Source organism: Aulonocara stuartgranti, assembly GCF_965226115.1.
Source record: "Aulonocara stuartgranti genome assembly, chromosome: 16".
NCBI lineage: Eukaryota > Metazoa > Chordata > Actinopteri > Cichliformes > Cichlidae > Aulonocara > Aulonocara stuartgranti.
In genome coordinates this window covers 38,062,249-38,205,225 of record NC_138952.1, presented here as the reverse complement: position 1 = coordinate 38,205,225, position 142,977 = coordinate 38,062,249, and the positions used below count along the sequence as shown (strand labels likewise).

The window sequence follows — 142,977 nt, the reverse complement described above, 5'->3', positions numbered from 1 at the left end:
TTGAGCTAAGATTTCCAAGTTATTCACATAATGAAAACTTATACTTTGTTTCGGTGGAGTTCCCCATTCAAATGCATGTAACAGTGAGAAACGCACTGTCTTGGCGAAAGAAAGCGTTTTTGTACAACTTCATATAAATAGCTGTAACTTTTGATAGAAGACTCGGATACACATGTTTATGGCTTTATCTTATAGAACTCAAGGTCTCCGTGCTGGGCAAACAGGTTTTGCAGCTGTTTGAGCTAAGATTTCCAAGTTATTCACATAATGAAAACCTATACTTTGTTTCAGTTGAGTTCCCCATTCAAATGCATGTAACAGTGAGAAACACACTGTCTTGGCGAAAGAAAGCGTTTTTGTACAACTTCATATAAATAGCTGTAACTTTTGATAGAAGACTCAGACAAACATGTTTATGGCTTTATCTTATAGAACTCAAGGTCTCCGTGCTGGGCAAAACAGGTTTTGCAGCTGTTTGAGCTAAGATTTCCAAGTTATTCACATAATGAAAACCTATACTTTGTTTCGGTGGAGTTCCCCATTCAAATGCATGTAACAGTGAGAAACGCACTGTCTTGGCGAAAGAAAGCGTTTTTGTACAACTTCATATAAATAGCTGTAACTTTTGATAGAAGACTCAGACAAACATGTTTATGGCTTTATCTTATAGAACTCAAGGTCTACGTGCTGGGAAAACAGGTTTTGCAGCTGTTTGAGCTAAGATTTCCAAGTTATTCACATAATGAAAACCTATACTTTGTTTCGGTCGAGTTCCCCATTCAAATGCATGTAACAGTGAGAAACGCACTGTCTTGGCGAAAGAAAGCGTTTTTGTACAACTTCATATAAATAGCTGTAACTTTTGATAGAAGACTCAGACAAACATGTTTATGGCTTTATCTTATAGAACTCAAGGTCTCCGTGCTGGGCAAAACAGGTTTTGCAGCTGTTTGAGCTAAGATTTCCAAGTTATTCACATAATGAAAACCTATACTTTGTTTCGGTGGAGTTCCCCATTCAAATGCATGTAACAGTGAGAAACGCACTGTCTTGGCGAAAGAAAGCGTTTTTGTACAACTTCATATAAATAGCTGTAACTTTTGATAGAAGACTCAGACAAACATGTTTATGGCTTTATCTTATAGAACTCAAGGTCTACGTGCTGGGAAAACAGGTTTTGCAGCTGTTTGAGCTAAGATTTCCAAGTTATTCACATAATGAAAACCTATACTTTGTTTCGGTGGAGTTCCCCATTCAAATGCATGTAACAGTGAGAAACGCACTGTCTTGGCGAAAGAAAGCGTTTTTGTACAACTTCATATAAATAGCTGTAACTTTTGATAGAAGACTCAGACAAACATGTTTATGGCTTTATCTTATAGAACTCAAGGTCTACGTGCTGGGAAAACAGGTTTTGCAGCTGTTTGAGCTAAGATTTCCAAGTTATTCACATAATGAAAACCTATACTTTGTTTCGGTCGAGTTCCCCATTCAAAATGCATGTAACAGTGAGAAACGCACTGTCTTGGCGAAAGAAAGCGTTTTTGTACAACTTCATATAAATAGCTGTAACTTTTGATAGAAGACTCAGACAAACATGTTTATGGCTTTATCTTATAGAACTCAAGGTCTCCGTGCTGGGAAAACAGGTTTTGCAGCTGTTAGGTATTTTAGTACCATGGTAGCATTTACTGGATATTGTTTTATAGTGACATTATGCAGGAAAACTCTGTCATTCAATAAGGCCCCTTTGTTTTAGTTATTTTTCTCTCTGACCCAAGAATTGATGTGTAAGACTCACAGGCTGGTACCCCAAGGTCGAAAACACCACAGAGATGAGACCACTTCCTTACTCCCATCCTCCCTTTTTCTTTATCTCCTGGAAAAGGCTCGTTAAAGGCTAGGTGGTTTGTTTCAGAATTCACTAATGAAAGAACTCTGTATTTTATGTCTAGGAGTGTATTTTGCTGGGATGATCATAAATTATAGCTGAACTGATAAACTACACACAGGATACTTCTTTGCTCACAAGGCAGGAAGACGTTTCCTTATTTGGTCTGTACCGGTTTGAACTGGGAAAGCTGACACACGAACCTTTTTTTCATCTATATAAACTGCTGTGTATCAAATAAGCCTTTGAGTCGATTGGGAAGGCAACCTAAAGCAGTCTCTGTTTTCTTGTTCTCCCAAGCTGCTCCCGAGCTCGTACTAACACGCTGAATGGCATACCTGAGTGTTACTTTAAATAATTAGGAATCTTAGAAGGAAAGGACAAAACTCTGCTTATCGCTCACGCCACGGAGGAAACCCGGGACGGCAATTTCCTTCAATTTTGGTGTCAGAAGTGGGATTACTGACAGAAGGTAAATATGCGTCTTTCATATTTATATAAAGACCTATTATACCTCTCTCAGTGATCGATCCATAAAAAAACGGGATATGCTGACGAAGTTTCACTTAGTGATCCAGAGAGATACACTGACTGACTTCCTCAGTCCCCGAATAAAGTAAATTAACCCTTGTGTGGTGTTGGTGGACACAGGAAGTTGCCTGTTGTCTTGAATATTTTAATTTTGTTTAAGTTGCTCACTCAGAAAGAGTGACACAGGAAGTTGCCTGTTGTCTTAAATACTTCTCGTTAAGTGAGAAGTTGCTCACCAAAGAGTGACACAGGGAGAAGTTGAACGGGTCTCACAGACCCGATTACCATACAAGGGTTAAAAGCAGTAAATTAAAAGCAGAAAGACACAGGAAGTTGCCTGTTGTTTTACGAGAAGTTGCTCGTTAAGCGAGAAGTTGCTCGCTAAGTGAGAGTTGCTCACACAAACAAAAAATTGCTAGCAATAAATTTAAAGTGACCTCAGCTGTGCCGCAGCGAAAATACTAACCTAAATCCTCCTAGCGTGTAAACCCCTCTGGAAATCACTGAACATGGGTCAGAATAATTCAAAGACCACAGACAGGTCCGATAAAAAATCTAAAGTACCTGTAAAACCAAAAATTAATAAAATACAAAATAAAGTTTCAAATAACGGCTCAGTATAACTCCCATTTCCGGTTACGTGTAACCTACGTCCGCGAATCGGTGAAGACGTCCATGATCACGTATCCAGAACATGCGGGAGTGCTTATGTGACTGACTTTGTTTACAACTTAAGAAGTTCAATGCATTCTAATTTCTTTTCGGAGCCTTATCCCGAACGATTATCGCCAGAAAACAGGTCAGTAGAAATGTTGAATATCATTTGTGATAAGAAAAGTAGTCTGCTTAAAAAGTCCTGTAGAAAATATATGATAGAATGCCGCGACGTGATGCATCAAATGTTACCGCTATGGACAAAAGGAGGGTAAATAATGACAAAGTCGCCGATTTCTTTAAGAATCTAAAGAAATTCCTGCTAACAATGTCCAGAGACAAAAGTGACTTAAATGCAGTAACTATGTGTAAACAGAAGCCTGATGAATCTATCCTAGTATTCATAAAACGCTTTATGCACTGTTGGACAAGCTAGAGGTGCAAATTTAGCTCAGTTTTCCAGCAGCCGCAGACACCCAGAGCAAAAATGAATTTGTGTATTTCATTTAACATAAAGGGTGAAATGTTTGCTGACACTGATAACAGCTTATGTTTTCTCTGCCCTATGTACCGACATGATGGAGAAGGAACATCCTCTGTGTCAGCTGGACCCTCAGCAGAGAATGAACTCAACATCCTTTTTGTCCGGTACTCTATGTCACACACTGTGCCAAAAAAAACGTGTACAGACGCCACTACCAGGTAATCCCATGACTGGGAGCCACACTTTTGTTTCTCTCACACTGTTCAACAACATGATAACTGCTCACACAAGTGAAGGTCAAACAGTGATTTTGTTACATAACTCAGACATAGGTTACGAAATATGTCGACACATAGATCTAACCTACCCTATCCACTGTACTATTTCTGCAGTTACATTGCCAGCTGAATACCAGAATATGACATTGTGGTCTAAAAGTGAGAATGATATAGGATTTATTGACTGTACACTTTATCACGTACACCTATTAAAACACAACAAGCTAGTATATGTCAAGCAACATCCCCTTTCCACGGAAAAAGCCGCAGCTCTAGATGTCATCATAGGAGATTTATTGACTACAGGAGTAATAAAGCCCACACTCCTGTCAATCCTGTGCCAAAGCCTAACAAACCTGGCGTATGGCGTTTCATACAAGACTTAAGGCAAATTAATGCAGTCAACATTCCTCTGCCACCTCTCGTTTCAGATGTTCACAGCATATTGACATGCATTGCATACACATTTTACCGTGGTGGATTTATGCTCCGCTCCTTTTTCTCATGAAGACACACAGCCGTTATTTGCATTCACACATAGAAATAAGCAGTACACTTGGACTCGTTTGCCCCAAGGCATGATAGACAGCTCTGCTGCTTTCTCAATGGTGCTTCACTCCTCCAGGGCTGCACCCTGATCCACATGTGGATGACCTCCTCCTCTGTGCTGAAAGTGAAAAACTGTGTCAAACTGCTACACACATGCTTCTCCAGCACCTCCAAAAGACTGGCCACAAAGCATATGCAAAGAAAATGCAGTACTGTCAGACTTCTGTTCAATATTTGGGATTCACACTGTCTCACGGAAAACGTTCCATGACTGCAGACAGGGTCAAAGCTGTGACCTCCGTCCCTCGTCCCACTACACAGAAGGAAATGTTGTCCTTCCTGGGCATGGTGAACTATTGCAGACAGTGGATACCAGACTGTTCTTTTCATGACCACATTCTGCGTGACTGTTGTAAAAAAGACAAGCCTCCTCGAATACTGTGATCCACAGAAATGACTGTCTCTTTCAATGCATTAAAGGGAGTGCTGACCTCCGCCACTCAAAGGTGCTGCCTGAATTGTTCAGGGAATGCCGGCCTGCCTGAGGGCAGTAGCAGCTTGCTCTATCATGATAAGGGACTGCGAGAAGCTCACACTCTCACATGACACTATTCTACACACCAATCACCAGGTCACGACCATTCTAGCAAACATAACTAAACAACATATGCAAATCTCACATTTATTGATCCTATGCTGTGTTCTTCTGACCGACAGGATGGCTCAGACAGGCTTGACGTTCATGACTGCATGACACGTATACAGGAATCCACAGCACCACGTCCAGATTTAGAGCAAACACCTATCCCAGACTCAGCCACGGTTTATGTGGACGGGTCCTGTTCAAGGCCGAGTGACAACTCATTTCTTTGTGGCTATTCAGTGGTAACAGTACCTGACATCATACTAGAGGCTCACTCATTACCATTTCACTCAGCACAAAAAGCAGAGCTCATGGCTTTAATACGCGCCTGTGAGCTACATTTGGATAAGCATGTGACAATTTGCGCAGACAGCCGCTATACATTTGGCGTTGTGCATGACTTTGGCACATTGTGGAGACAGAGAGGATTTAGATCTGCTGATGGAAAATAAATTGCTAAATTGTGATTTTGTTCAAAGACTTTTTCAGGCTATACAGCTGCCATCGGCCGTTGCAGTTGTAAAAACGAAAGGACACAGTACAGCTGACACAGACGAAGCAACAGGTAATGCCTTAGCAGACGTGACAGCCAAGGCTGCAGCTGCATCACAGCTCCCACCTCCGCAGGAAGTATTATCTGTGCCCCTACAGCTGCCACTTGTTACACTCCCAGACTATTTAGACACAAATGTTGATTTAAAATTCATACAAGAGCAAGCCTCTGCATGTGATTACACCTATTGGGAGAATAATGACTGTACCTTAGATGACAGAGATGGCTTATACAAAATCTTAAGGGTTTGATTGCCCTCTCATATTCCCTGATGCCAGTCCTTGCCCGACATTTTCACTGTGTGAGTCATGTCGGACAAAGAGGGGTAATAGGGGCAATAAAATCAAGATTTGTAATTGAGAAAACATCACATGCAGTAAAAGCATATTAGCAACCTGTCTAACATGTGCACGAACTAATGTAGGAAAACCAAAAGCGAAACATCAGCATTTACCACAACCAGATTTTCCATTTCATACATTACAAATTGATTTTACACATATGCCAGCACAAGGAAGCATCAAGTACTTACTGGTAATAGTGGATCAATTTAGTAAATGAGTAGAAGCTTATCCAACCTCAAAAGAAACTGTAGAAGTAGTCTGTCAAAAGTTGAGCAATGAAATAATACCCAGATTCGGAATACCTCACCAGATTAACAGTGATAGAGGATCTTCATTCACCTGGGTCAAATTACTTACTCAAGTCCTGTGTGAGATTAGAATGACTCAATCTACAGTAACCAAATTATTTCCATTTGAAATAAGACTATTTCCAACACCATGGTCAGCTTCCAGAGGGGCACCGCTAGTAGAAGGTGATGTATATTGCATTGTCCACTGATGTTCACAACCTGATAGAAAAACTGAATAATAACTATCAGAAAGTTTGTCTCTCTCAGCCTTTCCCCTCCACAGTTCCACCAGTGGAGACAAGGAGATGCATGTTGGAGAAGTCACTAAACCCAAGGACACTCTGGGAGGCCGCGCGTGTTCCAGCCCCCAGGCTTTACTGGCAGTGACGAAGAACCAGCATCCTCACGGACGGACAACCTCAGTGGATTCATGCCAGCAGGGTTAAGACCAGCCCAATCGGACCATCTCAGGCGTCGGATCAAGCAGACGACATCTCCGGCGAGCCAGCGCCCGGAACTAGAGCAAATAAACACACACGGGTAGATGACATCTCCGGCGAGCCAGCGCCAGGATCCAATGTACATACACACACAATCACTGATTAACACACAACGCCTGAAAGAACAACAACAAGGTACTCAAACATCCAGCAGGAACAGAAAGCCAAAAGTACCACATGATGTCTAACCTGATAAAGCCAGACTCATTTCATCCTGATAATGGAGAAAATGAAATGCCCATTGTCATCATACGACGCTTATTCAATGTCTCTCGAACCTGGGACCAGGCCAGGAGACGACTGAAGAACTGTTTTTCTTATATATTGTCTTATATATTTAGGTTATCTATCATATCTATCGCATTAACCTTAGGATTTTTCTTTGCTATTTTGTATTGTAAACTGCAACCATGTTCACATTTCTGCAGGTCATATTTTGCTGACTATACCTCATGCTCTATTTTGAAAGACACCTACTTAATGCACTCATTACGTTCCCTAAAATCAGTAAATAGCAACATAGACGCCACTAATAAACCATCTTATGCGCCCTCTAGAACAGGAGCTAACGCCTGGTATGAAAATGCCAGAACAGCCGCTCGTGACTTAGGAAACAGTAACTGTTATGTCTGTTCAAAGGCTAATCCAGAACAGGTAATAGTAGGATACCCCATATCCGGTTTCCCCCTCACTGAGGGACTAGAGAAAATCGGCGGAGATAATGCTCTCTTTAAAGACACTTTACAGTTGACTCTGAGCCCCCTCGACTGCCTACTTAGACACACACACACACCAACTAACCCTGAGACTCCATTAGGCGAATTATTGAAGTTATCTAATGACACCGCAGGGACCTGCGCCCCAATGAAACGCCCTAAGAATAGGTTAAAGCCCTCACTGCCCTTAGGACAGATCCCTCTCCATTTTAATACTAGTATGATATGTCTGCGCAGACTAAAGTTAACTGGCCCAGACACACACATAGATTATACAAAGGATAACTATACATTCTTCTCTGACTCCCCAGGTGCACGCTGTAATGAGACATGGCTAGCTGTCTCTGTGGCTGAAGTTGTATCATATCTGGAGGAACACACACACAGTTCAAGTTCGAGCAGAGACTCGATCATTGTTCCCCCAGACGGTGTCTTAAATGATACTGACTGGGGGGAGTTAGTTAAATCACACATGGTCACGCGCCTAACTAGAGCAATCCCACATGCTTATTGGATGTGCAATAATACTCTTAGATTAGCTTTACCTGTTAATTGGACCGGTACCTGTGGTCTAGTAACCGTTGATGTATGCTGTACTTTCATTCCCAATAACACCGCCCCTAACGGTTCATTCACACAAGCTATGAATAAACTTGAAGCATTGCAGATAGAACTAATTGCCAATACAGGTCACGGTCAGTGGCTACATAAGTGGCTACAGGACACGTTTGGGAGATGGAAGGAACTAATTGTAGCCTTTGTAACCGTTGCAGCATGTTTTTGATGATTATTGTCTGTTGTGTGGTACCCTGTGTACGTTCAATGATAACCCGTATAGCTACTAGTACAGCTACTTCAATGTATTTGCAATTGGCACAAATTGACCCAGATTATGTGTCAGATGTTACCAATGATGTTCCTGATGTGTATATTGAACATTAGGTTGTGAACTATTACATTTTATGATTTGCTTTTTATATTATGTTATTACATTTGTGATTTTTCCTTTCTATTTGAGTTATTATTTTTAAAAATAATAAAAGAGGGGAACTGTTAGGTATTTTAGTACCATGGTAGCATTTACTGGATATTGTTTTATAGTGACATTATGCAGGAAAACTCTGTCATTCAATAAGGCCCCTTTGTTTTAGTTATTTTTCTCTCTGACCCAAGAATTGATGTGTAAGACTCACAGGCTGGTACCCCAAGGTCGAAAACACCACAGAGATGAGACCACTTCCTTACTCCCATCCTCCCTTTTTCTTTATCTCCTGGAAAAGGCTCGTTAAAGGCTAGGTGGTTTGTTTCAGAATTCACTAATGAAAGAACTCTGTATTTTATGTCTAGGAGTGTATTTTGCTGGGATGATCATAAATTATAGCTGAACTGATAAACTACACACAGGATACTTCTTTGCTCACAAGGCAGGAAGACGTTTCCTTATTTGGTCTGTACCGGTTTGAACTGGGAAAGCTGACACACGAACCTTTTTTTCATCTATATAAACTGCTGTGTATCAAATAAACCTTTGAGTCGATTGGGAAGGCAACCTAAAGCAGTCTCTGTTTTCTTGTTCTCCCAAGCTGCTCCCGAGCTCGTACTAACACGCTGAATGGCATACCTGAGTGTTACTTTAAATAATTAGGAATCTTAGAAGGAAAGGACAAAACTCTGCTTATCGCTCACGCCACGGAGGAAACCCGGGACGGCAATTTCCTTCAGCAGCTGTTTGAGCTAAGATTTCCAAGTTATTCACATAATGAAAACCTATACTTTGTTTCGGTCGAGTTCCCCATTCAAATGCATGTAACAGTGAGAAACGCACTGTCTTGGCGAAAGAAAACGTTTTTGTACAACTTCATAGAAATAGCTGTAACTTTTGATAGAAGACTCAGACAAACATGTTTATGGCCTTATATTATAGAACTCAAGGTCTCCGTGCTGGGAAAACAGGTTTTGCAGCTGTTTGAGCTAAGATTTCCAAGTTATTCACATAATGAAAACTTATACTTTGTTTCGGTCGAGTTCCCCATTCAAATGCATGTAACAGTGAGAAACGCACTGTCTTGGCGAAAGAAAGCGTTTTTGTACAACTTCATATAAATAGCTGTAACTTTTGATAGAAGACTCGGATACACATGTTTATGGCTTTATCTTATAGAACTCAAGGTCTCCGTGCTGGGAAAACAGGTTTTGCAGCTGTTTGAGCTAAGATTTCCAAGTTATTCACATAATGAAAACCTATACTTTGTTTCGGTGGAGTTCCCCATTCAAATGCATGTAACAGTGAGAAACGCACTGTCTTGGCGAAAGAAAGCGTTTTTGTACAACTTCATATAAATAGCTGTAACTTTTGATAGAAGACTCAGACAAACATGTTTATGGCTTTATCTTATAGAACTCAAGGTCTCCGTGCTGGGCAAAACAGGTTTTGCAGCTGTTTGAGCTAAGATTTCCAAGTTATTCACATAATGAAAACCTATACTTTGTTTCGGTGGAGTTCCCCATTCAAATGCATGTAACAGTGAGAAACGCACTGTCTTGGCGAAAGAAAGCGTTTTTGTACAACTTCATATAAATAGCTGTAACTTTTGATAGAAGACTCAGACAAACATGTTTATGGCTTTATCTTATAGAACTCAAGGTCTCCGTGCTGGGAAAACAGGTTTTGCAGCTGTTTGAGCTAAGATTTCCAAGTTATTCACATAATGAAAACCTATACTTTGTTTCGGTCGAGTTCCCCATTCAAATGCATGTAACAGTGAGAAACGCACTGTCTTGGCGAAAGAAAACGTTTTTGTACAACTTCATAGAAATAGCTGTAACTTTTGATAGAAGACTCAGACAAACATGTTTATGGCCTTATATTATAGAACTCAAGGTCTCCGTGCTGGGCAAACAGGTTTTGCAGCTGTTTGAGCTAAGATTTCCAAGTTATTCACATAATGAAAACCTATACTTTGTTTCGGTGGAGTTCCCCATTCAAATGCATGTAACAGTGAGAAACGCACTGTCTTGGCGAAAGAAAGCGTTTTTGTACAACTTCATATAAATAGCTGTAACTTTTGATAGAAGACTCAGACAAACATGTTTATGGCTTTATCTTATACAACTCAAGGTCTCCGTGCTGGGCAAAACAGGTTTTGCAGCTGTTTGAGCTAAGATTTTCAAGTTATTCACATAATGAAAACTTATACTTTGTTTCGGTCGAGTTCCCCATTCAAATGCATGTAACAGTGAGAAACGCACTGTCTTGGCGAAAGAAAGCGTTTTTGTACAACTTCATATAAATAGCTGTAACTTTTGGTAGAAGACTCGGATACATATGTTTATGGCTTTATCTTATAGAACTCAAGGTCTACGTGCTGGGCAAACAGGTTTTGCAGCTGTTTGAGCTAAGATTTCCAAGTTATTCACATAATGAAAACCTATACTTTGTTTCGGTGGAGTTCCCCATTCAAATGCATGTAACAGTGAGAAACGCACTGTCTTGGCAAAAGAAAGCTATTTTGTACAACTTCATATAAATAGCCGTAACTTTTGATAGAAGACTCGGATACACATGTTTATGGCTTTATCTTATAGAACTCAAGGTCTCCGTGCTGGGCAAACAGGTTTTGCAGCTGTTTGAGCTAAGATTTCCAAGTTATTCACATAATGAAAACCTATACTTTGTTTCGGTCGAGTTCCCCATTCAAATGCATGTAACAGTGAGAAACGCACTGTCTTGGCGAAAGAAAGCGTTTTTGTACAACTTCATATAAATAGCTGTAACTTTTGATAGAAGACTCGGATACACATGTTTATGGCTTTATCTTATAGAACTCAAGGTCTCCGTGCTGGGCAAACAGGTTTTGCAGCTGTTTGAGCTAAGATTTCCAAGTTATTCACATAATGAAAACCTATACTTTGTTTCGGTGGAGTTCCCCATTCAAATGCATGTAACAGTGAGAAACGCACTGTCTTGGCGAAAGAAAGCTATTTTGTACAACTTCATATAAATAGCTGTAACTTTTGATAGAAGACTCAGACAAACATGTTTATGGCTTTATCTTATAGAACTCAAGGTCTCCGTGCTGGGCAAACAGGTTTTGCAGCTGTTTGAGCTAAGATTTCCAAGTTATTCACATAATGAAAACCTATACTTTGTTTCGGTCGAGTTCCCCATTCAAATGCATGTAACAGTGAGAAACGCACTGTCTTGGCGAAAGAAAGCGTTTTTGTACAACTTCATATAAATAGCTGTAACTTTTGATAGAAGACTCGGATACACATGTTTATGGCTTTATCTTATAGAACTCAAGGTCTCCGTGCTGGGCAAACAGGTTTTGCAGCTGTTTGAGCTAAGATTTCCAAGTTATTCACATAATGAAAACCTATACTTTGTTTCGGTCGAGTTCCCCATTCAAATGCATGTAACAGTGAGAAACGCACTGTCTTGGCGAAAGAAAGCGTTTTTGTACAACTTCATATAAATAGCTGTAACTTTTGATAGAAGACTCAGACAAACATGTTTATGGCTTTATCTTATAGAACTCAAGGTCTCCGTGCTGGGCAAACAGGTTTTGCAGCTGTTTGAGCTAAGATTTCCAAGTTATTCACATAATGAAAACCTATACTTTGTTTCGGTCGAGTTCCCCATTCAAATGCATGTAACAGTGAGAAACGCACTGTCTTGGCGAAAGAAAGCGTTTTTGTACAACTTCATATAAATAGCTGTAACTTTTGATAGAAGACTCGGATACACATGTTTATGGCTTTATCTTATAGAACTCAAGGTCTCCGTGCTGGGCAAACAGGTTTTGCAGCTGTTTGAGCTAAGATTTCCAAGTTATTCACATAATGAAAACCTATACTTTGTTTCGGTCGAGTTCCCCATTCAAATGCATGTAACAGTGAGAAACGCACTGTCTTGGCGAAAGAAAGCTATTTTGTACAACTTCATAGAAATAGCTGTAACTTTTGATAGAAGACTCAGACAAACATGTTTATGGCTTTATCTTATAGAACTCAAGGTTCCCGTGCTGGGAAAACAGGTTTTGCAGCTGTTTGAGCTAAGATTTCCAAGTTATTCACATAATGAAAACCTATACTTTGTTTCGGTCGAGTTCCCCATTCAAATGCATGTAACAGTGAGAAACTCACTGTCTTGGCGAAAGAAAGCGTTTTTGTACAACTTCATATAAATAGCTGTAACTTTTGATAGAAGACTCGGATACACATGTTTATGGCTTTATCTTATAGAACTCAAGGTCTCCGTGCTGGGCAAACAGGTTTTGCAGCTGTTTGAGCTAAGATTTCCAAGTTATTCACATAATGAAAACCTATACTTTGTTTCGGTGGAGTTCCCCAATTCAAATGCATGTAACAGTGAGAAACGCACTGTCTTGGCGAAAGAAAGCGATTTTGTACAACTTCATATAAATAGCCCTAACTTTTGATAGAAGACTCGGATACACATGTTTATGGCTTTATCTTATAGAACTCAAGGTTCCCGTGCTGGGAAAACAGGTTTTGCAGCTGTTTGAGCTAAGATTTCCAAGTTATTCACATAATGAAAACCTATACTTTGTTTCGGAGGAGTTCCCCATTCAAATGCATGTAACAGTGAGAAACGCACTGTCTTGGCGAAAGAAAGCGTTTTTGTACAACTTCATAGAAATAGCTGTAACTTTTGATAGAAGACTCAGACAAACATGTTTATGGCTTTATCTTATAGAACTCAAGGTCTCCGTGCTGGGAAAACAGGTTTTGCAGCTGTTTGAGCTAAGATTTCCAAGTTATTCACATAATGAAAACCTATACTTTGTTTCGGTCGAGTTCCCCATTCAAATGCATGTAACAGTGAGAAACGCACTGTCTTGGCGAAAGAAAGCGTTTTTGTACAACTTCATATAAATAGCTGTAACTTTTGATAGAAGACTCGGATACACATGTTTATGGCTTTATCTTATAGAACTCAAGGTCTCCGTGCTGGGCAAACAGGTTTTGCAGCTGTTTGAGCTAAGATTTCCAAGTTATTCACATAATGAAAACCTATACTTTGTTTCGGTCGAGTTCCCCATTCAAATGCATGTAACAGTGAGAAACGCACTGTCTTGGCGAAAGAAAGCTATTTTGTACAACTTCATATAAATAGCTGTAACTTTTGATAGAAGACTCAGACAAACATGTTTATGGCTTTATCTTATAGAACTCAAGGTCTCCGTGCTGGGCAAACAGGTTTTGCAGCTGTTTGAGCTAAGATTTCCAAGTTATTCACATAATGAAAACCTATACTTTGTTTCGGTCGAGTTCCCCATTCAAATGCATGTAACAGTGAGAAACGCACTGTCTTGGCGAAAGAAAGCGTTTTTGTACAACTTCATATAAATAGCTGTAACTTTTGATAGAAGACTCGGATACACATGTTTATGGCTTTATCTTATAGAACTCAAGGTCTCCGTGCTGGGCAAACAGGTTTTGCAGCTGTTTGAGCTAAGATTTCCAAGTTATTCACATAATGAAAACCTATACTTTGTTTCGGTCGAGTTCCCCATTCAAATGCATGTAACAGTGAGAAACGCACTGTCTTGGCGAAAGAAAGCTATTTTGTACAACTTCATAGAAATAGCTGTAACTTTTGATAGAAGACTCAGACAAACATGTTTATGGCTTTATCTTATAGAACTCAAGGTTCCCGTGCTGGGAAAACAGGTTTTGCAGCTGTTTGAGCTAAGATTTCCAAGTTATTCACATAATGAAAACCTATACTTTGTTTCGGTCGAGTTCCCCATTCAAATGCATGTAACAGTGAGAAACTCACTGTCTTGGCGAAAGAAAGCGTTTTTGTACAACTTCATATAAATAGCTGTAACTTTTGATAGAAGACTCGGATACACATGTTTATGGCTTTATCTTATAGAACTCAAGGTCTCCGTGCTGGGCAAACAGGTTTTGCAGCTGTTTGAGCTAAGATTTCCAAGTTATTCACATAATGAAAACCTATACTTTGTTTCGGTGGAGTTCCCCAATTCAAATGCATGTAACAGTGAGAAACGCACTGTCTTGGCGAAAGAAAGCGATTTTGTACAACTTCATATAAATAGCCCTAACTTTTGATAGAAGACTCGGATACACATGTTTATGGCTTTATCTTATAGAACTCAAGGTTCCCGTGCTGGGAAAACAGGTTTTGCAGCTGTTTGAGCTAAGATTTCCAAGTTATTCACATAATGAAAACCTATACTTTGTTTCGGAGGAGTTCCCCATTCAAATGCATGTAACAGTGAGAAACGCACTGTCTTGGCGAAAGAAAGCGTTTTTGTACAACTTCATAGAAATAGCTGTAACTTTTGATAGAAGACTCAGACAAACATGTTTATGGCTTTATCTTATAGAACTCAAGGTCTCCGTGCTGGGAAAACAGGTTTTGCAGCTGTTTGAGCTAAGATTTCCAAGTTATTCACATAATGAAAACCTATACTTTGTTTCGGTGGAGTTCCCCATTCAAATGCATGTAACAGTGAGAAACGCACTGTCTTGGCGAAAGAAAGCGTTTTTGTACAACTTCATATGAATAGCTGTAACTTTTGATAGAAGACTCAGACAAACATGTTTATGGCTTTATCTTATAGAACTCAAGGTTCCCGTGCTGGGAAAACAGGTTTTGCAGCTGTTTGAGCTAAGATTTCCAAGTTATTCACATAATGAAAACCTATAATTTGTTTCGGTGGAGTTCCCCATTCAAATGCATGTAACAGTGAGAAACGCACTGTCTTGGCGAAAGAAAGCGTTTTTGTACAACTTCATATAAATAGCTGTAACTTTTGATAGAAGACTCAGACAAACATGTTTATGGCTTTATCTTATAGAACTCAAGGTCTCCGTGCTGGGAAAACAGGTTTTGCAGCTGTTTGAGCTAAGATTTCCAAGTTATTCACATAATGAAAACCTATACTTTGTTTCGGTCGAGTTCCCCATTCAAAATGCATGTAACAGTGAGAAACGCACTGTCTTGGCGAAATAAAACGTTTTTGTACAACTTCATAGAAATAGCTGTAACTTTTGATAGAAGACTCAGACAAACATGTTTATGGCCTTATTGTCATGGTCCTGGGCCATGTGGGCCCAGTATTCTTAGTTTCCATGTATTTTTGTATTTCGTTCCTTATTTAGACCGTGTTTTCTGAGTTGCCCTGTTGTGTTGTTCCCTAAGTGTTTTCCCTTCATGGCTTTTACCCCCTGTGTGCCCCTCTGTGTATCTGTGAGCCCTCGTCTCTCCTTATGTTTTATTCCATGTTTCCCCTGCCCTTTATGTCTAAGTTCTCCCCGTGCTCTCTCCCCCCTGTATGCCCTCTATGTATTTATGAGCCCTCGTCTCCCTTTGTGGTTGTTTCATGTTTCCCCAGCCTGTTATGTCTGTGTTTTCCCCGTGCTCTCTCTCCTCCTGTCTGAACCTCTGTGCCTGTACCCGTCAGTGTTATGTTCACCCCGCCCTGTCTCGTTATGGTTATCTGTGTCACCTGTGTTCCCCGTGTGTTCCCACTTTCCTCGTTAACCCTCTGTGTATTTCTGTCTGCGTCTTCCTCTGTTCGGCGTCGCGTTCTCCCTCATGCCGTGTGTGGTTCTCCCCGTGTCTTCCAGTATATGTTACTTTAGCTTTTCCCAGTTTAGTGTAGTTTTGTATTGCTTTTTGTATCATCATTATTGTTTATCACTTATCAGCAATAAAGCTGCATTTTGAGTTTATCCCCCGTGTGTGTGAGTTTGCAATTTGGGTCCTCATCCTGCCTGCCACACGGCCGAAACATGACAGAAGAACGCGACCTCGATATGGACCCAGCAATTCACAACCCCTCCGCTGACCTCCGGGAGGATCTGATTTATACAGTGGAGTACCACTGTCAGGAGTGGGTGGTGCTGCCCGAGGGTGAGTACCGGGAGACCGTAGCCGTCCGCCTACAGCGGATGGTGTCCGGACTCCCGTGGCTATTCGGCGCGCTCCACCCCCACATCCAGGACTTCCTCGTCTCCACTGTAGGCGTCCTCCCGGAGCGGTCGCTCCTGTACGAAGAGCCGGAGGATGTTCAGCCCGGCCCGCTGACGGATTCGCGGCCCGGCTCGTCTCCTCCCCCTTCCCGGAGAAAACGGCGTTCACGTCGTCGCCATTCCCGAGCAGCGGAGCAGTTTTCACCCCTGGGAGAGAGTGACCGTGTGTCACACTCTCAGCCCGAGCCTTCGGATCCCGGACTTTTTAACCCGTGCACAACTGTGAGTGGCTCTGTTTTTTTAACACCGGGCTCGGATAATTCTGTCCCCTTTTGTTTGGACTCCGGAGACACTGTACAACGACGCACCACCCCACAGCCGGACACTCGGACTTCCAATTCACCTGCTGTGGTGAGCGAGGACTCTGTGTCTTTTCCAGACATAGTGACTGTTCGCTCAGGGGCTGTGTTTTGTGTGGCGGATGTCGACGCGAGCTGCTTATCGCCGGTGCAGCCACCAGCAGTTCAGTTAGCTCCCTCGCAGCCACCAGCAGTTCAGTTAGCTCCCTCGCAGCCACCAGCAGTTCAGTTAGCTCCCTCGCAGCCACCAGCAGTTCAGTCAGCTCCCTCGCAGCCACGCTCAGTTCAGTCAGCTCCCTCGCAGCCACGCTCAGTTCAGTCAGCTCCCTCGCAGCCACGCTCAGTTCAGTCAGCTCCCTCGCAGCCACGCTCAGTTCAGTCAGCTACCCTCCTGGAAGCCCCTGCTGCCTGCTATTTTCAGCATCGGCATCTTTTCCCGTCTAGGTTTATCGCTAAATCATTCGATCCTCCCTTAAGAGAGAGACTGCGTCCTCGCTGCCTTCACCCCAGTACACCAGTGTCACCTGGGTCTCCAGTAGCTCAGCTCCCAGTGTCACCTACCCCGCAGCCACTTTCAGCTCAGTTTCCAGAGCCACCTGTTTCAGTTCAGGCCCCAGTAGCTCCAGTGCCGCCTGTAGCAGTTCAGGCCCCAGTAGCTCCAGTGCCGCCTGTAGCAGTTCAGGCCCCAGTAGCTCCAGTGCCGCCTGTAGCAGTTCAGGCCCCAGTAGCTCCAGTGCCGCCTGTAGCAGTTCAGGCCCCAGTAGCTCCAGTGCCGCCTGTAGCAGTTCAGGCCCCAGTAGCTCCAGTGCCGCCTGTAGCGCAGGCCCCGATAGCAGTACGGTCCGCTGGTCGGCTTCACATTCAGCCAGGGGTCTCAAATCTCTCTGGCTCTGCATCAGCTCCTGCTGGGAGCTCGGATGAGCTCATCCAGGACTCCGCGGCTCCCACGCCGCCTTCTACCTCGTCAGCTGGAGGGTCCGAGGGGCCCGTTCAGCCTCCTGTCTCCGCTGGAGGGTCCGAGGGGCCCGTTCAGCCTCCTGTCTCCGCTGGAGGGTCCGAGGGGCCCGTTCAGCCACCTTCCTCGTCAGCTGGGGGTTCGGGAGAACCGCACCAGCCTCATGCCACGTCAGCTGGAGGGTCCGAGGGGCCCGTTCAGCCTCCTGTCTCCGCTGGAGGGCCCGAGGGGCCCGTCCAGCACCATGCCACATCAGCTGGAGGGCCCGAGGAGCCCATCCAGCCACCTTCTGCTACGCCTAGTCCAGGCTGTGCTTCGTCAGCTGCAGCCTCAGAGCCTTCGCCCGCTGCAGCCGCCTCAGAGCCTTCGCCCGCCGCAGCCGCCTCCGAGCCTTCGCCCGCCGCAGCGGCCTCCGAGCCTTCGCCCGCCGCAGCGGCCTCCGAGCCTTCGTCTGCCGCAGCGGCCTCCGAGCCTTCGTCTGCCGCAGCGGCCTCCGAGCCTTCGTCTGCCGCAGCGGCCTCCGAGCCTTCGTCTGCCGCAGCGGCCTCCGAGCCTTCGTCTGCCGCAGCGGCCTCCGAGCCTTCGTCTGCCGCAGCGGCCTCTTCAGCTGCTTCGTCTGGTCCAGCATCCTCATCAGCTGCTTCGTCTGGTCCAGCATCCTCATCAGCTGCTTCGTCTGGTCCAGCATCCTCATCAGCTGCTTCGTCTGGTCCAGCATCCTCATCAGCTGCCTCGTCTGGTCCAGCATCCTCATCAGCTGCCTCGTCTGGTCCAGCATCCTCATCAGCTGCCTCGTCTGGTCCAGCATCCTCATCAGCTGCCTCGTCTGGTCCAGCATCCTCATCAGCTGCCTCGTCTGGTCCAGCATCCTCAGAGCCTTCGTCAGCTGCAGCCGCCTCAGAGCCTTCGTCAGCTGCAGCAGCCTCAGAGCCTTCGTCAGCTGCAGCAGCCTCAGAGCCTTCGTCAGCTGCAGCAGCCTCAGAGCCTTCGTCAGCTGCAGCAGCAGCCTCAGAGCCTTCGTCAGCTGCAGCAGCAGCCTCAGAGCCTTCGTCAGCTGCAGCAGCAGCCTCAGAGCCTTCGTCAGCTGCAGCAGCAGCCTCAGAGCCTTCGTCAGCTGCAGCAGCAGCCTCAGAGCCTTCGTCAGCTGCAGCAGCAGCCTCAGAGCCTTCGTCAGCTGCAGCAGCCTCAGAGCCTTCGTCAGCTGCAGCAGCCTCAGAGCCTTCGTCAGCTGCAGCAGCCTCAGAGCCTTCGTCAGCTGCAGCAGCCTCAGAGCCTTCGTCAGCTGCAGCAGCCTCAGAGCCTTCGTCAGCTGCAGCAGCCTCAGAGCCTTCGTCAGCTGCAGCAGCCTCAGAGCCTTCGTCAGCTGCAGCAGCCTCAGAGCCTTCGTCAGCTGCAGCAGCCTCAGAGCCTTCAGCCTGTGCTTCGTCTGGTCCTGTGCCCACCGGGCCATGGCCAGCACGCCTGACACTGGAGAGCCGCCGCTGCCTTCCGCGCGGCCGGCCCCCTGAACTGCTCCGTCGTCTCCTCCGCCGCCGCCGCTGCCTTCCGCGCGGCCGGCCCCCTGAACTGCTCCGTCGTCTCCTCCGCCGCCGCCGCTGCCTTCCGCGCGGCCGGCCTCCGGACCAGCTCTGCCACCTGTGCTACCCGCCTGGTCGGCCCCCCGACCGTGTGACCCGTGAACTCTTGTGCCTGTGGGCTCTGGGTCGGCCCCCTGAACTTTATTTTGACTATGGTCATGTGCTCCTGTGTTTTCTGTTGTTTGTTTTGTTTCCCGTTCTGGTCCCTCCGTCCTGGTCCCCCGCCTCCCGCCCTGGGTGGGTTGTTTTCTGTTTTTGTTTTTGTTTCTCGGGTTTGGGCTGTCGGGAGCCAGCCCTTTAGGGGGGGGTGATGTCATGGTCCTGGGCCATGTGGGCCCAGTATTCTTAGTTTCCATGTATTTTTGTATTTCGTTCCTTATTTAGACCGTGTTTTCTGAGTTGCCCTGTTGTGTTGTTCCCTAAGTGTTTTCCCTTCATGGCTTTTACCCCCTGTGTGCCCCTCTGTGTATCTGTGAGCCCTCGTCTCTCCTTATGTTTTATTCCATGTTTCCCCTGCCCTTTATGTCTAAGTTCTCCCCGTGCTCTCTCCCCCCTGTATGCCCTCTATGTATTTATGAGCCCTCGTCTCCCTTTGTGGTTGTTTCATGTTTCCCCAGCCTGTTATGTCTGTGTTTTCCCCGTGCTCTCTCTCCTCCTGTCTGAACCTCTGTGCCTGTACCCGTCAGTGTTATGTTCACCCCGCCCTGTCTCGTTATGGTTATCTGTGTCACCTGTGTTCCCCGTGTGTTCCCACTTTCCTCGTTAACCCTCTGTGTATTTCTGTCTGCGTCTTCCTCTGTTCGGCGTCGCGTTCTCCCTCATGCCGTGTGTGGTTCTCCCCGTGTCTTCCAGTATATGTTACTTTAGCTTTTCCCAGTTTAGTGTAGTTTTGTATTGCTTTTTGTATCATCATTATTGTTTATCACTTATCAGCAATAAAGCTGCATTTTGAGTTTATCCCCCGTGTGTGTGAGTTTGCAATTTGGGTCCTCATCCTGCCTGCCACACGGCCGAAACATGACACTTATATTATAGAACTCAAGGTCTCCGTGCTGGGCAAACAGGTTTTGCAGCTGTTTGAGCTAAGATTTCCAAGTTATTCACATAATGAAAACCTATACTTTGTTTCGGTCGAGTTCCCCATTCAAAATGCATGTAACAGTGAGAAACGCACTGTCTTGGCCAAAGAAAACGTTTTTGTACAACTTCATAGAAATATGTTCAGAGTTCCGGAATGCACCAAGGTTCCGGAATGTTCGGAATTCCGGAATGTTCAGAGTTCCGGAATGTTCAGAGTTCCGGAATGCACCAAGGTTCCGGAATGTTCGGAATTCCGGAATGTTCAGAGTTCTGGAATGTTCAGAGTTCCGGAATGCACCAAGGTTCCGGAATGTTCGGAATTCCGGAATGTTCAGAGTTCCGGAATGTTCAGAGTTCCGGAATGCACCAAGGTTCCGGAATGTTCAGAGTTCCGGAATGCACCAAGGTTCCGGAATGTTCGGAATTCCGGAATGTTCAGAGTTCCGGAATGCACCAAGGTTCCGGAATGTTCGGAATTCCGGAATGTTCAGAGTTCCGGAATGCACCAAGGTTCCGGAATGCACAAAGGTTCTGGAATGTTCAGAGTTCCGGAATGCACCAAGGTTCCGGAATGTTTGGAATTCCGGAATGTTCAGAGTTCCGGAATGTTCAGAGTTCCGGAATGCACCAAGGTTCTGGAATGTTCGGAATTCCGGAATGTTCAGAGTTCCGGAATGTTCAGAGTTCCGGAATGCACCAAGGTTCCGGAATGCACAAAGGTTCCGGAATGTTCAGAGTTCCGGAATGTTCAGAGTTCCGGAATGCACCAAGGTTCCGGAATGTTCGGAATTCCGGAATGTACCAAGGTTCTGGAATGTTCAGAGTTCCGGAATGCACCAAGGTTCCGGAATGTTCGGAATTCCGGAATGTTCAGAGTTCCGGAATGCACCAAGGTTCCGGAATGTTCGGAATTCCGGAATGTTCAGAGTTCCGGAATGTTCGGAATTCCGGAATGCACCAAGGTTCCGGAATGTTCGGAATTCCGGAATGTTCGGAATTCCGGAATGTACCAAGGTTCCGGAATGTTCGGAATTCCGGAATGCACAAAGGTTCCGGAATGTTCAGAGTTCCGGAATGTTCGGAATTCCGGAATGCACCAAGGTTCCGGAATGTTCGGAATTCCGGAATGTTCGGAATTCCGGAATGTACCAAGGTTCCGGAATGTTCGGAATTCCGGAATGCACCAAGGTTCCGGAATGTTCGGAATTCCGGAATGTTCGGAATTCCGGAATGTACCAAGGTTCCGGAATGTTCGGAATTCCGGAATGTTCAGAGTTCCGGAATGCACCAAGGTTCGGGAATGTTCGGAATTCCGGAATGTACCAAGGTTCCGGAATGTTCGGAATTCTGGAATGTACCAAGGTTCCGGAATGTTCAGAGTTCCGGAATGCACCAAGGTTCCGGAATGCACAAAGGTTCCGGAATGTTCAGAGTTCCGGAATGTTCAGAGTTCCGGAATGCACCAAGGTTCCGGAATGTTCGGAATTCCGGAATGTTCAGAGTTCCGGAATGTTCAGAGTTCCGGAATGCACCGAGGTTCCGGAATGTTCGGAATTCCGGAATGTTCAGAGTTCCGGAATGCACCAAGGTTCGGGAATGTTCGGAATTCCGGAATGTACCAAGGTTCCGGAATGTTCGGAATTCCGGAATGTACCAAGGTTCCGGAATGTTCGGAATTCCGGAATGTTCAGAGTTCCGGAATGTTCAGAGTTCCGGAATGCACCAAGGTTCCGGAATGCACAAAGGTTCCGGAATGTTCGGAATTCCGGAATGTTCAGAGTTCCGGAATGCACCAAGGTTCCGGAATGTTCGGAATTCCGGAATGTTCAGAGTTCCGGAATGTTCAGAGTTCCGGAATGCACCAAGGTTCCGGAATGTTCAGAGTTCCGGAATGCACCAAGGTTCCGGAATGTTCGGAATTCCGGAATGTTCAGAGTTCCGGAATGTTCAGAGTTCCGGAATGCACCAAGGTTCCGGAATGCACAAAGGTTCCGGAATGTTCGGAATTCCGGAATGTTCGGAATTCCGGAATGTACCAAGGTTCCGGAATGTTCGGAATTCCGGAATGTTCAGCATTCCGGAATGCACCAAGGTTCCGGAATGTTCGGAATTCCGGAATGTTCAGAGTTCCGGAATGCACCAAGGTTCGGGAATGTTCGGAATTCCGGAATGTACCAAGGTTCCGGAATGTTCGGAATTCCGGAATGTACCAAGGTTCTGGAATGTTCAGAGTTCCGGAATGTTCAGAGTTCCGGAATGCACCAAGGTTCCGCAATGTTCGGAATTCCGGAATGTACCAAGGTTCTGGAATGTTCAGAGTTCCGGAATGCACCAAGGTTCCGGAATGTTCGGAATTCCGGAATGTTCAGAGTTCCGGAATGCACCAAGGTTCCGGAATGTTCGGAATTCCGGAATGTACCAAGGTTCCGGAATGTTCAGAGTTCCGGAATGCACCAAGGTTCCGGAATGTTCGGAATTCCGGAATGTACCAAGGTTCTGGAATGTTCAGAGTTCCGGAATGCACCAAGGTTCCGGAATGTTCGGAATTCCGGAATGTTCAGAGTTCCGGAATGCACCAAGGTTCCGGAATGTTCGGAATTCCGGAATGTACCAAGGTTCCGGAATGTTCGGAATTCCGGAATGTACCAAGGTTCCGGAATGTTCAGAGTTCCGGAATGCACCAAGGTTCCGGAATGTTCGGAATTCCGGAATGTTCAGAGTTCCGGAATGCACCAAGGTTCCGGAATGTTTGGAATTCCGGAATGTTCAGAGTTCCGGAATGTTCAGAGTTCCGGAATGCACCAAGGTTCCGGAATGTTTGGAATTCCGGAATGTTCAGAGTTCCGGAATGTTCAGAGTTCCGGAATGCACCAAGGTTCCGGAATGTTAAGAGTTCCGGAATGCACCAAGGTTCCGGAATGTTCAGAGTTCCGGAATGCACCAAGGTTCCGGAATGCACCAAGGTTCCGGAATGTTCAGAGTTCCGGAATGCACCAAGGTTCCGGAATGTTCGGAATTCCGGAATGTTCAGAGTTCCGGAATGCACCAAGGTTCCCACCAGGTGTGTGAAAGAAAGAAGAAAAGAAGAAAAAACCCGGACCGGGCCGCCTGGCCACCCTTTGTGCGGGTGTCCGCTCCCCGGGCTCCGAAAGCCTTGCCAGCCCTTGTGATCGGGTGGCACCGCCCACCAGGCGTGTGAAAGAAAGAAGAAAAGAAGAAAAAACCCGGACCGGGCCGCCTGGCCACCCTTTGTGCGGGTGTCCGCTCCCCTGGCTCCGAAAGCCTTGCCAACCCTTGTGATCGGGTGGCACCGCCCACCAGGCGCGTGAAAGAAAGAATAAAAGAAGAAAAAACCCGGACCGGGCCGCCTGGCCACCCTTTGTGCGGGTGTCCTCTCCCCAGGCTCCGAAAGCCTTGCCAGCCCTTGTGATCGGGTGGCACCGCCCACCAGGCGTGTGAAAGAAAGAAGAAAAGAAGAAAAAACCCGGACCGGGCCGCCTGGCCACCCTTTGTGAGGGTGTCCGCTCCCCAGGCTCCGAAAGCCTTGCCAGCCCTTGTGATCGGGTGGCACCGCCCACCAGGCGTGTGAAAGAAAGAAGAAAAGAAGAAAAAACCCGGACCGGGCCGCCTGGCCACCCTTTGTGCGGGTGTCCTCTCCCCAGGCTCCGAAAGCCTTGCCAGCCCTTGTGATCGGGTGGCACCGCCCACCAGGCGTGTGAAAGAAAGAAGAAAAGAAGAAAAAACCCGGACCGGGCCGCCTGGCCACCCCTTGTGCGGGTGTCCTCTCCCCAGGCTCCGAAAGCCTTGCCAGCCCTTGTGATCGGGTGGCACCGCCCACCAGGCGTGTGAAAGAAAGAAGAAAAGAAGAAAAAACCCGGACCGGGCCGCCTGGCCACCCTTTGTGCGGGTGTCCTCTCCCCAGGCTCCGAAAGCCTTGCCAGCCCTTGTGATCGGGTGGCACCGCCCACCAGGCGTGTGAAAGAAAGAAGAAAAGAAGAAAAAACCCGGACCGGGCCGCCTGGCCACCCTTTGTGAGGGTGTCCGCTCCCCAGGCTCCGAAAGCCTTGCCAGCCCTTGTGATCGGGTGGCACCGCCCACCAGGCGTGTGAAAGAAAGAAGAAAAGAAGAAAAAACCCGGACCGGGCCGCCTGGCCACCCTTTGTGCGGGTGTCCGCTCCCCGGGCTCCGAAAGCCTTGCCAGCCCTTGTGATCGGGTGGCACCGCCCACCAGGCGTGTGAAAGAAAGAAGAAAAGAAGAAAAAACCCGGACCGGGCCGCCTGGCCACCCTTTGTGAGGGTGTCCGCTCCCCAGGCTCCGAAAGCCTTGCCAGCCCTTGTGATCGGGTGGCACCGCCCACCAGGCGTGTGAAAGAAAGAAGAAAAGAAGAAAAAACCCGGACCGGGCCGCCTGGCCACCCTTTGTGCGGGTGTCCGCTCCCCAGGCTCCGAAAGCCTTGCCAGCCCTTGTGATCGGGTGGCACCGCCCACCAGGCGTGTGAAAGAAAGAAGAAAAGAAGAAAAAACCCGGACCGGGCCGCCTGGCCACCCTTTGTGCGGGTGTCCGCTCCCCGGGCTCCGAAAGCCTTGCCAGCCCTTGTGATCGGGTGGCACCGCCCACCAGGCGTGTGAAAGAAAGAAGAAAAGAAGAAAAAACCCGGACCGGGCCGCCTGGCCACCCTTTGTGCGGGTGTCCGCTCCCCAGGCTCCGAAAGCCTTGCCAGCCCTTGTGATCGGGTGGCACCGCCCACCAGGCGTGTGAAAGAAAGAAGAAAAGAAGAAAAAACCCGGACCGGGCCGCCTGGCCACCCTTTGTGCGGGTGTCCGCTCCCCAGGCTCCGAAAGCCTTGCCAGCCCTTCTGATCGGGTGGCACCGCCCACCAGGCGTGTGAAAGAAAGAAGAAAAGAAGAAAAAACCCGGACCGGGCCGCCTGGCCACCCTTTGTGAGGGTGTCCGCTCCCCAGGCTCCGAAAGCCTTGCCAGCCCTTGTGATCGGGTGGCACCGCCCACCAGGCGCGTGAAAGAAAGAAGAAAAGAAGAAAAAACCCGGACCGGGCCGCCTGGCCACCCTTTGTGCGGGTGTCCTCTCCCCAGGCTCCGAAAGCCTTGCCAGCCCTTGTGATCGGGTGGCACCGCCCACCAGGCGTGTGAAAGAAAGAAGAAAAGAAGAAAAAACCCGGACCGGGCCGCCTGGCCACCCTTTGTGCGGGTGTCCGCTCCCCAGGCTCCGAAAGCCTTGCCAGCCCTTGTGATCGGGTGGCACCGCCCACCAGGCGTGTGAAAGAAAGAAGAAAAGAAGAAAAAACCCGGACCGGGCCGCCTGGCCACCCTTTGTGCGGGTGTCCTCTCCCCAGGCTCCGAAAGCCTTGCCAGCCCTTGTGATCAGGTGGCACCGCCCACCAGGCGTGTGAAAGAAAGAAGAAAAGAAGAAAAAACCCGGACCGGGCCGCCTGGCCACCCTTTGTGCGGGTGTCCGCTCCCCAGGCTCCGAAAGCCTTGCCAGCCCTTGTGATCGGGTGGCACCGCCCACCAGGCGTGTGAAAGAAAGAAGAAAAGAAGAAAAAACCCGGACCGGGCCGCCTGGCCACCCTTTGTGCGGGTGTCCGCTCCCCAGGCTCCGAAAGCCTTGCCAGCCCTTGTGATCGGGTGGCACCGCCCACCAGGCGTGTGAAAGAAAGAAGAAAAGAAGAAAAAACCCGGACCGGGCCGCCTGGCCACCCTTTGTGCGGGTGTCCTCTCCCCAGGCTCCGAAAGCCTTGCCAGCCCTTGTGATCGGGTGGCACCGCCCACCAGGCGTGTGAAAGAAAGAAGAAAAGAAGAAAAAACCCGGACCGGGCCGCCTGGCCACCCTTTGTGAGGGTGTCCGCTCCCCAGGCTCCGAAAGCCTTGCCAGCCCTTGTGATCGGGTGGCACCGCCCACCAGGCGTGTGAAAGAAAGAAGAAAAGTAGAAAAAACCCGGACCGGGCCGCCTGGCCACCCTTTGTGCGGGTGTCCGCTCCCCAGGCTCCGAAAGCCTTGCCAGCCCTTGTGATCGGGTGGCACCGCCCACCAGGCGTGTGAAAGAAAGAAGAAAAGAAGAAAAAACCCGGACCGGGCCGCCTGGCCACCCTTTGTGCGGGTGTCCGCTCCCCAGGCTCCGAAAGCCTTGCCAGCCCTTGTGATCGGGTGGCACCGCCCACCAGGCGTGTGAAAGAAAGAAGAAAAGAAGAAAAAACCCGGACCGGGCCGCCTGGCCACCCTTTGTGCGGGTGTCCGCTCCCCAGGCTCCGAAAGCCTTGCCAGCCCTTGTGATCGGGTGGCACCGCCCACCAGGCGTGTGAAAGAAAGAAGAAAAGAAGAAAAAACCCGGACCGGGCCGCCTGGCCACCCTTTGTGCGGGTGTCCGCTCCCCAGGCTCCGAAAGCCTTGCCAGCCCTTGTGATCGGGTGGCACCGCCCACCAGGCGTGTGAAAGAAAGAAGAAAAGAAGAAAAAACCCGGACCGGGCCGCCTGGCCACCCTTTGTGCGGGTGTCCTCTCCCCAGGCTCCGAAAGCCTTGCCAGCCCTTGTGATGGGGTGGCACCGCCCACCAGGCGTGTGAAAGAAAGAAGAAAAGAAGAAAAAACCCGGACCGGGCCGCCTGGCCACCCTTTGTGAGGGTATCCGCTCCCCAGGCTCCGAAAGCCTTGCCAGCCCTTGTGATCGGGTGGCACCGTCCACCAGGCGTGTGAAAGAAAGAAGAAAAGAAGAAAAAACCCGGACCGGGCCGCCTGGCCACCCTTTGTGAGGGTGTCCGCTCCCCAGGCTCCGAAAGCCTTGCCAGCCCTTGTGATCGGGTGGCACCGCCCACCAGGCGTGTGAAAGAAAGAAGAAAAGAAGAAAAAACCCGGACCGGGCCGCCTGGCCACCCTTTGTGCGGGTGTCCGCTCCCCAGGCTCCGAAAGCCTTGCCAGCCCTTGTGATCGGGTGGCACCGCCCACCAGGCGTGTGAAAGAAAGAAGAAAAGAAGAAAAAACCCGGACCGGGCCGCCTGGCCACCCTTTGTGAGGGTGTCCGCTCCCCAGGCTCCGAAAGCCTTGCCAGCCCTTGTGATCGGGTGGCACCGCCCACCAGGCGTGTGAAAGAAAGAAGAAAAGAAGAAAAAACCCGGACCGGGCCGCCTGGCCACCCTTTGTGAGGGTGTCCGCTCCCCAGGCTCCGAAAGCCTTACCAGCCCTTGTGATCGGGTGGCACCGCCCACCAGGCGTGTGAAAGAACGAAGAAAAGAAGAAAAAACCCGGACCGGGCCGCCTGGCCACCCTTTGTGCGGGTGTCCGCTCCCCGGGCTCCGAAAGCCTTGCCAGCCCTTGTGATCGGGTGGCACCGCCCACCAGGCGTGTGAAAGAAAGAAGAAAAGAAGAAAAAACCCGGACCGGGCCGCCTGGCCACCCTTTGTGCGGGTGTCCGCTCCCCTGGCTCCGAAAGCCTTGCCAGCCCTTGTGATCGGGTGGCACCGCCCACCAGGCGTGTGAAAGAAAGAAGAAAAGAAGAAAAAACCCGGACCGGGCCGCCTGGCCACCCTTTGTGCGGGTGTCCGCTCCCCAGGCTCCGAAAGCCTTGCCAGCCCTTGTGATCGGGTGGCACCGCCCACCAGGCGTGTGAAAGAAAGAAGAAAAGAAGAAAAAACCCGGACCGGGCCGCCTGGCCACCCTTTGTGAGGGTGTCCGCTCCCCAGGCTCCGAAAGCCTTGCCAGCCCTTGTGATCGGGTGGCACCGCCCACCAGGCGTGTGAAAGAAAGAAGAAAAGAAGAAAAAACCCGGACCGGGCCGCCTGGCCACCCTTTGTGCGGGTGTCCGCTCCCCAGGCTCCGAAAGCCTTGCCAGCCCTTGTGATCGGGTGGCACCGCCCACCAGGCGTGTGAAAGAAAGAAGAAAAGAAGAAAAAACCCGGACCGGGCCGCCTGGCCACCCTTTGTGAGGGTGTCCGCTCCCCAGGCTCCGAAAGCCTTGCCAGCCCTTGTGATCGGGTGGCACCGCCCACCAGGCGTGTGAAAGAAAGAAGAAAAGAAGAAAAAACCCGGACCGGGCCGCCTGGCCACCCTTTGTGAGGGTGTCCGCTCCCCAGGCTCCGAAAGCCTTGCCAGCCCTTGTGATCGGGTGGCACCGCCCACCAGGCGTGTGAAAGAAAGAAGAAAAGAAGAAAAAACCCGGACCGGGCCGCCTGGCCACCCTTTGTGAGGGTGTCCGCTCCCCAGGCTCCGAAAGCCTTGCCAGCCCTTGTGATCGGGTGGCACCGCCCACCAGGCGTGTGAAAGAAAGAAGAAAAGAAGAAAAAACCCGGACCGGGCCGCCTGGCCACCCTTTGTGAGGGTGTCCGCTCCCCAGGCTCCGAAAGCCTTGCCAGCCCTTGTGATCGGGTGGCACCGCCCACCAGGCGTGTGAAAGAAAGAAGAAAAGAAGAAAAAACCCGGACCGGGCCGCCTGGCCACCCTTTGTGAGGGTGTCCGCTCCCCAGGCTCCGAAAGCCTTGCCAGCCCTTGTGATCGGGTGGCACCGCCCACCAGGCGTGTGAAAGAAAGAAGAAAAGTAGAAAAAACCCGGACCGGGCCGCCTGGCCACCCTTTGTGCGGGTGTCCGCTCCCCAGGCTCCGAAAGCCTTGCCAGCCCTTGTGATCGGGTGGCACCGCCCACCAGGCGCGTGAAAGAAAGAAGAAAAGAAGAAAAAACCCGGACCGGGCCGCCTGGCCACCCTTTGTGAGGGTGTCCGCTCCCCAGGCTCCGAAAGCCTTGCCGGCCCTTGTGATCGGGTGGCACCGTCCACCAGGCGTGTGAAAGAAAGAAGAAAAGTAGAAAAAACCCGGACCGGGCCGCCTGGCCACCCTTTGTGCGGGTGTCCTCTCCCCAGGCTCCGAAAGCCTTGCCAGCCCTTGTGATCGGGTGGCACCGCCCACCAGGCGTGTGAAAGAAAGAAGAAAAGAAGAAAAAACCCGGACCGGGCCGCCTGGCCACCCTTTGTGCGGGTGTCCTCTCCCCAGGCTCCGAAAGCCTTGCCAGCCCTTGTGATCGGGTGGCACCGCCCACCAGGCGTGTGAAAGAAAGAAGAAAAGAAGAAAAAACCCGGACCGGGCCGCCTGGCCACCCTTTGTGAGGGTGTCCGCTCCCCAGGCTCCGAAAGCCTTGCCAGCCCTTGTGATCGGGTGGCACCGCCCACCAGGCGTGTGAAAGAAAGAAGAAAAGTAGAAAAAACCCGGACCGGGCCGCCTGGCCACCCTTTGTGCGGGTGTCCGCTCCCCAGGCTCCGAAAGCCTTGCCAGCCCTTGTGATCGGGTGGCACCGCCCACCAGGCGTGTGAAAGAAAGAAGAAAAGAAGAAAAAACCCGGACCGGGCCGCCTGGCCACCCTTTGTGCGGGTGTCCGCTCCCCAGGCTCCGAAAGCCTTGCCAGCCCTTGTGATCGGGTGGCACCGCCCACCAGGCGTGTGAAAGAAAGAAGAAAAGAAGAAAAAACCCGGACCGGGCCGCCTGGCCACCCTTTGTGCGGGTGTCCGCTCCCCAGGCTCCGAAAGCCTTGCCAGCCCTTGTGATCGGGTGGCACCGCCCACCAGGCGTGTGAAAGAAAGAAGAAAAGAAGAAAAAACCCGGACCGGGCCGCCTGGCCACCCTTTGTGCGGGTGTCCGCTCCCCAGGCTCCGAAAGCCTTGCCAGCCCTTGTGATCGGGTGGCACCGCCCACCAGGCGTGTGAAAGAAAGAAGAAAAGAAGAAAAAACCCGGACCGGGCCGCCTGGCCACCCTTTGTGAGGGTATCCGCTCCCCAGGCTCCGAAAGCCTTGCCAGCCCTTGTGATCGGGTGGCACCGTCCACCAGGCGTGTGAAAGAAAGAAGAAAAGAAGAAAAAACCCGGACCGGGCCGCCTGGCCACCCTTTGTGCGGTTGTCCGCTCCCCAGGCTCCGAAAGCCTTGCCAGCCCTTGTGATCGGGTGGCACCGCCCACCAGGCGTGTGAAAGAAAGAAGAAAAGAAGAAAAAACCCGGACCGGGCCGCCTGGCCACCCTTTGTGCGGGTGTCCGCTCCCCAGGCTCCGAAAGCCTTGCCAGCCCTTGTGATCGGGTGGCACCGCCCACCAGGCGTGTGAAAGAAAGAAGAAAAGAAGAAAAAACCCGGACCGGGCCGCCTGGCCACCCTTTGTGAGGGTGTCCGCTCCCCAGGCTCCGAAAGCCTTGCCAGCCCTTGTGATCGGGTGGCACCGCCCACCAGGCGTGTGAAAGAAAGAAGAAAAGAAGAAAAAACCCGGACCGGGCCGCCTGGCCACCCTTTGTGAGGGTGTCCGCTCCCCAGGCTCCGAAAGCCTTGCCAGCCCTTGTGATCGGGTGGCACCGCCCACCAGGCGTGTGAAAGAAAGAAGAAAAGAAGAAAAAACCCGGACCGGGCCGCCTGGCCACCCTTTGTGCGGGTGTCCGCTCCCCAGGCTCCGAAAGCCTTGCCAGCCCTTGTGATCGGGTGGCACCGCCCACCAGGCGTGTGAAAGAAAGAAGAAAAGAAGAAAAAACCCGGACCGGGCCGCCTGGCCACCCTTTGTGTGGGTGTCCGCTCCCCAGGCTCCGAAAGCCTTGCCAGCCCTTGTGATCGGGTGGCACCGCCCACCAGGCGTGTGAAAGAAAGAAGAAAAGAAGAAAAAACCCGGACCGGGCCGCCTGGCCACCCTTTGTGAGGGTGTCTGCTCCCCAGGCTCCGAAAGCCTTGCCAGCCCTTGTGATCGGGTGGCACCGCCCACCAGGCGTGTGAAAGAAAGAAGAAAAGAAGAAAAAACCCGGACCGGGCCGCCTGGCCACCCTTTGTGCGGGTGTCCGCTCCCCTGGCTCCGAAAGCCTTGCCAGCCCTTGTGATCGGGTGGCACCGCCCACCAGGCGTGTGAAAGAAAGAAGAAAAGAAGAAAAAACCCGGACCGGGCCGCCTGGCCACCCTTTGTGCGGGTGTCCGCTCCCCTGGCTCCGAAAGCCTTGCCAACCCTTGTGATCGGGTGGCACCGCCCACCAGGCGTGTGAAAGAAAGAAGAAAAGAAGAAAAAACCCGGACCGGGCCGCCTGGCCACCCTTTGTGCGGGTGTCCGCTCCCCTGGCTCCGAAAGCCTTGCCAACCCTTGTGATCGGGTGGCACCGCCCACCAGGCGTGTGAAAGAAAGAAGAAAAGAAGAAAAAACCCGGACCGGGCCGCCTGGCCACCCTTTGTGAGGGTGTCCGCTCCCCAGGCTCCGAAAGCCTTGCCAGCCCTTGTGATCGGGTGGCACCGCCCACCAGGCGTGTGAAAGAAAGAAGAAAAGAAGAAAAAACCCGGACCGGGCCGCCTGGCCACCCTTTGTGAGGGTGTCCGCTCCCCAGGCTCCGAAAGCCTTGCCAGCCCTTGTGATCGGGTGGCACCGCCCACCAGGCGTGTGAAAGAAAGAAGAAAAGAAGAAAAAACCCGGACCGGGCCGCCTGGCCACCCTTTGTGCGGGTGTCCGCTCCCCAGGCTCCGAAAGCCTTGCCAGCCCTTGTGATCGGGTGGCACCGCCCACCAGGCGTGTGAAAGAAAGAAGAAAAGAAGAAAAAACCCGGACCGGGCCGCCTGGCCACCCTTTGTGAGGGTGTCCGCTCCCCAGGCTCCGAAAGCCTTGCCAGCCCTTGTGATCGGGTGGCACCGCCCACCAGGCGTGTGAAAGAAAGAAGAAAAGAAGAAAAAACCCGGACCGGGCCGCCTGGCCACCCTTTGTGAGGGTGTCCGCTCCCCAGGCTCCGAAAGCCTTGCCAGCCCTTGTGATCGGGTGGCACCGCCCACCAGGCGTGTGAAAGAAAGAAGAAAAGAAGAAAAAACCCGGACCGGGCCGCCTGGCCACCCTTTGTGAGGGTGTCCGCTCCCCAGGCTCCGAAAGCCTTGCCAGCCCTTGTGATCGGGTGGCACCGCCCACCAGGCGTGTGAAAGAAAGAAGAAAAGAAGAAAAAACCCGGACCGGGCCGCCTGGCCACCCTTTGTGAGGGTGTCCGCTCCCCAGGCTCCGAAAGCCTTGCCAGCCCTTGTGATCGGGTGGCACCGCCCACCAGGCGTGTGAAAGAAAGAAGAAAAGAAGAAAAAACCCGGACCGGGCCGCCTGGCCACCCTTTGTGAGGGTGTCCGCTCCCCAGGCTCCGAAAGCCTTGCCAGCCCTTGTGATCGGGTGGCACCGCCCACCAGGCGTGTGAAAGAAAGAAGAAAAGTAGAAAAAACCCGGACCGGGCCGCCTGGCCACCCTTTGTGCGGGTGTCCGCTCCCCAGGCTCCGAAAGCCTTGCCAGCCCTTGTGATCGGGTGGCACCGCCCACCAGGCGCGTGAAAGAAAGAAGAAAAGAAGAAAAAACCCGGACCGGGCCGCCTGGCCACCCTTTGTGAGGGTGTCCGCTCCCCAGGCTCCGAAAGCCTTGCCAGCCCTTGTGATCGGGTGGCACCGTCCACCAGGCGTGTGAAAGAAAGAAGAAAAGTAGAAAAAACCCGGACCGGGCCGCCTGGCCACCCTTTGTGCGGGTGTCCGCTCCCCAGGCTCCGAAAGCCTTGCCAGCCCTTGTGATCGGGTGGCACCGCCCACCAGGCGTGTGAAAGAAAGAAGAAAAGAAGAAAAAACCCGGACCGGGCCGCCTGGCCACCCTTTGTGAGGGTGTCCGCTCCCCAGGCTCCGAAAGCCTTGCCAGCCCTTGTGATCGGGTGGCACCGCCCACCAGGCGTGTGAAAGAAAGAAGAAAAGAAGAAAAAACCCGGACCGGGCCGCCTGGCCACCCTTTGTGAGGGTGTCCGCTCCCCAGGCTACGAAAGCCTTGCCAGCCCTTGTGATCGGGTGGCACCGCCCACCAGGCGTGTGAAAGAAAGAAGAAAAGAAGAAAAAACCCGGACCGGGCCGCCTGGCCACCCTTTGTGAGGGTGTCCGCTCCCCAGGCTCCGAAAGCCTTGCCAGCCCTTGTGATCGGGTGGCACCGCCCACCAGGCGTGTGAAAGAAAGAAGAAAAGAAGAAAAAACCCGGACCGGGCCGCCTGGCCACCCTTTGTGAGGGTGTCCGCTCCCCAGGCTCCGAAAGCCTTGCCAGCCCTTGTGATCGGGTGGCACCGCCCACCAGGCGTGTGAAAGAAAGAAGAAAAGAAGAAAAAACCCGGACCGGGCCGCCTGGCCACCCTTTGTGCGGGTGTCCCCTCCCCAGGCTCCGAAAGCCTTGCCAGCCCTTGTGATCGGGTGGCACCGCCCACCAGGCGTGTGAAAGAAAGAAGAAAAGAAGAAAAAACCCGGACCGGGCCGCCTGGCCACCCTTTGTGCGGGTGTCCGCTCCCCAGGCTCCGAAAGCCTTGCCAGCCCTTGTGATCGGGTGGCACCGCCCACCAGGCGTGTGAAAGAAAGAAGAAAAGAAGAAAAAACCCGGACCGGGCCGCCTGGCCACCCTTTGTGAGGGTGTCCGCTCCCCAGGCTCCGAAAGCCTTGCCAGCCCATGTGATCGGGTGGCACCGCCCACCAGGCGTGTGAAAGAAAGAAGAAAAGAAGAAAAAACCCGGACCGGGCCGCCTGGCCACCCTTTGTGAGGGTGTCCGCTCCCCAGGCTCCGAAAGCCTTGCCAGCCCTTGTGATCGGGTGGCACCGCCCACCAGGCGTGTGAAAGAAAGAAGAAAAGAAGAAAAAACCCGGACCGGGCCGCCTGGCCACCCTTTGTGAGGGTGTCCGCTCCCCAGGCTCCGAAAGCCTTGCCAGCCCTTGTGATCGGGTGGCACCGCCCACCAGGCGTGTGAAAGAAAGAAGAAAAGAAGAAAAAACCCGGACCGGGCCGCCTGGCCACCCTTTGTGCAGGTGTCCGCTCCCCAGGCTCCGAAAGCCTTGCCAGCCCTTGTGATCGGGTGGCACCGCCCACCAGGCGTGTGAAAGAAAGAAGAAAAGAAGAAAAAACCCGGACCGGGCCGCCTGGCCACCCTTTGTGAGGGTGTCCGCTCCCCAGGCTCCGAAAGCCTTGCCAGCCCTTGTGATCGGGTGGCACCGCCCACCAGGCGTGTGAAAGAAAGAAGAAAAGAAGAAAAAACCCGGACCGGGCCGCCTGGCCACCCTTTGTGAGGGTGTCCGCTCCCCAGGCTACGAAAGCCTTGCCAGCCCTTGTGATCGGGTGGCACCGCCCACCAGGCGTGTGAAAGAAAGAAGAAAAGACGAAAAAACCCGGACCGGGCCGCCTGGCCACCCTTTGTGAGGGTGTCCGCTCCCCAGGCTCCGAAAGCCTTGCCAGCCCTTGTGATCGGGTGGCACCGCCCACCAGGCGTGTGAAAGAAAGAAGAAAAGAAGAAAAAACCCGGACCGGGCCGCCTGGCCACCCTTTGTGAGGGTGTCCGCTCCCCAGGCTCCGAAAGCCTTGCCAGCCCTTGTGATCGGGTGGCACCGCCCACCAGGCGCGTGAAAGAAAGAAGAAAAGAAGAAAAAACCCGGACCGGGCCGCCTGGCCACCCTTTGTGCGGGTGTCCTCTCCCCAGGCTCCGAAAGCCTTGCCAGCCCTTGTGATCGGGTGGCACCGCCCACCAGGCGTGTGAAATAAAGAAGAAAAGAAGAAAAAACCCGGACCGGGCCGCCTGGCCACCCTTTGTGCGGGTGTCCTCTCCCCAGGCTCCGAAAGCCTTGCCAGCCCTTGTGATCGGGTGGCACCGCCCACCAGGCGTGTGAAAGAAAGAAGAAAAGAAGAAAAAACCCGGACCGGGCCGCCTGGCCACCCTTTGTGAGGGTGTCCGCTCCCCAGGCTCCGAAAGCCTTGCCAGCCCTTGTGATCGGGTGGCACCGCCCACCAGGCGTGTGAAAGAAAGAAGAAAAGTAGAAAAAACCCGGACCGGGCCGCCTGGCCACCCTTTGTGCGGGTGTCCGCTCCCCAGGCTCCGAAAGCCTTGCCAGCCCTTGTGATCGGGTGGCACCGCCCACCAGGCGTGTGAAAGAAAGAAGAAAAGAAGAAAAAACCCGGACCGGGCCGCCTGGCCACCCTTTGTGCGGGTGTCCGCTCCCCAGGCTCCGAAAGCCTTGCCAGCCCTTGTGATCGGGTGGCACCGCCCACCAGGCGTGTGAAAGAAAGAAGAAAAGAAGAAAAAACCCGGACCGGGCCGCCTGGCCACCCTTTGTGCGGGTGTCCGCTCCCCAGGCTCCGAAAGCCTTGCCAGCCCTTGTGATCGGGTGGCACCGCCCACCAGGCGTGTGAAAGAAAGAAGAAAAGAAGAAAAAACCCGGACCGGGCCGCCTGGCCACCCTTTGTGCGGGTGTCCGCTCCCCAGGCTCCGAAAGCCTTGCCAGCCCTTGTGATCGGGTGGCACCGCCCACCAGGCGTGTGAAAGAAAGAAGAAAAGAAGAAAAAACCCGGACCGGGCCGCCTGGCCACCCTTTGTGAGGGTGTCCGCTCCCCAGGCTCCGAAAGCCTTGCCAGCCCTTGTGATCGGGTGGCACCGCCCACCAGGCGTGTGAAAGAAAGAAGAAAAGAAGAAAAAACCCGGACCGGGCCGCCTGGCCACCCTTTGTGAGGGTGTCCGCTCCCCAGGCTCCGAAAGCCTTGCCAGCCCTTGTGATCGGGTGGCACCGCCCACCAGGCGTGTGAAAGAAAGAAGAAAAGAAGAAAAAACCCGGACCGGGCCGCCTGGCCACCCTTTGTGAGGGTGTCCGCTCCCCAGGCTCCGAAAGCCTTGCCAGCCCTTGTGATCGGGTGGCACCGCCCACCAGGCGTGTGAAAGAAAGAAGAAAAGAAGAAAAAACCCGGACCGGGCCGCCTGGCCACCCTTTGTGAGGGTGTCCGCTCCCCAGGCTCCGAAAGCCTTGCCAGCCCTTGTGATCGGGTGGCACCGCCCACCAGGCGTGTGAAAGAAAGAAGAAAAGAAGAAAAAACCCGGACCGGGCCGCCTGGCCACCCTTTGTGCGGGTGTCCTCTCCCCAGGCTCCGAAAGCCTTGCCAGCCCTTGTGATCGGGTGGCACCGCCCACCAGGCGTGTGAAAGAAAGAAGAAAAGAAGAAAAAACCCGGACCGGGCCGCCTGGCCACCCTTTGTGCGGGTGTCCTCTCCCCAGGCTCCGAAAGCCTTGCCAGCCCTTGTGATCGGGTGGCACCGCCCACCAGGCGTGTGAAAGAAAGAAGAAAAGAAGAAAAAACCCGGACCGGGCCGCCTGGCCACCCTTTGTGAGGGTGTCCGCTCCCCAGGCTCCGAAAGCCTTGCCAGCCCTTGTGATCGGGTGGCACCGCCCACCAGGCGTGTGAAAGAAAGAAGAAAAGAAGAAAAAACCCGGACCGGGCCGCCTGGCCACCCTTTGTGAGGGTGTCCGCTCCCCAGGCTCCGAAAGCCTTGCCAGCCCTTGTGATCGGGTGGCACCGCCCACCAGGCGTGTGAAAGAAAGAAGAAAAGAAGAAAAAACCCGGACCGGGCCGCCTGGCCACCCTTTGTGAGGGTGTCCGCTCCCCAGGCTACGAAAGCCTTGCCAGCCCTTGTGATCGGGTGGCACCGCCCACCAGGCGTGTGAAAGAAAGAAGAAAAGAAGAAAAAACCCGGACCGGGCCGCCTGGCCACCCTTTGTGAGGGTGTCCGCTCCCCAGGCTCCGAAAGCCTTGCCAGCCCTTGTGATCGGGTGGCACCGCCCACCAGGCGTGTGAAAGAAAGAAGAAAAGAAGAAAAAACCCGGACCGGGCCGCCTGGCCACCCTTTGTGAGGGTGTCCGCTCCCCAGGCTCCGAAAGCCTTGCCAGCCCTTGTGATCGGGTGGCACCGCCCACCAGGCGCGTGAAAGAAAGAAGAAAAGAAGAAAAAACCCGGACCGGGCCGCCTGGCCACCCTTTGTGCCGGTGTCCTCTCCCCAGGCTCCGAAAGCCTTGCCAGCCCTTGTGATCGGGTGGCACCGCCCACCAGGCGTGTGAAAGAAAGAAGAAAAGAAGAAAAAACCCGGACCGGGCCGCCTGGCCACCCTTTGTGAGGGTGTCCGCTCCCCAGGCTCCGAAAGCCTTGCCAGCCCTTGTGATCGGGTGGCACCGTCCACCAGGCGTGTGAAAGAAAGAAGAAAAGTAGAAAAAACCCGGACCGGGCCGCCTGGCCACCCTTTGTGCGGGTGTCCGCTCCCCAGGCTCCGAAAGCCTTGCCAGCCCTTGTGATCGGGTGGCACCGCCCACCAGGCGCGTGAAAGAAAGAAGAAAAGAAGAAAAAACCCGGACCGGGCCGCCTGGCCACCCTTTGTGAGGGTGTCCGCTCCCCAGGCTCCGAAAGCCTTGCCAGCCCTTGTGATCGGGTGGCACCGTCCACCAGGCGTGTGAAAGAAAGAAGAAAAGTAGAAAAAACCCGGACCGGGCCGCCTGGCCACCCTTTGTGCGGGTGTCCGCTCCCCAGGCTCCGAAAGCCTTGCCAGCCCTTGTGATCGGGTGGCACCGCCCACCAGGCGTGTGAAAGAAAGAAGAAAAGAAGAAAAAACCCGGACCGGGCCGCCTGGCCACCCTTTGTGAGGGTGTCCGCTCCCCAGGCTCCGAAAGCCTTGCCAGCCCTTGTGATCGGGTGGCACCGCCCACCAGGCGTGTGAAAGAAAGAAGAAAAGAAGAAAAAACCCGGACCGGGCCGCCTGGCCACCCTTTGTGAGGGTGTCCGCTCCCCAGGCTACGAAAGCCTTGCCAGCCCTTGTGATCGGGTGGCACCGCCCACCAGGCGTGTGAAAGAAAGAAGAAAAGAAGAAAAAACCCGGACCGGGCCGCCTGGCCACCCTTTGTGAGGGTGTCCGCTCCCCAGGCTCCGAAAGCCTTGCCAGCCCTTGTGATCGGGTGGCACCGCCCACCAGGCGTGTGAAAGAAAGAAGAAAAGAAGAAAAAACCCGGACCGGGCCGCCTGGCCACCCTTTGTGAGGGTGTCCGCTCCCCAGGCTCCGAAAGCCTTGCCAGCCCTTGTGATCGGGTGGCACCGCCCACCAGGCGTGTGAAAGAAAGAAGAAAAGAAGAAAAAACCCGGACCGGGCCGCCTGGCCACCCTTTGTGAGGGTGTCCGCTCCCCAGGCTCCGAAAGCCTTGCCAGCCCTTGTGATCGGGTGGCACCGTCCACCAGGCGTGTGAAAGAAAGAAGAAAAGTAGAAAAAACCCGGACCGGGCCGCCTGGCCACCCTTTGTGCGGGTGTCCGCTCCCCAGGCTCCGAAAGCCTTGCCAGCCCTTGTGATCGGGTGGCACCGCCCACCAGGCGCGTGAAAGAAAGAAGAAAAGAAGAAAAAACCCGGACCGGGCCGCCTGGCCACCCTTTGTGAGGGTGTCCGCTCCCCAGGCTCCGAAAGCCTTGCCAGCCCTTGTGATCGGGTGGCACCGTCCACCAGGCGTGTGAAAGAAAGAAGAAAAGTAGAAAAAACCCGGACCGGGCCGCCTGGCCACCCTTTGTGCGGGTGTCCGCTCCCCAGGCTCCGAAAGCCTTGCCAGCCCTTGTGATCGGGTGGCACCGCCCACCAGGCGTGTGAAAGAAAGAAGAAAAGAAGAAAAAACTCGGACCGGGCCGCCTGGCCACCCTTTGTGAGGGTGTCCGCTCCCCAGGCTCCGAAAGCCTTGCCAGCCCTTGTGATCGGGTGGCACCGCCCACCAGGCGTGTGAAAGAAAGAAGAAAAGAAGAAAAAACCCGGACCGGGCCGCCTGGCCACCCTTTGTGAGGGTGTCCGCTCCCCAGGCTACGAAAGCCTTGCCAGCCCTTGTGATCGGGTGGCACCGCCCACCAGGCGTGTGAAAGAAAGAAGAAAAGAAGAAAAAACCCGGACCGGGCCGCCTGGCCACCCTTTGTGAGGGTGTCCGCTCCCCAGGCTCCGAAAGCCTTGCCAGCCCTTGTGATCGGGTGGCACCGCCCACCAGGCGTGTGAAAGAAAGAAGAAAAGAAGAAAAAACCCGGACCGGGCCGCCTGGCCACCCTTTGTGAGGGTGTCCGCTCCCCAGGCTCCGAAAGCCTTGCCAGCCCTTGTGATCGGGTGGCACCGCCCACCAGGCGTGTGAAAGAAAGAAGAAAAGAAGAAAAAACCCGGACCGGGCCGCCTGGCCACCCTTTGTGCGGGTGTCCTCTCCCCAGGCTCCGAAAGCCTTGCCAGCCCTTGTGATCGGGTGGCACCGCCCACCAGGCGTGTGAAAGAAAGAAGAAAAGAAGAAAAAACCCGGACCGGGCCGCCTGGCCACCCTTTGTGCGGGTGTCCTCTCCCCAGGCTCCGAAAGCCTTGCCAGCCCTTGTGATCGGGTGGCACCGCCCACCAGGCGTGTGAAAGAAAGAAGAAAAGAAGAAAAAACCCGGACCGGGCCGCCTGGCCACCCTTTGTGAGGGTGTCCGCTCCCCAGGCTCCGAAAGCCTTGCCAGCCCTTGTGATCGGGTGGCACCGCCCACCAGGCGTGTGAAAGAAAGAAGAAAAGAAGAAAAAACCCGGACCGGGCCGCCTGGCCACCCTTTGTGAGGGTGTCCGCTCCCCAGGCTCCGAAAGCCTTGCCAGCCCTTGTGATCGGGTGGCACCGCCCACCAGGCGTGTGAAAGAAAGAAGAAAAGAAGAAAAAACCCGGACCGGGCCGCCTGGCCACCCTTTGTGAGGGTGTCCGCTCCCCAGGCTACGAAAGCCTTGCCAGCCCTTGTGATCGGGTGGCACCGCCCACCAGGCGTGTGAAAGAAAGAAGAAAAGAAGAAAAAACCCGGACCGGGCCGCCTGGCCACCCTTTGTGAGGGTGTCCGCTCCCCAGGCTCCGAAAGCCTTGCCAGCCCTTGTGATCGGGTGGCACCGCCCACCAGGCGTGTGAAAGAAAGAAGAAAAGAAGAAAAAACCCGGACCGGGCCGCCTGGCCACCCTTTGTGAGGGTGTCCGCTCCCCAGGCTCCGAAAGCCTTGCCAGCCCTTGTGATCGGGTGGCACCGCCCACCAGGCGCGTGAAAGAAAGAAGAAAAGAAGAAAAAACCCGGACCGGGCCGCCTGGCCACCCTTTGTGCCGGTGTCCTCTCCCCAGGCTCCGAAAGCCTTGCCAGCCCTTGTGATCGGGTGGCACCGCCCACCAGGCGTGTGAAAGAAAGAAGAAAAGAAGAAAAAACCCGGACCGGGCCGCCTGGCCACCCTTTGTGAGGGTGTCCGCTCCCCAGGCTCCGAAAGCCTTGCCAGCCCTTGTGATCGGGTGGCACCGTCCACCAGGCGTGTGAAAGAAAGAAGAAAAGTAGAAAAAACCCGGACCGGGCCGCCTGGCCACCCTTTGTGCGGGTGTCCGCTCCCCAGGCTCCGAAAGCCTTGCCAGCCCTTGTGATCGGGTGGCACCGCCCACCAGGCGCGTGAAAGAAAGAAGAAAAGAAGAAAAAACCCGGACCGGGCCGCCTGGCCACCCTTTGTGAGGGTGTCCGCTCCCCAGGCTCCGAAAGCCTTGCCAGCCCTTGTGATCGGGTGGCACCGTCCACCAGGCGTGTGAAAGAAAGAAGAAAAGTAGAAAAAACCCGGACCGGGCCGCCTGGCCACCCTTTGTGCGGGTGTCCGCTCCCCAGGCTCCGAAAGCCTTGCCAGCCCTTGTGATCGGGTGGCACCGCCCACCAGGCGTGTGAAAGAAAGAAGAAAAGAAGAAAAAACCCGGACCGGGCCGCCTGGCCACCCTTTGTGAGGGTGTCCGCTCCCCAGGCTCCGAAAGCCTTGCCAGCCCTTGTGATCGGGTGGCACCGCCCACCAGGCGTGTGAAAGAAAGAAGAAAAGAAGAAAAAACCCGGACCGGGCCGCCTGGCCACCCTTTGTGAGGGTGTCCGCTCCCCAGGCTACGAAAGCCTTGCCAGCCCTTGTGATCGGGTGGCACCGCCCACCAGGCGTGTGAAAGAAAGAAGAAAAGAAGAAAAAACCCGGACCGGGCCGCCTGGCCACCCTTTGTGAGGGTGTCCGCTCCCCAGGCTCCGAAAGCCTTGCCAGCCCTTGTGATCGGGTGGCACCGCCCACCAGGCGTGTGAAAGAAAGAAGAAAAGAAGAAAAAACCCGGACCGGGCCGCCTGGCCACCCTTTGTGAGGGTGTCCGCTCCCCAGGCTCCGAAAGCCTTGCCAGCCCTTGTGATCGGGTGGCACCGCCCACCAGGCGTGTGAAAGAAAGAAGAAAAGAAGAAAAAACCCGGACCGGGCCGCCTGGCCACCCTTTGTGAGGGTGTCCGCTCCCCAGGCTCCGAAAGCCTTGCCAGCCCTTGTGATCGGGTGGCACCGTCCACCAGGCGTGTGAAAGAAAGAAGAAAAGTAGAAAAAACCCGGACCGGGCCGCCTGGCCACCCTTTGTGCGGGTGTCCGCTCCCCAGGCTCCGAAAGCCTTGCCAGCCCTTGTGATCGGGTGGCACCGCCCACCAGGCGCGTGAAAGAAAGAAGAAAAGAAGAAAAAACCCGGACCGGGCCGCCTGGCCACCCTTTGTGAGGGTGTCCGCTCCCCAGGCTCCGAAAGCCTTGCCAGCCCTTGTGATCGGGTGGCACCGTCCACCAGGCGTGTGAAAGAAAGAAGAAAAGTAGAAAAAACCCGGACCGGGCCGCCTGGCCACCCTTTGTGCGGGTGTCCGCTCCCCAGGCTCCGAAAGCCTTGCCAGCCCTTGTGATCGGGTGGCACCGCCCACCAGGCGTGTGAAAGAAAGAAGAAAAGAAGAAAAAACTCGGACCGGGCCGCCTGGCCACCCTTTGTGAGGGTGTCCGCTCCCCAGGCTCCGAAAGCCTTGCCAGCCCTTGTGATCGGGTGGCACCGCCCACCAGGCGTGTGAAAGAAAGAAGAAAAGAAGAAAAAACCCGGACCGGGCCGCCTGGCCACCCTTTGTGAGGGTGTCCGCTCCCCAGGCTACGAAAGCCTTGCCAGCCCTTGTGATCGGGTGGCACCGCCCACCAGGCGTGTGAAAGAAAGAAGAAAAGAAGAAAAAACCCGGACCGGGCCGCCTGGCCACCCTTTGTGAGGGTGTCCGCTCCCCAGGCTCCGAAAGCCTTGCCAGCCCTTGTGATCGGGTGGCACCGCCCACCAGGCGTGTGAAAGAAAGAAGAAAAGAAGAAAAAACCCGGACCGGGCCGCCTGGCCACCCTTTGTGCGGGTGTCCGCTCCCCAGGCTCCGAAAGCCTTGCCAGCCCTTCTGATCGGGTGGCACCGCCCACCAGGCGTGTGAAAGAAAGAAGAAAAGAAGAAAAAACCCGGACCGGGCCGCCTGGCCACCCTTTGTGAGGGTGTCCGCTCCCCAGGCTCCGAAAGCCTTGCCAGCCCTTGTGATCGGGTGGCACCGCCCACCAGGCGTGTGAAAGAAAGAAGAAAAGAAGAAAAAACCCGGACCGGGCCGCCTGGCCACCCTTTGTGCGGGTGTCCGCTCCCCAGGCTCCGAAAGCCTTGCCAGACCTTGTGATGGGGTGGCACCGCCCACCAGGCGTGTGAAAGAAAGAAGAAAAGAAGAAAAAACCCGGACCGGGCCGCCTGGCCACCCTTTGTGAGGGTGTCCGCTCCCCAGGCTACGAAAGCCTTGCCAGCCCTTGTGATCGGGTGGCACCGCCCACCAGGCGTGTGAAAGAAAGAAGAAAAGAAGAAAAAACCCGGACCGGGCGGCCTGGCCACCCTTTGTGAGGGTGTCCGCTCCCCAGGCTCCGAAAGCCTTGCCAGCCCTTGTGATCGGGTGGCACCGCCCACCAGGCGTGTGAAAGAAAGAAGAAAAGAAGAAAAAACCCGGACCGGGCCGCCTGGCCACCCTTTGTGCGGGTGTCCGCTCCCCAGGCTCCGAAAGCCTTGCCAGCCCTTCTGATCGGGTGGCACCGCCCACCAGGCGTGTGAAAGAAAGAAGAAAAGAAGAAAAAACCCGGACCGGGCCACCTGGCCACCCTTTGTGCGGGTGTCCGCTCCCCAGGCTCCGAAAGCCTTGCCAGACCTTGTGATGGGGTGGCACCGCCCACCAGGCGTGTGAAAGAAAGAAGAAAAGAAGAAAAAAACCCGGACCGGGCCGCCTGGCCACCATTTGTGAGGGTGTCCGCTCCCCAGGCTCCGAAAGCCTTGCCAGCCCTTGTGATCGGGTGGCACCGCCCACCAGGCGTGTGAAAGAAAGAAGAAAAGAAGAAAAAACCCGGACCGGGCCACCTGGCCACCCTTTGTGCGGGTGTCCGCTCCCCAGGCTCCGAAAGCCTTGCCAGCCCTTGTGATCGGGTGGCACCGCGCACCAGGCGTGTGAAAGAAAGAAGAAAAGAAGAAAAAACCCGGACCGGGCCGCCTGGCCACCCTTTGTGCGGGTGTCCGCTCCCCAGGCTCCGAAAGCCTTGCCAGCCCTTGTGATGGGGTGGCACCGCCCACCAGGCGTGTGAAAGAAAGAAGAAAAGAAGAAAAAACCCGGACCGGGCCGCCTGGCCACCATTTGTGAGGGTGTCCGCTCCCCGTGCTCCGAAAGCCTTGCCAGCCCTTGTGATCGGGTGGCACCGCCCACCAGGCGTCTGAAAGAAAGAAGAAAAGAAGAAAAAACCCGGACCGGGCCACCTGGCCACCCTTTGTGCGGGTGTCCGCTCCCCGGCTCCGAAAGCCTTGCCAGCCCTTGTGATGGGGTGGCACCGCCCACCAGGCGTGTGAAAGAAAGAAGAAAAGAAGAAAAAACCCGGAACGGGCCGCCTGGCCACCATTTGTGAGGGTGTCCGCTCCCCGGGCTCCGAAAGCCTTGCCAGCCCTTGTGATCGGGTGGCACCGCCCACCAGGCGTGTGAAAGAAAGAAGAAAAGAAGAAAAAACCCGGACCGGGCCACCTGGCCACCCTTTGTGCGGGTGTCCGCTCCCCAGGCTCCGAAAGCCTTGCCAGCCCTTGTGATCGGGTGGCACCGCCCACCAGGCGTGTGAAAGAAAGAAGAAAAGAAGAAAAAACCCGGACCGGGCCGCCTGGCCACCCTTTGTGAGGGTGTCCTCTCCCCAGGCTCCGAAAGCCTTGCCAGCCCTTGTGATCGGGTGGCACCGCCCACCAGGCGTGTGAAAGAAAGAAGAAAAGAAGAAAAAACCCGGACCGGGCCGCCTGGCCACCCTTTGTGAGGGTGTCCGCTCCCCAGGCTCCGAAAGCCTTGCCAGCCCTTGTGATCGGGTGGCACCGCCCACCAGGCGTGTGAAAGAAAGAAGAAAAGAAGAAAAAACCCGGACCGGGCCGCCTGGCCACCCTTTGTGCGGGTGTCCGCTCCCCAGGCTCCGAAAGCCTTGCCAGCCCTTGTGATGGGGTGGCACCGCCCACCAGGCGTGTGAAAGAAAGAAGAAAAGAAGAAAAAACCCGGACCGGGCCGCCTGGCCACCATTTGTGAGGGTGTCCGCTCCCCAGGCTCCGAAAGCCTTGCCAGCCCTTGTGATCGGGTGGCACCGCCCACCAGGCGTGTGAAAGAAAGAAGAAAAGAAGAAAAAACCCGGACCGGGCCACCTGGCCACCCTTTGTGCGGGTGTCCGCTCCCCAGGCTCCGAAAGCCTTGCCAGCCCTTGTGATCGGGTGGCACCGCCCACCAGGCGTGTGAAAGAAAGAAGAAAAGAAGAAAAAACCCGGACCGGGCCGCCTGGCCACCCATTGTGCGGGTGTCCGCTCCCCAGGCTCCGAAAGCCTTGCCAGCCCTTGTGATCGGGAGGCACCGCCCACCAGGCGTGTGAAAGAAAGAAGAAAAGAAGAAAAAACCCGGACCGGGCCGCCTGGCCACCCTTTGTGCGGGTGTCCGCTCCCCAGGCTCCGAAAGCCTTGCCAGCCCTTGTGATCGGGTGGCACCGCCCACCAGGCGTGTGAAAGAAAGAAGAAAAGAAGAAAAAACCCGGACCGGGCCGCCTGGCCACCATTTGTGAGGGTGTCCGCTCCCCAGGCTCCGAAAGCCTTGCCAGCCCTTGTGATCGGGTGGCACCGCCCACCAGGCGTGTGAAAGAAAGAAGAAAAGAAGAAAAAACCCGGACCGGGCCGCCTGGCCACCCTTTGTGCGGGTGTCCGCTCCCCAGGCTCCGAAAGCCTTGCCAGCCCTTGTGATCGGGTGGCACCGCCCACCAGGCGTGTGAAAGAAAGAAGAAAAGAAGAAAAAACCCGGACCGGGCCGCCTGGCCACCCTTTGTGCGGGTGTCCGCTCCCCAGGCTCCGAAAGCCTTGCCAGCCCTTGTGATCGGGAGGCACCGCCCACCAGGCGTGTGAAAGAAAGAAGAAAAGAAGAAAAAACCCGGACCGAGACGCCTGGCCACCCTTTGTGCGGGTGTCCGCTCCCCAGGCTCCGAAAGCCTTGCCAGCCCTTGTGATCGGGTGGCACCGCCCACCAGGCGTGTGAAAGAAAGAAGAAAAGAAGAAAAAACCCGGACCGGGCCGCCTGGCCACCCTTTGTGAGGGTGTCCGCTCCCCAGGCTACGAAAGCCTTGCCAGCCCTTGTGATCGGGTGGCACCGCCCACCAGGCGTGTGAAAGAAAGAAGAAAAGAAGAAAAAACCCGGACCGGGCCGCCTGGCCACCCTTTGTGAGGGTGTCCGCTCCCCAGGCTCCGAAAGCCTTGCCAGCCCTTGTGATCGGGAGGCACCGCCCACCAGGCGTGTGAAAGAAAGAAGAAAAGAAGAAAAAACCCGGACCGGGCCGCCTGGCCACCCTTTGTGCGGGTGTCCGCTCCCCAGGCTCCGAAAGCCTTGCCAGCCGTTGTGATGGGGTGGCACCGCCCACCAGGCGTGTGAAAGAAAGAAGAAAAGAAGAAAAAACCCGGACCGGGCCGCCTGGCCACCATTTGTGAGGGTGTCCGCTCCCCAGGCTCCGAAAGCCTTGCCAGCCCTTGTGATCGGGTGGCACCGCCCACCAGGCGTGTGAAAGAAAGAAGAAAAGAAGAAAAAACCCGGACCGGGCCGCCTGGCCACCCTTTGTGCGGGTGTCCGCTCCCCAGGCTCCGAAAGCCTTGCCAGCCCTTGTGATCGGGTGGCACCGCCCACCAGGCGTGTGAAAGAAAGAAGAAAAGAAGAAAAAACCCGGACCGGGCCGCCTGGCCACCCTTTGTGCGGGTGTCCGCTCCCCAGGCTCCGAAAGCCTTGCCAGCCCTTGTGATCGGGAGGCACCGCCCACCAGGCGTGTGAAAGAAAGAAGAAAAGAAGAAAAAACCCGGACCGGGCCGCCTGGCCACCCTTTGTGCGGGTGTCCGCTCCCCAGGCTCCGAAAGCCTTGCCAGCCCTTGTGATCGGGTGGCACCGCCCACCAGGCGTGTGAAAGAAAGAAGAAAAGAAGAAAAAACCCGGACCGGGCCGCCTGGCCACCCTTTGTGAGGGTGTCCGCTCCCCAGGCTACGAAAGCCTTGCCAGCCCTTGTGATCGGGTGGCACCGCCCACCAGGCGTGTGAAAGAAAGAAGAAAAGAAGAAAAAACCCGGACCGGGCCGCCTGGCCACCCTTTCTGCGGGTGTCTGCTCCCCAGGCTCCGAAAGCCTTGCCAGCCCTTGTGATCGGGAGGCACCGCCCACCAGGCGTGTGAAAGAAAGAAGAAAAGAAGAAAAAACCCGGACCGGGCCGCCTGGCCACCCTTTGTGCGGGTGTCCGCTCCCCAGGCTCCGAAAGCCTTGCCAGCCCTTGTGATCGGGTGGCACCGCCCACCAGGCGTGTGAAAGAAAGAAGAAAAGAAGAAAAAACCCGGACCGGGCCGCCTGGCCACCCTTTGTGAGGGTGTCCGCTCCCCAGGCTACGAAAGCCTTGCCAGCCCTTGTGATCGGGTGGCACCGCCCACCAGGCGTGTGAAAGAAAGAAGAAAAGAAGAAAAAACCCGGACCGGGCCACCTGGCCACCCTTTGTGCGGGTGTCCGCTCCCCAGGCTCCGAAAGCCTTGCCAGCCCTTGTGATCGGGTGGCACCGCCCACCAGGCGTGTGAAAGAAAGAAGAAAAGAAGAAAAAACCCGGACCGGGCCGCCTGGCCACCCTTTGTGCGGGTGTCCGCTCCCCAGGCTCCGAAAGCCTTGCCAGCCCTTGTGATCGGGAGGCACCGCCCACCAGGCGTGTGAAAGAAAGAAGAAAAGAAGAAAAAACCCGGACCGGGCCGCCTGGCCACCCTTTGTGCGGGTGTCCGCTCCCCAGGCTCCGAAAGCCTTGCCAGCCCTTGTGATCGGGTGGCACCGCCCACCAGGCGTGTGAAAGAAAGAAGAAAAGAAGAAAAAACCCGGACCGGGCCGCCTGGCCACCATTTGTGAGGGTGTCCGCTCCCCAGGCTCCGAAAGCCTTGCCAGCCCTTGTGATCGGGTGGCACCGCCCACCAGGCGTGTGAAAGAAAGAAGAAAAGAAGAAAAAACCCGGACCGGGCCGCCTGGCCACCCTTTGTGCGGGTGTCCGCTCCCCAGGCTCCGAAAGCCTTGCCAGCCCTTGTGATCGGGTGGCACCGCCCACCAGGCGTGTGAAAGAAAGAAGAAAAGAAGAAAAAACCCGGACCGGGCCGCCTGGCCACCCTTTGTGCGGGTGTCCGCTCCCCAGGCTCCGAAAGCCTTGCCAGCCCTTGTGATCGGGAGGCACCGCCCACCAGGCGTGTGAAAGAAAGAAGAAAAGAAGAAAAAACCCGGACCGAGACGCCTGGCCACCCTTTGTGCGGGTGTCCGCTCCCCAGGCTCCGAAAGCCTTGCCAGCCCTTGTGATCGGGTGGCACCGCCCACCAGGCGTGTGAAAGAAAGAAGAAAAGAAGAAAAAACCCGGACCGGGCCGCCTGGCCACCCTTTGTGAGGGTGTCCGCTCCCCAGGCTACGAAAGCCTTGCCAGCCCTTGTGATCGGGTGGCACCGCCCACCAGGCGTGTGAAAGAAAGAAGAAAAGAAGAAAAAACCCGGACCGGGCCGCCTGGCCACCCTTTGTGAGGGTGTCCGCTCCCCAGGCTCCGAAAGCCTTGCCAGCCCTTGTGATCGGGAGGCACCGCCCACCAGGCGTGTGAAAGAAAGAAGAAAAGAAGAAAAAACCCGGACCGGGCCGCCTGGCCACCCTTTGTGCGGGTGTCCGCTCCCCAGGCTCCGAAAGCCTTGCCAGCCGTTGTGATGGGGTGGCACCGCCCACCAGGCGTGTGAAAGAAAGAAGAAAAGAAGAAAAAACCCGGACCGGGCCGCCTGGCCACCATTTGTGAGGGTGTCCGCTCCCCAGGCTCCGAAAGCCTTGCCAGCCCTTGTGATCGGGTGGCACCGCCCACCAGGCGTGTGAAAGAAAGAAGAAAAGAAGAAAAAACCCGGACCGGGCCGCCTGGCCACCCTTTGTGCGGGTGTCCGCTCCCCAGGCTCCGAAAGCCTTGCCAGCCCTTGTGATCGGGTGGCACCGCCCACCAGGCGTGTGAAAGAAAGAAGAAAAGAAGAAAAAACCCGGACCGGGCCGCCTGGCCACCCTTTGTGCGGGTGTCCGCTCCCCAGGCTCCGAAAGCCTTGCCAGCCCTTGTGATCGGGAGGCACCGCCCACCAGGCGTGTGAAAGAAAGAAGAAAAGAAGAAAAAACCCGGACCGGGCCGCCTGGCCACCCTTTGTGCGGGTGTCCGCTCCCCAGGCTCCGAAAGCCTTGCCAGCCCTTGTGATCGGGTGGCACCGCCCACCAGGCGTGTGAAAGAAAGAAGAAAAGAAGAAAAAACCCGGACCGGGCCGCCTGGCCACCCTTTGTGAGGGTGTCCGCTCCCCAGGCTACGAAAGCCTTGCCAGCCCTTGTGATCGGGTGGCACCGCCCACCAGGCGTGTGAAAGAAAGAAGAAAAGAAGAAAAAACCCGGACCGGGCCGCCTGGCCACCCTTTGTGCGGGTGTCTGCTCCCCAGGCTCCGAAAGCCTTGCCAGCCCTTGTGATCGGGAGGCACCGCCCACCAGGCGTGTGAAAGAAAGAAGAAAAGAAGAAAAAACCCGGACCGGGCCGCCTGGCCACCCTTTGTGCGGGTGTCCGCTCCCCAGGCTCCGAAAGCCTTGCCAGCCCTTGTGATCGGGTGGCACCGCCCACCAGGCGTGTGAAAGAAAGAAGAAAAGAAGAAAAAACCCGGACCGGGCCGCCTGGCCACCCTTTGTGAGGGTGTCCGCTCCCCAGGCTACGAAAGCCTTGCCAGCCCTTGTGATCGGGTGGCACCGCCCACCAGGCGTGTGAAAGAAAGAAGAAAAGAAGAAAAAACCCGGACCGGGCCACCTGGCCACCCTTTGTGCGGGTGTCCGCTCCCCAGGCTCCGAAAGCCTTGCCAGCCCTTGTGATCGGGTGGCACCGCCCACCAGGCGTGTGAAAGAAAGAAGAAAAGAAGAAAAAACCCGGACCGGGCCGCCTGGCCACCCTTTGTGCGGATGTCCGCTCCCCAGGCTCCGAAAGCCTTGCCAGCCCTTGTGATCGGGAGGCACCGCCCACCAGGCGTGTGAAAGAAAGAAGAAAAGAAGAAAAAACCCGGACCGGGCCGCCTGGCCACCCTTTGTGAGGGTGTCCGCTCCCCAGGCTCCGAAAGCCTTGCCAGCCCTTGTGATCGGGTGGCACCGCCCACCAGGCGTGTGAAAGAAAGAAGAAAAGAAGAAAAAACCCGGACCGGGCCGCCTGGCCACCCTTTGTGAGGGTGTCCGCTCCCCAGGCTACGAAAGCCTTGCCAGCCCTTGTGATCGGGTGGCACCGCCCACCAGGCGTGTGAAAGAAAGAAGAAAAGAAGAAAAAACCCGGACCGGGCCGCCTGGCCACCCTTTGTGCGGGTGTCCGCTCCCCAGGCTCCGAAAGCCTTGCCAGCCCTTGTGATCGGGTGGCACCGCCCACCAGGCGTGTGAAAGAAAGAAGAAAAGAAGAAAAAACCCGGACCGGGCCGCCTGGCCACCCTTTGTGAGGGTGTCCTCTCCCCAGGCTCCGAAAGCCTTGCCAGCCCTTGTGATCGGGTGGCACCGCCCACCAGGCGTGTGAAAGAAAGAAGAAAAGAAGAAAAAACCCGGACCGGGCCGCCTGGCCACCCTTTGTGCGGGTGTCCGCTCCCCAGGCTACGAAAGCCTTGCCAGCCCTTGTGATGGGGTGGCACCGCCCACCAGGCGTGTGAAAGAAAGAAGAAAAGAAGAAAAAACCCGGACCGGGCCGCCTGGCCACCATTTGTGAGGGTGTCCGCTCCCCGGGCTCCGAAAGCCTTGCCAGCCCTTGTGATCGGGTGGCACCGCCCACCAGGCGTGTGAAAGAAAGAAGAAAAGAAGAAAAAACCCGGACCGGGCCACCTGGCCACCCTTTGTGCGGGTGTCCGCTCCCCAGGCTCCGAAAGCCTTGCCAGCCCTTGTGATCGGGTGGCACCGCCCACCAGGCGTGTGAAAGAAAGAAGAAAAGAAGAAAAAACCCGGACCGGGCCGCCTGGCCACCCTTTGTGCGGGTGTCCGCTCCCCAGGCTCCGAAAGCCTTGCCAGCCCTTGTGATCGGGAGGCACCGCCCACCAGGCGTGTGAAAGAAAGAAGAAAAGAAGAAAAGACCCGGACCGGGCCGCCTGGCCACCCTTTGTGCGGGTGTCCGCTCCCCAGGCTCCGAAAGCCTTGCCAGCCCTTGTGATCGGGTGGCACCGCCCACCAGGCGTGTGAAAGAAAGAAGAAAAGAAGAAAAAACCCGGACCGGGCCGCCTGGCCACCCTTTGTGCGGGTGTCCGCTCCCCAGGCTCCGAAAGCCTTGCCAGCCCTTGTGATCGGGTGGCACCGCCCACCAGGCGTGTGAAAGAAAGAAGAAAAGAAGAAAAAACCCGGACCGGGCCGCCTGGCCACCCTTTGTGTGGGTGTCCGCTCCCCAGGCTCCGAAAGCCTTGCCAGCCCTTGTGATCGGGTGGCACCGCCCACCAGGCGTGTGAAAGAAAGAAGAAAAGAAGAAAAAACCCGGACCGGGCCGCCTGGCCACCCTTTGTGTGGGTGTCCGCTCCCCAGGCTCCGAAAGCCTTGCCAGCCCTTGTGATCGGGTGGCACCGCCCACCAGGCGTGTGAAAGAAAGAAGAAAAGAAGAAAAAACCCGGACCGGGCCGCCTGGCCACCCTTTGTGTGGGTGTCCGCTCCCCAGGCTCCGAAAGCCTTGCCAGCCCTTGTGATCGGGTGGCACCGCCCACCAGGCGTGTGAAAGAAAGAAGAAAAGAAGAAAAAACCCGGACCGGGCCGCCTGGCCACCCTTTGTGAGGGTGTCCGCTCCCCAGGCTCCGAAAGCCTTGCCAGCCCTTGTGATGGGGTGGCACCGCCCACCAGGCGTGTGAAAGAAAGAAGAAAAGAAGAAAAAACCCGGACCGGGCCGCCTGGCCACCATTTGTGAGGGTGTCCGCTCCCCGGGCTCCGAAAGCCTTGCCAGCCCTTGTGATCGGGTGGCACCGCCCACCAGGCATGTGAAAGAAAGAAGAAAAGAAGAAAAAACCCGGACCGGGCCGCCTGGCCACCCTTTGTGCGGGTGTCCGCTCCCCGGGCTCCGAAAGCCTTGCCAGCCCTTGTGATCGGGAGGCACCGCCCACCAGGCGTGTGAAAGAAAGAAGAAAAGAAGAAAAAACCCGGACCGGGCCGCCTGGCCACCCTTTGTGCGGGTGTCCGCTCCCCAGGCTCCGAAAGCCTTGCCAGCCCTTGTGATGGGGTGGCACCGTCCACCAGGCGTGTGAAAGAAAGAAGAAAAGAAGAAAAAACCCGGACCGGGCCGCCTGGCCACCATTTGTGAGGGTGTCCGCTCCCCAGGCTCCGAAAGCCTTGCCAGCCCTTGTGATCGGGTGGCACCGCCCACCAGGCGCGTGAAAGAAAGAAGAAAAGAAGAAAAAACCCGGACCGGGCCGCCTGGCCACCCTTTGTGCGGGTGTCCGCTCCCCAGGCTCCGAAAGCCTTGCCAGCCCTTGTGATCGGGTGGGACCGCCCACCAGGCGTGTGAAAGAAAGAAGAAAAGAAGAAAAAACCCGGACCGGGCCGCCTGGCCACCCTTTGTGCGGGTGTCCGCTCCCCAGGCTCCGAAAGCCTTGCCAGCCCTTGTGATCGGGAGGCACCGCCCACCAGGCGTGTGAAAGAAAGAAGAAAAGAAGAAAAAACCCGGACCGGGCCGCCTGGCCACCCTTTGTGCGGGTGTCCGCTCCCCAGGCTCCGAAAGCCTTGCCAGCCCTTGTGATCGGGTGGCACCGCCCACCAGGCGTGTGAAAGAAAGAAGAAAAGAAGAAAAAACCCGGACCGGGCCGCCTGGCCACCCTTTGTGAGGGTGTCCGCTCCCCAGGCTCCGAAAGCCTTGCCAGCCCTTGTGATGGGGTGGCACCGCCCACCAGGCGTGTGAAAGAAAGAAGAAAAGAAGAAAAAACCCGGACCGGGCCGCCTGGCCACCCTTTGTGAGGGTGTCCGCTCCCCAGGCTCCGAAAGCCTTGCCAGCCCTTGTGATCAGGTGGCACCGCCCACCAGGCGTGTGAAAGAAAGAAGAAAAGAAGAAAAAACCCGGACCGGGCCGCCTGGCCACCCTTTGTGAGGGTGTCCGCTCCCCAGGCTACGAAAGCCTTGCCAGCCCTTGTGATGGGGTGGCACCGCCCACCAGGCGTGTGAAAGAAAGAAGAAAAGAAGAAAAAACCCGGACCGGGCCGCCTGGCCACCCTTTGTGAGGGTGTCCTCTCCCCAGGCTCCGAAAGCCTTGCCAGCCCTTGTGATCGGGTGGCACCGCCCACCAGGCGTGTGAAAGAAAGAAGAAAAGAAGAAAAAACCCGGACCGGGCCGCCTGGCCACCCTTTGTGCGGGTGTCCGCTCCCCAGGCTCCGAAAGCCTTGCCAGCCCTTGTGATCGGGTGGCACCGCCCACCAGGCGTGTGAAAGAAAGAAGAAAAGAAGAAAAAACCCGGACCGGGCCGCCTGGCCACCCTTTGTGCGGGTGTCCGCTCCCCAGGCTCCGAAAGCCTTGCCAGCCCTTGTGATCGGGAGGCACCGCCCACCAGGCGTGTGAAAGAAAGAAGAAAAGAAGAAAAAACCCGGACCGGGCCGCCTGGCCACCCTTTGTGAGGGTGTCCGCTCCCCAGGCTCCGAAAGCCTTGCCAGCCCTTGTGATCGGGTGGCACCGCCCACCAGGCGTGTGAAAGAAAGAAGAAAAGAAGAAAAAACCCGGACCGGGCCGCCTGGCCACCCTTTGTGAGGGTGTCCGCTCCCCAGGCTACGAAAGCCTTGCCAGCCCTTGTGATCGGGTGGCACCGCCCACCAGGCGTGTGAAAGAAAGAAGAAAAGAAGAAAAAACCCGGACCGGGCCGCCTGGCCACCCTTTGTGCGGGTGTCCGCTCCCCAGGCTCCGAAAGCCTTGCCAGCCCTTGTGATCGGGTGGCACCGCCCACCAGGCGTGTGAAAGAAAGAAGAAAAGAAGAAAAAACCCGGACCGGGCCGCCTGGCCACCCTTTGTGCGGGTGTCCGCTCCCCAGGCTACGAAAGCCTTGCCAGCCCTTGTGATGGGGTGGCACCGCCCACCAGGCGTGTGAAAGAAAGAAGAAAAGAAGAAAAAACCCGGACCGGGCCGCCTGGCCACCATTTGTGAGGGTGTCCGCTCCCCAGGCTCCGAAAGCCTTGCCAGCCCTTGTGATCGGGTGGCACCGCCCACCAGGCGTGTGAAAGAAAGAAGAAAAGAAGAAAAAACCCGGACCGGGCCGCTTGGCCACCCTTTGTGCGGGTGTCCGCTCCCCAGGCTCCGAAAGCCTTGCCAACCCTTGTGATCGGGTGGCACCGCCCACCAGGCGCGTGAAAGAAAGAAGAAAAGAAGAAAAAACCCGGACCGGGCCGCCTGGCCACCCTTTGTGCGGGTGTCCTCTCCCCAGGCTCCGAAAGCCTTGCCAGCCCTTGTGATCGGGTGGCACCGCCCACCAGGCGTGTGAAAGAAAGAAGAAAAGAAGAAAAAACCCGGACCGGGCCGCCTGGCCACCCTTTGTGAGGGTGTCCGCTCCCCAGGCTCCGAAAGCCTTGCCAGCCCTTGTGATCGGGTGGCACCGCCCACCAGGCGTGTGAAAGAAAGAAGAAAAGAAGAAAAAACCCGGACCGGGCCGCCTGGCCACCCTTTGTGCGGGTGTTCGCTCCCCAGGCTCCGAAAGCCTTGCCAGCCCTTGTGATCGGGTGGCACCGCCCACCAGGCGTGTGAAAGAAAGAAGAAAAGAAGAAAAAACCCGGACCGGGCCGCCTGGCCACCCTTTGTGAGGGTGTCCGCTCCCCAGGCTACGAAAGCCTTTCCAGCCCTTGTGATCGGGTGGCACCGCCCACCAGGCGTGTGAAAGAAAGAAGAAAAGAAGAAAAAACCCGGACCGGGCCGCCTGGCCACCCTTTGTGCGGGTGTCCGCTCCCCAGGCTCCGAAAGCCTTGCCAGCCCTTGTGATCGGGTGGCACCGCCCACCAGGCGCGTGAAAGAAAGAAGAAAAGAAGAAAAAACCCGGACCGGGCCGCCTGGCCACCCTTTGTGCGGGTGTCCGCTCCCCAGGCTCCGAAAGCCTTGCCAGCCCTTGTGATGGGGTGGCACCGCCCACCAGGCGTATGAAAGAAAGAAGAAAAGAAGAAAAAACCCGGACCGGGCCGCCTGGCCACCCTTTGTGAGGGTGTCCGCTCCCCAGGCTCCGAAAGCCTTGCCAGCCCTTGTGATGGGGTGGCACCGCCCACCAGGCGCGTGAAAGAAAGAAGAAAAGAAGAAAAAACCCGGACCGGGCCGCCTGGCCACCCTTTGTGCGGGTGTCCGCTCCCCAGGCCCCGAAATTTGTGGCTTCAGTGCACACAAATTTATATTGTTCAGTTTGCATGTTAAAAGCCTGCCAAGCACCCCAAGGCTGATTATGCTTGGTAAGAAGTCATTTATGACATAGAGCTGATTAGACCATATTAAAATTTCTGTTTGGCACAGGAGCTTTTCGTGGACACAGGTATCCAGTCTCTGTTTTGTTAGCTCAAATTTCTGTAATTTCCTTTATAAACCAAGGTTGTTGGACATGTGTCTCAGTGAATCCAGCAAAGTAACAATATCAAATTTCACATTACATATTACTGATCAACAGTAGTCTAGCTACACCAACAGCAGAAATACTGAAGTCAATACTGTAAAGTTTAACAGCAGCACAAACTATAAACTCCAAAATAACCATACAGTTGATTCACCTCCGGTACTTTAACTGGGCTGACTCTTTGTTAGGTGTGTTTAATGTGCAGAATAATTCCCAATTATGTACAATTATAATATGTTAAAATGGACTTATGTACATAAGGCCATTAATAATTAACTGTACGTAGCTATTTGCTTTATGACTATCTAGACAGTGTGAAGAAGTGAAGTATTGAAATTATTTTATGTTGCATAATGACAACATGTTGCCCCTATACATTTAAGGACAAAGTTCAATGACCGCCACCTGCTGGATGGTGAGTGCAGAGGGGCGTGTAATTGTTGAGCTGGACAAAGAGAACACCTGTGCTGATGCAATGTCAGTCTTCTTTGGTTCATTCTATGTATTGAACCTGGAATACCAGGAGTCAGCGGGTGCAAGGTTTTTTGTAAGGATAAACCCTGAAGAGGGAACAAAATGTACCTCCAAGGTTGGGACAAGCAGGAAGACTGGGACCACTGTGAAGCGAAAGGTTGTTCACATTAACCCTCATGTCACAACTTTCCTCCAGTGGCTTACTGAATTTGAGTGGAGAACTTCAAATTAGGGAAATTAGTAAATTTCTTGTATAATTTAAGTGACCAATGTGTTGTTACCCATGTCTCCACAGATGATCCATGGCCCATGCTTTCTGGACATTTACACAAGACGAGCAACAATGAAGACAAGCTCTCTCGCCATCTTGCAAGACGCTGTCTCTGTCCAATAGGTTTTTTTGAGTGCAACAGTTTTGATTTTTTTCCCTTCTTTTACCCATCCATCCATCCATTCACTTCCGCTTATCCTTTTTCAGGGTCGCGGGGGGCGCTGGAGCCTATCCCAGCTGTCATAGGGCGAAAGGCGGGGTACACCCTGGACAGGTCGCCAGTCTGTCGCAGGGCCAACACACAGGGACAGACAACCATTCACACTCACATTCACTTGCACATTCACACCTAGTGGCAATTTGGATTATCCAATTAACCTATCCCCACAAGCTGCATGTCTTTGGACGGTGGGAGGAAGCCGGAGTACCCGGAGAGAACCCACGCAAACACGGGGAGAACATGCAAACTCCACACAGAAAGACCTGATGGTGGAATTGAACTCAGGACCTTCTTGCTGTGTGGCAACAGTGCTAACCTTCTTTTACCCGTTTGTTAAAAATTATTTCAGCTACTTACACTTTAATTGTCACATGTATTGGCTCACCCTACAAATCAATGAACTCAGTCCACAAAGCAAGATCAGGGTTCAGTGCAGGTCAGTCAAGTTCCTTCACACCACACACGCTCATCCATGTCCTTGTGGACCCTGTTTTGTGCAATGATTTGGTCGTGTGAGCCAGTATTTTGGACAAAGTGTATATAAAGGCAGACGTGTGGGGCTTGATATTATATCCATTACAATTCAGTTTGTTTGTATGGTGCCAACAAAATGAATGCCAAGGCACTTCACATTGTAGGTTTGAGACCCTACAAAATATAAGTAAGGAAACCCAACACTTGAGCATGTGTTGTCTGCCATGATATGGATATGACATAATATTGTTATTGTTTGTACAACCATCTGAGAAAATAATGGATTACATGGTTTAGTAAAAACAAGTGCTTCCTCAATGAAAATATGTTTTCAGTTCTTTTCAGTTTTTGATTTTGGAAATGTGTATTTCAGCAGGGAAGAATCAGAATTGAAATAAAGTGGTGTAAAGCACATGAATTATATTTGTGTGTGTGTGTGTGTGTGTGTGTGTGTGTGTGTGTGTGTGTGTGTGTGTGTGTGTCCATCCATCGAATTTTTTTGGAACCCTCCAGTCTCTTACAGTATGTTACTGTTAACTGAAATTACGGTAAATTACGACCTTTTAAAAGAGTAAATGACCGCCTGTTAGGACACGGTGTCCTCTAGCAGAGATGAATATTTTTGGTACTGATGATGCGTGATAACGGTAAGTTACTGGTTAATATATTGCAGTTTATTACCTTGCAGCGGGCTTACAGTGACATACCGTGAATAAACGGTAGTATACCAATTTATTAATCACAGTATGATGTTACTTTGTTGACGTAATTTACGACATAACGACATAACGGTATCTCACTGACATAACTGTCGCCAGTGAGATACCGTAAAAAAGGCTACGGTGCGTTACCATAATTTGTCCAAGAGTATTATACCACACCAGCAAAAAACGGTATCATCCTGCAGAAAGGTAAGCTACCGTAACACGGCGTCACGGTATGACGCTGGCAGCAGTGACGCCAGTATGTTACCGTAAAGTGGCGATGAAAAGTCTAACGGTGCAGATACACGGAGTAATCAGAAAAGTTTAGCATGAATCTGGACATTAGATTTAAGATTTAAGTTTTAAGCTTATCAGATATCACTTGTTAGAAGCTCCTTACCGTTTGAAGAAATCTCTTCTCAATCTGCTGTCCTCTTCTGCTTGCATCTTTTTTTTTTCATCTAACACTGACGTTATTTTTTCTCCGTGAAAAACACAGCAACTCATCTTATCCCGGGGTGCCAGGAAGTCGAGCTGCGGATCTCAGCAGAAAACTTTTCAAACTGATTGCAGGTTGATCCAGGTATACATTTGAAACAGGTTCTCCTCGGTGACGTGACAGTCGGAATGCATCTGCGTAACCATGGTTACAGGGGGACGCTTTGGAGCTCTGCTGTTCAGCAGCAAAATATTTCAGATCAATATGTAAATACTCCAACTCTAAAACCAAGTAAAATAAATATGCTGCATATGTGTATAGTGCGTTCATGTGTGTGTGCGCTGCGTGGTAACGTAGGCGCGTGCATGTGTGCCCCGGTCACAGCTCCTTTCAGCATGGCCGGAGGTAAGTCACTGCCACGTTGCTCTCAGCTAATTAAAGTTTGTTCAGATCCCAAGCTGCAATGTGAATACAGCCAAACCGCCGCGTTTTTGTTTGTCATTAAGAGACTCATTCGGGATAAGTTTTGTGGAGGGCGGAGTTCACTAATATACGCTTATGAGTTTTAGCCGAGAACGCAGCTAAAATGCTAGCATGCTAAGTTAGCCTGATTGCTAGCGGCTACTCGCGGCAGTCTCTCTTTTTTTAACAGCATGCACTCTTTTTTCCTTCGTCAGGAGAGGTGTACTGGCAGTCGCGTGACACACACAGATCAGACACATATTTCTGTGTTGCAGGTATGGAGATGTTCTTATGTTTTGGAGATGCAGTCTTTCAGTCATTGTTTTTATAAGTACAGTGTTGTACTGCCTGTTAGATGGCGGTTATTAATATAATTGTACTGAAGTATAATGTTTGAACTATAAGTACCAGAATATTGGGTCCTGGTTATTGAATTGTATTTATCTGACTGTTTATTTGTTTTTGAATTATTTTGTTTATTGTTCTTATAAGTTGTTTTTGATGTTTTTTCAGTGACATATTATTTATTTTGTGCTTTTTGTTTTTGAGAGCTTAAGTTAATGTTTTAAAACAATTTGTTGTATTTGATTCATTATATTATTGTAGTGTTAATGAAGCTGCAGACACAGCTGCTTTCAGCATGGCCGGAGGAGAGGTGTACTGGCAGTCGCGTGACACACACAGATCAGACACATATTTCTGTGTTGCAGATGTGCAGTAAAGAGCCAAAGACCCAGTACTGTCTCCTGCCTCCTACTTTCACGCCAGAACACAACGCAAGAACAACAGGCGTAACACATGAACGGGTTACACATACTGAGGTGAGTTGTTGAGGATATGTCGAGCTGTTGATAAGCACGGCTGGTTTTGTGCTCCTATATACTGTTAGCCTGTTTTGCTGGCGTTAGTGAAGCTGTTTTCAACTGGATGTAACATTGTTGAACTCTGATGATTAATGAATAAACTCTCGATGTGACGATGTGAGCATGTAATTGTAACCCTGTGTTCATTTAGTCATTTGATACCGTTTAATATCCAGTACATCTATTGGGTGTTTTATAACATGCCCTGGAATCATTTTAAGTTTTACAATGCCGGTGATTTACGACTCTTTCGCGACAGTCAACTGTGGCGTAAACTCTGGCGGGTCTCAGAGCTAGCTTATGTGAGCAAGCAGTGACATCTATACATGCAGTAGCCTTAAAATACTGATTATTTATTCTCCTGCTAGGTAAGAATTTGTGTTTTATACGTTTATTGTCACATTGTGCGCCATGTTATTGTTTCGGTTAAATGAATTTCTACAATGGCGGACTTAGACAAAATAGTGTTACTGTTAATTTGACTCTCTGCAGTGTTTAAATGCTTACATATACACACACAGTTACTGTCCCTCCACACGTAGGACTCAGTTCTGCTTCTATGCCCCATCTTTGTTTACTCTTTCCCACCCAACAAGTGCATAAATAAGATGTTAAAAACGTCATCATCATATCAAACATGATCGATTTGGGGGGAGTTTGTTTGGCACATGCTGACTGCATCCTAATTATAACCAGAAGAGGAGGCGAGAGCAGAGAACGAGAGTGCAGCAGTTTGGTCAAAGGAACAGGTGAAGAAGAGGTGAGCATCCAAGAGACGAGCAAGAGGACAGTTTCAAAGCAGACATTATGGCACAATAAAAGCTGTAAGAGCAGAGATTCATTCATATCTTTACTATTTTTCTTTAGCTTCTACTCCCGCTGCTTACAATAAATCTGAGATAAAGAACAAACAAGAACAACTCACATGGCATTGATTGTTTAGTTCAGTGTCACTCTGTGATTGTTTGACATTTCATATAAATGTGACTCTAAAATATAGTCAATAATATTAAAAAGCTGCTGTTACTGAGTGAAACTTGAAGGATTATGATAAACTTCAGTTCTTACTGAATCTGTAACATTGCTTTTTTTAAAATTGTTAAATGACTTTTGTGTCACTGTGCACAGTGAAAAGCTCACTTGATGTAGTGGTGAGGCCATGTTCACCACTAGATGGAGACAACCTGGCACAGGTATTTTCTATACACTAAATTTCACACTGAAAAGCCTTGGTGGGAATTGTTGTTTCATAGAAAGTAAAGGAAAACGCTCATACTCTCTCCCGCACTCGATATATGATCCATTGTTGATCTGCACGCAGCTGTTGTCACAAATGTGGCACTCGCTTACGTCACTGTCATGAGACATTCTCACAAAAAAAAAAATCACGGTTTTAGTAACGCAGTAACGCAGCGTTCCTACGGGAAAGTAACAGTAATCTAATTACCGTTTTTGCAATAGTAATCCCTTACTTTACTCGTTATTTGAAAAAAAGTAATCGGATTACAGTAACGCGTTACTGCCCATCTCTGGACGTCATCATCCCGTAAGCCAATTAGGTTGTCACTAGGGATGGGTATCGTTTAGGTTAGGTTAGCAGTGCTTAAACAATGGAAAAAAACACAAACTTTGTCCAAAAACCTCTCATGTTTAGCTGTTTTCCACTTTTTCTTTTGTCATTTTAGCTTTTTTGGCCAGGATGAAGGGAGCATCTGCCATCAAACAAGAAGACAGCTGCATGTAACTACGACGGTGTTTGCTACTTCACCTTACATGCATTAATGTAATAACGTGGTTAGCCTACTCAACGTAAATTACACACGAACAACATTAAGCTCCTCGCCCAGAGAAGAACGGCTGCTGCTGCATCATCATCCGTCATCATTTCCGCTACACTGGCAGGGCTAGGGGCCAGGACTCTCGTCTTCGGGTTCTTGGGGGATGTTGCTAACTCCGGGTCTGATAACAGGCACCACAGCCGCAGTAGATGTGCTTGGTGTGAGGTCTTGCAGCAAGCTATCAAATATGGTGCATTTCTCGGCTTTTAAAAAAACGCTATGCGTCGCCAGGTTCGTCGTCAGATTCGAGATGTTACCTCCTTTGCACAGTATCACCTTAAAGCACTTGTTGCAGGCTGCTGAGTTTGCATCTTTTGCTGTGAAATACAGCCAGACTTTGACCGCTTCGCCTTGGGCATTTTTAATCTGTAGCTCTGCTCTAAAAGAACGTACGTACCTGGGCCCGCCTACTATCCTCGGAAAGGTAAAATGATTGGCTAGAATCCAAAGTGTATGATATCTCAGGGGAAAAAAAGCACCGAAATAAAGCACCGAAATGTGCGCTGCTTTTCGGTCTGTTTACTACCGTTTATGTCAGAACCGGTACCATAACGGCACCGGATACCGGTACCCATCCCTAGTTGTCACATGACATTTGTGGACCCCGGTATTTTTTTAGTTGGACAATTTATCAGTAAAGTTTCAATCTCTGACATTACCCCTAGACTAGACCGGCTGCACCACACAGACACTGCAAACCTCATCTCTGAAGAAAAACCACAAGAACAACATCCAAAAGAAAGAAAACATACCTTAGAAACATGCCGGGTTAGAGGAGACGGCAGCACTGCAGAGGTGAGGACAGGCATCTGTTTGAAATAGACAAAACAGTAAACATAGTCATACAGACTCAGAGACGCTTTCCATCCAATCTGTCTAAGTTTGAGCTGTTTTACAGTGAAGAATGGGCAAATAATTCAGTCTCTAGATGTGCAAAGCTGGTAGAGACGTACTCCAAAAGACCTGCAGGTGTAACTGGAGCAAAATGTGGCTCTATGAAGAGCAGGGGGTGAATAGAAAAGAATGACACACTTTTCCAAATTTCATTTGCTTAGAATTTTGACAACCATGTATTATTTTCATGCCACTTCACAATTATGTGCTACTTTGTGTTAATCTACCATTGAAACTGTCAATAAAAACATATTTTGTTTGTGGTTGTAAGGTGACAAAATGTGCACAAGTTCAAGGACTATGAATGCTATTTCAAGGGACTGTAATGTTAAATCACCCCCCATGCACACATCAGTGCACATGCATGTACACATATGCAGAGTTACATTATCAAAGAAGCTAAAAAAACAAGCTCTGCTTTAACTTTTAACTAAAAAAAAGACTGCAAACTTTAGGAACAATATGGAATGAGTGATAATGTCATCATTCCATGAATTGAAAAAATTTGTTTCACCTTAAATCTTTTTTTCTTTTCTTAATTGCAAAAACTGTAAATTTGGCTCAAGGGGACCTGAAAGCCAGGAGACAATTTATTGACTTTGCCCACAATCTTATGAAGAAAAAGATTTCCATTAAATATTAATAGAGCAAAATCTCTCTCTCTTAAGTATTTGCACCTAACCACGTCCTAACCTAGCAGTCATATACAGCTATTAATTAATCCTGCATTTTTTTGTCAAAGACATTTCTCACCATGAAATTACCCGATTCAAAACATGAACACTGTTAGCCTTTGCAGTAATTTCCATAGCTTAGTACTGCAAAATCAACAGTAAAAAACTCTAAAGGATGTTAGCAGTTTAGTACTGTAATTTGCATGTAATTGTGGGAAAATTCCATGAGATTACACTATTTTTACGGTAACTCACCGTACTCATGGAAACAGCTGTAAAATACAGCAAATGTAACAATTGGTGATGTTACTGAGATTATACTATTACACCATCCGGATTTCTGTTGTTTTCTACTGTAGATCTAAGAGTAATTACTTAAATCCTCATTCAGTTGTTTTTATTTGTTTGCTTCTTTTTTCTTGCTTTGTTTGTTGGGTTTTTTCCTTCCTGGTCTGAGGGATAGGGGTTCTAAGTGTTGTGGGTAGGGGATAAACTGCTGGAAGCAACTATAAGACATGTGAGTGTGTCATTAATCTGTATTCTGATATTTCAGTTTTAACAGTCACTGTGAAACTTGCTTGTTTGGCGTTTGACAATTCTGCGTGTATTTGCTTTTCTTTGTTGCTTCAACTCAATAAAAATATCTTTGAGAAAAAAAAATCCTCATTCAGAGTGTATTACTATAAAATGTGATTCACTGTGAAAGCAGTATAACATATAAACTACAATATACAGCATCATTTTTAACTTAAGGAGTAAGTTGCAGCCACACTAAAATTTAATTCCTTGAACTGAATGGAACCTCATATATTAATAAATGCATTTGTTTAGTCAAACAATGTGAAACATTAGTAATACTATTAATTAATAGTATACTTGTAAGGTTAGTATTGTGATAGAGTCGAGTATATTTAATTATACTCTTGTAGACATTATGACATTATGCTAGTACAATTATGGTGAACAAAAAGTACATCTAAAAGTTAATTTCAAGAATACTGTTATGTACTAAAACGGGGGCCAATATAGTCCCAAGAAGCATTATTAGTATACGTACTAGGTAAGATATACTTGGGAAATATAATTGAAGTATACTTATTTTTGTATGGCCAGCAACAAAAACTAATGGCTACATTTAGAGTAATGTTTAAAAATGACTTCATTTAGCAGGATGTTGCTTTTTTTCTCTTCTTATTCTTTCTTATACTGGACCTTCATTTGTTTTGTATAAGGTGGTACTTTTTAAGACACCTCTGCCTAACTACAGTGAACTGACCTAATAATATGCTCTGGTCGTCATTTTACACAAGGTGTCACATCCATGAAACCTACACCACTAACCAGCATCAGTCCTACAACTTCACTCTCAAAATTAATAAATTCTGGGACAAGCAGAAACTGTATTTTTAGCGGTGCATTTTGTTGCAGGCCAGACTGCTATTAAATGCTCTCCTAAAGAAATAATTCCTTTGTAGCACCACTTCGTCTTGGTTCAGAAGAGATGTCCTGATATACGTGATTGTTAGGTATTTTAGTACCATGGGAGCATTTACTGGATATTGTTTTATAGTGACATTATGCAGGAAAACTCTGTCATTCAATAAGGCCCCTTTGTTTTAGTTATTTTTCTCTTTGACCCAAGAATTGATGTGTGAGAATCACAGGCTGGTACAACGTTGAAATACCACAGAGATCACTCCCTCAGCTACATTAGTTTCTTAATCTTTTAGGAGACGCCTGTTGAAGGCCAGATGGTTTGTTTCAGAATTCACTAATGAAAGAACTCTTTATTTCGTGCCTTGAAAATATGTCGCTGAGATAATCACAATTGTAGCTGAACTGATACACTATACAAAGGATGCTTCTTCACCCAAGGGCAGAAAGACGCTCCCTTATCTTGGTCTGTACTGGTTTAAACTGAGAATCTGCTGACTCATGAATTTGTCCCTCTATATAAACTGTTGTACTTGTGAATAAAGTTGAGTCAATTTGGGAAGACAACCTGAAGCAGTCTCTGTTTTCTTGTTCTCCCAAGCTGCTCCCGAGCTCGTACTAACACGCTGAATGGCATGCTTGAATATTACTTGAGAATATATTTGACTGTGTTACAGACTAAGGTACATTCTCTGCTGATAGATGTCCACGCCTCGGAGGAAGCCGATCCACGGATTAGGCCCTGGAAGCCGTTTCTTTCAATTTTGGTGTCAGAAGTGGGATCCTGACGAAGGTAGGCACTCGTCTTTTATTTTATAAGACTGTGTTATGCCTTTCTCAGTGATCCACATAGAAACGGGATACGCTGACGAGGCCTTCTTCAGTGGCCCACATAGTAACAAGTGGGATACGCTGAGGAGCCTTCTTTAGTGGCCCACATAGAAACACAGGAAGTTGCCTGTTGTTTTGTAAATTAAAGCAGAAAGGACACAAGAAGTTGCCTGTTGTCATAAACTAAGAAGTTGCTCACCAGCAGAAAGGACACAGGAAGTTGCCTGGGGTCATAAAACGAGAAGTTGCTCGTTAAAAAGTGAGAAGTTGCTCACTAAAAAGATAAAATTGCTAGCAAAAAATCAAGTAACCTCAGGTGTGCCACAGCAAAATAAAAACTAACTTAAATCCTTCAAGCGTCTAAACCCCTCTGGAAATCACTGACCATGGGTCAGAATAATTCAAAGACCTTAGACGGGTCCGATAAAAAATCAAAATTAACTGTAAAACCAGATACCACCACTTGGGTGGGCCTGATTATAGATATATATTATGTCAACGAATTCCAGGTGTGACTGAATCTCAGCTTATTGAAGAAGTAGAGGAACTAGACCCTAAAGATGACCAAGCAGCCAACACCACCTCGTTTTTGTGGATAAACGATGACAAAATCACAGCCTTTTTTCAAAATCTAAAGAAATTTCTGCTCACAATGTCTAGAGATAAAATCAAACGTTTCACACACTGCTGGACTAATGAGGCATGCACGCCTGAAGGAGGAAATGATCAGATTTTCATAACAACATTCTTAAACAATATTCATCCAGAATGTTCACAACTATTGAAGCTGACTGCCACTGATAATCTCTATGACATGAAGATAAAGAACTTTATCACACTTGTCAAAACAAAAGCTGGTGCAGATCTTTTCCCCAACAGCACGAAGGCTAAAAGTGTTAAGATGATGTTGAATTTTGATGTTGAAGGCTCAGAGGAAAGTGAAAAAATGATGTATGCAGGGGCCCCGCCCCCTCAACAAGCGCAGCAGGGAGATTTCAGAAGGAGAGATAGGAGTGGAGACGCATGTTTTTATTGTGGAAAAATAGGACACTGGAGGAGGGAATGCAAATCAGCAGCACGTAGGTCTCAACCACAAAACACAGGACCAGCTCCTGCCACTAGGCGTCAGCAGAGCTCTTCCAGACAAGGTAACTGGCAACGCAGACAGGAATCACATCAAAATAATGGCCCTTTTGCACTTAGGCAGCAACCTTATAATCCACATTTTAATCCCCACCCATATGATAACGAAAGACTGGACCGACAATAGGGAGGCCCAGGTGAAGACGAGGGACAGTGTGAAGCACTACACACGATGCTGCATTTGCAATTGTCCCGTAACACAGAAAGCTTGCCCACGTTAGATATAGAAATAGGTGAAAAGATTTATTCCTTTTTAGTTGACAGTGGAGCCACTAAAAGTTCACTGTCTGGAAAATTCTATAGTGGGCCTGTTTCCTCTGTGTGCATCAACACCATGGGAATAAACGGAACTCTAGTGCAATGCCCCAAAACTCATTCTCTAAAAACACGCTGGGGCCCAAAACCAGACGAAATTACATATCATCCATTCATAATTATTCCAAACTCGCCTGTGAATCTATTAGGCAGAGATTTAATGGCAAAAATGAACTTGTGTATTTCATTTAACACAAAGGGTGAAATGTTTGCAGACACTGATAACAGCTATGTTTTCTCTGCCCTATGCACCGACACCATGGAGAAGGAACAGCCTCTGTGTCAGCTGGACGCCTCAGCAGAGAATGAACTCAATATCCATCTGACTGGTACCCCACGTCACACACTGTGCCAAACACGTGTACAGACACCACTACCAGGTAACCCCATGCCTGGAAGCCACATATTTGTTTCTCTCACACTGTTCAACAACATGATAACTGCTCACACCAGTGAAGGCCAAACAGTGGTTTTGTCGCATAACTCAGACATAGGCTATGACATTACTGCACCATGTCGACACATAGATCTAACCTACCCCATACACTGTACTATCTTTGCTGTCACATTGCCAGCTGAATATCAAAACATGACATTATGGTCAAGAGGTGAGAATGATGTAGGATTTATCGACTGTACACCTTATCATGCTCAGCTGAAAAACAACAAGCCGGTATATGTCAAGCAATATCCCATTTCCGCTGAAAAAGCCGCAGCCTTAGACATCATCATAGGAGATTTATTGACAGCTGGAGTAATAAAGCCCACAGTATCTCCATATAACACTCCTGTCAATCCTGTGCCAAAGCCTAACAAACCTGGCGTATGGCGTTTCACACAAGACTTAAGGCAAATTAATGCAGTCATTATGCCTCTGCCACCTCTTGTCCCAGATGTTCCCAGCATACTGACATCTATTCCAGCAACAGCCACACATTTTACTGTGGTGGATTTGTGCTCCGCCTTTTTCTCAGTACCTGTGCATGAGGACACACAGCCGATATTTGCTTTTACACATAGAGATAAGCAGTACACATGGACTCGCTTACCCCAAGGCATGGTAGACAGCCCTGCGGCTTTCTCAATGGTGGTACGTGCTACCCTGGACGGCTTCATTCCTCCAGAGGGCTGTACCTTGATCCAGTACGTGGATGATCTCCTCCTCTGTGCTGAAAGTGAAAAACTATGTCAAACTGCCACACATATGCTACTCCAGCACCTCCAACAGACTGGCCACAAAGCATCAGCAAAGAAAATGCAGTACTGTCAGACTTCTGTTCAATATTTGGGATTTACACTGTCTCACGGACAACGTTCCATGACTACAGACAGGGTCAAAGCTGTGACCTCTGTCCCTAAGCCCACTACACAGAAGGAAATGCTGTCTTTCCTAGGCATGGTGAACTATTGCAGACAGTGGATACCAGACTGTTCTTTTCATGACCACATTCTGCGTGAATGCTGCAAAAAAGACAAGCCTCCTCGAATACTGTGGTCAACAGAAATGACTGCCTCTTTCAATGCATTACAGGGAGCGCTGACCTCTGCCCCTTGTTTGGGTCTGCCTGACTACCACTTACCGTTCCACCTGTACGTCACAGAGAACGGCACAACCTGTGCAGGTGTATTGGCCCAAGAGCATGGCTGTGGCTACTGTCCAGTAGCCTTCTACTCAAAGGTGCTGCCAGCAGTAGTTCAGGGGATGCCGGCCTGCCTGAGAGCAGTAGCAGCTTGCTCTATCATGATAAGGGACTGCGAGAAGCTCACACTCTCACATGACACTATTCTACACACCAATCACCAGGTCACGACCATTCTAGCAAACATAACTACACAACATATGTACGTCGCTCAGGTTATGAAGCTACACTGACTTCAACAGCAAATCTCACTATAAAAGCAAACAGCACACCCAATTCGCCAGCACACTTACTCATTCGTATGCTGTGTTCCTCTGACCGACAGGATGGTTCAGACGACCCTGACGATCATGATTGTATGACACGTATACAGGAATCCACAGCACCACGCCCAGACTTAGAGCAGACACCAATACCAGACTCAGTCATTGTTTATGTGGACGGGTCCTGTTCAAAACCAAATGACAACTCATTTCTTTGTGGCTATTCGGTGGTGACATTGCCTGACATCATACTAGAGGCTCACTCATTACCATTTCACTCAGCACAAAAAGCAGAGCTCATGGCTTTAATACGCACCTGTGAGTTACATGTGGATAAGCGGGTAACAATTTACACTGATAGCCGTTATGCATTCGGTGTGGTGCATGACTTTGGCACATTGTGGAGACAGAGAGGCTTCACATCTGCTGATGGAAAATCGATCGCTAATTCTGATCTTGTTCAAAGACTTTTGCAGGCTATACAGCTGCCATCGGCAATTGCAGTTGTTAAAACGAAGGGGCACAGCACGGCTGACACAGACGAAGCAGTGGGAAATGCTCTAGCAGACGTAACCGCGAAAGCAGCTGCTGCCTCACAGCAACCACCCAGAAAGGAAGTATTATCTTTGCCTTTACAGCTGCCACTTGTCGCACTCCCAGACTATTTAGAAACAAATGTTGACCTAAAATTCATACAAGAGCAAGCCTCTGCCTTAGATTACACTTACTGGGAAAGTAATGATTGTACCTTAGATAACAGAGACGGCTTATACAAAAACCTTGAGGGTTTGATTGCCCTCCCATCTTCACTACTGCCAATCCTTGTCCGCCATTTTCACGGTGTGAGTCATGTCGGACAAAGAGGGGTAATAGGAGCAATAAAATCAAGATTTGTAATCGAGAAAACATGACACGCAGTAAAACGCATATTAGCAACCTGTCTAACATGTGCACGAACTAATGTAGGTAGCTCAAAAGCAAAACATCAGCATTTACCACAACCAGATTTCCCATTTCATACATTACAAATTGATTTTACACACATGCCAGCACAAGGAAGCATCAAGTACTTACTGGTAATAGTGGACCAATTTAGTAAATGGGTAGAAGCTTATCCAACATCAAAAGAAACTGCAGAAGTAGTCTGTCAAAAGTTGTGCAATGAAATAATACCCAGATTTGGAATACCTCACCAAATTAACAGTGATAGAGGACCTTCATTCACATCAGAAGTAATTCAAAAGTGTGCTAAAACTCTAGGAATAGACTGGAAATATCATGTGCCATACCATCCTCAGAGTTCAGGAGTTGTAGAAAGAATGAATAGGACCATAAAAAATCGCCTGACTAAAGCAATGATAGAAACAGGAATGACCTGGATCAAACTACTTCCTCAAATCCTCTGCGAGATTAGAATGACTCCATCCGCAGCAACCAAATTATCTCCATTTGAAATAATCATGGGAAGACCGTTTCCAACACCATGGTCAGCCTCCAGAGGGGCACCGCTATTGGAAGGGGACATAGACACTGCATTGTCTGACTATGTTCATAACCTGGTAGAAACACTGAATAATAACTATCAGAAAGTTTGTCTCTCTCAGCCTCTCCCTTCCACAGATCCAACCCATCCGTGGAAACCAGGAGATGCGGTGTTGGTGAAGTCGCTAAAACCAAGGGCACTCAGGGAGGCCGCGTGTTCCAGCCCCCAGACTGTACTTGCAGTGACGAGAACCAGCATCCTAACAGACGGACAACCTCAGTGGATTCATGCCAGCAGGGTTAAGACCAGCCCCACCAAACCACCTAAGGCGTCGGATCAAGTAGATGACGACTCAGGCGAGCCAGCGCCCGGATTCAATACACCTACACACGCACAATCACTGATTAACACACAACGCCTGAAAGAGCCAAGACTCAGAAAGCCCTTTGATCCCCCACCTGAACAACAACAAGGTACTCGAACATCCAGCAGGAACAGAAAGCCTAGAGTACCACACAATGTCTAACCTGATAAAGCTAGACTCGTTTCATCCTGATAATGGAAAAAATGAAATGCCCATTGTCATCACACGACGCTTAGGTCTCTCGAACCTGGGACCAGGCCAGGAGACGACTGAAGAACTGTGTTTTTTTATATATTTAGATTATTAATCATATCTACTGCATTAACCTTAGGATTTTTATTTACTATTTTGTATTGTAAACTGCAACCCTGTTCACATTTCTACAAGCCACATTTTGCTGACAATACCTCATGCTCCACTTGGCAAGACACCCACCTAGTACAGCTACTTCAATGTATTTGCAATTAGCACAAATTGATCCTGAGGATGTGCCAGATGTTACCAATGATGATCCTGGTGTGTATATTGAACATTAGGCTGTGAACTATTACATTTTATGATTTGCTTTTTATATTATGTTATTACATTTGTGATTTTTCCTTTCTATTTGAGTTATTATTTTAAAAAAATAATAAAAGAGGGGAACTGTTAGGTATTTTAGTACCATGGGAGCATTTACTGGATATTGTTTTATAGTGACATTATGCAGGAAAACTCTGTCATTCAATAAGGCCCCTTTGTTTTAGTTATTGTTCTCTTTGACCCAAGAATTGATGTGTGAGAATCACAGGCTGGTACAAGGTTGAAATACCACAGAGATCACTCCCTCAGCTACATTAGTTTCTTAATCTTTTAGGAGACGCCTGTTGAAGGCCAGATGGTTTGTTTCAGAATTCACTAATGAAAGAACTCTTTATTTCGTGCCTTGAAAATATGTCGCTGAGATAATCACAATTGTAGCTGAACTGATACACTATACAAAGGATGCTTCTTCACCCAAGGGCAGAAAGACGCTCCCTTATCTTGGTCTGTACTGGTTTAAACTGAGAATCTGCTGACTCATGAATTTGTCCCTCTATATAAACTGTTGTACTTGTGAATAAAGTTGAGTCAATTTGGGAAGACAACCTGAAGCAGTCTCTGTTTTCTTGTTCTCCCAAGCTGCTCCCGAGCTCGTACTAACACGCTGAATGGCATGCTTGAATATTACTTGAGAATATATTTGACTGTGTTACAGACTAAGGTACATTCTCTGCTGATAGACGTCCACGCCTCGGAGGAAGCCGATCCACGGATTAGGCCCTGGAAGCCGTTTCCTTCAGTGATAATGTAACACATTATCACAGTTTAGCGCGTTGTGTTGTGTTGGATTGTTACGTTTTTAAAGCTTTGTAATGCGACAGGTGCGATAGCCGACACCACACCTTCACCTGACGTACAACGTGACGTATGACGCACACGTCGGGTATTCACTTTCAAAACAACACTGGGGATAGAAAATAGTGCTCGAGGTGGTTAATGCTCCTTTCGCTGGTTGCCAACCACCATTAAATAACAACAAGAAGAAAATATTGATCTGCTTCTCTTAGTTTTGCACGTTTAAGCCGCAATTCAGACTCAAAAAAAGCTGCAAAGCAGGAGAACGACATGGCCATCAAATATTCTGTGCCACAGATACAGTTCGCTGCAGCACAGAGTGATGATGAGACCGTTAACATGTGCAACTTAGAAGTAGTCAGAGGTAACTGGATGTTCAATCGGGTTAAATGCAAGGTTGATTGGATTATATCTGAAGATCGTATGCTATTCGTGGTAACTCTGCTAGACTCCAAATTGCTGCTCGTCCATGCGGGAGTATCTCAAAATTAAATGAAACCACTTAACACTTTTTCCCTAAAACGGACTGACATGGGACACATTCAAGTTGGATCGGAACCTGCTAATCAGTCTGAAGGTAAGTGTTTTTTTCACTTATTCGAGAGAAGTCCGAAATGCGTTCTTAGTACTGTTTGTTTTGACTTTTAAGCTACCCTACCAGGATATTTTCATTTAAAGACAAATTGTCAATATCTCTGAATGTGGAGACTCAAAAGACTAGTTAGGTAATTTGCCGATGGATTTATGAGACTTGATAGAAACTTGGACGTTTGCAACAGGTGAATCGGTGAACTACCGAGGTTGCGCCCAAATGCTTAAAGCTGTTAGCTGGTCAGTGTTTTCAGGTGTGCTTGTACTACCTGTACGGTGCGGAGTGCTGACTAAGTCATGTTAAACCCATTAAAGCGTCGAGCTCAAATATCTTTTCATTTTTGTGCACTGTTCTCTTGTTGGCACACATTTTCTGTTTATTGAAGCCTTTTGTGAATAATTTTGATCATGTAAAAACTGGGAATTGGTCCCTATTGACAATACTCTTATTTTTTGCATTGAATATGTCATTTAGGAAAGGTAATTGGTCACTGAAGTTTTTGCAACTGTGTATTTCTAAATTTTGTGGCTTCAGTGCACACAAATTTATATTGTTCAGTTTGCATGTTAAAAGCCTGCCAAGCACCCCAAGGCTGATTATGCTTGGTAAGAAGTCATTTATGACATAGAGCTGATTAGACCATATTAAAATTTCTGTTTGGCACAGGAGCTTTTCGTGGACACAGGTATCCAGTCTCTGTTTTGTTAGCTCAAATTTCTGTAATTTCCTTTATAAACCAAGGTTGTTGGACATGTGTCTCAGTGAATCCAGCAAAGTAACAATATCAAATTTCACATTACATATTACTGATCAACAGTAGTCTAGCTACACCAACAGCAGAAATACTGAAGTCAATACTGTAAAGTTTAACAGCAGCACAAACTATAAACTCCAAAATAACCATACAGTTGATTCACCTCCGGTACTTTAACTGGGCTGACTCTTTGTTAGGTGTGTTTAATGTGCAGAATAATTCCCAATTATGTACAATTATAATATGTTAAAATGGACTTATGTACATAAGGCCATTAATAATTAACTGTACGTAGCTATTTGCTTTATGACTATCTAGACAGTGTGAAGAAGTGAAGTATTGAAATTATTTTATGTTGCATAATGACAACATGTTGCCCCTATACATTTAAGGACAAAGTTCAATGACCGCCACCTGCTGGATGGTGAGTGCAGAGGGGCGTGTAATTGTTGAGCTGGACAAAGAGAACACCTGTGCTGATGCAATGTCAGTCTTCTTTGGTTCATTCTATGTATTGAACCTGGAATACCAGGAGTCAGCGGGTGCAAGGTTTTTTGTAAGGATAAACCCTGAAGAGGGAACAAAATGTACCTCCAAGGTTGGGACAAGCAGGAAGACTGGGACCACTGTGAAGCGAAAGGTTGTTCACATTAACCCTCATGTCACAACTTTCCTCCAGTGGCTTACTGAATTTGAGTGGAGAACTTCAAATTAGGGAAATTAGTAAATTTCTTGTATAATTTAAGTGACCAATGTGTTGTTACCCATGTCTCCACAGATGATCCATGGCCCATGCTTTCTGGACATTTACACAAGACGAGCAACAATGAAGACAAGCTCTCTCGCCATCTTGCAAGACGCTGTCTCTGTCCAATAGGTTTTTTTGAGTGCAACAGTTTTGATTTTTTTCCCTTCTTTTACCCATCCATCCATCCATTCACTTCCGCTTATCCTTTTTCAGGGTCGCGGGGGGCGCTGGAGCCTATCCCAGCTGTCATAGGGCGAAAGGCGGGGTACACCCTGGACAGGTCGCCAGTCTGTCGCAGGGCCAACACACAGGGACAGACAACCATTCACACTCACATTCACTTGCACATTCACACCTAGTGGCAATTTGGATTATCCAATTAACCTATCCCCACAAGCTGCATGTCTTTGGACGGTGGGAGGAAGCCGGAGTACCCGGAGAGAACCCACGCAAACACGGGGAGAACATGCAAACTCCACACAGAAAGACCTGATGGTGGAATTGAACTCAGGACCTTCTTGCTGTGTGGCAACAGTGCTAACCTTCTTTTACCCGTTTGTTAAAAATTATTTCAGCTACTTACACTTTAATTGTCACATGTATTGGCTCACCCTACAAATCAATGAACTCAGTCCACAAAGCAAGATCAGGGTTCAGTGCAGGTCAGTCAAGTTCCTTCACACCACACACGCTCATCCATGTCCTTGTGGACCCTGTTTTGTGCAATGATTTGGTCGTGTGAGCCAGTATTTTGGACAAAGTGTATATAAAGGCAGACGTGTGGGGCTTGATATTATATCCATTACAATTCAGTTTGTTTGTATGGTGCCAACAAAATGAATGCCAAGGCACTTCACATTGTAGGTTTGAGACCCTACAAAATATAAGTAAGGAAACCCAACACTTGAGCATGTGTTGTCTGCCATGATATGGATATGACATAATATTGTTATTGTTTGTACAACCATCTGAGAAAATAATGGATTACATGGTTTAGTAAAAACAAGTGCTTCCTCAATGAAAATATGTTTTCAGTTCTTTTCAGTTTTTGATTTTGGAAATGTGTATTTCAGCAGGGAAGAATCAGAATTGAAATAAAGTGGTGTAAAGCACATGAATTATATTTTGTGTGTGTGTGTGTGTGTGTGTGTGTGTGTGTGTGTGTGTCCATCCATCGAATTTTTTTGGAACCCTCCAGTCTCTTACAGTATGTTACTGTTAACTGAAATTACGGTAAATTACGACCTTTTAAAAGAGTAAATGACCGCCTGTTAGGACACGGTGTCCTCTAGCAGAGATGAATATTTTTGGTACTGATGATGCGTGATAACGGTAAGTTACTGGTTAATATATTGCAGTTTATTACCTTGCAGCGGGCTTACAGTGACATACCGTGAATAAACGGTAGTATACCAATTTATTAATCACAGTATGATGTTACTTTGTTGACGTAATTTACGACATAACGACATAACGGTATCTCACTGACATAACTGTCGCCAGTGAGATACCGTAAAAAAGGCTACGGTGCGTTACCATAATTTGTCCAAGAGTATTATACCACACCAGCAAAAAACGGTATCATCCTGCAGAAAGGTAAGCTACCGTAACACGGCGTCACGGTATGACGCTGGCAGCAGTGACGCCAGTATGTTACCGTAAAGTGGCGATGAAAAGTCTAACGGTGCAGATACACGGAGTAATCAGAAAAGTTTAGCATGAATCTGGACATTAGATTTAAGATTTAAGTTTTAAGCTTATCAGATATCACTTGTTAGAAGCTCCTTACCGTTTGAAGAAATCTCTTCTCAATCTGCTGTCCTCTTCTGCTTGCATCTTTTTTTTTCATCTAACACTGACGTTATTTTTTCTCCGTGAAAAACACAGCAACTCATCTTATCCCGGGGTGCCAGGAAGTCGAGCTGCGGATCTCAGCAGAAAACTTTTCAAACTGATTGCAGGTTGATCCAGGTATACATTTGAAACAGGTTCTCCTCGGTGACGTGACAGTCGGAACGCATCTGCGTAACCATGGTTACAGGGGGACGCTTTGGAACTCTGCTGCTCAGCAGCAAAATATTTCAGATCAATATGTAAATACTCCAACTCTAAAACCAAGTAATATAAATATGCTGCATATGTGTATAGTGCGTTCATGTGTGTGTGCGCTGCGTGGTGACGTAGGCGCGTGCATGTGTGCCCCGGTCACAGCTCCTTTCAGCATGGCCGGAGGTAAGTCACTGCCACGTTGCTCTCAGCTAATTAAAGTTTGTTCAGATCCCAAGCTGCAATGTGAATACAGCCAAACCGCCGCGTTTTTGTTTGTCATTAAGAGACTCATTCGGGATAAGTTTTGTGGAGGGCGGAGTTCACTAATATACGCTTATGAGTTTTAGCCGAGAACGCAGCTAAAATGCTAGCATGCTAAGTTAGCCTGATTGCTAGCGGCTACTCGCGGCAGTCTTTTTTTAACAGCATGCACTCTTTTTTCCTTCGTCAGGAGAGGTGTACTGGCAGTCGCGTGACACACACAGATCAGACACATATTTCTGTGTTGCAGGTATGGAGATGTTCTTATGTTTTGGAGATGCAGTCTTTCATTCATTGTTTTTATAAGTACAGTGTTGTACTGCCTGTTAGATGGCGGTTATTAATATAATTGTACTGAAGTATAATGTTTGAACTATAAGTACCAGAATATTGGGTCCTGGTTATTGAATTGTATTTATCTGACTGTTTATTTGTTTTTGAATTATTTTGTTTATTGTTCTTATAAGTTGTTTTTGATGTTTTTTCAGTGACATATTATTTATTTTGTGCTTTTTGTTTTTGAGAGCTTAAGTTAATGTTTTAAAACAATTTGTTGTATTTGATTCATTATATTATTGTAGTGTTAATGAAGCTGCAGACACAGCTGCTTTCAGCATGGCCGGAGGAGAGGTGTACTGGCAGTCGCGTGACACACACAGATCAGACACATGTTTCTGTGTTGCAGATGTGCAGTAAAGAGCCAAAGACCCAGTACTGTCTCCTGCCTCTTACTTTCACGCCAGAACACAACGCAAGAACAACAGGCGTAACACATGAACGGGTTACACATACTGAGGTGAGTTGTTGAGGATATGTCGAGCTGTCGATAAGCACGGCTGTTTTTGTGCTCTTATATACTGTTAGCCTGTTTTGCTGGCGTTAGTGAAGCTGTTTTCAACTGGATGTAACATTGTTGAACTCTGATGATTAATGAATAAACTCTCGATGTGACGACGTGAGCATGTAATTGTAACCCTGTGTTCATTTAGTCGTTTGATACCGTTTAATATCCAGTACATCTATTGGGTGTTTTATAACATGCCCTGGAATCATTTTAAGTTTTACAATGCCGGTGATTTACGACTCTTTCGCGACAGTCAACTGTGGCGTAAACTCTGGCGGGTCTCAGAGCTAGCTTATGTGAGCCAGCAGTGACATCTATACATGCAGTAGCCTTAAAATACTGATTATTTATTCTCCTGCTAGGTAAGAATTTGTGTTTTATACGTTTATTGTCACATTGTGCGCCATGTTATTGTTTCGGTGAAATGAATTTCTACAATGGCGGACTTAGACAAAATAGTGTTACTGTTAATTTGACTCTCTGCAGTGTTTAAATGCTTACATATACACACACAGTTACTGTCCCTCCACACGTAGGACTCAGTTCTGCTTCTATGCCCCATCTTTGTTTACTCTTTCCCACCCAACAAGTGCATAAATAAGATGTTAAAAACGTCATCATCATATCAAACATGATCGATTTGGGGGGAGTTTGTTTGGCACATGCTGACTGCATCCTAATTATAACCAGAAGAGGAGGCGAGAGCAGAGAACGAGAGTGCAGCAGTTTGGTGAAAGGAACAGGTGAAGAAGAGGTGAGCATCCAAGAGACGAGCAAGAGGACAGTTTCAAAGCAGACATTATGGCACAATAAAAGCTGTAAGAGCAGAGATTCATTCATATCTTTACTATTTTTCTTTAGCTTCTACTCCCGCTGCTTACAATAAATCTGAGATAAAGAACAAACAAGAACAACTCACATGGCATTGATTGTTTAGTTCAGTGTCACTCTGTGATTGTTTGACATTTCATATAAATGTGACTCTAAAATATAGTCAATAATATTAAAAAGCTGCTGTTACTGAGTGAAACTTGAAGGATTATGATAAACTTCAGTTCTTACTGAATCTGTAACATTGCTTTTTTTAAAATTGTTAAATGACTTTTGTGTCACTGTGCACAGTGAAAAGCTCACCTGATGTAGTGGTGAGGCCATGTTCACCACTAGATGGAGACAACCTGGCACAGGTATTTTCTATACACTAAATTTCACACTGAAAAGCCTTGGTGGGAATTGTTGTTTCATAGAAAGTAAAGGAAAACATGTCTTGAGGTCTTTTTCCAGTGTTTTCAAAATTGTGTTTTTCACATACACATCAAAACTTCACACAGACAAACACACACACAAAACAACAAAATATGTCAAATTAGGGAGGGCAGAGAGCGCAGCCTTTACATTGTTTTATTGTAGAGTGACAGGAACTGCCTATGAGCTTCTAATCAAGCAGAAGTGTTGACGGAAAATCTATCAAAGGAAATACATTGATGAAAATCAAAGAAGAGCAAATGTATGTGATGTTCCATTTTCCTGAGAGCTGATTGGCTGTGATGACTCCTTCAAGTACTTTGTCCTGCTAGTTAAGCCTGCTGTCTGTTCTCAGGCCTCCTCCTGTTTCACTGCCGTATATCCACCACCAGAGGGCTCCACTGACCTGCCTGCTGACATCAGAGCACACCCCTGTGTCATGTGACCTGGCAGGAGTAGCAAAGCTGGACTCAGACCTGGCCAGGCAAGTTCAAAGGCAGCTGTGGTAGAGAGAGTATATGGGCTCAAATTGTGCTCATAAATATTTTGTACTTGTAAATCAATTTGTGTGTGTATGGGATCAGAACGATGCCACCTTGAAATGAAACCGAAAAAAATATTGAAACTGAAAAAAATATTGAAACTGAAATAAATATTGAAACTGAAATAAATGTACAGCGCGGCTGCAGTCACGGACAAACTTGCATGTGTCTGTTCGGGAATGGCAGATGCTGAGAGGTCCAGCGTTTACATTCCCGGCTATTTCAAAGTGACAGCCTGAGGTGTTCTTCAGTAAATTGGACTACCAGACAGGAGGACCTGAGGCCCCACCGTATTCTTTTCGGTAAGTTAAATGTGTGTGTAAGCTAATCCGTAACTTAGGTCCTTAGGTGAGCACTCGGCTGTCGGGGAAACTTGTTTTGTAAAGTTCGTTTAGCTAACCCGTGCAGGTGAATGAATTTACCCTGACTAAAGAAATCAAGAGAAACGCACCGGGCTGCTCAGTGACTAACCACGGTTACTGTACTTTCTTTATGAGTATTATACTGTAAGAGCAACAGGCTGGACTCTGCTTCTGCTCCTGTGCAGAGCTGATTATTAATAAGAAGCTCGGTATACAGACAAGGATAACACAGTACCCAGGCTAGAAAGACAACTCCAGTTTGAGGCGCATGTCCTCCTGACATTTGGTGTTTGTGTTAACGATCCAATGGAAAAGCTTTGATGGGAGTGAGCTGTTCACTTGCACTATAGCACACAAAACGCTGCGCTGAGCACTGAGTGTTGCATCCGTGTACACACTGCATTGCTTCATATTTCACTCGTAAAGTAGGAAATGGGTGGAGCAGTTTATTAAAAGGGTAAACGTACATGGGTTTGATTGTAAGGCCCAAACAGAGCTGGCACAGGTCTAACAAGCTTGTGCATGAAGGGACAAACTGAGTGTGACATAAGGAAATGCTTACATGTGTAATTATCTTGATTACTGGTGAAGGACTACGTCACATGTAATCAAACATGACTCATTACTTATAAAAACCCTTTAACTAAAAGTGTATCAGAAACTCTCCTCTACTGTTTACTCTGTTTATCACCCAACAGTGACCTCGACCCTCTTCAAGCTCCTCACTGGTCAGTTCGAGTCAGGACGGCTGAAAATCCTCAGTGTTTACTGGGTAAGTTAAACTGATCAGTGGGACACTCAGGAACGGAGACCATGATGCTTTGGGGCTGACCACAGAGGTTTTACTAGTCAGTACAGATTTCAAACACACCGCTACATACTACATTAAGGTCAGTGCATTAAGTGCACTGACCTTAATGTTGTATTTTTCTGGTTGCTAATACACTTGGATCCATTACAAACATACACATTGTTGTGTGATGTGTGAAGACTTTTTATGGCTTTGTTTTTTGTCCGAACAGCACAGAGGAAACTATTTCTAAGCCAAGAGGCTAAAATTCATGCACCAAATGATACGCAGCAGATAAGATGGATGTAATCAAGCTACCGATAGAAAGAACATAATCAAGGACAAATAAAGTGTCTTTTTTTCCTCATTGTTCTCTGTGTGGGCCTCCTACTTCCTCCGTGTGGTAGTTTGACTCGTACTGATGTGGCTCCTCTGCTTCTTTTCACAAACAGTTTTTCCTTCCTGGTTACTGTTGAGCCCGTCACACTCAGCAGCTCGAGCTCGAGCTAAGACAACCTTGAATCTTAAAACTACAGCCGTAATTGCATTTATGTCTTAGAGTGCTGGCCACAGATATTGATCCCATCTGACAGCAGCTCAGTAAAGCACAAGAGCGTCATCTTAAACAGGATATCAGGCAGCGTTCTTATTTTTATTGTCTACTTCTGGTCACATCCTGCTTTTGCCACTGAGCGATCAGCATCCTGTGTTTTATCATGAAGTGATGACTACGTGAGCTCCACTTGTTTAATTCTTCTAACATCTATAAAACAACAGAGTTTCTAAATGACAGACTTATTTATTTGTGTTTGTGTCTCTGTTTCCAGATGCTGCTGTGGAGAAGTCTGACTGTAAGAATAACACTCAGCTGTCCAACTCCAGTGGGACATCGGAGCAAGAGAAAACCTCTGATTATGTATGTTTGCCTCTTCACCACTCGCACACTCAAGGTTACACTCAGGTCAGGTCCAATATAAGTTTCAGAGTGAAGACAGGCTCAGTGCTGTCAGTACTTTGTCAGGATTTTTATTAGAATGTATTAAATTTGGTGTCCTGCTGTTTGATTTCATGCTGGTCTTTTCCCTCGTTGTAGAACCTTTTCCACCAGCTGAAGTCAGCCCCCAGTGACAGTCTGACCTACCGTCTGGCTCTGTGTGTGTGTCTGGTCAACTATTACTACGGTGGGCTGCGGGCTGTTGGACACCTCTGGCAGGAGTTTGTCCTTGAGTTGCGTTACCGGTGGGAAAATAACCATCTTATTTGTGGGTGGGTACCTCACAGGCTCGTGCTGCTTTGATTTTAAAGATGTCACACATATTAACATTTTCATTTTATAGCAGGTAAAATAAGTATTGAACACGTCAGCAGTTCTCTAAGCAAATATATTTCTAAAGGTGCTTTGATGTGAAATTATCACCAGATGTCGGTAACACAGGGACATTAAACACACAGACATTTATTTATTACTTTATACAAATGTTGGTGATGACAGTTCATGGCAGCTTCTGTATGGAGAAACCAGTCCCATCATTGCTCATGACTTTGACCCACTCACCACACAAACAGTCTATAAATCCCGAATGCTCCGTGGATCCTTCCCACAGATTCGGCTCAGGTGATTGGCTGGGCCGTTCCAGCAGCTTTACTTGATTCCTCTGAAACCAACAGTTTCCATTGGCTGTGTTTGTGATCATGGTCTTGCTGAAACATCCATCCTTGTTTCATCTTCATCATCCTGGTAGATGGCAGCAGATTTTAATCAACAATGTCTCCATTCATCCTTCCTGGAGTTAGATTTAATGGCTCAGTCCCTTTTGCAGCTTGTTATAAAGTTTTTATGCATAACTTTTCTAAGCAATCACACATTTTTTTGGGAACATCAAAATCATAATGCTCCCACCTCCAGACTTCAGTGTTGCTGTGGTGTTTTTGGGATGCAGCCACCCAAACACGGTGTGTTTACAGCATTCAGAGAGTTTTGCTCTTAACAAAGGCAGTCGCACTTTTCTCCTCTCCCTTATCTTCCCTGCTTAGCCTCTTGTGTCCTTGTTTACTCTCGTGTTTTTTGTATTACTTTTCCCTGGAACACTCTCTCACAGTCTGTTCTCTAAAACCTAAAAGAGGAATTATGGATTTGATCAACTGGTCCCTGAATGCAATTGACACCCCTTTCTCAACGAGAAGTCTGGGCTCGGGTGAGCCTGAGTGCTGAAGAGATCTACCTGTTCGGAACCATGGTAACAGGGTTCTGGCTGATCGGAGCTGGCTTGGCCCTGACTTATCGAAGAATTAAGAAAGCGGAACCGGCTGTTCAAACCCCCACAAGGCTGCCCGCTGGGATTCAAACGATGGGAAGAGGCGTGAGTTTCTCAAAATGAGCTCATTGAGTGCAGCATGGATAAGATCTTGGAGAAGCTTACGGCTGCTGTGAATACTCAGAATAAGACTTCTGAGTGCAAATTGGATCACATCTTGGAGAAGCTCACTGCGGTCGTTGTTAACTTGTTATTTTCTGTTATACTGCGAGAGTACTGTTGCCCGCGAAGGGTTGTTGTTGGTGTGGAGAAAAATGGCGTAACAAATAAAGCGCTTGGAGTGAGACTACGACGTCGTGTCTTTGAGTTCTCAGAATCGGCTCTCTGAGCACAAGAATGACAACATCACGGAGCGCAAGTTTGATAACATCATGGAGAAGCTCACGGCTCTCCAACGGGAGATTGAGAGACCAGTGTCGGAGTGTTAGAACAGCTTTGAAATTCATATGAGCTGTTCGCACTAAAGTAAAAACCTCCATCACTTATGCGGATACCCCTTCGGCCCCAGCCGTGGGCTCAAGGCTGGAGCCGAACAACAACTCCCTGATAACGACTGTGTTTAGACTGTTCTTCCCACTCCATGCAAGGCCACCTGGGTTGGCTGGAAGACTGTTTACTTAGCCTGGCAGGGAGGAGGACACTGTCTCAGCTGAACTCTGGACACGCACACGCTTACACAGACATATATACACATGCAGATGTACACTCCTCCCCCCTCCAAACGCCTTCGACGCTTATTCCCCTCCGATGCTGACGGTGGATCAAGGAGACCAGCGCACGCAGGCCTGGATGTACTGTCTACACTGGCTGTCTCTCACCCTTTACCCATCCCTGTTGCTTGTCATGTGTTTCTTTCATGTATTAAGAGTTTTTTCATGTGCAGAGGTGTTTTTTTTCTGTTCTCAAACTGATCTCCCTGTTGGAGCTCAGTCTGGGGGGAGTTATTTTTTTCTCCTTATCTTTCCTCATGTGGTGCATTTTCCATTGTTATGCCTCTCTGACCTGTCTTCCCCATGTGATGTTTGTGTCATGTATGTATGGTCAGAAGGGTAAGATGGCGCTGGCAAAGGTCGGCAGCCTTAACCCAATTTCCATTGGGGTCAGCCTTCAGGATCAATAAAGTTTTATTGAATTGAATTAAGTGACCAAACTATAAAGTTAAAGCGTATTGTTGTACCTATGCATTACACTGGAGCAGAGCTTACATACATTCTTACCTGCTTACACTCATCATTCATTCGTCAAACTGAATAAAATAGCAATAAAATAGGGTGGCTGCAGCTCAGGCGGTAGAGCGGGTCGTCTACTGATCGGAAGGTTGGTGGTTCAATTCCTGGCTTCCCCCAGGCTGCATGCCAAATATCCTTGGGCAAGATACTAACCCCAAATTGCTCTCCGATGCGTTCATCGGAGTGTGCGCGTGTGTGTGTGTGTGTGAGAGAGAGAATGTTACTTAGAAAGCACCTAGAAAAATGTGCTTGTGTGAATGGGTGAATGCACAAGTTGTGTAAAGCGCTTTGAGTGCTCAGAAGAGTAGAAAAGCGCTATATAAGAACCAGTCCATTTACCATTTAACCAGAGGAGTATTGCACTGGTTGGATGGCAGCAGCCATGGAGGGAGGGTGTAATTGTCCCGTGTTATGCTGGTGTTTTGTATTAGATGTAAGCTTACATTTGGCAGCATTAGTGAACATTATACTGAATGTTACACAGGAGTGTCTCAGGTAGGAGGGAGGCTCACTCGGTCCGTTCACTGAGCTTAGTGTTCAGTGATCGATGGTCCAGGGGAAAAGCTGTTTTCTTAGCCTGGCTGTCCTGTTTCTTGAACAGGTGCTGTCCAGGATGAGATGAGATTTGATTGGCTCTCCTGAGACAGCGAGTGCTGACCATGTCCTCCAGGGAAGGAAAGGGACAGGCACTATTCTTCTGTGCTGTCTTAATGACCCACCGAGCAGTTAGCATACCAAGCTGTTAGCAGTAGGTGGGGACACACTATGGTGCTGTGGTAAAAAAGCCACCAAGACTTTCTTCTCCAGATGGTTCCTCCTCCTCCTCAGCATCCTGAGGTGGAGTCTTTGACTTTGGACCATGAGAGGTCCTCAGCTACGTGAGTCCCCAGGAACGAGGACACTCGCTGAACACAGTCTGCTTGATGTGGAGAGGAACGTGTTTCCCTCTGCTGAGGTCACATCTCCTTAGTTTTGATGGCGCTGAGCAGACGGTTGTGTTCATTGCAGCAGCCTGTCAGGTTTTTAACCTCCTGCCTGTTCGCCGTCTTCTCCGCTGATGATTGTCGCATCATCAGCAAATGTAACGATGGTGTTAGAGGGGCAGGTAGGTGTGAACTCATGAGTGTACAGGAGAGCAGGCAAAGACGCCTGTGGATACTTTATGAATGCAGATGATAATATTCTGCCAGCGTTTCACAGACTTGTTCAGCAAACTTTAAACACACTTCACGCTTCTCTTTTTTTCTGTGGCTCTTGCGCCCATATTGTTTTCTTTGAAACAGTCGTACCTGCTGATTCCAGGCCTTTCTGTGGCTCTTCATAACTGGGCCTTGACTCTTCTGATAATTCTTTTCACTGGTCTGTGTGAAATCTTGTGGGAAGCACCTGGTCGTGGCCCATTTATGGTGAAATAATATTCTTTCCACTTTACCAAAAGTGCGCTGGAACCTTCAGTAGTTCTACTGTGACCACTGCCACCAGCATGTTTTGCAAAAGTCTTGAGAGAGCTCGTTGTTTTTACCCGTCATGAGACGTTTCTTGTGTGAAACCTGAATAATGAGACCATCAGTTGGGACTGAACCAGCTGATATTTGATTTGATATTAATTGGCGAGGTCTGTGACGAGTTACATGACTCTTTGGTGGCAGGACTCCTGGGCTGGAGGTGCGAGTCCCACTGAGTCTGTGGATGTTGTTGGACTGTCCTGGTTTCCCACCTCGGGATAAGCAGACTACAGTAGCGGTTTCCCTTTCTAAGAAGTGGGACTAGGGGCTGAGCTTGAACTTGGGAATGATACTCCAAAGCCTCCCTGGAAGTCTGTGACTGGGTCAGTTCGTTAGTTGAACCTGAGGTTGAGGATATATTTTCAGCCCTGGAGCTCCTCTGTCAGATGGTGACGGCATACAAAGTATCTGGTACCACTGTCCTCTGTGTGCTGCTGTTGGTCCATCAGCTGTGGAGAGAGTGAAGAATAACTGATAATGAAAAGTTGTTGTTCTCGTTGAACTCTGTTATTGCTGCTTTATTCGTGGCCAACACTCAGCAGATATTGGCACTAGCCGATTTCAGTCGGGATCTCAAAGGACTTCGTGGAAGAGCAGAACCTATTTGCAGACATTTGTGGGACCTCGTTAGACTGTTGACTTGGACACAGACAGAAGACAGAAACACATTTTGAGACCAGAGGAGATGGATCTGTCAGAGTGGGGGCCCCCAGGCTGTGGAGTGCTTTGCCTCCATCATTATGTTGCTTTGATTGCATTTATTTTTATAAACAGCAGCTTGAGACTCATTTATTTAGCCTGGCTTTGAACTAGATTTGTGCTGTTTCATATTATTGTGAAGCACTCTGTGGTTCTTATCCTGTGCCATATAAATAAAGTCAAATGCTGGATGTCTGTACTTTGTCCAGCTGAGCCGACACTTTAGAATCAGGCTTTGGTCTTGTTGTCAGTCATGTTGGATCTCCGTCCGTCTCTAATAACAGACAAATGACCAAAATGTAAAAATCCAAGTACATAATACCAGGCACAAAAGCCCCTGCAGTGTTTGTGCCGTGCTCTAACTAAAACTTTGCTTGAAATTGTTTAAGCAGTATTTGTTTCTCTGTTAACACACTGGTGTTCACTCATATCCATCTCTGTGCTTCCTAATCTGCAGGCTGGCAGGTGGAGCTCCTGATCTTCGCTGTTGTCTTTTGCATCAGAAGTTCCAGGTAGCCACACAGTGCACAAAGTGCAAGGACTAATCGAACGATTTAAAAGACAAAAAACAACATCATGCACATTTGTAGACTTGCAACTTTAATTCCAGTGGTTTATCAAAAGTGTTGTGTTAACTTTGATAATTGGAACGATGTTTAGGTGATAAAGAGAAAAATGAATTCTGAGAGCTAATGCTCAGTGTGATACAGCATCTTCAAACTCCCAAACACCTGTTTATGTCGTGTTGTCTGTTGAACACAAGTAGCAGTGTTATGTTTCCATGTGTGAAAAGAGTTTTTGTTCCTGGACAGATGCTGAATTGTTGTATCGAAAGGAAGAAGGCCAGAGATGAATCTCACAAGGTACCCGAGGGGAAAGAAAAGGAACACAGGGTCTCAGGTGCCTGCCAGAAGAGCCGCCAAGGACCAGAGTGTGCAACCAGTGCTTCCAGTTCAACAAGAGAGATGTCTCAAGGAAAATCCTGGGACTCGTGGAGTGACAGCGAGGAGGAATTCTTCGAGTGCCTGAGTGACCAGGGCGAGACTGAGGCGACACAAGCTGAGGGCAGAGCTGAGGGCAGGCTGCACCCCTACAACAACATGACTCTGCTCAACTCTGCAGAGCCTCTCTATGTTCACAGGTCAGAGTCACTGCCTCACTGTGCAAACACATCATATGCTGTTATTTATTCCAAATACAGCATGTTGAAAATAATAGTCGGGGTCACACGGGGTGGAGCCTATCCCATACCATAGGGCGAGAGGCGGGGTTCACCCTGGACAGGTCGCCAGTTGCAGGGCGAACACAGAGAGACAGACAAACATTTAACCCAGGGGTGGGCAACTCCAGGCCTCGAGGGCCGGCGTCCTGCAGATCTCACCCTGTGTCAACACACCTGAATCAGATGGTTAGTTCAGCCTCTGGAGAACTTCCACGATAAGGATAAGCTTTATTTGTTGGTTGCCTGCAACTGAGATGACCTAATCGACCATACATACCATGTACAAACTTAACATTGGGGATACAGGTCAGGCTAACTAGCAACAAAGGATAGCCCTAACCCAAGACACTTTGAGGAGGTCATTTAGCCATTTAAATCAGCTGTGTTGGATCAAGGACGCATCTAAAACCTGCAGGACACCGGCCCTCGAGGCCTGGAGTTGGACACCTCTGATTTATGCTCTCATTCACACCTGTGGGCAGTTTAGAGTCAGAGTTAACCCAACCCCACTCGCTCCATGTTCAAAGACCTGCAGTTAATAATTAGAACTAAAAGAAAGCGGTTGTAACAGTACAGAGGCGGCCTTTGTGTGACAAAACCATGAAAGCAGATCTCATATAAGTGGTTCACAGAAATGTCATTAACCTCAGCTGAAGCTGACTGAGTCTGATATCTGTGCATCATGTTTCATTTTCAGGAACCGTCTTCTCTGTGCAGTTAATGAATGGGATATTAATGAATTAATAATAAATGTCATGTAGGCTTTTACAAGTAAACTAGTGTGGAATAAGAGGACTGTTGATCAGCCTACGCTGTGGAAAGCTGTGACTCTGTCACTGACACGTGTGGCATGATGGATGCAGTCATGCTGGGAGAAGCTACGTGAGTGCAGAAACCTCTGATCACCAGACGATCACGTGGTCGTCAGTTTTCAAACAGCTCATTGCAGTTTTATAAATCATCTTCAGAGGTTATTTGAACCTTGTCTTTGCAGAGACCTGCAGATCTGAGGCAGTAATGCAGTGATAATGACCAGCACACAGTGTAAGTCATGCTGCAGCTGCCCTGAATCTACAGTGTTGGTTATTCCCACCATGTCTCTGTTTCTGATCCAGTGTGGACGAGCTCTTTATTCAGTCTGAACTGGTTTTAATACTAAAATACAATTGATTTGTTATTCATAGATTTTCAGATTTACTCTTACACAAAAAAGTAAAACATTTTTGTTGCCAGATCACACGTATTTACTTCCAGTCCTGAACAGAAGGAAATCGTTTTGATGCCTAAATGACATTTTATGTTCAGTGACAGCCTGGTGTGCTTGGGTCCATGAATGCAGTGGTGTCGTGAGTGGGCCCTGCTCGAGTCGTCAGTGCCAGTATGAGGTGTCAGTGAATATATTTACACATTACTTCATTTAAAGTACGAGTTTGTGTCTCTGTCCACAGGCAGCCAACCCCGGCTGTGTCCTGGAGGATTTTGTGCGCTGGTATTCACCTCGGGATTACGTAGAAGAGGAAGTGGTTGATGAGAAGGTCAACACAATGGTGATGGGGACACTCAGTCCCAGGATGAAGATCCCAGGCAACATGTGGGTGGAGGCTTGGGAGACTGCCAGGGTCACACCTGCACGACGCCAAAAAAGACTTTTTGATGACACCAAGGAGGCCGAGAAGGTCTGAAGCAGGTCGTTCGTTTTGCCACATGCGTGTTTTAAGCCAAACGTGTTTACTAAGTGGATCACAAAGTGTTTTCATGAATGTTTCTGCTGATTTTCAGGATCAGCTTCTGCCATGGGACCGTTTTGGCTCATGTATGTTGAAGAAGTCAGTTTAACACAGATCTGTGCTCACAGACATGTTGAAGCATTTTCACATGTTGATGAAAAAGGATCTGATGCTGTCACACACGATGTTTAACTGACACACAGCAGCTCTCTGTGGTGTGATGGTGTTAAATGAAGAACAACTTTAAACCAGCTTCTATTAATGATCCGGTCGGCTTTATGGGAAAGGGACAAACAGTAACTGGGGTTAGTTGTTTCCTCACCCAAAGAGGGTCCTGGATTTGGACCCGGGCAGGTCCCTGCCAAGCGTTTGCATGTTCTTCCTGCACATATGAAAGCAGAGCTCGGAGCTCCAGTTTGCACCGTCACTGAAAATGTTGCCTGTCTTTTAAAGACATTGTTTATCCAAAAAGAGAAAGTTAAAAATAATGCTCACTGATAGTCTTATGACAGATTTAAAGATCTGGGTATGACTGGTCCCTCTGTGAATAACCATCATAGAGAAAGGTCACCGTTTATCTGGAGTCTTCTTCAGAGGCAGCCTGTTGGCTGTGCAAAAATATTCTGTTGATCTGAAAGAGCAAAAGGAAAACAGAAGCCAGGCAAACTAAACTTTTTGGGGGTTTGTCTTTAGGTTCTGCACTACATGGCGATGCAGAAACCTGCAGACCTGGCCCGTCACCTCCTGCCCTGTATACTTCATGCAACTATTCTGAAGGAAGAAGGTAAGTCCTCACCGTTTGGTTGAAAAACACGTTTATATGAAATAAAATCAGGGAAAATAACTCTAAGCCCACAGCAGGTAAATTACAGTAAGACCGAAATACAAAAAACTAAAGATATTAAAATAAGTACTAAGAAAATGAAATGCAACCCGAGATGTTAATGGAGAAAAAAAAAACAGAAGCTGCATGAATAAAAAAGTAGAAATCTTGGACGCTGCCAGCATAATGCACAGCCTTTTGACGGGGCTCGCACACAAACACAAAGCAGAGGATGAAGCATCACCAAATATGTTTCCAAGCCAAAGAAGATAAGATGAAGCATACCTGCGCAGCGGTGGGTGATGAGGAGAGGCCGCAGCGTGTCTGTCTTAAAGTGCAAGTTTGTGACAGTTTAAAGCTTAACAAGCTAAGACGCCAAACATCCAGAGCACAAAGACAAGTCAGAGGGCTTTTTCAGACACACACTTCTAAACCGTCGTGCTCAACAGTGTCTCTGCTAAAACTGCGTCTGTGCTCTGCTCCTGTAAAGTTGCCTATCGAGTGCTTAATGATAAGGTGCATGGTAGCTGCTTTCCTCTGCAGGTGGACAAAGGAATGACTTCTCTGCAGACAGGCTCCTGGCAGAGCCACTGCAGAGGAACTCTTTACAATCACTGACTGTGAAACGTGAGGACTGTGTGGGGATGTGCAGACGGGGGCGCGACGGCTGGGAAACGAGGAGGGCTGCAAGTGGATGCACTGTATGATACACGCTGGCGTCTACACAGCTCAGTCCTGAGCTGAGTGATGTAATGACTGATTGCATCGACACAGTCATTACATCAAAATACAACCCCTTTTTTTCGGCACTGAAGCGAAACAGGCTCCGCCCACACAGCCGTTCTGTATCACAGCTGTGATGCAAAAAGATTTGGGCACCACTGGTATAGAGTGAATGGAACCCAGAACCTGGAAGTGTCCAGTGATGTGAGGGTAAAGGACGTCTCACTGTGTACTTTGGTGCACAGATGAGTTTGTGGTCGGTTCAGTGAATGCAGCCCATGAGCTGCAGAAAAAGCCCAAATCCTGAGCCCCCCAAGATTTGGGCTCAAGATGTGTTCTGCACTGCAGGCCCTTGGACTCCATCAGGGTTTGGGCCAGTTTTGAGCTCTTATAAGTATCAGAGATGGACACGTGATGTTTTCAGGGCTGCGTAGGCATGATGGGTAGAACATGACCCTGGTGTTAAAATGCAGGTAAATGTGATTTAGTTTGTTTACTCTAACTAGCTACCCAACCCTCACTGTGAAAGGAGCCTGGAAAGTTTCCCCAACATGAATTTCTTTCAGTCAAGTTTTCTCCAGTAATGATCAGAAATCAGATAAAACCCACTCTTTATTTTATTCTACACACAATAAATTGATAATTATTCCAGGATACAGAAAAGTCTAGATTTCGTCTTCAGACTGTCACATCTGGAGCAGGGCATAATTTGAATTGGTTTTTAGAAGAAGCTAAAGATCTTTCAGTCGTGTTGCTGTTGTTCCCTGACACCTGCAGTGCAACCATTAATTTAGCTAATGAGAGTTCACGTATAATTATAACAGGTCTTAGTTTCTGGATCGTCTCTAAGTTGACGGTATACTGCTAAGACCAGTTCTGAGTCTAGAGACAGCCAATGGTAAGGACTAGTAAGGACATCACTGAGGAGAGTTTTCTAGTACTTTGGAGAAACCTCAATCAGCTAACGTCCTGCTGTGATACTCAGACCTTTTCTCTAATTAAACCAGAAAGCTAGTTTTCATTTATTCTGTAATATCCCAGAATGTTTCAGCAGGTCAGAAATGCTTTGGTGCATATCCAGGTTGTATGCAAATTAATTCTGATTAAGTCTGGACTACAAAATACAAAACATAGCAACAATAATGTCCTCGTTTCACTTCTTTAAAAAATGTATTTTGATCTTATGACACTTACTAAAAGCTTTACTTCCAGAGGTTGACAGAGACGCTCCGTGCTGATAACACGTGAATGTGTGAAGGTTTGGATCATATCTATCTAATAGACTCCAGTTTGTGCATGTAAATGGAGAGTCCTCTTCACACACTGAGGTTAATTATGGAGTTCCACAGGGTTCAGTGCTAGGACCAATTCTGTTTACATTATACATGCTTCCCTTAGGCAGCATCATTAGAAGACATAGCATACATTTACACTGCTATGCTGATGACACCCAGCTCTATCTGTCCATGAAGCCAGATAACACACACCAATGAGTTAAACTGCAGGAATGTCTTAAAGACATAAAGACCTGGATGGCCGCTAACTTTCTGCTTCTTAATTCAGATCAAACTGAGGTTATTGTACTCGGTTATTGTAGATGGCCCCGCCCCTCCCTGAGCCTGGCTCTGCTGAAGGCTTCTTCCTGTTTAAAGGGAGTTTTTCCTTGTGCCAAAGCACATGTGGGTATATTCCTGGACAAAAGGCTTAGTTTCTATTTGCAGATGTGTTCTGTGATCCTCTGAAATAGCTGGATTAATTAACTCCAATAATAATCCATCAAGTCTTTGTGGATATGTTTTAATCTCTGTAAAGATTATTATAAAATGTTGTGAAGGTTTTGTTTATTTCAAAAGGATCTGTATTAGTAAGATAATAGTTTGCAGGTTTACTCAATTTTAGGCTTTTTCTCATGTTAACAGTAATTGAGGTTACAAACGTGGCAGGTCTTTCTTTTAATCACAGCTTTCTGTCACTCTGGAAACACTGTCATTTCTTCTCTTTCAGAGTCTGCTGAAGATATTCCATCAGTGCAAAAAACCATTCAGCAAGCTACAGTTCAAGCGAGCAAGCTCCTGCAGTCCCCCAACCAGGACTACAAGAAGTTAGAGGTCAGTGAAAACTCGACCGGACTTTCCACAAATGATTCAGTTTAAAAGAAAGTATCATTAGATTCACCCAAAAAAGTTTTGTTTTTAAATACATTATTGATTGATTGTTAACTGTGTTTTTGTTGTAGTTGAGTATGTGCTGTACATGAGGTGTACGTAGACTGGACAGTGTGCACCATGGCTGAGAACTTGGCTGATAATTATTATGGCCATTGATGGTTGAACCATGAAAACAGGGGTGTGGTGCAGTGGGATTGTAGTGGGAGCTGGAGTAACAAACTCCAGTGCTTCCTCAGTGATGGCTAACTTTTTTCTAAACCTAGGTAATTCCTTCGGCTGTTCCCACCTGGGCTCAAAGCTTTTATACTCTGCTGATATCGGATGTGTTTATCAGTGATCGAAAGCAGAGACTGAGATTGTTATTATTGAGTTTGATCACACGTTAGGTGCATTAAACACCTGCTTTAATACTGTCCTAAAGTCTGAGAACAATCATCACTTCTTCACATATAAAAATGTTCTTCTCACTAGCACTCAGTATCCATACAGCCCCTTTTCTTTGAATAACACTGTACAGCTGCACAGCTAAACCCCACCATGTTATTTCGGCTTGACTGGACAGTCTTGTTGTGTAAAAGCATTCTTGGCTTTCTCAAAGTACATTTAAGTATGCCATGTATCCACTGTGACTCCAAACACGCCTTTTACACCCCGAGACTCAGCCTATAACGTTCCACGTAGGAAAAACCACGTATGTGTATAAATGTGACAGTCTTGGGGTCTCATGCTGTCAGGATTGAGCAGACAGTTGTTCTTGTCCTGTGTGCAGGATTTCATTAACCAGCTGCTGAGCATGGAGACAGTCATCACTCAAGCTCGCTCGCTCAAGGCCAAGTTCTCCGTTCCTGAGGACGACAGCGGAGAGGCTGCTGATGAACTGAAGAAGTGAGTCGCAGAGTTTGAGCTGCGCTCACTGACAGCTTTGTTTGTGCTGTTGGTAACATGTAACCGTCTTCACCGTCACTATAGATAGTTAGTCAGTAACAGGTTGTCACGATGAATCTGTTTCACAAAGACGGCGTCTGAAGGATCACAGTCAGTTCACACGTTTCTTTCTCGCTCATGTTGGTGGTCTTATTTTATAGTTTTGGTGTCTTCAGGTTTTACATGTTCTTATTTAAGTGTTTTGTTTTGTGGGAATATTGTAACATTTTCCACATTGTGTGTTGTCTCTAGGTTTGTGAGCTCCCTGCTGGAGGAACCAGAGGTGGTAGTGACAGGAGCAGGCCAGGGCCTGGCTGGCAGTATAATCCACGGACTCTTCATCAGTGCTCAGAGGGTAACTCTCACTCTGCCTCCGTGTCCTTCCCACGTCTTGCTGTCAGTTTCATGTATACAGTCATGTATTTGTCATCTATAGAGACATCTTTAGAGGTACACACACACACCAGTCAACCACTTATTCAATATCACCATCAAGAATAGGTCGGTGTCCCGGTCCTAGAACAAGACATGAAGTCAGCGCTGTTTTATTTTGTTGTGGGCAGTCTGAGGCACACCTGTGCACTACTCATGATGTCAGATCAGCATCCTGATGTGGCACACCTGTGAGGTGGGATGGATTATCTCAATATAGCAGATGTGCCCACTACCACACATTTGGACTGATTTGTGACCACTGTTTGGGAGGGATGGTTATATTGTGTATCTGGAATGAATTTTAGGTCTCTACGTCCATCCCATGGGGAATGGGAGCAGTAACAAAGGTGTTGCGTTTATATTTTTGTTGAGTGTATATACTTCATGTAGATGAAACTGGAAGGACGTGGTCAGCACTGATGTAAAGATGCGGTGTTTTCTGTCAGTGTCAGGAGAGTCTGCTCTATTGTAACGTTGTTTCTTCCTGAAACACACAATTGCTGCTGCTGTGCTGTGAAGCACGTTCAGAGTAGAGATGGACCGATCCGATATTACGTATCGGTATCGGTCCGATACTGACCTAAATTACTGGATCGGATATCGGAGAAAAATAAAAAATGTAATCCGATCCATTAAATATCACGAAAGCACCTCACAAAACTTGCAACACACCGTAACTCACCTCAGGTTAGCACGTCGGAGCAGTATGCATCACGTGATAGAGTGGCTGTGGCATGCGGGACCTGTCGGTGGTCTGGATAGCATTTGGAGCTTCGCTAGCAACCCGGCATTTCATCTCCGACAAAGTTATCCCGAGAGAAGTAAAGCAAGTGTGTAAGTCCATCTCTGAATGTTTGTAAAGCATTCCTGCGTTAAGCTTAACAAGCGACTGCCTCTTCTTGCTGCTACTTCAATCATGAAACTGCTTAACGATCAGCTGATCGGCTTTTCTGTCGCGAGTCCGTGTCTCTTGTTTGCTTTTGGCCCACTTTGCACCAGAAAGAGGAAACCAGCGGCTGAACAACAGCAGCACGTTTAAGCTTGATCAGCTATTGTTAGAATGTATTTAATCTTACTTTCTACTCGAGGATCTTTTTCTACAGCTGACGCTGGTAACTGTGCAGGGGCGGATCTAGCAAAGTTTAGCCAGGGGGGCCGATAGGGCATGAACAGGGAAAAGGGGGCACAAAGACATACTTTTCTTTCTTATTCTCATTTAAAATGTCGAGCTTTTAATAAATAATTATCTGACAGCCAAAGTTTTAATTTGATGCAAAATGAATAGAAGTCCATTACTGTATATAGTGACTGTTAAGTCTAATATATATACCCTAGTAAGCTATAGTACTTTTTACTTTGGGAAGGTACCATCTGTGCAGTCTGCAATTTTGTTGAAGAAAGATGTTGAATCTATTTAATATTTCTTGAAAAATAATTGATTTCTGTGCATTTTTTTTCACACTGCATTAAATTAAGGTTGATTACGGCGATTAAGCATCATGAGGTGGAGCGTGAGGGGTGGTTCCCTATTTTTTATTTATTTATTTTTGTTGTTGCTGGGAGTTGGAACCCTATTAGTTAGGTTGCTTAATATTTACGCTAAGTACTCTTTAAAATACCAGAATAGGGAGGATGGTGTAGGTTTAAGTTTATTAGATTGATCAGTATTGCTGTACTATGAAATATTTTTTTTTGCATACAGGTGTAACAGAATAGCTTTAGTGTAGTTGTTGTTTTAAACTTGAGTATGAACTTATACAAAATGCAGCAAGATATTTAAAAAACAGTTTTGTTGATTAAAAAACACTATATCGGATTCATATCGGTATCGGCAGATATCCAAATTTATGATATCGGTATCGGTATCGGACATAAAAAAGTGGTATCGTGCCATCTCTAGTTCAGAGCTATAAGAACCAGTCTGTTTAACTATCAATGAAAAATGAAGAATTATCAGTTTGACTGTGTGACAATTCTGCAGGAACAAAGTTGTGCAGCTCTCTCCACAGTGGAGCAGATCTCCTTCCTGTCTTTGACGCTTCTTTTTCTCTTTCTGCAGTAACAACTATTAATGTGCATTTGTATATGTTTACAGTGTTAGCAGAAACAAAGCTTTGGTGGCCGTGACTCCAGAGATGGAGCCGAGTATCTAATCGAATCATCGGTTTGTTCTTCAAGCCTTAAAAGTGTCCATGTGCTCCACACTGGATCCCAGATTGACTCTGATGCATCAACTGGAACATGAATCCAAAATCCTGCTCCTCACATACAAGGTCTTAAATAATCAGGCCCCATCTTATCTTAATGACCTTGTAGCACCATATCACCCTATTAGAGCACTTCGCTCTCGCTCTGCAGGCCTACTTGTTGTTCCTAGAGTATTTAAAAGTACAATGGGAGGCAGAGCCTTCAGTTTTCAGGCTCCTCTTCTGTGGAACCAGCTTCCAGTTTGGATTCAGGTGACAGACAAAACTTTCCTCTTTGATAAAGCACATAGTTAGGGTTGGATCAGCAACCTTAATTAGTCTGCAATAGACCCTGTGCACGAGAAAATGCTAACTTCCTGTTTTAAGATCGGATGCAGGGTTGTACATTTCCGGTAGCTTTACTTTGCGGTCAATTGCTGCTGCAAAGATGGACTCCAAAATCATGTCCAAAATATGAAAACAGAAAGATGGCGTTAAGTTACAAAGAGCAGAAGGTGGGAACACTCACCACTGCTGTGTCATAAAAAAAATCAAATGATCAGTTTTGAGGTTTGAAGCGTGCAGATCGATTGGTGGTTTACATCACTCAACACAAGCAGAACTGCATTACAGAATCAGAAGCACATCTCTGTATTGATTGATTGATTGGTAATTTATTTCAACATGTGAACAATATACAAGTACATTTAGAAAAGAAATAAGAGAGAAAAAAATACTATACAAATTACATACAAAAAAAACCATTCTGATTAATTTACATGTATAGTGACAGTTCTTATGATTTAAACAGGCAGATGTTCAGCATTCAAACTACAGGTGAACAATAGTCAAAGGTTTCCCTGCTAGTCAAGTACACACCTACACAGCATGTCAACAAACCGTGGTAAGGGTCTCTATGCATGAGTATTTACGAAGGGTATGTTGTGACGTACCTTCAAAATTACCGCGGTCCCTCGCTATAACGCGGCCTCGCTGTTTCGTACATTTTTTTTGTGCAAGTTTGCATGCTTTTTTTTTTTTTTGCGCACAGCGCTTTGTGTTCTGCGTCCTGATTGGCTGCAGACTATTGTTGATCTCCTCCGTGCCGTCTCTCCTGTACAGTACAGAATCGCTGATTCATTGATTCATTAATGATTCATTGATGTTGAATTATCTCTCAGCTGCTCTGTTCTCATGTGCTGGACCTGAAAACACGGTTTGATCTTTGGTTTCTGTAATACTGGACTTATTTGTCTACGAAGGTTTGAACTTTGAGAGCTTAAACAGGAGAGAAACGTGTGAAAATGTTCATGTCTGTCTGAGTGTATAAAGTGTGTAGTGAGGGGTTTTACCTTAAAACATCTATAATAATTGTAAAAAATAAAGTTGGCTACTTCAGATTTCACCAATCGCATTTTATTTTTAGAACGTAACTCCCGCGATAAACGAGGGAGCGCTGTATACAAATACTGAGAAGTATAAAATTTGAATCCTGTCTCTCTCTGAGGCGCGGGGGGAAAAAATATCGACAAGTCGATCAACATCATCTACAGATACATTCGACATCTCGAGAAATGTAAATCGCCACTGGATTCGTCCATTTGGTTGAAAAACCCGACCGTGAACAAGGAGCGAATATCACACCGGAAACTAAGCGCTATGCCCTGGAAGTAGCATATGCTAAGGCGCACAGGTCTAAGTTATAGGTCTAAGTTTCCCATAATGCACTGGGTGTTTCTTCTTCACTCAACATGTGTTAGTAGACCTCTCTGCATTCAGTCCGTCTGCCCCTCATCTATCGATGGATGTTTGTTAGAGGCTTTGGTTCCCACTGTCGCTCACAGACGGTCACCTAATGTTTCCTGTGTAACTGCAGGGTCTTTGCCTTATAACATAGAAGCAGCTTGAGGTAACTGTTGTTGTGATGCTGTGTGTGTGTAATAAAGCTCCCTTACTGACAGTGGGTCACCACAGCTTGTAGCTCCATGTATTTGATGTGGCACGTTTGCCCTCGCTGACACAACCTTAAAGGGATTTGTGTGTATGAATAAAGTTTATTGTTCATACAGTTCATTGCCGTATGTCTGTGAAAGGCTGAATGAGGGTTGTAGCTCCCTCAGCAGCTGTGGAGCGATGGCTCGTGGTCACCTGATTCAGCCCTGGAGATGTGGTTGGTTAGACACGCTGCTTTAGTTTACACTACAAACCACACTCACCTGTTTACACTCCTTTTGTGTTACAACCACCTTGTTACACTCAAACACCAGATGATGCATCTGAGCCAACTAAGGATTCACTGAGACTGAAGAAGCTCGAGATCATAAGAATTTGAGGCTCAGCTGATACAGTATCATAGGAGAATCCAACCATTGTATGTCAAGAGACTATAGGCAGTGAAAGCTCCATCTGGAGGAGGAACGACGTGGTTCAGAGCGTTGCCTCCTGCAGCTGGTGACATGTTCAGATTTCAGCTCTGTCGGTTAGAAAGTCTGTTTTTGTTTTTCATCTGTGTGTTGCTCTTTCATCCTTTTCTTCTTCCTGTTTCTTGCATCAGGCTGGCTGACTTCACCACTGATGAGGTAACCATGAGCAGTAAGCCTCGTGTCGCTCACAGTTACATTTAACATAGTGCGATAAACACACTCAGTCATTATAAGGTACATCCTCTCTAAAGGTTCACATAACAGACAAACAGGATAATAAAAATGATCTGGTTCTTTGCAGCGTCCTGAGATGAACAACACACGACATTATTACACGTCTCAGTATTTGTTACACTGAACACAAATATAAACACAACACTTTTGTTTCCATGAGCTGAACCGGATCCTGACTGGTTTTGCGACATGTGTGTCATTGTGCTACACATGTACGGCATATTTCAGAGTGGCCTTTTATTGTGGGCAGTCTCAGACACACCTGTGCAATATTCATGCTGTCTAATCAGCACCTTGACATGCCACACCTGTGAGGTGGGATGGATTATCTCAGCTAATGAGAAGTTCTCACTAACACACATTTAGACAGATTTGTGAACAGTGTTTGCGAGCAATGTTCCCTGTAATGTTTCATGTGTCTGAGCGAACACACAAACTCCCTGAGCGTCCCTTGGACCACTGTGAGTAACAGCAGACGTGTGCACTGTGGTCACGCCAGCATCCAAGTTACATGTTTATTAAAATAATCAAATTACAGCATTTACATTTATGTTAGACTACTTTTAATTAACTGCTTTAGCCCACTTACAATGAAAATTAAAACAATCTTCTTCATGACCTGTGCAGCATGTTAACACTAATGGAAGTAAGAATAACTTGAACTTCAATTTTGAAAACACAACTTTCTTTAAATAAAGCTCTGACTTGTATTATGAGTCTGTGGTCTGAGAGAGAGTCTGTAACTCTGTCTGCAAAATACAGTAAATAATGACCAATGTTGGGCAATTAATTATATAGTTACTTCTTCAAAAAAGTAACTGAGTTTTGCAAACAGAGTTTTTTGCAGCTGTTTACCTAAAAAATGCAGCCAAGGTGTTTTTTAAATAAACATTTCAAACTATTTACAGAACAATCAGCTGTTCTGCATCAAATCTGATGCCACACAAATTATTTGTGCCGCTCCAAAAATAATTTCTGTCCACTATGAGATGAAGGAGAACAACAGCCTGATACCTGCAGGCCTGACAACAGGAGATGTATCACTGCTGTAACACCTGTAACACTCAGCAGTTGCCTCATTGTTCTGACACACACAACAAAACTATTGACTACACTACACACTAACTACACACTGACTACACACTGACTACACACTAACTACACACTAACTACACAAGATTTGTGCTAAACTTGGCAATCGCATCTCAAACACCGCCGTCACTCCTAAAACTTCCCCCTTCCTAAACAACTAAATGTCATGTTGCCATATCATTTTTTGATTGGTCGACATGGTGCATTTTTCCACCAATAGGAAAGGCTGGTGGGGGTTTGTTTTGGTGTTGTTTTGGCTCACAGGCTTTCGAGCGTTTTCCTTATAAAACGGCGTTTTTACCGTTTCTTCCCGCAGTAAATATAAACAACGACAGTATTCAGGAAGAAAAACAAACATTGCAGATATTTTTATCATAACTCTGGTTTTACGCGGCCGATCAACACAATTTAAAAACTGGTATAAAGTCCACACTTTGTCCGTCAGTTGTTCCGTCTGTCCTGCTCACGTCTCCAATGGTTGTACACGCCACATCAGCCGCTTTGCTAAAACACCGGTGTCGCACATAAGGACGCTGTCATAGCCTGTCAGCCACGTTGATCAGCTGCGTATATACGAATGTGAATCGCGTGATTGGCTGGACTACGGGATAAGGTGGCCTCGTTCTGATCCCATACGGGAGCAGCCACTCACTGACTAACATGCAGAACAGAATTGTTAGTTTTCATTTTAATTTCAATTCAGGTGATTTTTTTTTTTTTTTTGTGCGCAACGCAGATTTTCTGTGCAGAGCCCGTGCCAGCAGTGCACAATTGTGCCAGCAGTGCGCAATTGTGCCAGCAGTGCGCAATTGTGCACGCGCGCAGCTTAGAGGGAACATTGCTTGCGAGTGTCGGGTCTTTTGTGTTTGTAGAAAATGTTTCATATCTTTGAGTTCAGCTCATGGAAAACAGGAGCAAAAACAAAAGTGTTGCGTTTATATTTTTGTTCAGTGTAAATGATAAAACATCAGGTTTGACCCAGAATACAGTTTGATCCACATGATGGCGCTGTGAAAAGTGCGCGCTGTACTGGTGGCACCAGTGTCCCCAGCCCACAGACCAGTGCTGCTACTAATCGTCATTAGCAGCATCTAAATGCTGTTTAAAGGTGGACTTCATCTGTCACACAGGAGCAGTTTGGCTTCGCTTTGCTTAAATGATGACCTGGTGTATTTCTGTATACACACCTGCTAAGGATCAGGTGACTTTTATAATAAAAGGTTAATACGTAAAACCTTAAAAATAAAAAGGGCTGTTTTTAGCAGTATTTAGGCTGCAGTCTGTGTATTATGTCCATGATATTCTACATTACAGTAAAAACAGTAATTATATAAAGAACAGATGGATCAGGATCCTGTCTGTTCTTTACTATGATCTCAGCTGATAATGAGGCTTGAAAGAGACATGTTTGAACTTTTGCATTGATCAGACAAATAAGCCTGCATGTTTGCATGAGCTTTACCTTTAACTGTAAAACATGAAGCCTTTATTATTAAAAAAACAAAACCCTTTTGGTGTCATACAGGTAAGAAAGCAGTGAAGCGTTTTTCTCTCTAACAGATGTTTCATCTGTTTTCTCTGCCGTTGCTCTGATGGGACCTGCAGGGTGTTTTTGGTGACGTGGAGGTTTGCACATGTTTCACTTGCTGCCTGTGGTTCATGTTCTAGTCCCACTGTGAAGCACATAGACGTGTCCTGACTTCCTGTCTGTCCCACACTCTGTTGTCTCTGTTTGTTGCTGCCAACAGTACAAGTCATCTTTGCAGATTTTACTGAATTAACAAAAACATGTTTACTGAAAGACTTATTCAGTAAACATTAGGGCTGGGCCATATTATACCGTTCACGGTAATACTGGTATAATGTTAGGCAATGATAGGAAAATGAAATATCGCGATAGAATATGAGTAAAACGCGCATGCGCAGTGCCTTTGTTTTCATACGCACATGGCCGATTGTTGAGTGAAACAGATGAACCAGAATTGGTTTGTAAAAATGGTGCAACTTCAGTGATGTGGAACTGGTTTGGTGTTTGTCCGTCAGATACACGACAAAGCACATTTTTTTGCAGAACATGCAAGCGGCCGTCGTTACTGTCGTATTTGTCGGACTAAGATGCACTTAAATCTGGGAGTAATCTGGGTCCTAAACTCCATATGGTTCAGGTCAAACAAACACTGCAGCATCACTGAGCGTTAAAAACTGTCTAAATTCTTTCATCTTTAATAAAACGATCAGCATTGCTGCTTTACCAGGTGTAACTATGAAGTTTAACTTCCAGGCATCCATGAAAACAAAAGTTATTACATTTAACGGAGTTAGAAGTTAGCAGGAAGCTAGCGGAAGTTAGCTCGCTAGTTTCGCTAGTTACCTAAGCATGATATAGCATGTTCTGACTGAGAGATTTCTGAAAAAATTCAAACGTACAGCTCTGCTATCACTTCCAACATAAATGAAGACAGGAAACTAAACAGCAGTGACGTTTGTAGGGTTACTGAAGTTGGGCTAGCTGGTATATAATGATGTGCTACGTGATCGCTAGCGACACAGCTATGTTAGCATAACATAAACAGTGAAGCTGGAGGACGAACACTAACACTTTTCCACTTATAAAAGTTAACGTGAAGGTTCCTGATGGTTAGAGACAAATACAATCACATGGCAGGATGCTGTAAACGGACCAAACTTCAGTCAGGAGAACAACTGAGATAATCCATCCACAATACGAGGTTAGTCATTAATATACTGCAACAACATGGGAATAGAGCAGCTGCCAGAGAATTCAACATTAATGAATCAATGGTACAGAAGTGGAGGAAGAATGAGTTTAATAAAGTTTGATTTATCTGACTGCTTTGTTTCGCTTAATGTGCCTTATAATCCCGTGCACCGAAAACTACGTACTGCACACTGCAGTTTAATGTTGCAAAGCAGCTCTTTTTAACTTCAGTGGATATTATACATGGTTATGCTCAGGATATGTCAGCCCATTTCTACTGGAAATGCCTTTTGGTTAAACTTTCAGCAAGGAATTTGCATTTGCACTGTTACATTTTTATAAAGCTTTAATGTACATAAAAACCAGCTTCTTGTTTAAGTGAAAATAAATGGAAGGTTGTCTTTTTGCGCTAGTAATGTTGTGGAGTTGTATTTTGTCTCTCATCAATTATATCGTCAGTTATATCGTTATCGCAAATTTTCAAATATATATCGTGATAAATATTTTTGGCCATATCGCCCTGCTCTAGTAAACATGTTTGTTACACTGAGACTGAAAAAGAGATCCCTGTTTACGCTCATAGAAAACGAGCCTCTGTTTTAATTTATTGAAATCATTTCTAATCACAGACAGGATCAGCAGCGTGCAGCTGCAGTGAGGTGTTAGTAGAGGAGCTGTGTTTGTGAGCTGTAGTCTGGATCAGGTCTCTGTGGGAGACTCGGTTACAGTACTTCTGAATATCCACGTGTCCACCTCACACAGCACATTTCTTCAGAATCAGTTGCTGTTTGCTAACATTTGACCTTTGCCCTTTTAGGCTGCCCTTCTGGCGCCCGTCGATAAGGACTTGGGATCTGACAAGAAGCAAACTGGGGGAAGCAGCAGAGTACCAGACTTCCCTCCTCCAGCAGGCCGGGAGATCTTGTTGCGCACCTGTGTGCCGCGACCAGCAGCGTACTCCAAGGCGCTGCCTCAGCGGCTCTTCTGTGTCCTGATGAGGGAGGAGTTTAGGTTGACCGGAGCCTTTTCCACAGACACGTCCTTCTTTTAAGTCCTGTGAACAATTCACACCTGGGATAAAGATAAGTGAAGGACACAGGATGGAGACTTTCACATGTATGAACGTGGCCATGGAGTAAGATCATAGAAATACATTTCTTCATTTGTTTGCTTTATTTGTAAGAATGGTGCAATATTTCAGCATCTACGGCTCGCCCAAGCTTAAAAGCAGGAAGCAGTATATTACTGGCATTGATTAAGAAGCATTTATGGCTTTGTCTGGAAATATGTGAAACTACATCCTTCTCTGTATTCATAAATCTGCAGCTTCCCGCAGCTGTGATAAAACAGTTTCACACTAAAACCTTCATTTTACCTTCAAAGCTTCTCTTGATGCCTTTTTAAGGAAATGAAATTTGTCGTTAGGATGGAGTTCCCCATCCTGCACTCACCACACGCTAACACAACCTTCTCAACTCTGATATTTAGTAGATTATATTTCAGTTGCAGGGATTGGTCCTGATGGTAAACATGAGAGCCGGTGAGGACTTCATGGGTCGTTTCAGCTGAGCTCCATCCTCCAGCATGTCCTGCTGCTGGATTAACACACAGCTGTTTGTTTGCATCCAACCAGAACCAGACCGTGCAGATCTTATTCCTGTTCATAAGCTGATTGTTCAAACATGAAGCTCTTTGACGTTGTATAAAAACTGAAACGACACTTTACAGCTGACTGTGATGTTTTAAATGGAGCTGGTTCCTCGAGGCGCGTCCGACAGCATGAGGGGAAAATTGGTTTTGTAATATTTTCTTTGTTTTGTTAAGGGTGTATCCATCCCATGATACAGACACATACAGTTTAAACGAAGCACTGAAACTTGCACATATTTATTATAGATGCACTGAAGCTAATCGAGATATTTGCTGTCAATCTGTGGCTGCGATTAAACACTTTACTGAAAACTTTATTAACTAGTAACTTCATCAGTCATGACAGAAGCTAATATTTCTGTGCTAACATCGTTTAAACAGTAACAGCTTTCCTCCAATATAAGCTAACATTTACACCGTAACTTTAAGCTAGCACCATAAAGACGGTAAAACACGTAATAATATCTACAAATGCATCTTAAAGCTGTTATATTAGCACTCTGTGTATTACTAACATAACCACATTAACATTACTGACACTCGCTGACTTTTAATAGTCAGTCTATAAATGCTGTCCGTTTAAATGGTCTTACCTGTACCCACTGCATATCCACCGGATTGCAGCCAGAGTGGATTCTGGAGTCTTCCACGCTCCTGTTAGTGATCCTCCATCTGGATGGATGAGAACAACCTTCTGAACAATCTAGCAGGAGATGCCCCATATCTATGGGACCGATTTGTGCTAATAACGCCCATTGTATGGACTGATAACAGCCGAAGCGGGTGAATAAAGTCACCCAGTAGCTAGCTGTGCCATTACCCAGCATACATCACTCCCTCCGTAAATGCAATAAACGATACAAAAGTATCGTTCTACCTGTTTTTCAGGTAGTTGTTTACATTATATAATTTATTGTGTTCAGTATACGTCACTACAATGTGATTTGGAAAATGTCTAAATATACCGACAGCAGGCACTTCCGCAGCAATCTCTTCAATCGGAGGACCCTTCACGTCAATTCCCGACGCGAGAGGGGTACCCTGCGCGTCCATAAGTGCAGCAGAGGGAGCCTGACCATGCGTCACACGTTTGACGAGTTGGGAGTGAGAACGTGTTGTATTATCGGATCGTCCATCTCTAGTAAATAGTGCACATTCATACAGTGCAGACCAGCAGCGGCACTGCTCACATATTTTGTGCTCTAAGAAGAAACCAAACCCAGCGAGTGATGTCACAGTGATTGTGTCCATCTTTCATATACAGTCTGTGGATATATCATGGTTTTAATGCCTCTGACAGCTTGTCATGAAATACAATGTGATTAACGTGGTTTTGTTTTAGAGGACTGAGGGACCTCCAGGGTCAAGAGGGTTGCTTTTGATTTTTGTAAAGACTCACACGGTGTGCTCGGGTGCTTGAAAATCTTTTCATCTTCACCAAAGCCCTCTGTTGGTTTGAGCTCAGTCTAAATGTGTTTGTGGTTTTCTGTTTGAACCCTGAAAGAAAAATTCAACTTCCTATTGCCGAGCTAATTTGCTTCATAATGACTCTGCCGGGTCATTATGAAGAAAATTTCATCAGGATCTCAACAGTGGAAACAGGATCAAACAATCAAATGTGTCTGTGCAAACGAGCTGAAACCACACAAAAGGATCCCAGACCGGCCCCGTCTCTCAAAGCGATCAACACGAAAGCTCGTGAAGTTTCATTTGAGGTCACGCAGGTTACATTTTCTTTGAAACTACTGACTATGTGTCAAATTCAGAACTATTGCTGCAATGTGACCCAAATAATACTTTTTATTCTGTATTCAATGAGATTACAGTCGTATCGCTGGGAGATCTGGCTGTTATAATAAGGGAAAAGTTAATGGAGTTATCAGTCGTCGCTGTACTTGAAAGGAGAGATGGCCCAGCCAGATTTATTGTAATAAAATGCGTGGACAGCAACATGAGCCCACAGTTTTATGTCTCTATTGTTTTATAGTTTGGAAAATGATTTGCCAAAGATGAGTGCTTCCAGTTTTCTGCAGACTGCACGACCTGACTGTGGAAGTCTGTTTCTGCCACCCAAATATGAAGTCGATGATAGTTTTGTGTTATTTTCTTCACAAGTTGGAGTCAATAAGTGGAGATAATAACCTGTTAAGTTTTGAATCATGATGAGGATCTCTGTCAGTGCCTGCATAAAAATCTCAACTGTAGCTCAACACAACCAAGTGCAGTACAATGAAAACACTGACCCCGGGTTTAACGAGGACCAGAAGGATCCGGAACAGAGTCAACGACTAACTAAATCTGACGGGTACTTCAATACAAAAACACACGCAGAGTTCATTTTTCATGTGCTGCAGCCTCACAAACAACTGATATCATGGAGATATAAAGTCAGAGCAACTATACGTTACTCTTACTGCGCATTTTTAATTTCTTTTATTATCCCTTTATCATCCAACCAGAGTCAGAGAGGAGTCGACCCCACCCACCACAGGGCGAGAGGCGGGGTACACCCAGGACAGGTCACCACTGAAGTACCATCAAATCAAATGAAAACATCCCTACACAGCAAATTCAAAAGTGTTAAATGTTTTGGTGTTAATAGTCTCCTTGCAAAAGTAGAGTTAATTTTACTCTAAGTAGAGTCACATTCTTTTAATGTAACTCTGAGGTGTAAAATGATAGTAGTTAAAATCGAGTGTTAAAAATGAGTGTTTCTCTGTCAAATCTGGAGGTGTTACAATGGAAACATTAACTCTTGACCTCTTAACTCTGAACTCCTAGAGGGGCTATGACACCAACAGAGTAAATTCACAGACTCCGCCCCCAGCACGGCTCCAATCGAAGCTGAAGTGAAGCCGTTTCAGAACATTTTGCTCTACATATTTGAGTTGTTTGCCATGCTTGGTAAGTCATTTTTTCAAAGATTGTTTCAATTATTATTATGAGCTTTTACTTCTGTGGCTCTTTGGAGTTGAGACAAAGCTGTGTGAAAGGCATTAGCCATGTTGCTCGGTGATAGCATAATATTCTGTTTTAGCTAGCTGAAAGGTATTGTCTGCGGGCAAATACCACAGCCTTGAAAAAAAGCTTGCATGTGAATTTTCAGTCAAACGTTTGGTCAAATACACCTAAAACAATGTCTAGAATGTGAAATGTTGGTATAATGGTGCTACTTGAAGCCTGAAAACGATCGCCCATAAAAAAAAAAACGAGCAAACGGCAGTAGCAGGCGTCCTGACTGGATTCTACGTTAGCATAGATCCCTCCAGAGTTTTGTGTACACGGTTTAGGTAAAAATGAAAAAGGTTGAGGTTTTACATTTAGTTCAGTATTACCTGTTGCCTGTGTCTTTGTCTTTTGGGAAAATACTTTACACAAGTAATGGCTCAAAGAGGATTCCTTTTTTTTTTACTGTGCTGCAATTGTTTACTGGATTATTTGTGCCATTAATTAGTGTCAACTAATTTTTATTCAATCTCCGCACAGGATATGCTTGTGAAGATGGAATATGGGGGAGAGCAGAAGTGCGTTGAAGTTCCACAAAGGGATGAATGAAGGACATGCATATTGTATTGAAGAAATAAGTGATGAGATGCTGTTATTTGCATTTACCATGTCAGACCTTTTGATAAACAAAATTCTAATGAAAGTGAGAACATGTACACTGTTACATCTTTCAGAAAATGTTTTGAAATTGTGGTGCACAGTTCAGAATAAATGTTTTTCAAAAACCATTGCATCTTTTTAGTAAATGTTTATTTCCAAAAGAAATTTCTAGAAGTTCAGAACAGTAAAATTACCGCTTTTTAGATGAATTAGAAGATAACTCTTACGTAGTTAAACTAAAATACTCTTTGAGAGTTAATATATAAACTCTTAACACCAAGTGTTAAATTATCAACTCCAGACAGATTTGGTGTTTAACACTAAATCAGAGTTAACGTACCAACTCTCCAAAAGGAGTTAAATTAACACTCTCTGGTGTGGACCCATATAGACACTTTAATAGTGTTGAAATCAAATCCGACAGTGTTAATTTGGACATGCTGGATTTGCTGTGTACAATAACTCTGCAGTGCTGTTTGAAGGACTTTTACGTTGCTCCATTGCTGCACTTCAAACTTGTCCTCAGAGCAAACATCAAATTCTCTTTCAGACTCTGAGGCTCTGGAAGTCTCCTGCATATTCGCAGAATAAGACGGCGGCACAGAAGCCAACCAAAGTGCTGCTGTGCATGTGGTCAGCACTGACATGGACTTCAGATGTAGAATATTTTCACTCCCTTCCCCAGACAGTCCTAATGTTAAGCTCTTTAAATGCCATCAGACTTTGGCAGGACGGAGTCTGGAGGAGCCTCATGGAAGAGAGGAGCTCCGCCTCTTTGGCTACATCCACACGGGTGTTTTTGAAAACACAGAGTTTCCGTTTTTGTTTCTTTGTTTTTAATCCCGTCCACACGTGCAGTTTGGAAAAATATCTCCGTTGTGGGATTACAATATTACCTTATGCCATGTTAGACCCCTAATTAAAGATTGTGAATTATTATGTAGTTTTAGTTTGCATTATTCTCCTGAATTAGAAGAAGCTGATAACTATTGCATTTATTAAACTGATTTGCATTAGAGTGCTGATTTATTGTGAATGAATGATATTGTTTTATGATGCATTATACTGCTGAGTTATAAGAAATACTGTTCACAGAAAGTCATCGCCTTATTTGTCTGATTAGAAGAGAACAGCCTAACTAAGCCTAACAGGGGACAGGTACTTCTGCCCAACCTGGCAGCCACAAAGTGAACTCATTTAGGTAAAGATAACCACATGCACCTAACCAGCCTGCACCAGCCTGACATTTCTTCCTCCTAAGTAAAAACGAATGGATGGATTGAACTTAAAGTCTCAGCTCAGTTTTCTATTTTGACCACCTACACCCCAAGATACTCTTTTAAAAAGTGTTGTTTTCAGATCCCTTTGAAGTTCATAAAGGGCCTGTTCATTTTCATTCAAATGTTTTATTGCATAAATGTTACTGTTTTCTTTTGATTTATGCTCCCACTACACTGCACCTCTACAAACAACAATGCCACGGACTGTCAGTTGCTTTTACATGCTATAAACATGAGTAGGTTTGATCAGAGTTTCAGTTATCAAAGAAAAGACAAACTGAGCAAAAAGAAGGAAAAAAAGACCAACTTCTTCCCAACTGACAAGAAAAATACTCGTCATGTTTTCATAATAAAGGATCAGGCTCCCCATTTATGACAGCTTGGACCAATAATGTATGTTACATTGATGCTACTGTAGAGACAGTGTCAACATCTCTATTTAAATATAATTAATATACAAAACACAATAAAAGTTATACATGAATTATTCATTATTTTTCACTATTGATAAAATTCATGTATACTAATCAAGGTTATACATGAGTAACGACATTATTAATAATGATTAATAATAATAATTCTAATGCCAACATGATGACTGTTCATAGCTCCTGCTTTGAAATACTGAACTTAAACATTGACCTGATGAAAGATCACAATTCACAGTGGCCCACTGTCAGAATCATTCTGAATATAAACTCATCGAGTTAATCTGAACCTTTCTCAAATGTGCTGTGAATAAATGCTGCTGCAAGCCACTGTGGGAAAGCTGTGTTATTATCATGAAAACATCTGTGACACATTCACAGAGGACGAGGACACAAAGGGACGACACGCAGAGGCTGTGTTAAAGTCAAAAATCCAAATCTTTAGTCCTAAACAGGCAGTGGTTACAAACAGGAAGACGAGCAGTCCATTAAACAGTCTACAGGGTCAAACATACAGAGAATTCAAACAGCTATTAAAAACAAATAACTGGACACTGAAAAACTTCAGTGATGTGTGAGGCACCAAAGGGAAGCAGCTGAGTATATTCAATTAATTATCTTCAAATACAAAGACAGAAACTCCTACAGGCAGCATGCAAACTGAGCAGGATACACAAAGATCAGAGATTACAAAATAAATCAGAAAAGGATTTCAAACTTACTGAGAGCAAGGCCTCTGTTACAAATCTGTCTAATAGAAAAACATGCTGTACAGATACAATACGGTCAGTGTTCATGGTCATTTAAAAACTGGCTCTACCTGAACCACTTCAATATTTTATGAAGTCACTGAGTCGACCATTTCTACAGTTTGTTTCCTTCATTGCAGTTAGAGTGTGGCTGGTAAGGATGAAAACACACACAGAGCGTAAATTGTCTTTGTTAGTAAGAAACGTCAGCAAAGAAAAGACAAAACACACAAACACTCTCATGATATTCATGAATCATTAGAAAGCATCCAAACATTCTGCTCGTGGACTTTTACAGTCTTATTTGCACTCGCTCATCTTCATAATCATCCTGATCAGTACATGACAGGGGAGGCTTTGAGGTAGGCGGGGCTCTCTGCTGATGTCAGCATGAAAGGCAGGACCAGCGTCTGCCACATGTTGGTGAAACATCACAGTACACTGGCGTGGTTTCCTTTCCAGATGTTGGACGTTTGACACTTCAACGTTGAGGCGAACAAGAAGACACAGTTTTGGGTCGGGTTGCTGCAGGGTTTCTAACTGAGCAAAAGCAGAAGCACACAGACCAACAGGGATCAGATGCTGAGTGTTAGAGGAACATCTGTGCTGATCACTGAATGCTGCTGTGGTCTCTTGTTGAAGTTGGCTGGTGGGACAGTCTAATAGTGATATCCTGCCCATCGGAGGAACAGTTTTAAAAACACATGCAATACTTTGTTTGTATTACAGTCAAAGTTTATGTTAATTTTGTCCTTTAAAAGTGTTGCTGTACTATAAAGTCCTATAATTTGAGGCTAAAATGGCTCAGAGAGTCTCTCTCTCAGAGGATCTCCTTTGAAAGTGGAGACGGCTTTGTCCGCTGATCCACGTCACTTTACCTGGATGTTTTCTTTGAAGCTGGATGAAGACTCCTCTCCCTCACTCCTGTTGCAGCTGTGTGGTCCAGTTGGCCTCTGAGGTCACAGTCAACATCTGTAGCAGAAGAGGGGAAATAAAAGTCCAGGTTACCAAAACTGGGAGCTTTTCCAAAATAGAGCGTAACTGGACTTTTTCAGCCTTACAGGCAGATAGTCGTCTGAAGCTGCAGCTTTTTCTTTTTAGCTTTTTCCAATCTCTGCTCTCGGCTTTCTTTGAGAACATGTCTGCTTTCTTGGCATGGGTCTGTCTGCTGTTGGTGAAGAGACTAAATCCACATACTCGCTACTAAGATCTCCTCAAGTAGTCTCAACCAGATTACAGTTTAAGAGTAAATGTCTCCTGAGAGTTTCACCTTGGGGTGATGCTGTCTCGCTAACATGCAATCATGAGCATTAATCTATGAGGTGAAAAAGTAATTTTAAAAGCTCCAGCCACAAGTTTTATTTCATCTGTGTTTTGGTCAGAGTCCCATCAGACCTCCAGAATGGTGTCAGAGTGTTTTCTATCCACGTGATGAGCACAGGCCTCAGGTCCAGACCTCCACGGGCACCATAGCCTCTTTGGAGCTAATAGGTGCAAGAAGGTTTTGTTGGGATAGGAACTGAAGAGGAAACTGATGAGGAAGGCAAGGATCTTCTTCAGCTCCTCCGAGCTGGGACCTCTTTGTGTAGGCCAGCATTGGCCAGGTAGCCCTCCAGCATCGCTGGATGGCCGACAGTGGAAAACCTGGAGGAGGAGGAGAGAAACAGCAGCTTGGAGCATGTCTTTATACTGTTTAGTTTTTAGAGCCACAGACTTTCTTTTAATGTCATTGTTCAGGATCTATGACTGATTATGTATTTATTGTATTCCTCCATGACTGTGTGACAGCAAGTGGAAAAAACCAGCTTCACCTTTGTTGATATGCTTGTAATTTTAATATTGATTAAATTGCCCATGAAATAATAGAAAGCTCATATATGAAAATGTATTTTAAGAAATAAAATGTTAATCTGAGTACAAAGGAGTACACTCACCTTCTGGTAGATGGAGGTGTAGAGAGCGCTGGTGAACATCCAGGCCTCCTCGTAGAACTGATCACTGATTGGATCCAAAACATCAATGGAGGATCTGCGCTGAGGATCGTCCTGATGGACAGAACAGAAGGAGAGTGAGACAAGTGAAGATATACTAAACAACACTGTGACATAAACTGACCCACACACAGTTTGATTCACAGGTGATTGACACATTATTTGACCACGAGCAATCTTTCCTGGTTTGATGCCGTCTTTGTAGCCAGAAACCAGCTCTCTCCTCGGCTTCCTCCACTACACGCTTCCCCCACGCCAGTCTCCTCCGTCACTATAAAGGGGAGAGTCATGAGCTCCATCACCCTCACCTGTGCCGTCCAACGTCCCGCCACCAGCCTCCACTGCAGCAGGCCAGAGACCACACCCCTGCCACAATAAGTAAAAGTATATCCTTGCTGTACCCTTAATGCTAAATGTGCTAAATTAACCGCTGCCTTTGCCCCTTTGGGATTATTCTTATGTCACTGGGATGTTGACCTTTGACCTTCACATTAGAGAGATGGGCAGACATAATTAGTGTATGAATTTTAAAGTCACAGGTAATAAAGAGAGTGTAGCAAATGTAGTCAGGTTTATTACTCTGTATCACACATGAGTGCCCGAGGGAGGCGGGGCTGACTGGGGAGACACAGGAAACAGAGAGACAGGGCTGACTCGACATGAAACGATGAAACGTGGGACACGGGAACAGAAACTAAACACAGGCTGAAATGAACACTGAGGGAGGGAGAACTAAGATTACTGAGAGCCTGATAAATAAGAAGAACAAAAACCAAGAAAAACAAGAGTCAAAGAAAACCAAAAACACAAAGCATTGGGCCAGGACCCACTGCTGTGACATTTATATGTGATAAAAACATTAAAAACTGCTCAGATGTTGAAATCTTTCTACGTATACTTTAGGTTCAGCTCTCCAGCCTGGCATTTGGTTAAGCATGATTCAAACATTTTATTTTGTTTAACTGGTTTTAATTATAGTTACTTTTTGTGAACATTTGTTGCAGCATTTAAAAATACATCATTTATTTTCAAACTTTTATTTGATTTAGAGCATCATATTTGACCAACGTAAATGTTTTAATTTCATGTAAAATAACTGAAACAGTGAACTAAATATCTGAAATCTTTCCTTCCTTAAAAGTTATAATCCTACTTAAGTTATAGTGCAAACGCTTAAGCAACAAATATACTTAATGCTAATTAATTAATATTTCCCTTTGATGTTGCAACTATGCGGTCACTTCTGTCTTTAAACAAAATAATATTTTCCAGTTACAGAAATCATAAAGTCCAAACTAAAGTGCTACTGTTGCTATATGCATTTTATATAAATCATGGATGATGGTCCTGACATGAAGGAAGAGAAAGTTACAGGTTGCATCCTTTGACTTTGTCTCCGTGCCTTTGGGCGATTTTCAGAAGGACAGATGTTTCTGTTCAATTCTTAAATCAATTTTTTTCAAACGCAAACACTATTTTAAAGCTTCTAGAGAGTAAAATATTAATGATAATTATAATAACAATAATAAAAACAAAAGCTCTCAGATCCATCAAACCAAGCAGCAGAAAGAACAATAACTGAAGAGAAAACTTTAACCTTGTAGACTTCATTATGTTCCAGCTGCTCTACAGACGCTGTGACCTCGAACTTAAGCAGGTCGTAAAGTATGTGCAGCTCAATAACTTCATAATCAGACCCTGTGGTATTTAGGCAGCAGAACAACTAAGAATAACAACTACAAATAATGTTTTTAGATTTCTGTTGTACTGCAAGGTTCTGTACAGGAGAACCAAACCAAGAGCAAATATTACGTCTCATTTACACCTGAGCACGAAGAGCCATCAACATTTAGCAAATTGAATCATCTTTGTTTAGATGCAAGAAGAATCATATAGAAATGAAAAAGTATAAATATAAATCCAGAGCAAAGATATCCTCTAATTCAGCGTAGCACACGTGCAGCTGCTGCGATTCACGTAAGCATTCGGCTCGTCGCTGTTGCAGATTTTTCTCTCACTGTTCTGGCTCACAGCGCTGCAAACACAAAAATAAATATCCCCAAAGGTGTGAAAGGGAGCTAATTAGTAAGAGTATTGTTATTCTCCGCAGGAGTAGTCCAACAGTAGAAATCAGTCCAATAACAAGGTGTGTAACATCTAGCAGGGTGACAGAAAAACCCAGGGTAACTTCTAAGGACCTCAACGTCTCTCTCACATTGTGTTTTTTAAACATGCTTCCATTTGTCACTTCAGTCTTTACTCTGAAATACAGGAAGAGAAATCATGGCTGAAACAATTTCTCATGAAACCAGGGGTGTGGTCCAACAGTCAGTTTGGTGAGGAAGGTTCCTAACTGAGAGAAGTGACCCAGAAGTATCTGTGTAGCAGCCACAATGAATCCAGATCATGAGCTTTATTAACTGATCAAAGTCTCTTCTTTCATCTTCTGTATCATTCAGTTTGCATTGGTAATGCCCATTATTGTAATGCTTTTTTAAGATGAGCAAAACTTTATTTAACTTTGGGTTAGCTGGGATAAGTGATGGATGGAGGGAATTTTACTTCAGCCACAGAAATCCTAAACAGGAAGGAGGAGCAGAGTTACAGTGGATCACTATCCAGCAGGGAAACAAGGTTTATTTCAATTTCTTGGCCATGAGTGAGATTTACTGAGTGGGCAAATTAGGGAGACGACACCATCAGATCCCGAGCCCTCCATGTGTTAATCAAGAGACGGCTGCTGTGCTACATCCATAAATAATGAATAAATTAGGAGCTAAAGCTGAAAGGACAGTTTATTTATACCATCTTCACGTGAACACATTCAAGAACATCACAGATGAAGAAACATTAAAAACTTCCACACTGCATAAAGCAAGAAAAATAGTTTCTCTTTCAGGTGGTTTCAGAAAAACAGAAACATCAAGCATCTCCAAGACTCTCTTTGAAAGAACTAAAAACCTTTGTTATCATGGTCCAATCATGAGTGAACTCCCCGATGAAGCCTTGTGTGCTAAAACATGTCAGAGTTTCAAAGGTTAAACATGAGTTTCCAAAACGTTTTGCTGGAGAACAATGAACTATTTGACTGAGTTTCAATCATTTACAGACGAGCAAAACCAGGACAGAGAAAAAAGGACAAAACTGACTCAGTAAAAAACAGAAAAGAAGATCCCATGTAGATCTGTATTATGTAGAAGTTCAGCCCAGCAACCAGTTCAGTTCAACACAAGTTTAAATGATTCTATCTGAACTCTGTGGAGCCTGATCTCAAGCTTTTTGAGTCTGACACAGAAACCAGAGGATCTTTCTGTGTCTTCAGATTCACTGTGATCCAGTGATGGGAGTGATTTCAGCCCTGAGTGATGGCGCTGATGTTTGCACAGAGCAGACAATGAGGTGAATGTTTGGGCACATTGGTAACAGTGAAACAGTTTATTAGTAACGTGGGATCGTTTGTGTGCAGAGTATGAACTGAGATTCCTGAAGCTCTTGTCACACTGGTCACAGCTGTAGTTTCCTTCCATGTGTCCACGTTCATGACTGTTACGACTACCTGACTGTGAGAAGCTTCTCTCACAGTGTCTGCACTTGTGTGGTTTCTCTCCTGTGTGGACTCGTTTGTGTGATTTAAGGTCCCTTGCAGTGGTGAAGGATGACCCACACTGATCACAGAGGTGCTTTTTAACCCCACTGTGAATCAGTTCATGTTGTTTTAAGTGATGTGATGTGGTGAAGCTTCTCCCACATTCTTTGCAGTATTTCAGTTTGTCTCCAGTGTGTCTATGTTGATGTACTTTTAGGGTCTTTTGCTGACTGAAAGTTTTTCCACAGAGGTCACAATGAAAGTCTTTCCCACCACCACAGTGATGACAGGGTTGAGAACTGGATCCATCTGTGTCGCTCTGCTTCTAAACAAAGACACAAAGACAGTGTAAGTCAGTCCTTCAACATTTGTATCCTGACCGTCGCCTGAAATAAAGAGCTTCTCTGCAGACGTCCAACTACATTTGACTGTTTCAGTTAACACACTCAGTTTACTGGGCTGCAATAACTACAATACTACCACCATAATACTACAGTAATACTAAAATCATAACTGAAAGGAAAATCTGAATAATCACTCAGAGCTGCTTTTCCATGCAGTAGAATTGCTAACATGCTAACACAGTTTAATGAGCAGAGTTGTTCCAAACAGTCAGGCTAAAATGACAAGATAACAATATAAATACATACCTCACAGTAGCTGCACTTGTAGAGTCTCTTTCTGGTGTGGATCTGTTGGTGGTGTCTCAGGTGATGTGGAGATTTAAAAGTCTTCTCACACAGGTCACATTGATAAGGTCTCTCCTCAGTGTGGGTAAACGTGTCGTTGTAACTGTGCGTCTGTTGTAAACTCTTTGCCACACTGTTCACAGCAGTACACATCATGTCTGGTGTGAATGCGTAGGTGTGTATTTCGGCTCCCTCTCCGGCTGAAAGTTTTTCCACAGATGTCACAGCTGTATGCCTTAATTCCAGAGTGGGTAACTAGATGACTGTGTGTCAGAGATTTACAGTTAACAAACAGTCAGGTGAATAAACAACAATGAGACACTTGTGTAGGTTAACGTGCTGCACGGGTGAAAAGCTCAGAGCAAATCACACCGAACTGCAGTATTCGTTTATTTTTATAGGTTACATCGTCAATATGCAAATATAATCACATTTCCTGTCACGCAGGTCCTGATGTCTGTCTGCCTGCATGCAAGCTGTGTGTGTGTGTGTGTGTGTGTGTGTGTGTGTGTGTGTCACAGAGTATGTGTGTTGCAGGTCAATTTCTAAGAATAATATAATGCAAGTCAACCTCTGCGGATATGTATTTCTGTGCTGGTCTCTTGTCAGTGTCACAGGGTCAGCTTCCTGTTTCTACAGAAAACTGTGTCTGGTGAAATATGTATAACATAACTTTTGAAGCATAAGCAAATAAAACAATAAAAACTCCCTAACATTCCTCCCTGTTGTTACTGTATTTCACCACTTCAATCATACTTTATTATCAGCTAACAATCACTTGCTTATAACATTTTCAATTGTAGCATCATTCAGTATGTGTGAGTGTGTGTGTTCCTATACTAAATCTTCTTCGTCCGGTTCATCTTCTTGTGGCAGTCCAACATAGGTGATTACTGTGGCCTGTACCATCTTGCCAATCATTGATCTGATACAGGGTAGAATGCATGTAGAGAACATGCAAAGCAATAAAAGAAGAACTCCTATCAAGACAAGTCCTTTGATCACGAGGGTCGTCCAGCCGCCGCTCAGTAGCCAGGTCAGCCAGTCCTCTGTGTTCATGACATAGTCTTGTTGCTGTGCATTACTCAGTTGTCGTAACTTCTCCAGGGCGGTGGTCATGGTCAAGGAATGCACGTTATCTGGAATCTAGGTGCAGCAAGTGGTGTTGAATAAGACACAGAGGCCCCCTCTCTCAGCGAGAATCATGTCCAGGGCGACTCTGTGTTGCATGACCACTATTCTGATCGCGTCGATTTCCTCATTCTGAGCCTTGTTTTATCCATGTTGAGCTGTTCAGGAAAAGTCCAAATCTGTAGTCAAGAGTCTCGATCCTTAGCATGTTTTTTCCATTCCCGATCCATGGGAAAAGTGAGTGCAGGACTTTCTGTCCGGTGGTCCACAACTTGAACTCCGCTGGCACATCACTGCCCCAGATTGGATCATGAGGTTGCACGTCATCGGTGCTCCTCTTGCGTCTTGGTTGGTCCTGATGGACCAACTTATGTTCGGGGGAAATTGGCACGGGGCATTGCCGTCCTGGGAAAAGCAAAGCATATGTTGGATCAGAAAGCACTGCACATTTTATACTGTGCTTTACTACTGCCATATATGAGCTACTGTGTAGAGGTCTGGGGAAACACATACAAAAGTAACACACAAACAATAACTATAATACAGAAAAGGGCCATTAGATTAATAAATAATGTAGGGTACAGGGACCATACAAATGCACTCTTTGTCAAAATGCAAGCTATTAAATTCCAAGACTTGGTGAAGCTTAAAACAGCGCAAATAATGTATAAAGTCAGAAATAAATTGCTTCCCAAAGAAATCTGTAAATTGTTCATAGAAAGAGAAGGTGGGTATAACTTAAGAGGGAAATGGAATTTAAAAATACAAAGTGCTAGAACAACTTTAAAAACGATGTCTATCTCAATTGCAGGAGTTAAATTATGGAACAGTCTAACAGAAGAAATAAAAGACAGTCAAAACATAAAACAGTTTAAAGTAAAATATAAAAACCTAATTTTAAATAAGTATAAGAATGAAGAAAACGGGGTTAACCCAGGATGGTAATGTTGCTGGTAATGGTGTTGCGGTTCTTTTTTGGTTGTTTTTTTGTTTTGTTTTGGTTTGTTGTTTTTCCATAACTTGTGTATCTGCAAATATACACATTCTGTATTTTTCATATGAAAGAAACTATACTGTGGTGGGGCTTGCTAATTTCTTGTTTTTGATTTATGTATGTTATGTTTTGTTTTACTTCATATGTTTATATGTTTCATATGTTGTTTGTTTAATTTAAGACAAAAAAAAAAATTAAATGAATGAGAGGTAAAACTTGAGGGGGTAGGGACAAATAAGTAAATACTTCAGCCTACTCCTTTTCAAACAAATAATGGAATGATATTTTGTAATGATTGTGAAGGCACATGTTTGAAATGTTTGAAATAAAAATGAACTGAACTGAACTGAACTGATGGAATATTCTGAACGTGTGGTCTGACACTAAAATTGGGGCGCAGAGTCCGGTGCTGTTGGGTGGGATGGTGAAGTATGTCTTTGAGCCACATGCCCAAGCTGTACCCTGCACCCAATATGTGCCATTCAGGAAGCTTATCCGTGCCTTTCTGTCCTGCGGCATCCGGAAAGTCTGGGAGCAGTTCTGGTTCATCCCCAGCTTTCTGTTGCCGTATGCGAAGGTGAAACACATTGGATGTTGTATTCCTGGTTCCCTCCTGACGTTGAAAGATTTTCCCTTGTCATTGGTCGCATTCAGGTGTACCCAGTATTGGTCATCACAGCTGTAGTTCCAGTCTGAGACCTCTGGCGCACAAGAAACTACCTCATTAGGTTTAAAGTTGATCAGTGCTCCTTTACACCGTCGCAGGTCAATTTTTGTGACTTGTCTTTTTAACTCAAGCTTGAAGGCGAAGATGTCTTCGGGGGAAAATGTTCCGCTGGTGGCTTTGTAGAATGTACATAGGGCTTCGGAAAGGCTGGGTGATTTTCCATACAGGGTGGCTTGCATTGCTGTTGTTGGGAGGTGTGAACAGACGTAGCAGCCAGTGTGGTTGTCTTCTGTATGTACTCGGTTGTAGACGTACCGGTACCAGGCATTGTTCAGCCAGGGGTGGTTATGCTCTTTATCCATATCCTTTAGGTATAAGTTGTCATACGACCATTTCTTCTGCAGGTGGTGCTGTGGGTCCTTGTCTCTCCAGGTGAGTATCAGTAGGCTCACTAGGAGCGCAATGCCAGTCATTATGAGGACAAGGTTCTTCATTATGACCAGGCACACCCGGGCTCCAGGTGAGTAGACCACTGGCGAGAAGACAAAAGGGCAGGATATACCCAAACAGCCCTTTCCTCCACCAGGAGAACACCTAGGAGTCGGGGGAACCGGCGTCTATGCTTGTGTTGTCACTCACTTTTTTGCAGTGGCTTTGGTGGATCCAAGATGGTCTTTCTGCTATTTTGCAGGCAGTCGGTGTGCTGAGTAAGACCTGATATGGGCCTTCCCACCTTGGTGAATTCCAATTCTTTCTCTGGAGTACTTTGATCAGGATCCAATCACCTGGTTGCAACCTGCAAGAAACTGGAGAGGTATCATCCGGCAGTTTATTGTTTAGCACAATTTCTTTATTCTCAAATAGTTTAGTCATCCACTCTGCTAGGGTGGTTTCTCTTATAGACTTATTAATAGGCTCACTAGTGAGAGGCAGCGGAAATTGCCTCCCATGAACGATTTCAAAGGGTGTGAGCTTTTGCGAACCCTGGGTTAGTCGCATCCACATCTTCACCAGGCCCAAACACTCAGGCCTTTGTCTGATTTTATCAGAGTAGGAATGCCGTAAGTAGGAATAAAATGGTTGCATAAACATTTTGCTACTGAGATTACATCTGCTCTTTTTACTGGATAGATTTCTGGCCATTTTGAGAACACATCCACAATTACTAGAGCGTATTTTGATGTTTGACATCCGTTCAGTTCAATAAAATCCATGTGGATTGTGTGAAATGGGTGCGGTGGTGTTGGGGAAAAGCCTCTTTTAGGCCTGAGGTTTCCCTGTGCAATATGTTTCTGGCAAATCATGCATGTTCTGATAAACTCTTGTGCTGAAGCTTCAAAATTTTGAGTATAGAAGTGTTTGGGGAGGATACTCATCATTCCACCCCTTGACAAATGCTTTAAGCTATTTGTCACTAATGCTGCTGTCTTGTGTAGCAATTTTGTAGCCGTCCTCCACACTTTAGCCATTTCTTTCGCTCTGCTATAGGAGTGGCTTCCTATTCATCTCTAAGTACATCAAGTGGTATTAGCTGTGAAGTTTCAGACATTAAAGTTCATATTGGTTGCTGTGCGGCCGTCTTTGTGGCTTGGCCTGCGAAGTTATTGCCTTTAGTAACCTCTGAATTACCTTTTGTGGCGTGCAACGCATATTGACTGTCAGTGTGAATATATATATTGACCTTTGCGCAGCATGCACGTATGATAGCCGTTAGTTCTGCACTCTGTGCCGAAAAAGAGGAAGTTAGGGCTTTACTTCTATAACTGTGTTTAGATGCAGAGCCATCTACAAAACGTCTGCGAATGTAGACTGTGGTACTGTGGTAAGCTGTAAATATCACTTCTCTGTTTCGTTTCCTCTTCTAGCTTCTTTAGACAGCAGTGCGCGTCTGCAATGCAAGTCTTAGATCATTAAATGCTTTTTCTGCTTCTGGGGTCCATTCTATTTTATCTTTCAGTGCTTGATTTTTTCCATAAATTAAGTTTTGCAATGGACCAGCCAACGGAGCATATGCAGGTATCCAGCATCTGCAAAAATTGCAGAGACCTAAATAACTCATCATTTGTTGTTTTGTGAGCAGTTTTTTGTAGCATTTTGCACCGCTAGTTACATATATATATATATATATATATATATATATATATATATAGCAGCTGGATAGCGTAGTGGTTAAACTACACGCCTTTGGAACAGAGGATCGCAAGTTCGATTCCTGCCTGGGGCGTCTGTATCCAGTAAGGGTCCTAAGGCTAGACCCCCTATGCTAAGCAAGCCTACCGCAGACATGAGCGAGACAGATAAATATGAAGGCATGCCGGCTCGGACGTCGCCCGGATCAACAAGGTCCGCGTCAGGTGTTGAGGAACCAGGGCACCCTGATGAAAAGTGGGCTACTGGAACAAGAAGGCATCGGTGGGCAAGGGACGAAAACAGGGCGTTGTTGGAATGCTACTACGCAAGTAACCCCGGCGGAAGGGGCTACATGAATAGGATGAGGGACCTATGGATTCTTCGATACCCAACATCCACAATGACGGCGAAACAACTAGTAGCTCAGTGTTCCAACATTCGAAAGAAGGGACTGCTCTCACAGCTAGAGATTGACGAGGTACAACACAAATGCTACGGCAAGGAGGAGTCAGGACGCCAGGTCAGGGGGGAGATATCATCACCCCCACCCAAGATTGGGTACATAGCCCCAAGTGCGATAGGAGAAGGATCGTTGAGTGCCAGAGGAACTGACCTGAAAAATAGGATCATGGCCAAGCTTGAAACCTGGATCCCCCGTAGCCGGTTACCAAGATTACGTGAAGTACCCTCAGAAGGTCTGCTAGATGATGTTAATGCAGCACTACGGGCAATACCTACAACCACGATTACCGAAACTAACAAGCTGATCTACAATACAGCAGCAGTGATCAGTGAGATGCTTGGCTACAAGTTGAACAGCCACAAGGGGCAGTACCCTCCATGGAGAAGGAGGCTAGAGGGCAAGATCAAAGTAGCACGGAGGGAGGTTAGCCAACTAACGGAGTTGCAGAAAGGTGTGACAAATAAGGTGCCTAAGAAATACAGCAAGCTGTCCATACCTGAGGCCTTGGAAACTGCCAAGCAAAGACTCACAGCCTTGGCCAGCCGCTTGAGGAGGTACACCAGAGAGATAGAAGGCAGGAGAATAAACCAGCTGTTCTCCACAGAACCAGCAAAGGTGTACTCTCAGTGGCAAGGGAACAATAAGAGAACAGCACCACCAAGGCTGGAGACGGAGCAATACTGGAAGAGCATATGGGAGAAGGATGCAACCCATAACGGCAATGCTCAGTGGCTAGTGGATCTGAGGGCAGACCACAGCGACCTCCCTGAACAGGGTCCAGTAACCATCACAGTGGCAGATATCCAAGAAAGGGTCTCCAGTATGAAGAGTTGGACAGCACCAGGGCCCGACATGGTTCACGCCTACTGGCTGAAGAAGCTGACTGCACTCCACGAGCGTCTGGCAGCACAAATGAACCAGCTGCTAGTTAACGAGAGACACCCGGAATGGCTAACTGAAGGCCGGACGGTCCTGATCCCCAAGGACCCCAAGAAGGGACCGGTCCCCTCCAACTACCGACCAATAACCTGCCTCAGTACTACATGGAAGCTCCTGTCAGGCATCATATCGGCTAAGATGAACAGGCACATGGGTCAATACATGAGCGGGACACAGAAAGGAATTGGCAAGAATACCAGAGGTGCAAAACACCAGCTACTGGTAGACAGAACAATCAGCCGAGACTGCAAGACCAGACTGACCAACCTGTGCACTGCCTGGATTGATTACAAGAAGGCCTATGACTCAATGCCCCACAGCTGGATACTGGAATGCCTAGAATTGTACAAGATCAATGGGACCCTAAGAGCCTTCATCAGGAACTCAATGGGGATGTGGCGTACAACACTAGAGGCCAACTCCAAGCCCATAGCACAAGTTACCATCAAGTGCGGGATCTACCAAGGAGATGCTCTGTCCCCACTGCTGTTCTGCATAGGCCTGAACCCCCTCAGTGAGATCATTAACAAGACTGGCTACGGATACCGACTACGGAACGGAGCAGTTGTCAGCCACCTCCTGTACATGGATGACATCAAGCTGTATGCCAAGAGTGAACGAGACATCGATTCACTGATCCACACTACCAGGCTATACAGCAATGACATTGGAATGTCGTTTGGACTGGAGAAGTGTAGTCGGATGGTAACAAAGAGAGGGAAGGTAGTCAGAACTGAGGGGATTGAACTACCAGAAGGCAACATTGCAGACATAGAGGACAGTTACAAGTACTTGGGGATCCCGCAGGCAAATGGGAACCATGAAGAGGCCGCTAGAAAGGCTGCAACCACCAAGTACCTGCAGAGGGTCAGGCAAGTCCTGAGGAGTCAGCTGAATGGTAAGAACAAGATCCGGGCCATCAACACATACGCCCTGCCCGTGATCAGGTACCCTGCTGGGGTAATAAGCTGGCCAAAGGAGGAGATAGAAGCCACTGACATAAAGACAAGAAAGCTCCTTACCATGCATGGAGGGTTTCACCCCAAGTCCAGCACCCTGAGGCTGTACGCTAAGCGGAAGGAAGGGGGCCGGGGACTGGTGAGTGTCAGCACCACAGTCCAGGATGAGACAAGGAACATCCAAGAATACATTGGGAAGATGGCCCCAACTGACCGAGTGCTCAGTGAATACCTCAGGCAGCAGAAACCCAAGAAAGAGGATGGAGACGAGGAACCATCATGGAAGGACAGGCCCCTGCACGGTATGTACCACCGGCAGATAGAGGAGGTGGCTGATATCCAGAAATCCTACCAGTGGCTGGACAAAGCTGGACTGAAAGACAGCACAGAGGCACTAATCATGGCAGCACAAGAACAAGCTCTGAGCACAAGATCCATAGAGGCTGGGGTCTATCACACCAGGCAAGACCCCAGGTGCAGGCTGTGTAAAGATGCCCCAGAGACAATCCAGCACATAACAGCAGGGTGCAAGATGCTAGCAGGCAAGGCATACATGGAACGCCATAACCAAGTGGCCAGCATAGTGTACAGGAACATCTGTGCTGAGTACAACCTGGAAGTCCCGAGGTCAAAATGGGAGATGCCCCCAAGGGTGGTGGAGAATGACCGAGCTAAGATCCTGTGGGACTTCCAGATACAGACGGACAAAATGGTGGTGGCTAACCAACCGGACATAGTGGTGGTAGACAAACAGAAGAAGACGGCCGTAGTGATCGATGTAGCGGTTCCGAATGACAGCAATATCAGGAAGAAGGAACACGAGAAGCTGGAGAAATACCAAGGGCTCAGAGAAGAGCTCGAGAGGATGTGGAGGGTGAAGGTAACGGTGGTCCCCGTGGTAATCGGAGCACTAGGTGCGGTGACTCCCAAGCTAGGCGAGTGGCTCCAGCAGATCCCGGGAACAACATCGGAGATCTCTGTCCAGAAGAGCGCAGTCCTGGGAACAGCTAAGATACTGCGCAGGACCCTCAAGCTCCCAGGCCTCTGGTAGAGGACCCGAGCTTGAAGGATAAACCGCCCGCAGGGGCGTGCTGGGTGTGTTTTTATATATATATATATGTGTGTGTGTGTGTGTGTGTGTGTAGAGAGAGAGAGAGAGAGAGAGATGAAATAAGAAAACTTTAACTTCAAAGTTGAAATATGTAAGTTGAGTGAAATGTGTGAATTCTTTGAGAAACAAGAAATTATTTAAACATGCCTTAAATGATAATTGATAAGATTTTAACGATTCCGATTTCCGATTCCATTTTCGATTCTGTTTAACGATTCGATTCCTTATCGATTCTCTTATCGATTCTTTTTTTTTAAAAAGGAGAACACTAAAGTCGATTAGCTTAGAACTGTGTTTTATATCTTCTCTTTGAACAAGATAGAAATTTAGGAGTAACATGGCCTTACAAACCCAACAGTGAGATCTTAAGAGATCCAGCCTATGGCTCTTCAATGTGGTGTCACAGGGTCCCCAGGAAAAAAAATGTATATGTAAAATAATAAAATAAATATTCTCCTGTAGCAATAACAAAGTTTAACATAAATTATTCTGTAGCAATTACACAAGAATATCCAGTAATGTCCTGCCTACAATTAAACACATTCACTTACCAAAGTGAAATCGGGGGCATCTGCTGTGGCAAATGGGTGCAAGCCTTTGACCACAAACTTAGTCACTGCTCGGTGACGTTCGTCTATCCTGCCTGAAAGGAGACGCTACCGGTAGACTGCAGCGAGAACTGCCAGCATCTGAGCCAGACTCTGTCTCTTTCATCATGGTCACTAAATGCAACGCACAGTAATAGCAGGTTTTGTAATAAGGTAAATCGCGCTAACATAATATGCAATGCTAATTGATTAGTTACCTGCAGTATTAACGGGAGAGGACGTGGAAACGCTACCGCTGCTGCTGGGTTGAGCTTCGCTAGTCCGGAGCGGATCAAAAACACGACATTCGTTGAAAGCAATCGCGTGTTTTTTGAGCAAATGCTTTTGCATGTTCGTAGTGTTTCCTCCCTCTGATGAAATCTCTACTTTGCAAGTATTGCACGTTGCCCTGTTGTCATCCTTTCTCATAAAGTGTAACCAAACTTTTGAGCGTTTGTGCCGCTCAGGCGCCGTGTTTCCTACTGGGTAAAAGACGCTACTCAACGTGATGACGTCATTCGGGGCGACTGGAATCGATAAGGGAATCGTTTTTAAAAGTGGCAAACGATTCCAAGGAATTGAAACAGTGGGAACCGGTTCTCAACAAGAACCGGTTTTCGATACCCATCCCTAGCTGTTGGACTCATGAACAATAACCGTATGACTATTCGCACCACTAACACATGACCCTATACTGTATTCTCTGCATCCGTTCCATTTTTGCACTGACCATCACCTGCGCACATGTATACATCAATCTGCTTAGCACTTTATATTTTTATGTTTATTTAAGCGTTGTCTGACAGTATGTTTTGCACTAAGTACCGCAGCAATTTCCTAATGTTGTAAACCTGCTCAACATTTGGCAATAAAACCCTTTCTGATTCTGATTGTGTCAGCAGTGTTTGATGTTTTTTTTCTCTTACTGACCTTCTGTCAGCCTCCCTAAAATTGACCTCGCCACCTCCATCACATTGTCTGAATGCACCTGCACCATCACTTCTACTGTTTTCAGTCTGTCTGCATTCTCCAGCTGGCACTTATAGATTTTAGGGAAGTCAGCTCCAGGTTCATACTGCAGGTAAAAGTGGAAAAGCTTCAGGTCCTCTTCTCCCAATTTCTTCAACATTTCCAGGAGCTGCACAGGTGAGGGCTTCTCCATCTTTGATCTGTTAAACATGATATCATGTGAACAGTCAGTCTCATCACATCTACTTTTTACTAATTTAATATATTTCACAGCAGATTACATGTTTGATTATTTAAGATTTACTTAGGATTGATTTTTTTTCTGGATGGATTCTTCTGTGATGGGAATAACATCACAAACTGCATGATAAAGAATCAATAATGAGACCTGATGTCTGTGAAGGTTCTCATGAGACCTGATACAATAAGAACTGACCCCAAAACACCAAAGGATCATTAAAAGAGAATTGTGCAGAACTAAGTGTAACATGTAACTTTAACTCTAACACTGCTGTTAAAATGTAAATGAAATAAAAACTGATTGAACTGATCAACGTGTCAACAGAATACAAAGAGAGCTTACAGACTTTAGAAAACTGTTTAAAATCAGCTGAGTGAATAAAAATGTAATATGAATTTAAATAAAGAAAATAAAAGCAGAAGACTCCAGAAAAAAAATGAAGGTTCTCAGTCATCCAGGTCATCGTAGTCTAAGGAGCTTGAAAAGAAAACCATCTGGACTTTAAGTTGCTTGAAGATGTTTCACCTCTCATCCAAGAAGCTTCTTCAGTTCAAGATGGTGGAAAGTCCCAGATTTAAACCCAGTGGGAGTATCCCACTGAGAGGGACAATAGGCCCCCTAATGATCCTCTACCTAATCACATGAGCCAAGGTGTGAAAACGGGTGTGGGTCACAATCAGCCAAGGTTTCAGTTTCCTGATTTTAGATGGCCCTCAATTAGCCCTATCAAGAGTTATTCTTGAGCCTGTTTAACATGAGGTTTCTAAATCAGGAATCTGGTACCAAGGAATTCATTATAATAACAGTTACAATATAATTATCTGATGACGGGTTAACTCTGGTTCTTGGAGATATTCTCAGGCTCCTGTTGAATCTAATGAGCTAGTTCGCCTCTGTCAGAGCAGACAAACACACAGCTGAGCTTAAACTTTGGCCACTGAGGGCTGCACTCACAGACTGGAGCTGATCACTCGCTCTAAAACACAAACACACCAGTTTCACACAAATCCTAATAACTAATAAATATCAGGTGGAAATGTCTCACACTCATTAACAGTGTTGGGACTAACGCGTTATTAAGTAACGCGTTACAGTAACTACGTTATTATTGTGGTAACGAGCACGGTAACTAGTTATTATGCCAAAATCAGGGACGCGTTACTCGTTACTGGGATTTAGATAGGGTCGTTACTCGTTACTTCGTGTGGTGGCTATCGCGGAGCTTCCACAGATTCAGTAACATTAGCAAGTGGTGGAGGCCAGCAGGTGGATGAGAGAAAGCAACACGTTCTCAGGCTGGAGAAAGGGGACGCAGAAGGAAAAGAGACCCGAGGCGGCCGCCGGTCCAAGTGTGAACTGAACTTCAGGTAAGAAGTTATGACCTGCAGTCTCTCTGGGTCAGATATAAACCAAGTTTAGGTGGAGTTTATTTTCGTTATGCTGACTTTTTCCGTACTGCGTGCTAGCTAGCATGACGGAGTTTCTATATAGCTGGGTGGGTGCTATGAAGTTAATGATGTTGAACTTTATTTTGTTCATAAGTTATTAGAGTTGCCAACCGTCCCGTCTGGTATTCAGAGAAAATATTACGCGTTTCTTATTGAGGTGAAAAGGAACAGAGTTTGTCCCGTAATTCAGCTACAATGAAAAAGACACAAAGCTGGAGTTATTCTGTGTCTTTGCTGCACAGCTGCCTCTTCTTCTCTCATTCTCCCCCCTCCCTCTCCCGTTTCTACTTCAATCATGAAAACTGATCAATGATCAGCTGATCGTCTCTCTTGTTTGTTTATCGCCCACTTTGCGCCAAAAGAGGAAACCAGCGGATGTCGCGCTAAACAACAGCAGCATGTTTAAGCTTGATCAGCTGTTGTTAGAATTTATTTAATATTAATTTCTAGTATCAGCTGATGTTTGCTGGAGCCACAGCTGTAAAGCTGCTGGTCATGATATCGGTTTGTATATCTGGTGAGAGGGAAACATGAAGATGAAACCAGGAGATGTCCTTACTGGATCATCAGAGCTGAACAGGTGATGGAGAAACAGGTTTACCTTTTAGGTCACATGAATGAGTTGAAGAGAAGTTATGAACTGTTTCGGAGAGACAAATAACACCAGGATCCTTTTTTAGGTAGCTGACAGCTGGTAACTGTGCAGGTGCGGATCTAGCAAAGTTTTGCCAGGGGGGCCAGGTAGGGCATTAACAGGGAGAGGTGGGCTCAAAGAAATACTTTTCTATCTTATTCTCATTTAAAATGTCTCGCTTTTAAAAAATAATTATCTGAATCTTACAACAAACGATTGATAGATTAATGCATATATACCATCAAAACAGTGTACATCACTGTCACAACAGCGTTTGTTTTCATTCAAAGGCTTTATAATTTTTCCTATAATGGTGGGCCAGTCTCTAGTCAAAATGTCTGGGCCAATTTTCTGTCCCAGTCCAGCCATGTATGCAGCTCATCTGCAGTCTGGTGTTGCCTACATCTTCCTATTCAGAAGGCAGAATTTCCGAGTTCTGAGTACAATCGAAAGCACCACGACTGCAGTTTTTGTGTTGGATGTAAAAGGCGCACATGACGCTGTGACGCAGGCTAGAATCATGGCAGCAGTCAATGACGGTCCAGGCGTGGGATTTCTCTCATGGAAATATGCACATTATCTTTTCCTTTCTATTGGTAGGTGGCACAGTGCACTGTGGCAAGTAAGCAAGCTAGAAGACTGGCAAAGTTATGGAAGCAACACATTAACAAGAGAATTCTGAGTAAAACCAAAGTTACTTTCCCTAGTAACTAGTTACTTTGAAAGTAACGAGTAACTTGAAGTAACTGAGTTACTTTTGAGAGAAGTAACTAGTAATGTAACTAAGTTACTATTTTAAAGTAACTTACCCAACACTGCTCATTAAACTATTCATCCTTGTCCATCCAGCAACACCTGAAACATCTGAGTGAAAGTTCCTCCCTACACTGTGTTTGAAGCAAAGCACAAAGGAGACACCTGCTGGAGCAGCTGGAGTCCTGCAGACACTCAGCCTCTTCACTACACAAACACCTCCCACAACATCCACCCTATACACTCTGACTGCTGTGTTTGTGGAAACACTCCAACACCCATTGCTTCACATATGACCATAGAAATGTGTGTGAAAAGGAGGTGAGCTGACATTAAACACGATGGAGGATTTATTCACAAACACTGAGTCACAACAACATTTAGACACATATTACCTCTCTGCAGGAGGACCACCGCCCTTTAACTTGTCACTCTGTAAGGACACAGAGCTGGGTGGAGGTCCAGGCTGGTTCCTGTGAATAATGATGGAGCAGTGATGTGAGTGCTGAGCTGTGACGTGGAGAAGGGTCATGGACAGTTAGAGTTGGTCATCTCACCTCTGAGCTTTGGTCTGGCTCTCATGTTCCCCACACAGAGTGGTTTTAGAGGGAGGGACTCCCTCCTCTCTGTCTCACACTGATCCATGCTGCTCAATTCACATCAGCTCACACACACTTTCTACCTTCACCTGCAGAGGAAACACAAATCATTCATGTGCACATCAACTGAAATCCTCCTTTCCATCATGTGTGCTGTCCAAATATCAGCTGCTTCTTTCCTGCTTCATCTCAGTGTCAGCTGAGAGAATGACAAACCCACTATGTGTCAACATTTGATGGATGATGAAATGTGAAATGATACTGACCTAAATCTGTCCTAACGATAATGAGAAGCTTTGATGAGTTGTGACTCTCTGAGGTGTTACTAGGATGTAGAAGCACTGGAGCGCATCCCTGAAATCTTTGCTATTTTCACTTGATAACAGCAGCTGTTTAAAGTTATTGAGAGTATTTGACAGTAAAGTGAATGTAAATGTGAGACACTGTGTGCTCACAGCTAAAGGCTGCAGTCAGCTGTGTTAGAGCCTCTTTCACACAATGATCCTTTAATAAACACTCCATGAGCTCCATGTTGATGAAGCAGTCACGTGTGAGCTTGTGTGCTGACATGTTGACAGTGTGACTTCAGCTTTTACAGGCTTCCTGTTTCATATTACACTTCCTCCTCACAGTCAGCCTCATTTCACAGCTGTAACTAAATTTCCTGAAGAAAATCCACAAACAGCTGAAAGTGAAGCATCACTTCCTGTATGAGGCGCCAACAGTCTTTTTACATGTCATGTCTAAGTTACATCTGGAATAAATCATCATTTACAAAGGCTGCTGCTCTATAGCAGCAGACAGAGAGCTCTCTGTAACCATCTGACCATCCACTACCTCTGTGCTGCAGCTCTCATTCACACAGGGCTCAATTGCATTTTTAACTTGTGTCTTTAAGAGCTCTGAGCGTTAGCATGCTGTCTGCTTAGCTTAGCGTTATTATGCTGTGTGGCTAGCTTAGCATCAGAGCACTGCAGGTGTCTCGTGTGTAAATATTAATCGGTAAAGGTCCTCTGTGGACTCTGTGAACTCAAAAAGTACAAACTATAAGAACACAAACAAGAACGTAGCTCAGAGTGGCGGACACACTCGCCTCGTTGGTCCAGCTGTGAGTCCGTTACCGTGAACTATGGAGCGGCAGATTTGTGCCGGAACTAAGCTGCACACAGCTGATGTTAGCCAGGAAACATTACACACTGACTTTAATGGAGAGACCGGAAAAACAAACACACACAGTTTGTTGTGTAAAGAAATCAAACATGAGCTGAACAAAAAGTAAAGTTCTTAAAGAAAAACTGTTAAAGGAGGAAACAAAGCAAACTTACAGTTTCTTCACACACCAACAACAAGCTCCACTCCACACCTGGGCCCTGTTTCAGGAAGCCGGTTTGGAAAACTCAGAGTGAAAAACGACACTCACGGTTGAGTAACCCCGAACTGTCCAACTCGGAATATTCCGTTTCAGAAAGGCTGATAACAATTAGTTCAGTCAACGCGGAGTTGCTTTAACCCCAAGTGAAGCGCGCGGACGAGGATACATAAAGCCCTGATAAGCGGAGCACAGATTAAGCGAGTCACCATGGAGACGGAGGGAAAGAAGGCGCGGTCAATGTATCTTACAGCGCTTGAGGCCGAAATTCTGATGGCAGCATATGCCGATAACATGCAAATTCCGCGGAAAAAAGTAACACAGCCACAGCTGCAAAAGCATGCATGGCAAAACATAGCCGACAGAGTCAATGCGTGAGTGTTAATATAAACATTGATCGAGGGATTTCCACCCATTTAACACGTTATTTTATCATATGTTATTTTATTTGTTATTTTATACATTTTATTTTGTGATGTGATGTGAGCGCAGGTGCAACCCAACAGGCCCCAAACGTGCCTGGAAGCAAGTAAAAATGAAATATAAAAATATAGTCCAAACAGGTAAGGTGTAATTGTATTATGAGCCATAGTGCTTGGTCTGTTTGTCCCATGTAAATCAATTGCAGTTAGAGGCTACATTAATTTTCTTTCTGTAAGCACTTATTGAAATTATCTGAGCACATTACAAGTACATATTTGCTTACTCTGTATGCTCACATGTGGCCCGTTATAGCCAACAGAAAAAAAGCGGAGGCCCGAAAAACAGGTGGGGGTCCTCCACCACCACCACTCACAGAGGCTGAGCAGTTGGCCCTCAGCCAAAACAGTGGGCACCCTGTGGCCGAAGGCATCTCTGCGGGGACATCCTCTGAGGCAATAACCCCGCAAGACACAAGTGCCTACATAAGGGGTAAATTCAAAATAATACATGATGTGCATACATCCTTTCTTCACAGTCACCTTTGCAGTGCTGCTCATTCATTTGATAAACTCTTTACCATAATGGATTATTTTGTAGTGAAGTTATTTTCCGACTGATCTTGCCTTCCCTCAGCCTTGGTTGTCTTTGAGAGCATAATGACAATGAAGTGTAAGGTGCTTGGTATGTTTGTTAATTGCCATTTGGTCCCTTGTAAGTTATAAGTGACCTGTATAAACCTCATATTCTATCAGTTGATGGTGATGGTGTACTGCATCTGGTGCAGCCTCCTGTTGAGCCAGACCAACATGCAGTTGTGAGTAATACTCCACAGATTATATGAGTTTACAGTAGAACAGCAATGTTGTCTATTTCTTTACTACAGGAAAATAATGAAGAAACATTGACAGCTGTTAAGGAGGAGGAAGCAACAGAGACACTTTATGAGGTTTACATCTTTTAATACTTTGTGTACAGGAAATACAGGTGACCAATAAAGCCAGTTGAACAAAAAATCTGTTTATTCTTCTATCAACATGTTGAGGTGATGGGTCAAAAGAAATGATTGTGACATATGGTGTCTCTGACTGCGCTTCCATCTTGTATGTCCGTGGGAGGGTCAGGATGTTCATGGTTTGGATCACTGCTGTTTGGTTCAGAAGGACAGTGTTCTCCTCTAATTGTGGCAATGTTGTGAAGAATCACACATGCCACAATAATGTCACATGCCCTTTCTGGGGTGACCCTGAGTCTTTGCAGGCACTGGAACCGGGCCTTAAGCATTCCGATAGTCATTTCAATTCTGGCTCTTGTCCTGCAATTAGCCAGATTATATCGCTGCTGTGGGCCCGGTTCAGGGTCAGGGTAAGGGGTAAGCAAATAGGGTAAACATGGATACCCCCTATCACCAAGCAAGTAGCCAGTGAACTCTCCTAAGACAGAAGGATACACTTCAGTTCAAATGTCCCTGAAGCAATTGGTCTTTATATATTTTAAAGTATTCTCAACTCACCATGTCCAAATTTTGTGCTCAGTGTACATTCACGGAATATTTGTGAGTCATGGACAGAGCCTGGCCACTTGGCTTCCACATTTGTGATAATGTTGGCAGCATCACATATGATCTTCACAGTGCAGAGAACACAAATTAGCATCCATTACTATAATGAAATAATTTGTTAGTTTGACATGCTACAGGGAACTATGTACCTGTACATTAATGCTGTGGAAAGACTTCCTGTTCACATAGTCTCCTTCATTTACTGAAGGAGCAATGATTGGAATGTGAGTGCCATCTGTACAGCCAATCACGCCTGGGAACCCTGAAAATAAATGTGCAATTTAAGTAGTAGTCCAAGTATCACCACATCATACATTAAGTTTTGGTCATCCTGATACCTGCAATTTTGTGGCATCTCTCTTTGATAAATCTTGTGGGTCTATGACCGGGGAACACCACAAACGGGTACAGGAGACGTTTCAGTGCAACTGTAACATTCCTGACTGCCCGACAGACGGTAGCCTTGGAAACGTGCTCAGCGTCACCAATATTATACAGAAAGCTCCCGTTTGCAAGAAACCGAAGTGCAATACAAATAATATGCAATGAACTGAGAGCATGTCCGCGATGTGTCACATGCGTAATATATGGCCTGAGGATGTTATCCAAATAAATTATAGATTGTGCTGAGAAACGGTAACGTTCGCACAGAAAATCATCAGGAAATGATAAAATGTCCAAACGCGCTCTGATCACTCTCTCCCGGCGGAGAGCTCTGCGGAGAATTTGGGCTTCACGATCTACTGGCTCTTCAAGGAAGTGGCACGCCATGTCCGACACTTCCTACTGTCAGGTTTCTGACAAAGGGGCGGAGACAGTCAGGGTTAGTTGTAGTAAACCTGCTAGGGGGCAGGTTAGCTTCACGGAGTGTGTCGTCATAGTGACTCACTGAGGCTTCATCTGAACTCTCTTTGTGAAACCGAAAACCCAGAGTTTTCGTTAACTCAGGGTATACTCACTCAGTTTTTCCACTAAACCGGCTTCCTGAAACAGGGCCCTGGACACTAAACACTGACACACAGGTGAGCTGTTTCCTGGAAGGAGGCGGGACTTCACCTGTGCTGAGCTTCAGTGGGAGGGGCTCAGCTCTGTGTGTGCTGATGTGTTAACTTAAAAAATATGCCGTCTGACTGCTCAGACTGAGTCAGAGTAAAGTTCACATGCTGACGTGTGGAGACATGAAACCTTGTTGTAGCTGCAGGTGTGAACACACTGATCCCAGATCAGCTCTGCTGTATTTGTAACATGAACATTTCTGCTGCAAAGCTTCAAATGTTCAGCATGTTTCTCTGTTTCCAGTCTGTAGATCCAGTCACACTTTCTACCTTCACCTGTGCAATAAAGACTGAGAGCAGAGCTGAAACCAACCATCCAATCAGTGAGCAGCATCAACACCTGAGCTTCATTCAGACTGTTGTTGGTACAAAGTTCATCTGCTGCTCACATGAATCCATGAAAGATTTATTTCACTGAATGTTTGTTCAAAGCTCATTTCAACCTGTTGAAGTCATGAATGAAAGTGCAGACTGAGAGTGGATCACATGATGTTTAAGGTGTGTCATGTGACATGTTCAGTATTGTCACACATGTCTAGATTGTCCCTGATATCATAACTGCTCAAACACTGATGATTATATTTGAAGAATTATTACTGATGGCAGCAAAGTTTGAATGGAGCTCTCTGTCTGTGCTGATTTGTCGCCCTCTGGAGGTCAAAACACAAACTGCATGATGTCACTGTAACCACCACAGTGAGCATCAGTGATGCTGATAGTGTGTTCATCACAGACGTTCAGGCTTCATGTTGACATGAATCAAAGTGAAAGCAGAGAAACTGGAATGAATCAGGTGTTGTAGAAGATGGAGAAACAGGTTGGAGAGAGGATGCTGCTCCTTCTTTCAGATCAAACATGTCGTGTTGTTCAAGTGCCGTCAGCGTGACGCAAAGAAACCATGGAAACAAAGTGTGAGTGAAATCAGTCCAAAGTAACAGAGTGAAGAGCAGCAGATGAAGCACAGAGGACACAAAAAGGAAGGAAAGAAGGAAACAAGGTCCATCTGTGTCCTTTCAAACAAACAAGCATCAACGTCCAGGACTGAAACATGAATCCACATATTTATACACATATTTATTTAATGAGAATAAAACAAGAATATTTATAATCCATCAGCAATAATCAGGCCTGGGATCCTCCTGGTTACAAACAGGGTCCAGGACTGGGACACTCAGGTGGATCCTGCAGGGTCTGGTTCAGGAAAAGGTGGAGACCAACAGAAACAGTTTTAGTAGAAAGGTATGATTTCATTTATTTGAAGAGATCAGAGCATTATTCTGATTATTAAGCTTAAGTCAAATATACTAATGCGCAGGGCGCCGTGACACTTAATGATCTGTTATTGTACATTTGTCACATGTGTGTATTTGTTGTTGTGTTTGATTGATTGATTGATTGATTGATTGATTGATTGATTGATTGATTGATTGATTGATTGATTGATTGATCATACTTTATTCATCCCGAGGGAAATTGGGTTAAGGCTGCCAGCCGTGCCAGCGCCATCTTACCCTTCCGACCATACATACATTACACAAACATCACATGGGGAAGACAGGTCAGAGAGGTATAACATGGAAAAATCACCACATGAGGAAAGATAAGGAGAAAAAAAAATAACTCCCCCCAGTCTGAGCTCCAATAGGGAGATCAGTTTGAGAACAGAAAAAACACCTCTGCACAAAGCACATGAAAAAACTCTTAATACACCAAAGAAACACATGACAAGCAACAGGGGTGGGTAAAGGGTGAGAGACAGCCAGTGTAGATAGTACATCCGGGCCTGCAGCCTATGCGCTGGTCTCCTTGATCCACCGTCAGCATCGGAAGGGAATAAGCGTCGAAGGAATTTGGAGGGGGATGAGTGTACAACTGCATGTGTATATGTGCCTGTGTGCGTGTGTGTCCAGAGTTCAGCTGAGACAGTGTCCTTCACCCTGCTAGGCTAAGTAAACAGTCTTCCAGCCAACCCAGGTGGCCTTGCGTAGGATAGGAAGAACAGTCTATGCACAGTTATCAGGGTGTTTTTGTTCAGCTCCAGCCTTGAGACCACAGCTGGCGCCGAAGGGGTATCCGCATGAAGTGATGGTTTTTCCTTTAGTGCGAACAACTCATATTCATTTCAAAGCTGTTCTTTAACAGTCCGACACTGGTCTCTCAATCTCCCGTTGGAGAGCTGTGAGCTTCTCCATGATGTTATCAAACTTACGCTCCGTGATGTTGTCATTCTTATGCTCAAAGAGGCGATTGTGAGAACTCACGACCGCAGTGAGCTACTCCAAGATGTAATCCAATTTGCACTCAGAGGTCTTGTTCTGAGTATTCACGGCCAGAGATGGCTGTAATCCGATTACTTTTTTCAAGTAACGAGTAAAGTAAGGGATTACTATTGCAAAAACGGTAATTAGATTACCGTTACTTTCCCGTAGGAACGCTGCGTTACTGTGTTACTAAAACCGTGATTTTTTTTGCGAGAATGTCTCATGACAGTGACGTAAGTGAGTGTGACGTTTGTGACAACAGCTGTGTGCAGATCAACAATGGATAATATATCGAGTGCAGGAGAGAGTATGACGGTGCAGCGTTTAAAGCGTGGTAGTACTGACCTTACTTTAAGTTTGATTCCATAAAAAGTGACAAAAACATTACCGTTGTGCGTGGGAAGAAAAACTTATTTTTACAGCGAAAAAAACCCCTAAACTTCCAACAAGCACCGAGTGCGCAATGACGTAATGGGAAACTCACAGAGAAACTCGCGGATTCTTCCACTGACCGCTGCGGCTCACCTGCACCAGGGTAGACCTCCGCCTACCCCACTCCTGCTTTACAGGTGAAAATAGAGCAACAGGACCGGTAGTCTTTGACTTTATTTATTTTCTGCTGTGTTTTACTTGCATCTATTTGAAAGAGTGAGTGTAAACACACTCACTCAGTAACGCGTACAAGTTACAAGTAACGCGTTACTGCCCATCTCTGATGCCAGGGTGCTGGAAAGGAGAGTTCGTCCGCTAGTCGAACCTCGGATACAGGAGGAACAATGCAGTTTTCGTCCTGGTCGCGGAACACTGGACCAGCTCTTTATCCTCTCAAGGATACTTGAGGGTGCATGGGAGTTTGCCCAACCAGTCTACATGTGTTTTGTGGACTTGGAGAAGGCATTCGACCGTGTCCGAAAGTCTTTTTCCATTGCCTGTCTGAACTCCTCCCGAGCCGCATTCTGCTTGGCCTGTCGATACCTGTCGGCTGCCTCCGGAGTCCCACAGGCTAACCAAGCCCGATAGGACTCCTTCTTCAGCCTAGTGGCTCCCTTCACCTCTGGTGTCCACCATTTGGTTCGGGGATTACCACCACGGCAGGCACCAACCACCTTGCAGCCGCAGCTCAATGCAGCAGCTTCGGCAATGGAGACGCTGAACATGGTCCATTTGGACTCAATGTCCCCAGTCTCCCTCAGAATGCTGTTGAAGCTCTGCCGGAGGTGTGCGTTGAAGATCTCGCGGACTGGGGCCTCTGCTAGACGTTCCCAGCACACCCTCACTACGCATTTAGGTGCACCGGGTCTGTCCAGCGTCCTCCCCCGCCATGTCTCCACTCTAATTCTGTTGTTTTCATTCAAATTCTATTCTTGTCATTCGAATTCTGTTGTTTTCTTTCAAATTTTGTTGTTCTGTTTCAACTTCCGTTGTTTTCATTCAAATTTTGTTGTTTTCTTTCAACTTCCGGTGTTTTCATTCAAATTCCATTCTTGTCATTCTAATTCTGTTGTTCTCATTCAAATTCTATTCTCTTCATTCTAGTACTGTTTTTTTTATTAAAATTTTGTTCTTTTCATTCTAATTCTGTTGTTTTCATTCAAATTATGTTGTTTTCATTCTATTTCCGTTATTTTCACTCAAATTCCGTTCTTTACATTCTAATTCTGTTGTTTTCTTTCAAATTCTGTTGTTCTCTTTCAACTTCCGTTGTCTTCATTCAAATTTTGTTGTTTTCTTTTTTTTTTTTTTTTTTTTTTCCTCAGATATTTTTATTAAAGTTTCTGCATCCATTTTTACAAAAGACAAATTGAACAATATGCCGTTTTCTTTTTGAAGAACATAAAACAATATGAAACATACACTCCCACCTCATAATTATAGGAGTACCAGTGGGTGTACAAAAAGAAAAAAGAAAGGGTCCAATCTAATAATACGAATAGTAAACCTTGGAGTACAAGATAACAGTTCCTGAGTGTACAAGAGAGATGTGGAGAGTTTCAGAGCCCACACCCCCATACAGACACGGAAAAAACAAAACACACAAACCAAGAAAAAAAACAAAAAAAACCCACAAACATAATGAGTGGTCAGCTTAGTTGTAGAGATAAGTCAAATCTGTAAGAGAAAAGAAATATGTATAAAGTAGGTAAGTAAATGCCATCATAAGGCGCAGGCACAATAGAGTCCATATACTTAAACTTAAACATCTTACTTAAACATAAGATAAAATAAAATAGAATAAAGTCTGAACATGGTCAAAAAAGGGTTGCCAGGTCTTAAAAAATTTGGCCATAGACCCACGCAGGGTGAATTTAATCTTTTCGAGTTTGCTAAAATGCAAAGCGTCTCTGATCCAGCATGGGGGAGAAGGGGACTTCCAACATAACAATATTCTGCGTCTTGCTAATAAGGTGAGAAATGCTACCAGATCCGCTTGGGGCGTCGGCAAGACAACTGTATCAGGAAGAACCCCAAACAAAGCAGTTAAGGGCACAGGTTGGAGGGTTAGCTAGATGATCTTTGATAAAGTCAGAAAAATATTAATCCAGTATTGTTTGAGGGATGGACATGACCAAAACATATGTATTAGAGAGGCAGGTGTTTGATGACAACGGTCGCAATCAGGGCTAAGGTTGTGGTATATTTGAGCTAGTCTGGCTTTAGTCCAATGTACACGGTGCAAAATCTTACATTGAATCAGCCCGTGTTTGGCACATAATGAGGAGCCATGGACCCGGTAAAGAATTTTATCCCAAGAGTCATCCTGAATCACACACCCCAAATCCTGCTCCCATGCCATTTTAATAGCCGAGGTTGAGGAGTTGCCAAAGGAACATATTCTCCCATACAGACAAGAGATCAGGCCCTGTAATGAAGGGGGAGGCGATAGAAGGTTATCAAAGTCATGACAAGGAGGTCTAGATGGAAACTGAGAGGATTTCTCCTTAACAAAACTCCGGATTTGTAAGTAGTGACAAAAGTGACTTTTTGGAAGGCCAAATTTCAATGAGAGCTGTTCAAAGGAGGCAAATGTATTCTGAATATACAGATCAGAAAAAGACCTGATACCCAAGGAGGCCCACAAATAAAAAGCACCATCAACTAACGAAGGCTGAAAAGAGGGATTTTTCAAAATGGGTGACTGAAGGGAAAAAAAGGTCAACTTAAAATAACGACGAAATTGATACCATATTTTCAAGGTAACTTTGACAATAGAGTTATTATAAGAACCTGCACTCGGAGGCTGCTTTTGGGCATAAATCAGGGCTGGTAAAGAGGATGAGGCACAAGAAGAAGTCTCCAAACTCAGCCAGGCCGGGGCATTATTCAGGCCTTCCCCCTGTAGCCAGTACCTGAGAATACGAATATTACATGCCCAATAATAGAACATAAGGTTTGGTAAAGCCATCCCCCCCATCTTTTTCGGTCTTTGAAGATATGTCTTGCGTATTCTAGGGTTGTTTTTGTTCCAAATGAACCCAGAGAGAATCTTGTCTAATTTAACAAAAAAGGAAATTGGGATAAATACAGGGACACACTGAAAAAGAAAAGAAAATCTTGGGAGGATATTCATTTTAATTGTATTTATGCGCCCTGCTACAGACAGATGGAGTAGAGACCATCTGTCCAAATCTTGCCTAACTTTCTCCACAAGTGGGTCGAAATTAAGCTTGCAAAGAGCATGGAATTGACTTGTAATTTTAACCCCTAAATATGTGAAGTTGTCCGATACAACTCGAAAAGGCAGTGCTGTGCACTGATATTTCTGTGCAGCAGCATTCAGGGGGAACAGTTCACTCTTAGCGATATTCGACTTATAGCCAGAAATAAGGCTAAACTGTTCAAGTATTGAGAGCACCAAAGGAAATGAGGATGCTGGTTCTGAGATATAAAGAAGCAAATCATCTGCGTATAAGGAGGCCCATCCAGACCGGGGTCTGGATGGGCCTGGGCCCCCTTTCCCTGGCGGGTCGCGGAGTATGGGAGTGCCTACTGGGGTCAGCGGGGGAGCTGGCCCCAGGGAGGGGTCACCTGCCCCTCCCTTCCTTCCCTCCCCATCTCCAGCTGCCTCCCTCTTCCCGCTCCACCACAACCACCCACACATGCAGGGCCGTGGAGTAGGGGTATGTCACCAGGGTGCAGAGGAGGCTATCCCCCCCTCTGTCCCCTTCTGGCTGCCTCTGCCTCAATTTTATCCCACAACTTAGACATTCACATTACTCACACTCTCATTACACATACATATAGGATCTTGGGGGTGGGCACGATACACGGAGTCCAAATTACCATCAGGGTGTACACCTCACCCCTGGCGTCGTTGCCCTCCTCTCAATCTTAAATACACGTAGACATTGAGGGCTATCAGGAGGGGCTATGCGCTTACCTGCTGCTCTCTGGCAGGTAGCTCCATGCCCTCCTGGGTTTTAATTGCACCTTAGAACACACATGCATCAACACTACAATGAGCGGGTGGAGGGAGGTTTGGAGTCTTCTCTCACCCCCGTTCTCTGCGGCCTGCTGGAGCGGGGGGGCTAGGAGGAGGAGTTGGCCGTCCGACTGCGGTCTGGAGTGTGGGGCCTCCCTGCTGCTGCGGAGTCGGGGCGGTCTGCCTCTCCCCACCGCAGGGAAAAGGGTAACACCACCTGGGTCTGGGTGCAGTTCCCCCCTCCAGGGGCAAGGGTACCTAGACCCGGTTCGTAGAGTACGCTTGGGGAGTGTGATCGTGTGTACAGCGTCTCTTTATGTCCGTCTCCACGTTGGTTGAGTGTGGAGTAAGTGCATATGAGAGCATGAGGGTGGGAATGGATGTTTGTGTCTGTGTGTGCCTGTATGTCTGTGTCTATATGTCAGGTTGGGTATCAGACGCCACCTCTCTGGGGACATCTCAGGCCCTCCAAGGTTTGGAGGCCTATCTCCACCCACCACCACTTCCCCTGCCAGTGGCGGACTCCCTCAGGTGTCGGTGTGTTGGTGGTTCTTTGTGTCTGGGGGTGGGCGTCCGGGTACACACTGGCTCACTCCTTGGTGGCCGCTTGTCGGGGCCTGGAGCCTGGGGCTCGCTCGGGCCACTTCGGAGGCGGGGTGCCCCCGGCCTCTCGGCCTGGGGCTCGGTCACTCAGGCACAGCTGGCTGCCGGCGGAGCTCACGGGCGCGTCACTGCAACTCCCCCTGGCTTCTGCTCCGCGGCTGCTGAGTGAGCCCTCATCTGGGACTCTCCTCAGCTCTTACTGGGACAGTGGCGCGGCTGCCCCTCTGTTGGTCTTCCTTGGTCTCTTGTGTTCTGGGGGCCTCTGGATGTCTGGAGTTTGATCTCCTCCATACCTGCTTCATACCCTGGAGGACGGGGCTGTGGCTCCCCACACTCCCTAGCAGATCGTTACATGGAGAAACCTTTGGAATACAAGCATGCTGATCCACACAGGTATGCACACAGGTGTACACACGGGTATTCACAGATGCAGATTACAGCTTTCTTGGCTGCTGCCTCAAAGCACATTGTGCGCTGTCTATCTTGTGTGCTGCACAATATCGTTTATTATTCAGTATCTACTGATATCTACTGCTAGCTAGTTTATTGTGATGGTGCTGTTTTTTTTATTATGTTGCTTTTTGCTGTTTGCTTTCTCTTCTGTTTTTTTTCTCCATACAGGTGATCCAGGTGTTTTGTTTGTGTGTTTTTTTTCCTCCCCCCCCCCCCCCCCCCTTCTCACCGTCTCTTCTCCCCTCTGGTTTTCTTTCTCTCCCTCTCTTTCTTTCATTCTTTCTCCCTGTCCTATCCCCCAGTCATGTCTGTCCCATTTGTGGCAACTGAAGATAAAATGGATTCATAATTATAATAAAGGTCAATCAAATGGACCAATATGGCAAGGCCATGATGATCCACTTGGTAAAATAAATCCGCTTGGCATCTTTCTTGGCCTTAAGACAACAATTCTGATGGCTAAAGATCCAAACGGGACACAAAAAAAAAAAAAAAAAAAAGGAGACCCTTTGTTCTATACCATTTCTAGTAACCCCGGTGATACCTGGGTTTGATCTCAGCGATATGGCCAGGGGCTCAATTGCAATTGCAAAGAGCAACGGCGACATGGGACAGCCCTGCCTAGTGCCCCTAAACAGAGGAAAAAAGTCAGAACATGTGCCATTTGTTTTGACAGCGGCAAGCGGGGAAATATAAAGAAATTTCAACCAGGAGATGATTATTTTACCAAAGCCGAATTTATCCAGAACATAAAAAAGGTATCCCCACTCGACCCTGTCAAAAGCCTTCTCAGCATCTAAACTGATCCCAAACTCAGGGTTGTTGGAGTCTGAGGGATTGTAAAGAACATTAAACAAACGTCTAAGGTTAGAGAAGGCATATCTCCCTTTAATAAAGCCAGTTTGATCCGGGTTAATTACAGATGGCAAGACTGCTTCCACATGCATCGCTAAAAGTTTAGCAAGTATTTTATAGTCCACATTTAACAAAGAAATGGGACGGTATGAGCCACATTGTAATGGATCCTTATCCTTTTTTAAGATCAAGGATATAGATGCCTGCAGTAGAGAGGGTGGGAGGGATCCAACTTCCAGTGAATGCTTATACATATTTATCATGAGCGGAGCCAGTTTAGGCATAAATTTACGATAGAACTCAACAGGAAACCGGGACACTTAGAACACTGCAATTTGCTGATAGCTTGCAGGATCTCGTCTACAGTTACTGGTCCCTCCAGCTGAAGGCTGTGTGTCTGATCAATTGATGGGAGCTTAAGATGATTGAAAAAGGAGTCCAAAGCCTCAGTGCTAATTGCACACTCAGACGCATAGAGAGATGAATAAAAGTCTCGAAATTGGTC

General features: G+C 47.1%; 2 protein-coding genes and 4 long non-coding RNA genes across 21 annotated transcripts; 4 read left to right on the top strand and 2 right to left on the bottom strand.

Moving 5' to 3' along the window:
- The first annotated feature begins 2,140 nt into the window (after positions 1-2,140).
- LOC309690203 lies at positions 2,141-8,397 on the top strand. The gene is made up of 2 exons (XR_014271662.1): positions 2,141-2,532; positions 2,599-8,397. It is a non-coding gene; the product is annotated as an uncharacterized lncRNA (long non-coding RNA).
- Positions 8,398-57,989: 49,592 nt separating this feature from the next.
- On the top strand, positions 57,990-74,590 carry LOC309690201 (uncharacterized protein). Of its 15 annotated transcripts, none has more exons than XR_014271648.1 (4): positions 58,013-58,962; positions 64,522-64,637; positions 65,722-66,513; positions 68,503-71,010. XR_014271648.1 is itself a non-coding variant. In XM_082507127.1 (4 exons), the coding sequence occupies exons 1-4, from the start codon at positions 58,753-58,755 to the stop codon at positions 69,820-69,822; spliced, it is 585 nt and encodes a 194-aa protein (XP_082363253.1). In that variant the 5' UTR covers positions 58,025-58,752; the 3' UTR covers positions 69,823-71,010. The 15 variants fall into 15 exon arrangements, 1 of the variants encoding a protein (XP_082363253.1); XR_014271658.1 differs by lacking the exons at positions 64,522-64,637; positions 65,722-66,513; positions 68,503-71,010 and adding exons at positions 59,701-59,764; positions 60,133-60,197; positions 60,690-63,152 and having other exon boundaries at positions 58,020-58,962; XM_082507127.1 differs by having other exon boundaries at positions 58,025-58,962; positions 64,547-64,637; positions 65,722-65,823; positions 69,641-71,010.
- Positions 74,591-75,372: 782 nt separating this feature from the next.
- On the top strand, positions 75,373-78,084 carry LOC309690204. Its single transcript, XR_014271663.1, has 3 exons — positions 75,373-76,460; positions 77,199-77,262; positions 77,631-78,084. It is a non-coding gene; the product is annotated as an uncharacterized lncRNA (long non-coding RNA).
- Positions 78,085-78,474: 390 nt separating this feature from the next.
- On the top strand, positions 78,475-107,390 carry LOC309691234 (rab3 GTPase-activating protein catalytic subunit-like; the record flags this gene model as incomplete). The annotated part of the gene is made up of 15 exons (XM_082508824.1): positions 78,475-78,491; positions 78,547-78,597; positions 79,356-79,429; positions 80,275-80,363; positions 80,541-80,713; positions 85,653-85,707; positions 86,008-86,336; positions 87,533-87,563; positions 87,866-88,093; positions 88,838-88,928; positions 91,695-91,798; positions 92,628-92,743; positions 93,035-93,137; positions 102,689-106,425; positions 107,008-107,390. The coding sequence occupies 14 exons, from the start codon at positions 78,475-78,477 to the stop codon at positions 102,920-102,922; spliced, it is 1,695 nt and encodes a 564-aa protein (XP_082364950.1). The 3' UTR covers positions 102,923-106,425; positions 107,008-107,390.
- A 1,864-nt stretch (positions 107,391-109,254) lies between these two features.
- LOC309690379 lies at positions 109,255-111,427 on the bottom strand. Of its 2 annotated transcripts, XR_014271734.1 has the most exons (3): positions 110,646-111,427; positions 110,463-110,556; positions 109,255-110,124 (listed from the first exon to the last, which is right to left on the bottom strand). It is a non-coding gene; the product is annotated as an uncharacterized lncRNA (long non-coding RNA). The 2 variants fall into 2 exon arrangements; XR_014271733.1 differs by having other exon boundaries at positions 110,463-111,427.
- Positions 111,428-119,251: 7,824 nt separating this feature from the next.
- Positions 119,252-131,357, bottom strand: LOC309690712. Its single transcript, XR_014271795.1, has 5 exons — positions 130,801-131,357; positions 129,434-129,558; positions 129,272-129,349; positions 125,762-126,000; positions 119,252-119,448 (listed from the first exon to the last, which is right to left on the bottom strand). It is a non-coding gene; the product is annotated as an uncharacterized lncRNA (long non-coding RNA).
- Positions 131,358-142,977: the final 11,620 nt, after the last annotated feature.

Excerpts from the sequence above, each read along its gene's own strand:
- LOC309690201 (XM_082507127.1), top strand. The coding sequence starts at position 58,753 with ATGAAGCTGCAGACACAGCTGCTTTCAGCATGGCCGGAGGAGAGGTGT. Across the intron at positions 58,963-64,546 it reads AACGGGTTACACATACTGAG|ATGTCCACGCCTCGGAGGAA; the intron begins GTGAGTTGTTGA and ends CTCTGCTGATAG. Across the intron at positions 64,638-65,721 it reads GAAGTGGGATCCTGACGAAG|GACACTGGAGGAGGGAATGC; the intron begins GTAGGCACTCGT and ends GTGGAAAAATAG.